The sequence below is a fragment of the Ovis canadensis genome, chromosome 9, assembly GCF_042477335.2.
Source record: "Ovis canadensis isolate MfBH-ARS-UI-01 breed Bighorn chromosome 9, ARS-UI_OviCan_v2, whole genome shotgun sequence".
Lineage (NCBI taxonomy): Eukaryota > Metazoa > Chordata > Mammalia > Artiodactyla > Bovidae > Ovis > Ovis canadensis.
Window position 1 is genome coordinate 89,399,361 of NC_091253.1, and position 144,179 is coordinate 89,543,539.

Sequence of the window (144,179 nt, forward strand, 5' to 3'; positions counted from 1 at the left end):
CCTTGTTGCCTCTTCCCATAACTAGAACCATACTATTTACAATTATTCTACATTATAAATGTGATCTATTTCTTTAAGATGTTTCAGTTCAGTTCAGTTCAGTTCAGTTCAGTCGCTCAGTCGTGTCTGACTCTTTGCGACCCCATGAATCGCAGCACGCCAGGCCTCCCTGTCCATCACCAACTCCTGGAGTTCACTCAGATTCATGTCCATCGAGTCAGTGATGCCATCCAGCCATCTCATCCTCGGTCGTCCCCTTCTCCTCCTGCCCCCAATCCCTCCCAGCATCAAAGTCTTTTCCAATGAGTCAACTCTTTGCATGAGGTGGCCAAAGTACTGGAGTTTCAGCCTTAGCATCATTCCTTCCAAAGAAATCCCAGGGTTGATCTCCTTATCATTAATTTGGCTGGAAGCCTGGTTATACATTATGTAATACAAAAGACAACATTATTATAAAATAAACAGATTGTAAGTAATACAGCTAATAACATGATTAAAGTTACAAATAGGGATTTAAGCCATGAGCTTTCAGAACCAAACCATTTTCCTAAAACATTACCCATTAGAGGATTCATCTGGTATATAACAATATTAAAAATATTCACAATATTCAAAATATTGTATTATAGCACAGGTACCCCCTTTAGATGCTCTAAGGATATCACCGGCCATACAATATTGTAAGATGGCTTTTCTCATCATCGAGACCTCAGAATTTAGTAGACTAATAGCCTGGTTGCTGAAGGAGTCCTTGGGCCTAGAAAAGAAAACAACAAAGGCCTTCGCTGAATCATATAAATTTGGGGAAAACAAAACCGAGCTTTAAATCCCGCCCTAATGCTCCAGGCCGGTTGTATCTACCTGGGAGTTATCACCCCCTGCCCAGAAACCTCCCACCCTCTACATCTGCCCAGGACTTATCACCTCCTACCCAAAACCTCCCACCCCGTATTCAAACAAACGCCATCTCAGTTAAAGATTACCCACAACGTTCCACCCGACTACCCCACAAACCTCCCTTTAAATATGAAGCCTCCCTGATCCCTCTCGCTCTCAGCCTGGTCGTTAGGCCGACCGCCGCCGCTCCTTGCCTGAATAAAGGTAACCTGCCTCCGTCGAGGTTGTCTCTCCTTTTCTGCCTCGGCCGGAACTATACCGTACATTCTTGGTGCGGAAACCGGGAGAGGGCGAGGCACTTGTCTCTCTCTCCCTCTCATTGTTTTCCCTTCTCCCGGAATCTGGGAGCATGGACACCTGCCGAGTTCCCTTTCTGCCAGGGCTCATAAGTTCCCCTTGGGGACGCCGAGTGCCTTTGTGAGCGGTGCAAGCCTTGTCCTAAGGCTTTCATTGGTGCTTTCTGTACCCCCAGGCCTCGGCTCTACCCCCTCTCTCTCTCTGATGACCTCTGGTACAGGGAACTTGCCATTCGACCGCTCTACATGCAACACTCCACTCAAGCCGGCCTCTAGATTAAGGTAAGATCCGGACGGTGTTGTAGAGGCGCCTTAGAACCAAATCATCTCCGGGTCCCAGGGACCCCGGCCTAAGGTCACTCTGTAAGCGACGGTGGGGGACGTTCCACCTCGACACAGAGCTCTCTTCTCATAACTCCTATTGTGACTACAGGTGACGACTCGAACTCCCAATAGGAGCCTCTGCTTGCCTTTCAGTTATGGATCTAGCCAGTCCGTCCCCAAAGATTCCCCCCTGTCCTGTGTTCTTAAAAATCTCAAACTGCTCTTACTCACTGAACTCAAAGCTAACCGCTTAAAACAACTCTGTATACAGATCTGGCCTCAATACCGACTGGACAATCAAGACCGCTGTCGTGAATTCGGCACATTTGACTTTACCATGCTTCAAAATCTCACCGACTTCCTTAAGTGGAATGGCAAGTGGTCGGAGGTCCCATATGCCCAAGCCTTTTGGGCCCTTCAAAGCAGGCCCTCCCTATGCAATGCTTGCTCCACCCACAAGGGCCTTCTGTGCACCTTGCCTCCCAAGCAAAAGGGCTCTTTATCTTCAACTAATCACCAATGGTAACCTGAGCCCCCCTCCCTGCCATCCACACTGCTAACCCTCTCCATCCCCCTCATCCAACTCCCCTACTCCGAAACAGCTCCTGACTCCCCCTCAAGCCCACTACCCTATCTCCCCAACTCCCCATTCCCCCTTCGCTCCCCCCTGCCACATGGTCACATCTCCAACACAGGTTTCCCCTGAGAGAGGTGGTAGGACCAGAGGGCCCCCACCCAAGTCACACGTGCCATTTTCATTGTCAGACAAGAACCAGATAGAAGAAAAGTTAGGATCACTTTCTGAAAATCCTACCAGATACAGAAAAGAATTCCTGAGACTCTCCCAGGCCTATAACCTCACATAGAGTGATGTATATTATATCCTAAATGCCACTCTCACCCCAGATGGAAAAGGACGCATCTGGCAAGCAGCAAAAGCCCATGCGGATCCCTTGCATAACCAAGACCGGGATAGCCCCAGTTGCTGATGCGGCGGTACCTCAATTAGATCCCCACTGGACATCCCAGCCCGGTGACCCAGGTATCAGGAGACTCAATCATGTGATTACCTGCCTTCTAGAAGGAATGCAGAAAAATACTCATATCCATGTCAGTTATGATAAAGTCAGGGAAATCACTCAAGGGGCGGACGAAAATCCAGCCTTATTCTTGGCACACCTCACAGAGGCAGTCCAGAAGTATACCAACCTAGACATCACCACCTCTGCTGGGTTACTCTGCCTTCAGGTTCAGTTCATCAGCCAGTCCGCCCTTGACATCAGATGCAAACTTCGACAACTAGAGAAGGGCCCTGAGACCCCCCAAAGAGACCTTCTAGAATAGCCTTCAAGGTGTTCAATAATAGAGAGGAGGAGGCTAAGAGAGAAAAAGACCATGAGAGAAAAGCTAAATATGCCTTTTTGGTGGCAGCAATTAAGGGAAGAGATCAGCCCAGCCTGTCATCCCAGACCGGGGCTTAAGACCACCACCCCCCAGACCCTGCTTCTGATGTAACCAGTCAGGACACTGGGCAAAGGCATGCCTGAACCCACAGCCCCCCACAAAAGCATGCCCAACCTGTGGTCAGTAGGGACACTGGAAGATGGACTGTCCCCAGGGACACCCTGGCACCCTCGGGGAGGTCCCCACGTCCCAGACCTGGAGAGTGGAATGTCCACAGGGACAGCCTGGTGCCCCTGGGGAGATCCTCACTTCTCCCCAGGACTCCAACCCAACCCTACGAGAGTTGTTCCAATGATGGGGCCCTGGTTCCAGGCCCTGGCGCATGTCCTGGACACGAGTTCAGAACTTAGGGTAGATGGGGTAGCGGCTGGAGAAAAGATGTCCTTTATAGTAGACATGTATGGATGTGAGAGTTGGACTGTGAAGAAAGCTGAGTGCCGAAGAATTAATGCTTTTGAACTGTGGTGTTGGAGAAGACTCTTGAGAGTCCCTTGGACTGCAAGGAGATCCAACCAGTCCATCCTAAAGGAGATCAGTCCTGGGTGTTCATTGGAGGGACTGATGTTGAAGCTGAAGCTCCAATACTTTGGCCACCTGATGCGGAGAGCTGACTCATTTGAAAAGACCCTGATGCTGGGAAAGATTGAGGGCAGGAGGAGAAGGGGACAACAGAGGATGAGATGGTTGGATGGCATCACCGACACAATGGACATGGGTTTGGGTGGACTCCAGGAGTTGGTGATGGACAGGGAGGCCCGGTGTGCTGCAGTTCATGGGGTTGCAAAGAGTCAGACATGACTGAGCGTCTGAACTGAACTGATAGTAGACACTGGAGCCACTTTCTCTTAACTTCCTACTCTGGCCCAACTCAAGACTCAGAACTCACAATCAAGGGGGTCTCTGGAGTTCCCTTAAGGCCAAAAATCAGCCCTCCATTATTCTGTCAATTTGGAAAATCGACCCTCATACACTCATTTCTCATAATGCCTCAGTGCCCAATGACACTCCTAGGGAGAGATTTGTTATCCAAATTGGGGGTCTTTATTACCATACCCCCCCTCTATACAGGCTCTATATTCTGCATACAGATGGCACCTGGACCACCCTATCCCTCACCCCTGACCTTGCCTTGGATCTACCCACCTTAGACCCCCAAGTCTGGGACACTGATCACCCATCCATAGCCAAGCATCATCCCCTGGTCCACATTATCCTAAAAGACCCCTCGACTATAATCACTCAACAACAGTACTCTCTCACCCCGGAGGCCCACAAGGGACTTAATCCTATCATAGACTGTCTTCTTCAAGCCTCTATCCTAATTCCTACACATTCACCACACAACACCCCTATTCTGGCAGTAAGCAAGGGACCAAACTCTTGGAGCCTTGTCCAGGATCTGCGAAAATCAGTGAGACCATCACGCTGACATTCCCAGTAGTCCCTAACCCTTATACCCTTCTGTCTACCATACCCCAGACTGCAACCCACTTCACGGTATTAGATCTCAAAGACGCCTTTTTCACCATCCCCCTCCACACCCCTCTCCCAACCCCTTTCCACCTTCACCTGGTAAGACTCCAAGACTCATTGTTTCCCAACAACTAACATGGACAGTTCTCCCCCAAGGGTTCAGAGACAGCCCCCACTTTTTTGGACAGGCTTTACAAAAGGACCTACAGACACTCAGCCTAGCCCCGAGTCATCTCCTCCAATACGTAGATGACCTCCTCCTTTGTAGCCCAACCCGAAAACTGCTTCCAACATACTGCCAAACTCCTTGGGGCCCTGGGATCCTGGGGTTATTGAGTGTCCTGATCCACAGCCCAAGTAGTACAGACAAACGTCACCTACCTGGGGCTCTCCATATCCCACCAACAGAGAACTATTCCCCCAGATAGAATCCAGGCCTTGATTAACTGTCCACTTCCAAAAACGAAAAGGGAGCTCCTGTCTATCCTGGCCTCCTAAACTTTTTCCATATCTGGATCCCTAACTTCTCCCTCATTGCAAAGCCACTCTATGAAGCAACTAAAGGATGTCTGGATGAGCCCCTCTTTAACCCCTCCTCTCTGGCCAATCCTCTTCGCCAGCTCACCCAGAGCCTCCTCCAAGTGCCAACTCTCCACCTGCCAGATCACACCAGACCATCCTTTCTCTTTGTACATTCCAACCAAGGACAGGCCCTGGGACTTCTATGCCAGCGGGCCGGAGACACCTGGGCTCCCATAGCCTATCTATCAAAACAGCTTCACATGGTGACCAAGGTGGCCTCCCTGCATCCAGGCCATGGCTGCTATCGCAGCCCTTGAACCTGAAACAAATAAACACTTTAGGCATGCCCCTTTAACAGTCTGTTCTCCACACACCTCCCGAGACTTACTATCACATCGGGCTTTTCTCTCCCTTCCCCCTTCCAAGGTACAGGTCCTACATGCCTTTCTCCTCGATCCTCAGCTCTCCTCCCCCTGCTCTCCCCTCAACCCCGCCAGCTTATTACCCACGTCCTCTACAACAGACCCCCTCCTGCATAGCTACAGCCTAACAGTAGATCTTACCCAGAACCCCTTCCAACATTTAACAGATCAGCCCATCCTAGACCCAGACACCACATACTGGTTCATTGATGGCAGCTCTAAAAAATCCCCACCCTTCTCGGCAGGATATGTCATCATCCAGGGGGACCTTCATCACAATCACGGGACCCAGACAATGGAAGCTTCATCTCTGCCACCTCACGCCACCTCCCAACAGGCAGTGTTGTAGCCACGCCTTCTGGGAAACAAACTCACTCAGAAGAACAATGCAGATGGTGGAGTGCAGTTTATTACACCGACGGGCCCAAGGCAGAGTGTCCTCTTAGCCAAGGACCCCGACCAGTTTTTGTGAAAACCTTATATACTCTAAGTGTACGTGCTTAAACCCACCTCCCCAAATTCTCTGAAACAAGTCTGAACAAAGGAAAAGAAAGATACAATCAAAGTTCACCTGTGATTGTATGCCTTAAGCCTAGGTAGTTAACAGTGGACAATTATCAATAAGCCTGTGGTCATACCCCAATAAGTGTAATAGAATTTATCCTTCTATTCAGTAATACAGATAACTAGGGTATTCTTTTAGGCGACAGAGAGTCTAGGTACGAGCACTGGGGCTCTTCCATCCTGGGGGCCTGGTTTTGCAGTTGGTATGTCGTTTCCGTAGATACTGGGCATATAGCTCAAAATCCACAGTCTGGCCCAAGATGGAGTCCTGCTTTTAAGATGGAGCCTGTTCTGTTTCCTCCTTCAAGGTTATTGATATTTCTCCTGGCAATCTTGATTCCTGTTTGTGCTTCATCCAGCCCAGCGTTTCTCATCATCTACTCTGCATATAACTTACATGCAGAGTACATTTAAGAGGTAAGTAAACTTAAATCTTTCCCTTCTGCCTGCAATGCGAGAGACCCTGGTTCAGTCCCCCAGTCGAGAAGATCCCCTGGGGAAGGAAATGGCAACCTACTCCAGTATTCTTGCCTGGAGAATCCTATGGACAGAGGAACCTGGTAGGTTATAATCCATGGGGTCTCAGAGTCAGACATGACTGAGTGACTTCACATTTTCTTTAAACTTAAATCTATTAACAAAGGCAGTTCAACGTCTGAAGAAAGTGTGTCCTCTTAATGGAGAGAAAAACCAAATTCAAGTTTTGTACCAGCTCACTTTAAAATTCATCACCTCATTCGAAGAGTTGACTCACTGGAAAAAAAACCCTGATGCTGGGAGGGATTGGGGGCAGGAGGAAGAAGGGGACAACAGAGGATGAGATGGCTGGATGGCATCACCAACTCGATGGACATGAGTTTGGGTAAACTCTGGGAGTTGGTGATGGACAGGGAGGCCTGGCGTGCTGTGATTCATGGGGTTGCAAAGAGTCAGACATGACTGAGCGACTGAACTGAACTGGACTGAAAGGTAAACTTAATTAAATTTACTTCAGACTTAGTCCGTCCTAACCATGCACAACGGAGAAGGCAATGGCACCCCACTCCAGTACTCTTGCCTGGAAAATTCCATGGATGGAGGAGCCTGGTAGGCTGCAGTCCATGGGGTTGCTGAGGGTTGGACACAACTGAGCGACTTCACTTTGACTTTTCACTTTCATGCATTGGAGAAGGAAATGGCAACCCACTCCAGTGTTCTTGCCTGGAGAATCCCAGGGACGGGGGAGCCTGGTGGGCTGCCGTCTATGGGGTCGCACAGAGTCGGACACGATTGAAGCGACTTAGCAGCAACCGTGCACAAAACTCTTTTTTCAGGGTCCACTTTCCACAAACCTCATCACTTTCTGTACCCATCTTGAAACAGCCGCTGTAAGTCAGAGCTCCTTTCTTTTCCCTTCATAAAATGGAATTCCATTTCTCATAACTTCTTTACTGAAAACACACATCTTACTTTCCCTAAGCAACCAAGAACTGACCTTTATATTAGCATTCAATAGAATGGTGAGATAAATACCAGTGATAATTTCTAAAAACATTTGCTTTCTTATAAAGAACATCTCAGGTGATACCAAACATAATAATATTCTCAAGTACTTTTATTTTTTTTTTTAGTGATCTTTTAAATAAATAAGCTTCTATCACTTAACTTAAATTGGCAGAGCTTTAGAATTTTAAGTTATCAAACATCTGGAAAATCATATTAACTAGACATTTCTAAAATATGATTGCGGGCGGTCCTAAGATGGCGGAGGAATAGGATGGGGAGACCACTTTCTCCCTCACAAATTCATCAAAAGAACATTTTCAACGTTGAGCAAACTCCACAAAACAACTTCTGAATGCAGGCAGAGGACATCAGGCACCCAGAAAAACAGATCATTGACTTCAAAAACAGCTGAGAGGCAGAATGTCAGCACTGATGACACCACCCCTGAGGGGCTGGGGGCAGAGGAATTTGGGGCAGAGAAAGGAGAGGAGTGAGACAGGAATCACACGCTTTAGCAAATCCCAGGAGAACAAGGAGGTCCGGCAGCTGTGAGCCAGAAGGCTTCCTTGCCCAGGGCTCTGAGAAGCAGTCGGGTTTGCCTGAGTCAGCGATCAGGGGTCCCCAGAGACAGGAGAAGGGCCTCGGGGAACTGATGGACACAGATGCACCCAGGGACCAGGAGAAACCCAGGTCAGTAGGCTAAAGGGGTGGGAGTGGGAGGGAGAAGATGGTAAGATGAAAATGTTGACATAGTAAGACTTCCCCCCAAATAGCTCTCCTGTCAAGTACAATTTTGCTTATAAACCTTTAGCAGCTTTTTGGTTCCTTCATAATAGTGGTCTTAAGTTGGCAAAAACAAAATAAAATACGATCAAAGTTTTATCCCAAAGTTTTTATCACAATTACATTTATCTTGAAGTTTCATCATGTCCAGAGATTCTCTTGCAGAAGATTACTGAGGTCTTATTTATTAAACCTAAGTACAATAAAGTATTATACTTAATTCTGTGACTCTTAATGACCTATATATTAATTTGTATCAACAAAATTAAACATTGATATCAGGTATCAATGGTGTTGGAGAAGACTCTTGAAAGTCCCTTGGACTTCAGGGAGATCCAACCAGTCCATCTTAAAGGAAATCAGTCCTGAATGTTCTTTGGAAGGACTAATGTTGAAGCTGAAACTCCAATACTTTGGCCACCTGATGTGAAGAACTGACTCATTGGACAAGACCCTGATGCTGGGAAAGATTGAAGGCAGAAGGAGAAGGGGACAATAGTGGATGAGATGGTTGATGGCATCACCGACTCAATGGACATGAGTTTAAGCAAACTCCCGGAGTTGGTGATGGACAGGGAGGCCTGGTGTGCTGCAGTCCATAGGGTCACAAAGAGTTGGACACGACTGAGTGACTGAACTGAACTGAACTGATCAACTTAATATTGAATATTTCCCAGTTCACTCGAACCTGAAAGTCGTCTTGGCCAGTTTTCTTTAAATGTAATCGCTTTTTATTAAAATTAAATAGAGCTCTTTGTAACTCCAATGCTAAAAATACCTTTTAGAATTAGAGATATCTCATATGTATAATGTGTACACGGACATAAACAAGCTAGAGATCTCATGTCTTTATTAAAAGCTTAGATATGAACTAGGTATTACAATATTAATATAAACTTACTAGCTGACAAACAGTTGGAATACCTTAAAGTTGCTTGCTCAGATGATTAAGGCTTACTATCTATAAAGTTTGGCCGTGGGAACCTTTTAAGCAGTTGACTTAAAACTGCTACTTTCTTTTTTCTTGGTTTTTCAGGTCTTGCCTTCTTAATTGGGCTTAGTCTAGGTCCTTGTGGTCTGTATTCACATTCTGATTTAGACATTTGCAAAACAAAGGCAGTTGTTTCATTTTTCAAAGAATGGTTTTATCACCTTAAAGTAACTAAAACCAGCAGTAAGATTTTTGTCAAACTGAAATGCATGTACAAAGTTCTGTTTTTAACTTTAGAGCTTTAATTTGTCACATCTTTAAAGGTTTGTACATGGCATTTAACACGTACAAATTTTCTGCGTTTATAAATTAAACCAAGGCAAAAATCATAATTTTTTGTATTTATTAACTCTTACATGTCAAGTTTCCATTTTACTTATTTTGTATGAATCAGGTGACTGTTGGTTTCCTGGGTACATTTAGTTAATGTTTCCTTAGTGGCAATCTGTATGCCTTGTTTATCCCAGTGAAAGTGAAAGTCGCTCAGTTGTGTCTGACTCTTTGTTTCCCCATGGACTGAATTCTCCAGGCCAGAATACTGGAATAGATAGCCTTTCCCTTCTCCAGGGGATCTTCCCAAACCAGGGATCGAACCCAGGTCTCCTGCATTGCTGGCGGATTTTTTACCAGCTAAGCCTCCAGGAGGTGTTTATCCCGAAATGTAAGTAAACAAGAACTGTCACGACCTTACATAAAGCCCATTTAAATATATTAATTTATATACCTTAATCTAGAGTCCAGCAAATTTTGTATCTTTCGCTTTCATAACAATCCAATCAACAAGCTTTGGTCTTAGGGGAGAGTTTAGAAGGCGTTTGCTTTTTGTTTCTTGTCTATTTTACCTACTTTTATATAAAAGGCTCTGGGATCCCCAGAGTTGGGTAGAGACGAGGAAGTCAGGCCCTTAGCCCAACTGGCCCCAGATAACTTGTCAGCAACAAATTGGCACTCACCACGGGTCGACAGCGACAACAACAAAGGGTCTGCCATGCGCCTCTGGAGAACCCTGAGCTGTTGACCTTCAACAACCCTTGAGGGAGTTCAGGCTGGAGCGAGGCACTCTGTGCTGCAGGGAATCTGGTGGGAAGTAATAGCTAGACCTTGTTTGTTTTTTTCCAATTTTTTTGTTAATATTCTTAATTGCTCTTTTTAGCATCTGTAAGGCCCATTGAGAAGGCTTCAGTGAAGCTTCCTAAACCAGTTTTTCCCATTCAAATAAGCTCTTAGGTTAATTTGACTTTTGCTTTATGCTATGCTAAGTCACTTCAGTCGTGTGACTCTCCACGACCCCCCAGACTCCTCTGTCCCATGGGATCCTTCAGGCAAGAAAACTGGAGTGGTTTGCCATTTCCTTCTCCTTTGCTTTATAAAACAATTGTTCATAATGCATAGCTATTATTTTAATGAGGTAAAAAATTTTTTTCTTTTTAAAAAAGGAGTTACCACAATGAATTAAAAAAATTATTTGGATGGTTATTTAGAATGGAATAGGTAAAATAGACACTTATGTGATTAAAACAAGATTTGATATTACTATACTACCTAAAGTGGGCTTCCCTCATAGCTCAGTCGATAAAGAATCTGCCTGCAATGCAAATTCTAACTGTGTACCCATTAAAGAGTCTCTTCAATATTTAGGGTGAGATTTATTTTATCTTTATTTATTTATTTTAGTTAGGTACTTGCAAGTATGAGCTCCGTTCCTTATATCTTTCTACAGTGTAGCTACCTGGCCATCTTTCAACTGAGCCCCAGTTCAGTTCAGTTCAGTTCAGTTCAGTTCAGTCACTCAGTCGTGTTCGACTCTTTGCGACCCCATGAACCGCAGCACACCAGGTCCATCACCAACTCCCGGAGTTTACTCAAACTCATGTCCATTGAGTCAGTGATGCCGTCCAACCATCTCGTCCTCTGTCGTTCCCTTCTCCTCCTGCCTTTAATCTTTCCCAGAATCAGGGTCTTTTCCAATGAGCCAATTCTTTGCATCAGGTGGCTGGAATATTGGAGTTCCAGCTTCAGCATCTGTCTTTCCAGTGAATAGTCAAGACTTATTTCCTTTAGGATGGACTGGTTGGATCTCCTTGCCGTCCAAGGGGCTCTCAAGAGTCTTCTCCAACACCACAGTTCAAAAGCATCAATTCTTCTGCCCTCAGCCTTTTTTATGGTCCAACTTTCCCATCCATGCATGACTACTGAAAAAAACATAACTTTGACTAGATGAACCTTTGTTGGTAAAGTAATGTCTCTGCTTTTTAATACACTGTGTAGGTTTGTCATAGCTTTTCTTCCAAGGAGCAAGTGTCTTTTAATTTCATGGCTGCAGTCACCATCTGCAGTGATTTTGGAGCCCAAGAAAATAAAGTCTGTCACTGTTTCCATTGTCTCCCCATCTATTTGCAATAAAGTGATGGGACCAGATGCCAAGATCTTAGTTTTTTTCTCTCAGCCAAGATGGATGCCAGCGAGGAGGAGTCTGGGAGGTTGGTACAACGTATGGATCGGCATTGTTGCGGAATCCAGAGTCACAGAACACACCTGGGAGGACACTCAAGACAGTGGAGTGCAGTTTATTATACCAGCGGGTCCACAGGGAATCAGTTCCCAACGAGGACCCTGATGCTTCTGAGAGGCTGAGTTTTATACCCCCCACTACATGACTGGTTACATGTTAGCAACCTCTTTATTGTGTTTGATTGAATTTTACAGCAAGTAGGTGCTCAATTCAGTTCAGTTCAGTTCAGTCGCTCACTCGTGTCGACCCCATGAATTGCATCACGCCAGGCCTCCCTGTCCATCACCAACTCCCGGAGTTCACTCAGACTCATATCCATTGAGTCAGTGATGCCATCCAGCCATCTCACCCTCTAGCGTCCCTTTGTCCTCCTGCCCCCAATCCCTCCCAGCATCAGAGTCTTTTCCAATGAGTCAACTCTTCCCATGAGGTGACCAAAGTACTGGAGTTTCAGCTTTAGCATCAGTCCTTCCAATGAACACCCAGGACTGATCTCCTTTAGGATGGACTGGTTGGATCTCCTTGCAGTCCAAGGGACTCTCAAGAGTCTTCTCTAACACCACAGTTCAAAAGCATTGATTCTTTGGCGCTCAGCTTTCTTCACAGTCCAACTCTCACATCCATACATGACCACTGGAAAAACCATAGCCTTGACTAGACGGACCTTTATTGGCAAAGTAATGTCTCTGCTTTTGAATATTTTATCTAGGTTGGTCATAACTTTTCTTCCAAGGAGGAAGCGTCTTTTAATTTCATGGCTGCAGTCACCATCTGCAGTGATTTTGGAGCCCCCAAAAATAAAGTCTGCCACCGTTTCCACTGTTTCCCCATCTATTTCCCATGAAGTGATGGGACCAGATGCCGTGATCTTCATTTTCTGAATGTTGAGCTTCAAGCCAACTTTTTCACTCTCCTCTGCTAGGAGAACAAACAGTTAAGGTTGAAAGGTGGGGAATAATGATTATACATCAAGGGGGTATGTCTCCATGGTTAATCTAACAGGGGCAGCCTGACCTCAACTACAGTCTCTGTTTGTCATCTGTAGGGAGGGAAGTCTCCAGGAGACCTGGTTTTCCCTAGCGACGGTTCTTCACTCTTGGGAAGGGGTCAGGCCCAGTTCACATCCCATCCTTAAGACGGATGACAGGCTTCAAGATGGAGTCTCTCCCGCTTTCCTCACACTGGCCCCAACAGCATCTCCTTTTAACCTCCCCCAGTTCTCCCAGTTGGTGGTGGCTTGTTAGTTCCATGCTCCTTACCAGGACCTCCTGTCGTAAAATAATTGGTGCAGATGGTTACTATGGTGCCTGGCCAGGGCGGGTAGATTCAGTCAGTGTTTCTCCCAACAAAATCACAGAGTAAGTCAAATCCCTTCAAGTAGGTGTCCTTGGCCTCTGTAACACCACTGCAGGGCACAAAGTAGTTTGCTCCCCACAACCATCTCCTGAGGAGGCGAGGAGGGTGTGGCACTGTCCCTAATAAGTGAGGGTTCCCTCGTGGGGAGGCGTGCTCCCTGGCCCTTTACGGTCCTCCTTTGCTGGCTTTTCTCCACTTGTCCCTCTGTTACCTGCTTACTTGCGTGTTGCCTCTTTAAGGGCAAGTTGTAAAGTGAGGGATTGATTTGAGAGAGTTCCTTGTTGACTGAGGTATCCCTATGCCTAACACAGTGCCTAGAACATTGAGGTGCTTAGCAATGCAAAAGGCAAGTGTAGCAGTTGACTGTTGAGTTAGAAACAGAGGTGACTCCTATCTGCATCATCAGCTTAGGCACACCTTCTGTATAATATGGGCAACACTTTTGACATGGATCCCTTTATTTATCTAGTCATTGAAAAAAAATTTGACCACCTAAATCAGGCTGATTACTAGTTCTAGATGCCAGAGATACAGCAGTGAGCTAAACAGACATGACTGTTTATTCTGTACTATGTTTAGAATAAATTTCTGGCAGCAGATCTAAGCATTGCTGGGCTCACCTTCCTCTTTCCTTCAGACTTTAATTCTATGCTTTTTACAGTAAGTATTCAATAAATCTCAATCGAGCCACTGATTGAAACAAGAAGGACAAAGTGGGAGATTTTAAATGTCCTCATTATCATCCCAATTTCCTCTTTAAAATGTTACTCGGTCATTCTTTCCTTTTAAGTTTTATAGCCCTAAAGAAATGAGCAATTGGATGGATAATAAGGGCTGGATTATAAATTCTAATTCTCTTTCTCGGAATGTATCTTTGTAACACCCTGTGCTATTTTCCTTTGGTCTTTGGATATTGTAGAAATTTATACAGAACAGGATTTTAGAGTGAGTGGAGCCCCACAACATCCCACAGTATTTTCTCTCCTGGCTCCACTGCCTCAAGTCTAAGGTCTAGCATGCATGAAACCCCCAGCCATCATCACCTCTCTGTACAGATTCTTCAAAGACATTTTTCCTAAGCCTGATGTCTAAGAAAATAAATAAATTTACCTCCCACTAGTTATTGAAGTAAAAGTAACATTTTTCTATTTCTAAACATATTTATTTTTAATTAGAGGATAATTGCTTTACAGTATTGTGTTGATTTCTGCCATATGGCAACATGAATCAACCATAGATATCTGTATGTCCCCTCCCTCTTGAACCTCCATACGATCCTTCTGCTGGGCATATACCTGGAGAAAACCATAACTGAAAAAAGACACACGTATCCCAGTGTTCACTGCAGTGTTATTTACAATAGCTAGTTCTTGCCTGGAGAATCCCAGGGACAGGGGGAGCCTGGTGAGCTGCCGTCTCTGGGGTCGCACAGAGTCAGACACGACTGAAGCGACTTAGCAACAGCAGCAGCAGCAGCAGGACACAAAGGCAACCTAGATGTCCTAGATAAATGGATAAAGAAGGTGTGGTACATATATACAACAGAATATTACTCAGCCATAAAAAAGAATGCATTTTTAAGTTTTTAGTCATATATATATTTAAATTTTTTTTTTTTCCTGCTCACTTACCTTTCTTTTTCTTTTTTTTTTTTTCACTTGCCTTTCTTATGGTAATGGTGACAAAAGTGAATTAAAGCATGTGTCCTAATTTGGGAGTCTCTTAGCCAATGTATTACTGGTCTAGTGGAGTCAGTGTAAATGGGGTAGAAACATGAAACTGAGTCTCTAAAACAAGCTACCACCATTTAAAAAATATACATTATTTATCTGTCTTTGGCGGTGCTGGGTCTCTGTTGCTACGTGAGCTTTCTCTAGTTGCAGCGAGTGGGGGTTACTCTAGTTGCAGCGGGCGGCCTTCTCACTGTGGTGGCTTCTCTTGCTGTGGAACACACTCTAGAGTATGTGGGTTCAGTAGTTGTGGCACATGAGCTTAGTTGCTCCCCTGCGTGTGGAATCGTCTTTGACTAGGGATCAAAGCCATGTCCCCTGCACTGGCAGACAGATTCTTAATCACTGGGCCAGCGGGAAAGTCAGATACCATCATTTTTATTAACGAGTGTCAGTGCAGTAGGGTCTAAATACAAAATGATTTCTTTTGTTCCATTCACACCTTCCTTCATCCATTTTCTGTTGAATCTTTCTTTCCTGTTCCGTAGAAACATTTCTAGAAGATTTCATCACTCTCCAGTCACTTCTGGTAACAATAGTCCAGTCCTGTTTACAGCTCCTGTTAGACTTTACCCTTTATTCCCCCACTTCCTCTCCCTGCCTCCAAGTACTCACCAGGTTTATGGCTCAGGGATGTGCAGGCAGATGGAGCTGCCCTGTGCTTTCTCGTCTTGTCTTTCCCAACTGCAGTGGAGGAAGGAGCTTGTGATCTCTCTTGGGGATTCCCTCCTCTTCTCTACTCCAGTTTCTCCAATGTGTTAGAGTAGCTAGATGGTAGAGACAGGTTCTGAGTGTTTTCTTTTTCTGATTGCTTAATCCTCTCCTAGGGATCATGATGGTTCATTTTAAGTATCACCTTGGTTACGTCATGATGCCAGTTATTTGGTCAAACACAAGCCTAGATGTTGCTGTGAAGGCAACGTTTAGATGTGATTAACATTGAAATCACCACACTTTGGGACTTCACTCGTGGTCCAGTGGTTAAGACTTCTTGCTTCCAATATGGGGGGCTAAGGTTTGAGCCCTGGGAACTAAAGTCCCATATGCTGCTCAGCTCCCGTCCAAAATCAGTCCAGTATGAGTAAAGCAAATTACCTTGCATAATATGGAAGGGCTTCATGCAATCATCTGAAGGTCCTAAGAGCTAAGACAGGTCTCCACAAGAAGAACTCTGCTTGTAGACTGCATTTGACTGGCAAGACCGCAGCATTGACTTCTGCACGATTGTCAGCCTGCCCTGCTAGTTTCAGACTTGCCGCTTTCCACAATTGCATGAGCCAATTCTTTAAAATAAATCTCTTTCTCAGAAATGAGGTGTGGAGCCATGAAGAGGTATGGAGGGACTTCTGTATATTATTAATTGAAAGAAGACAAGCTGAAAAGGCTACCTACTGTATGATTCTAACTCTGTGATGTCCGGAAAAGGCAAAACTACGGGGACACTAAAGAAAGATCAGTAGTTGCCAGAGTTTGCAGCTGAGGGGTGACTAGGCAGAGCACAGAGGATTTTTAGGGCAGTGAGAATACTCTGTATGAGGCCATATTGGTTTGCCATGTCTCCAAACCCATATAATGTATAATATCAGAGTGAACCGCAAGGGAAACTGTGGACTTTGGGTAATAAAGAGGCATCCCTTGTCCTCCCCCCAGCAAACGTGTCGCTCTGGCGGGAGATGTTGATAATGGAGGAGTCTGTATGTGTATGTGGGGTGGGGAAAGTGAAAGTTGCTCAGTCGTGTCTGACTCTCTGCAATCCCATGGACTATAACGTCTATGGGATTCCTCAGGCCAGAATACTGGAATGGGTAGTCATTCCCTTCTCCAGGGGATCTTCCCAACCCAGGGATCAAACCCAGGCCTCCCACCTTAAAGGCAGATTCTTCACCAACTGAGCCACCAGGGAAGCAAGTGGAGTGGGGAGGCAGGAGTGTATGGGAAATCTCTGGATTTTCTGTTCCCTTTTGCTGTAAACCTAAACCCATCTCTAAAAATTTAGTCTTAATTTTTTACAAAAATTATATATATATATATATATATATCACATACATGTATGATGCTCCTTAAGGCTGTCAACTGGTTGGATATGGCCCACCCTCACTATTACACACACACACACACACACACACACACTTTGCTGGTTCTGTTTTTCTGGAGAGCTCTGATGAGCAGTCTTCTCTGCCATCACTGACTTGTCTGTGCCAACGACGTCCATGCGCAGCGCAGTGAGTCAAATCTTCAGAAGAATTTCTCTGGGAACCCCTCTTCATTTGGTCGGAGTGGTGGTGAGGGACCCGCTGCGTCCACCCTGCAGACACGGCAGGGGAAGCCCGCTCTGAAACAACAGCGCTCTCCTCTTGCCACTCTTCCTAACCCCCCTCCCTCGTCTTCTTGGGTGGGGGTGGGGACTGACACCGTGAAAGGATAGAGACTGGGATGGTACTGTGGTTATGGCAGTTCTCTTCAGAACACATGGTACTTAATGCTCCTTGGTCCTCAGCTGTAGGCCTCTGTAGTCACTTCTTCAGTAAAAATCAACTCAGCATCAGTCACAGTAAGTTTCCAAGATGAGACAGGCATTCCTTAAAAAAAAAAAAAAAAAAGAATTTCAAGTTCAAACATATTTGTGAGCTACTCAGTGAAAAAGAATTATACACTTAAAAAAAAAAAATTGTTTGACTGCACTGGGTTGCAGCATCCGAACTCTTAGTTGCGGCATGTAGGACCTAGTTTCCCGACCAGGGATCAAACCCAGATCCCCCTGTATTGCAAACACAGAGTCTTAGCCACTGGTCCACCAGGGAAGTCCAAAACACTTGTTTAAATGTAGGGTTTTTCTGAAACTTGAATATGCTGATATGAAAGACAGACTCTTAAGTGTGGAGACAGTATACAGGAATTCCTCAACTTTGACTCTGAAACAAAATTTGAAACTCAACTAGTAACTCCCAGACAGTGTTCACACAACAGTGACTTGGGAAATACTGATTTAGCAAGATGACTGAGATGCTGGTTCTCTTTCTTGAACCTTTGTAATTGTACAATGTCTCTGGAATTTGGGACTGTTACTTTAAGTTTCTTTTGGGCTTCCTGGGTGGCACAGTGGTAAAGAATCTGCCTGTCAATGCAGGAGTTGCAGGTTCGATTCCTGGGTCGTGAAGATCCCCTGAAGAAGGAAATGGCAACCTACTCTAGTATTCTTGCTTGGAGAATTCCAGGGACAGTGGAGCCTGGCAGGTTACAGTCCATGGGGTCTCAAAAAGTTGGACACAACTGAGTGACTCAGCACACACTCCAAGTTCCTTAAGTTAGCTTTTGTGAGCATCTGAGATAACAAATGAGGCTTCCATGTGGCTCTAACGGTAAAGATGTAGGAGACACAAGAGACGCGTGTTCAGTCCCTGGGTTGGGAAGATCCCCCGGAGGAGGACATTGTAACCCACTCCAGGATTCTTGCCTGGAGAATCCCACGAACAGAGGATCCTGGTGGGCTATAGTCCATTGGGTCACAGAGAGTCAGACAAGACTGAGGTGACTTAGCACACATTCACAAGATAAGAAACATAAAGCACCTACTACAGAAAAGATGTTCCATATATGATAGCTATGATTGGGTACAACATTCCATGCACACGGAATCAATTCATAATCCATCCTACCATCAGCAAGTTTATTTTACTGATGGTGCTTTTTTGGGGTAATAAATGCGTGATGTGTTGTTAAGTTAAAATTCTAAATTGTGTTTCACAAACCTTTCTGTTAAAATCACTCTTAATTTTTCCATGTTTCAAAATCAGTACGTGGAGGAAATCTGGTGCATATTTCCTAATTCCAAAAAGATCTGCACAGTTTTTCTACCAGTCAAGTCAATTTTAAAGAGGTTGGTGAAGGCACACAGAGTGGGTTAAAGGGTAGAAAATTCAATTTCCTTTTACAAACATGCAGTGAGTAAACACAATTTCCTACAACAAACAAACAAGGAAATCTCACACCTGAGAAACCCTGAGATAAAAGGAACCGAGATCTGGTTAGATTGCTTCCATCCTCTGCCCAGCCCCTCTCTCACGTGGAGAGAGGGAACAGTGAAGGGGGATTGTTTCCTTCTTGTGGGGAAGGCTGGAAAAGAACTGCCAGTGATGCTAATCCAAAGCCTACGCAGACCAAGGTTTGCCCAGATACAGTTCCTTCATCTTTCCTTTTATGCCTTGTGAGACAGTATAGACTGGCTGAAAAAATAGTATTTTTCATTATTTTACAAAAACACTTTATATTTCATGCGATTTGTTGTTCATTCGCTAGGTTATCTCTAACCCTTTGCGACTCCACGGACTGCAGCATGCCAGGCTTGCCTGTCCTCCACTGTCTCCCACAGTTTGTTCAAACTCATATCCATCGAGTCGATGATGCCATCCAACCATCTCATCCTCTATTGTCCCCTTCTCCTCCTGCCTTTAATCTTTCCCAGCATCAGGGTCTTTTCCAATGAGACAGTTCTTCACATCAGGTGGCCAAAGCACTGGAGTTTCAGCTTCAGCATCAGTCCTTCCAATGAATATTCAGAACTGATTTCCTTTAGGATTGACTAGTTTGATCTCCTTGCTGTCCAAGGGACTCTCAAAACTCAACACCACAGTTCAAAAGAATTAATATTTTGGTGCTCTGGCTTCTTTATGGTCCAACTCTCACATCTGTACATGACTACTGGAAAAACCCTAGTTTTGACTATATGAACCTTTGTCAGCAAAGTGATGTCTCTGCTTTTTAATACACTAGCTTTTCTTCCAGGGAGCAAGTGTCTTTTAATTTCATGGTGCAGTCTACAATCCACAGTGATTTTGGAGCCCCCCCAAAATAAAATCTGCCACTGTTTCCATTTCCCCTCATCTGTTTGCCATGAAGTAATGTGGCCAGATGCCATGACCTTAGTTTTTTGAGTGTGATTTATGTGATGAACATTTTGGACTCCATATCTACATTATGGCTGGATGTTTTCTGCCTTACACAGCATTGATGTCAAAAACTATATAATGTTTAATCATTAGAGTTCAAGTTCTCAGAAAGTTTCTGGCAAATAAAATATTTAAATTTATGATGATAAAGGACAGGGTATGTATGCACTTTCCAAGAAGGGCTTTTACCCTGAACTGATCACTGTTTATATTGTTGACGACTGCAAGGTATCTGACTTGTAATATTCTCCAGCCCTTTCTCCGGTCAGCTGTAAATTGGCACTTGCCAATCGGGTTTCCCTTGTGGCTCAGCTGGTAAAGAATCCGCCTGCAATGCAGGAGACCTGGGTTTGATTCCTGGGTTGGGAAGATCCCCTGGAGAAGGGGAAGGCTACCCACTCCAGTATTCTGGCCTGGAGAATTCCATGGACCGTATAATCCATGAGGTCATAGAGAGTCGGACACGACTGAGCGACTTTCAAGAGCATTGCCAAGGACTGAAGAACAAGGGGGTTTGCTGTCTCCTCTGTGGCTCAGACGGTAAAGCGTCTGCCTCCAATGCTGGAGACCTGGGTTCAGTCCCTGGGTCAGGAAGGTCTCCTGGAGAAGGAAATGGTAACCCACTCCAGTATTCTTGCCTGGAAAATCTCATGGACCAAGAAGCCTGGTAGGCTACAGGCCGTGGGGTCCCAAAGAGTTGGACACGACTGAGCGACTTCACTTTCACTTTTCTGTGGAGACTGAGCCCTGTGCTGCTGCGGGTGTTGACCTTCAACCCCCTCTGAGGGAGTTCAGAGTGGAGTGAAGCCCTCTGTGCTCCAGGGAATCTGTGGACAGGTCTTTAGATAGTAGGATACTTTCAGGACCAGATTTCATAAGACCAATCCTTGCATCTTTCCATATCTAGAAAGAAAGAAAGTGAAGTCACTCAGTCGTGTCTGACTCTTTGTAACCCCATGGACTGGGTAGCCTACCACGCTCCTCCATCCATGGGATTTTCCAGGCAAGAGTACTGGAAGGGGTTGCCATTTCCTTCTCCAGAGGATCTTCCCAACCCAGGGATCTTACCCGGGTCTCCCACATTGTAGGCAGATGCTTTACCATCTGAGCCACCAGGGAAGTCAAATACCACCACTCCAGTACTCTTGCCTGGAGAATCCCATGGACGGAGGAGCCTGGTAAGCTACAGTCCATGGGGTCGCAGAGAGTTGGACGTGACTGAGCGAATTCACTTTCACTTTCATATCTGGGAAAGCACTAAGTCCCTTCATGATAACATCAGATCCTTGTGACTAGCAGAAAGCCTTCTGTAAAATGAGTGCTTCAATCAGGCAGTTCAGTCGCTCCATCATTTCCGACTCTTTGTGACCCCATGGACTGCAGCACATCAGGCTTCCCTGTTCATCACCATCTCCCGGGGCTTGCTCAAACTCATGTCCATTGAGTTGGTGATGCCATCCAACCATCTCATCCTCTGTTGTCCCCTTCTCCTCCTGCCTTCAATCTTTCCCAGCATCAGGGTCTTTTCAAATGAATCAGTTCTTCACATAAGGGGGCCAAAGGATTGGAGTTTTAGCTTCAGCATCAGTCCTTTCAATGAACATTCAGGACTGACTTCCTTTACGATGGACTGGTTGGATCTCCTTGCAGTCCAAAGGACTCTCAAGAGTCTTCTCCAACACCACAGTTCAAAAGCATCAATTCTTCAGCACTCAAGTGCAGAGGAGATGACTATTCAGAACTTTCTATTCATTTCAGTTATTTCTGTGATTGATAACAAACCAAATCAACCATCCCCAACTGCATTTTCTGGTCTGTTAAGCAGCAGCAGTATCTATTTCGGAGACCAGAATTTACCTGGGTCTAAAACAAATTTATTTTACTAAAGTACATATTCAAAAGCAGAGACATTACTTTGCCAACAATGGTCCATCTAGTCAAGGCTGTGATTTTTCCAGTAGTCATGTATGGATGTGAGAGTTGGACCATAAAGAAAGCTGAGCGCTGAAGAATTGATGCTTTTGAACTGTGGTGTTGGAGAAGACTCTTGAGAGTCCCTTGGACTGCAAGGAGATCCAACCAGTCCATTCTAAAGGAGATCAGTCCTGGGTGTTCTTTGGAAGGAATGATGCTAAAGCTGAAACTCCAGTACTTTGGCCACCTCATGCGAAGAGCTGACTCATTGGAAAAGTCTCTGATGCTGGGAGGGATTGGGGGCAGGAGGAGAAGGGGACGACAGAGGATGAAATGGCTGGATGGCATCACCAACTCAATGGATGTGAGTTTGAGTGAACTTCGGGAGATGGTGATGGACAGGGAGGCCTGGCGTGCTGCGATTCATGGGGCCTGGCGTGCTGCCATTTGTGTCCGCAAAGAGTCGGACACGACTGAGCGACTGAACTGAACCTGATATTTAACAGAATTTGAACTTATTTTCAAAATAGCTCTTATTTTAAAAGCTTTGTTTTGGGGGAATGTTATATGGCCACTTTGGGAAATAGTTCAGCAGTTTCTAACAAAATTAAACAAGCAATCATCAGACAAAACAATAATTTCACTCCTGAGCATTTATTATAGATGGACAGAAACTTGTGTCCACACTAAAATATGTATGCTAATGTTCACCACAGCTTTGTTCATAATAGTGCGAATCTAGAAACAGTCCGAATGTCCTCAGCGGATGGATGGTTGAATAAACTGTGTTCATGTGCCATGTGATGCTGTACAGCAACAGGAGGAAACTATGGACACAGTAGTTTGGGTGGATCAGAAGGGAATCATGCTAAGTGAACAAGCCAATCCCAAAGGTATATGCAGTATGATTCCATTTATATTACCTTCTTGAGATGACAAAATCATAGAGATAAGGATCAGGGTATGTGTTGTCATGGGTTAGGGACTGGGGTGGGGCTGGAGAAAGTGTGTGTGATGGTAGAAGGGAAAACTTATGAGATGAGGCTGTTGTGTAGCTTAATCGGTGCTGATTACACGAATCTCCGGGGGTTCCCTGATAGCTCAGTTGGTGAAGAATCCCCCTGCAGTGCAGGAGACCTCGGTTCTATTCCTGGGTCGGGAAGATCTGCTGGAGAGGGACAGGCTACCCACTCCACTATTCTTGGGCCTCCCTAGTGGCTCAGCTGGTAAAGGATCCGCCTGCAGTGTGGGAGGCCTGGGGTCGATTCTTGGGTTGGGAAGATCCCCTGGAGAAGGTCAAGTCTACCTACTCCAATATTCTGGCCTGGAGAATTCCACGGACAGAGGAGCCTGGCAGGCCACAGTCCATGGGGTTGCAAACAGTCGGACAGGACTGAGTGACTTTCACTTTCACACGAATCTCTGAGTGGTTAAATTGCATAATGTTAAATACACACACAGAAGGACACCTAAAACTGAGGAAATCTGAATAAAGTGGTGGATGATACTAATGTCAATTTCCTGTTTGCCACATTGTACTAGAGTTTTGCAAGATATTGGCTTTGAGGGAAACTGGGGAAGGGATCTATTTTATTTCTTACAATTGCACATGAATCTACCATTATCTAAAAAAAAAAAAAAGCTTAATTGAATTAAATGCTTTGCTTATAAAATTGAAAATATTGCAGAGCAAACAATTCTTTCAATTCAAAAGACTGTTACATAGCACAAAATGTTTCCATCAGTTCCTACTGAGGAATGGCGTACATGGCAAAATAGAACTGTAGGCCTAAGGAAAGTTATAAATCACTTGTGTTTTACTGAGGAAGCAGTTTGGTGTCAGTAACTTCTGTAAGTCAATACGAGGGTAAGAACAGCACATAAAGTGAAAGTAACCTAGATAAATTCTCAGTAAATTCTAAAAATGAGCATTTAATCTCCGTTCATATTCCTTAAGCTCAGAACTGGGCTCTATACTGCTGCAGGTCCAGACTACAGATTTGCACATTAGCAATTTCTATGTTGAGACGTTAATGATTATTCCCGTCACACTTCAAAATCGTCTAGCGAATGGCTCTCCAATTCCTAACTGTATTCATGGCACCATGGGGGCCCAGAAACGTGATGTACAGAAAAGGTCTCAGAAAATGTAGGAGCCTGCAGCGGAAGACAGGGCAACAGTGACACGGAGTGTAATGGATCCAAGTACAGGGCCGTGCAGAAAGGAGGAGGCAATCTGTGTGTGTGGGTGTGTGCGCGTGTGAGTCTGTATTTGTGTGTAAAAGTTATGATTGAATAAGGACTGAGGAGATTAGGACAGGATTCCAAGAGATTTAAAATGATCTTGAAGTGATTGCCTATATGGCTCTTTAGAATGAAATACAATATAATAAATTGAATTATAAATTTCATCCTTCAGTTTCACTTGCCATATTTTAAGGGCTTTCAATGAACCATATGGCTAGAGGCTTCCATATTTGGCAGTACGAATATAGGACATTTCTTCCATTGAGAAGTTTCTATAGCGCTGTGCTTGGTTGGATTTCAACTATAGGTAGCTGGGGAAGGGTATTCTATTTTTTATTTACTTACAAATTTATTAAAATGTATATAGGCATGTGTGCGTGTGTGTGATTGTGCTTAGTTGTGGCAGCTGGGATCTTTGATCTCTGGTGTGGCATGTGGGATCTGTGGTTGCAGCCTGCGAACCATTAGTTGCATGTGGAATTTAACTCCCTGACCAGGGATCGAACTCAGGGCCCCCTGCACTGAAAGTGTGAAATCTTAGTTACTGGGCCACCAGGGAAGTCCCAAGGGAAGGGTATTCTAGGTGGAGCAGGTCAAGAAGAGTCAGGAAGGGGTATGTGCAGGGAAGCAGTGGGCGTGAAGTTAAAAGGTAGCTTGGAATCAGATTTGTGGAGCATCTGAAGGAATGGAAAGTTCAGGAGTGTGAAGGATAGCACCTACCATTTTTTGATCACCCAGTGATCATGAGATATTAGGAGACAGAGATTTTCCTTATCCTTTTCTGCAGCCACATGGAATGCCATCCTTGCTAGAATGCCATCTCTGCATGTAGTGTAAGTGATTCAACCAACACCTCCTGATGGGTATCTGGACTGTTCCCAGTCTCCTAGTTTAAAGCAGTGCCTAACGTCTAAGGCATTTTATATTTTAGGCAATGTCCTCTTGACATGCCACTGGTAGCTACAGCTCCAGCCTAGGTACCAGCTACCACTCCAGCCTAGAACCATTTTTCTAGTTCTTTCCTCTTGGAAAAATGGCAGTCAGGGTGAAACAGGGCAGAAAGGGATAGGACACAATCTTAAGAATGGCAGAGCTGTAGGACATGACAAAAACCAGTTAGAACTAAGTAGGTTCAAGATGGCAGAAGGTTTGACTTTCGGTGGACCCTGAGCCTCATTATATGTTCATTGTAATGTATTAGCATATGCTAAACAGCACATCCATGGGTAGCATGAGAGTTCTGAGGCTGACCATAAGAGGTCAAAAGGTGGACAGTGGCTCAACTCCTGGAAATCCCTGTGCCTTCCCCCAAATAGTTGAAATAACCCTCCCACTCATTAACCTAAGAAATTTTCCAGCCCCTGTAAATTTACCACAGTCAGTTCAGTCATTCAATCGTGTCCAACTCTTTGCGACCCCATGGACTGCAGCACGCCAGGCCTCTCTGTCCATCACCAACTCTCGGAGTTTAGTAAACTCATATCCATTGAGTTGGTAATGCCATCCAACCATCTCATCCTCTTTTGTCTCCTCCTCCCACCTTCAGTCTTTCCCAGCATCAGGTGGCCAAAGTATTGGACTGTCAGCTTCACCATCAGTCCTTTCAATGAATATTCAGGACTGATTTCTTTTAGGATGGACTGGTTGGATCTCTTTGCAGTCCAAGGGACTCTCAAGAGTCTTCTCCAAGACTGCAGTTTAAGAGTATGAATTCTTTGGCTCTCAACTTTATTTATGGTCCAACTCTCACTTCCACACATGACTACTGGAAAAACCATAGCTTTGACTTAGATGGATCTTTGTTGGCAAAAAAAATGTCTCTGCTTTTTAATATGCTGTCTAGGTTGGTCATAACTTTTCTTCCAAGGAGGAAGCGTCTTTTAATTTCATGGCTGCAGTCACTATCTGCAGTGTTTTTGGAGCCCCAGAAAATAAAGTCTGTCACTGTTTCCACTGTTTTCCCTGTTTCCTCATCTATTTGCCATGAATTGATGGGACCAGATGCCATGATCTTACTTTCCTGAATGTTGGGTTTTAAGCCAACTTCTTCACTCTCCTCTTTCATTTTCATCAAGAGGCTGTTTAGTACTTCTTAGCTTTCTGCCATAATGGTGGTGTCATCTGCATACTGAGGTTACTGATATTTCTCCCGGCAATCTTGATTCCAGTTTGTGCTTCATCCAGTCCAGGATTTCTCATGATGTACTCTGTATATAAGTTAAATAAGTAGGGTGACAATATACAGACTTGATGTACTCCTTTCCTGATTTGGAACCAGTCTGTTGTTCCATGTCTAGTTCTAACTGCTGCTTCTTGACCTGCATACAGATTTCTCAGGAGGCAGGTCAGGTGGTCTGGTATTTCCATCTCTTTCAGAATTTTCCACAGTTTGTTGTGATCCACACAGTCAAAGGCTTTGGTGTAGTCAATAAAGCAGAAGTATATGTTTTTCTGGAACTCTCTTGCTTTTTCAGTGATCCAGTGGATATTGGCAATTTGATCTCTGGTTCCTCTGTTGCTGCTTCTAAGTCACTTCAGTCGTGTCCGACTCTGTGTGACCCCATAGACGGCAGCCCACCAGGCTCCCCCATCCCTGGGATTCTCCAGGCAAGAACACTGGAGTGGCTTGCCATTTCCTTCTCCAATGCATGAAAGTGAAAAGAGAAAGTGAAGTTGCTCAGTCATATCTGCTGGTTCCTCTGCCTTTTCTAAATCCAGCTTGAACATCTGAAATTAACCACAGAAGTATCAATAACCTCAGATATGCAGATAACACCATCATTATGGAAGAAGGCAAAGAGGAACTGAAGAGCCTTTTGATGAAAGTGAAAGAGGAGCATGAAAAAGCTGGCTTAAAACTCAACATTCAAAAAACTAAGATCATGGCATATAGTCTTCATGGCAAATAGATGGGGAAACAATGGAAAAAGTGACAGACTTTATTTTTCTGAGCTCCAAAATCACTACAGATGGTGACTGCAATGAAATGAAAAGATGTTTACTCCTGGGGAGAAGAGCTATGACCAACCTAGACAGCATATTAAAAAGCAGACATATTACTTTGCCGACAAAGGTCTGTCTAGTCAAAGCTATCATTTTTCCAGTGGTCATGTATGGATGTGAATGTTGGACCATAAAAAATGCTGAGCACCGAAGAACTGGTGCTTTTGAACTGTGGTGTTGGAGAAGACTCTTGAGAGTCCCTTGGACCCAAGGAGATCCAACTAGTCCATCATAAAGGAAATCAGTCCTGAATATTCATTAGAAGGACTGATGGTGAAACTGAAGCTCCAAAACTTTGGCCACCTGATGCGAAGAACCGACTCACTGGAAAAGACCCTGATGCTGGGAAAGATTGAAGGCAGGAGGAGAAAGGGACAACAGAGGATAAGTTGGTTGAATGGCATCACCAACTTGATGGACATGAATTTGAGCAAGCTCTGGGAGTTGGTGATGGACAGGGAAGCCTGGTGTGCTGCAGTCCATGGGGTTGCAAAGAGTCAGATAAGACTGAACTATAAACTAACCATAGTGTACTTTCGGAACCTCCCACCTTCTAAGACGGCCCACCCTGTCTGCAGGGTCTGGTTCTCTCTAAATGAATCCACTTCTTATCTATCTGTTTGTCTCTTGCTGAATTCTTTCTGTGATGAGACATCAAGAACCTGAGTTTCATTAAGTCCTGAGACCGGGTGTTTGACCTCAGTTAAAAGTGGGTTCGAGCCCCATTCCGGGTTCTGGCCAGGTTCAAGTTCTGGCCTATGGGTTCACGTCCCATCCGAGTTGCACGGTTTCAAGTGGATAGGGTGGGGGTTGAGAAAGCCCTGTGTTCTGGTAATAATCGCCATCTGCGGTGGTTTCAGATTCCTCCTTCAGGTGTTAAACCTGCCCCGTGGGAGGCAATGGTAGGCACAGGGGGCCAGAGGGCAGGGGGTCGGTCGTGTCTCAGCGGCCAAGTCCCTTGCTTGGGCTCAGAGATGCTCCCAGTGTCTCCGCAGCACTGCTGTCTTCTCCAAGTGCTGCTTTGCAATGTCTCGCTGCCGCTGAGGGTCTTACAGAGACTGCCCGATGCTCTGAGTTTGCACTGAAGCCCTGCGAAGCAGTAGGTTGCTGTGTTTGTGAGTTTCACGTCCCTGTCAGGGTGCATCTTCAGCCATTCTCCCTGTGTCCTGCCTCAAAGGACACACAACACGCCTCCTTTATGACAAGGCTCGTGCCTTTGTCTTAGTCCCATCCTGGAAGTCTCAAAGCAACTTTTATACTTCATATCTTAAAAATCTTACTTATAAGTATCTTGAGTTTCTGGATTTGCTCATGAGATGCTATTTGTAATTTATTTAAAATGCCTCAGCATGGACAGTGTGATATAAATATGTGTGTTAGTTTGAGCTACTCCAGGGGAAGCTGGTTACTCTGATTACAGTGATAATCAGCTAGCATCGTATCAGAAAGATCCTGCTCCAGAGAAATTTACCAGAAATACTTCCATTTTCCATATCCTTGGTCAGCACTGAATTTGTCATTTGCCCTGCTACATTGCTTACTGAGACTCTTGATTTGCCACGAGTGTTGTTATTTTTATAATAGAGTTTTTATCAATGGTTTTTCATTATACCTGACTTTTGAGTCAAACAAGCCTTTTTATTCATCCACATTATATTGGAATTCATCCATATTCTCTTTAGTATTTGGATAGTGGGGGTGGGGGGGATGTTTCATGCCATTCCATTTCTATAAGTTCAGTTTGGTTCAGTAGCTCAGTCGTATCCAACCCTTTGCAAACCCATGGACTGCAGCACGCCATGCCTCCCTGTCCATCACCAACTCCTGGAGTTCACCCAGACCCATGTCCATCGAGTCAGTGATGCCATCCAGACATCTCATCCTCTGTCGTCCCCTTCTCCTCCTGCCTTCACTCTTTCCCTGCATCAGGGTGTTTTCAAATGAGTCAGCTCTTCGCATGAGATGGCCAAAGTATTGGAGTTTCCGTTTCAGCATCAGTCCTTCCATTGAATATTCAGGACTGATCTCCTTTAGGATGGACTGGTTGGATCTCCTTGCAGTCTAAGGGATTCTCAAGAGTCTTCTCCAACACCACAGTTCAAAAGCATCAATTCTTTGGCGCTCAGCTTTCTTTATAGTCCAGTTCTCATATCCATACATGGCCACTGGAAAAACCATAGCCTTGACTAAACAGGATCTTTGTTGACAAAGTAATGTCTCTGCTTTTTAATATGCTATCTAGGTTGGTCATAACTTTCCTTGCCAGGAGGAAGCGTCTTTTAATTTCATGGCTGCAGTCACCATCCGCAGTGATTTCTACAAGGATGGAGACGTTGCCGCTGCAGTTGCCCACTACCAGTGCACCCTGAGGGGAAAGCAGGAGGGAGGAAAACAGGAAGCACTCTGTGCTTTGCATATGTTGGCTCCTCCATAGTTAAGATGCCTATCTAGGGGAAGATTTCAATAACCCCAGGTTCTTGCATCTTCCAACCCATAGAAAAGCACTAAAATCTTTGAGATTCCTGTTCTTTGCAATCAGCAGTTAATCTTTACATTGTCGACTACATGCTTTTGCAACGAACAAAGTTCCTATATATTGTAACTTCTCCTTTACTTCTTGGGAACAGTTCTTCAGAGCTACCTGAGTGGCTGTCTTCTAGGCCATAGTCCTCAGGAAGTTCCTAGAATAAAACTTAGCTCACAGCTTTTACCTTGCGTGGATTTCCTCTCAGTCAAATATTTTGGCGATCATGAAGGAACCCAGAGTAGACGTCTCTCCTTTACCTGAACCCTACGAGGATCTGGAGCCTTAGTGCTGATCTCAGGTCTCCTTGGCCTGCAGCAGCTTGAAGCAGGATTTCAGTTCCCAGCCAGAGACTTAAGTCATGCTGGAGCAATGAGAATGCTGAATCCTAGCCCCTAGACCACATGGGCCAGTGGTTAATGATAAGGTCCTGTCTGGTCAGCTTTATGGAAATAAATTTCCACAAAGAGATGGGAAGAGACTTCCTGGTGGCACAGTAGATAAGAATCCACCTGCCAAATGTGGGGGACACAGGTTTGATCCCTGGTCTGGGAAGATTCCACATGCTGGGAGCAACTATGACGAACGTGCCGTAGCTACCAGAGCCTGCACGCACAGTTACTGAGCCTGCACACTGCAATCAGTGCCCATGTGCCTGGACCCGTGCTCCACAACAAGAGAAGCCACCGCAGTGAGAAGGCCACGCACTGCAACAAAGAGTAGCCTTTGCTCACCCCAACTAGAGAAAGCTTGCTTGCAGCAGCGAAGGCCCAGTGTAACCAAAAAGTAAATAAAATAAACAAAACACAAAGCAGGGAGACAGGAAGGAGTGAAACAAGTAATGTGTTTATGAGGAGTATATGTGTGGACAGGCACACGGGTGGACTCAGAGTCACACCCTTGTGGTAGTTTAAATCAGTTTTATGGGGCATTGCTTTTGGGTTCCCTCTTGGCCAATCATCTTGCTCTGCCTGGGTTTGATTCTGCCTTTGGTTTATCTCAGATCCTTCCCTGTGTGAGCACACATCCCTGTGTGCATGCACATCTCTTCTTAGCCAAGATGGATTTCCAGGGAAGAGGCCTATTGGTAGGTTGACATCACATATTATGGGGTAGCGCCTCCTCCCTTTCTGACCCCTGAGGAGCCTTTCTGCACATGGGTAGTTGGGAAGGTCTTCTTGACCTCAAGCGTGAATAATATGTGTTCTGTTTATCTCTTATCTGGGCAGAGCTCAGCTCCTCTCTGCCCTTGCCATTACTATTATCTTAAAGTCTCCACCAGAGGCAAAGTCCAGCAATTTGTCCTGTTCCTGTTGTTAATTCTATCTGGATGTGTAAACTATAAATGGCTGGCTATAAATGTCTAGCCTGGAGCCCATCTATCTCCTGCCTCACCACCTGCAAGGGTCACTTATGTCCTCCCACCTCCTTGCTGGGTCCAGACAAATTTGGGTGAGTCACTTCTGGGTCTTAGCTCTCCCAATTACAGGCAGTCTTCAGTTTTATTCAGTGATGGATTAAAAAATATCTGATTCCTCACTTGAGAGACACTGAGGAGGGTTTATTTGGATGAAAGATACTGGGGATACCTGAATTAAAGGACACCAGGGAAAAGTGCCCCCAGTGGAAAGACACTGGGATTTGCTTAGCTGAAAGACAGATGGGTCTGGACTGGGTGATTAGGTAGGAAGCCAGTCAAACATCTTTCCTGAAGAAGGGGCATCAGAAAGCCAACTTCCAACTAATACCATAGGCAGGTATATAATTTATACTTGTGAATATTTAATAGGGTACTTCCCATGTGGCTCAGCTGGTAAAGAATCCACCTGCAATGCAGGAGACCTGGGTTCAATCCCTAGGTTGGGAAGATCCCCTGGAGAAGGGAAAGGCTACCCACTCCAGTATTCTGGCCTGGAGAATTCCATGGACTGTATAGTCCATGGGGTCGCAAAAAGTTGGACACAACGGGATGACTTTCACACACAATCACACACACAGTAGGGAACGAGGGAAATTGTACCCTAAAAATGTCCACGATGGGGCTCTTTTTGACATTTCAAAACTGGTGTTTTAGTATCTCATTAGGGAAAGCTGGTTGATGAAACAACTTTGCAAAACTCTGACCTTAAAGGAACAAACATCCTTCTAGGAGGAATTTGCAGTTCTTCCTCTGGGCCTTTAAAATGATTTTTTAATTACTCGCTCACTTAATTTTGGTGGTGCTGGGTTTTCTTGCTGTTGCTGTGCAGTCTCTTCTCTAGTTGAGGAGCTTGGGCTTCTCCTGTTGCAGAGCCCGGGCTCTAAGGCTCTCAGGCTTCAGTAGTTGTGGCAGGAGGACTCAGCAGTTGCAGCTCCCAGGCTCTAGAGCACAGACTCAACAGTTGTGGTGTACAGGCTCAGTTGCTCCGTGGTGTGTGGGATCTTCCCAGACCAGGGATCAAACCCACGTCTCCTGCATTGGCGGGTGGACTCTTTACCACTAAGCCACCAGGGAAACCCTACCATATTTTTTAAATTAAAAAAAAAAAAAATTCTAGCTCATTTACAATGTTGTGTTACTTTCAGGTATACTGCAAAGTGATTCAGTTATAAATGTATATATTCTTTTTCAGATTCTTCTCCATTATAGATTCTTAAGTGTTAGTCGCTCAGTTGTGCCTGACTCTTTGCGACCCCATGGACTGCAGCTCACCAGGCTCCTCGGTCCATGAGATTTTCCAGTCAATGATACTGGAGTGGGTTGTCATTTCTTTCTCCAGGGGATCCCCCCAACCCTGGGATAGAACCCATGTCTCCTATGGCATCCCACTCCAGTACTCTTGCCTGGAAAATCCCATGGATGGAGGAGCCTGGTAGGCTGCAGTCCATGGGGTCGCACAGAGTCGGACACGATTGAAGCGACTTAGCAGCAGCAGTAGCAGCAGCTCCTGTACTGCAGGCAGATTCTTTACCGAGTGAGCTACAAGGGGAGCCCAGTAGATTCTTACAAGGTATCAAGTATGTCTTCTGTGCTATACGGTAGGTCCTGGTTGTTTATCTATTTTGCATATAGAAATGGATATCTGTTAATCCCAAACTCCTAATTGATCCCTCCCCTTCCCTCTGTGCCTCTGATGTAATTGTTCCGCCTGATCTTCTTAGGTGTTTTGTGTTTTGCGAGTATAGTCTTTGCCATCTGGAAGGGGCACACATGGAGTACATTTGGCAGCCCGTTGAGTAGACCAGGATTCTGAGCAGTATTTTTTTCTGTCTGGCTCTGCAGTTTTCAGGAAAATCTGTTATAAGGGGCCTTTGTCATCTCAAACTTTGCTATACCCACCTGTGCAATGAAAGGCTTTACTATTTTGGGGAGTAAACATTTTGAATCTGTTATAGAACATAGGTTCGTGTGCCTGACACATAACGAGGCCAAACAAACCAAAACGTCAGAGTTCGGAGCAGAGAAAGGTTTATTGTCGGGCCAAGCGAGGAAAGTGGATGGCTCGGGTTCAAAACCCCTGAACTCCCCAGTGATTTTTTTGAGGAAAGTTTTTGTAGGCAAAATTTGGGGTGAGAGCTGCAGGGTGTGTCGTTTTCTTGATTGGCTGGTGGAGAGGTGACCGGCTCAGGAGTGATGACACCAGGGGAACCTTCCCTATTGTGTGGGGCTTTGCCTGTGAAACAGCCTTGCTTGGGACTTTTCCCTTTTGGACTAACCTTGGCCATTTATTTAGCCTCCCTGACCCTCCCTGAGCTCCAAAGGGCAGATTGACAGTCTCATCCAGGAAGGGAGGAGAATCAAAGGGAGAGGAGGAGCCATCCAGAAAGCACAGAGGGGCCTTGGGGCAGGGTCCCGGTTTCTCTCCAGACTATACAAAGCCATACCTTTAAGGTTTTCTGCAGGAACTAAGGCCCCACCTAGAGGGAGGGTGGTAACTTCAGGCTGAGAGCAAGATTCCTGGAGGACCGCCCTGATACCTCAGGACTTGACGGGTCCAAGGGCATTATACTGAATGAAAAGGCCAATCACCAAAGGTGGCATGCTGAATGATTCCAATTATATGACATTCTCAGCATAACAAGCAAGTGTTAGTGATTGTGAGGGGATAGGGATGAGGGTGGGAGAGGGAGTGTTTGAGTATAAATGGTGTTGCTTGGAGTCGCTAAGGGTCAGAATCGACTGAGCGACTTCACTTTCCCTTTTCACTTTCATGCATTGGAGAAGGAAATGGCAACCCACTCCAGTGTTCTTGCCTGGAGAATCCCAGGGACGGCGGAGCTTGGTGGGCTGCCGTCTATGGGGTCGCACAGAGTCGGACACGACTGAAGCGACTTAGCAGCAGCAGTGTTGCAGGAAGGGGGAGCCCTTTCAGGGCCTGAAAGTGGGCTCTTGCCTAACACTTGGAAATGAATTGTCCGAGGAGACACACAGGCTAACAAAGCAAGAGACTTTATTGGGGAAGGGCACCTGGGCAGAGAGCAGGAAGGTGAGGGAACCCAGGAGGACTCATTAGCCACGTGGCTTGCAGTCTCGGGTTTTATGGAGATGGAATGAGTTTCCAGGTTGTCTCTGGCCAATCATTCTGGATTCAGGGTCCCTCCTGGTGGCGCACAAGATGGATGCCAGCGAGAAGGATTCTGGGAGGTGGTGTCTCCTTTTGACCTTTCCCGAACTCTTCTGGATGGTAGTGGCTTATTAGTTCTGTGTTCCTTACCAGGACCTCCTGTTGTAAAATCACTCTCACAAATGGTTACCATGGTTCCTGGCCAGGGAGGGCGGCTTCAGTGAGTGGGCTCCCCCTGACAATAGGAAGCACAAGAGAGTTCCTTTGTGGTCAGGAACAGTTCTGTATTTGGATTGTGGTGGTGACTACATGAATCCACATGCAATAAAATTGCATAAACTGCACAAATTACATATTGAAGGAAAAGCTGGTGAAATCTGAACAAAATCTGTTGATTGCACCAACAGAATCTATTTCCTGGTTTGCATATTGTACTGTTCTTGGTGAATTTAAGGTTCTTGCCTTGTCTTGGAAAGAATTCGGAGACGAAGCAGGGAGGTTAAGAAAGTAAAATGAGAATTTATTAAAGCAAGAATAGTCTTATCAGAGGGAGCGCAGGCAGAGAGGTGAGGAACTGCTGCCCTGGGTTTCTTTGGAAAACCGGTGATGAGGAGCATACGAATGAAGAGGTGGAATATTCACTGGGGAACAAGGGGTTTGGGGGCCATATTCCCTGGTTTTCATCCCGGCTCCATCTTCCCAAGGGGAGTGATGTGGAAAGCTCAGCCTCTGTGTACACTGGCGCCAAGTCAAATCTTAGAGGCAGAGTTTTGGGTGAAGTAGGAAAGGATAGCTCTATTACGTTGCCAGGCAAAGGCGGACACCGAAGACTCCTGCCTCAAAAAATGATGTGTCCCAACCCAGGGGAGTTTGGTGACAGGTTTTATCACAATGGTTCAAGGGAGCAGGATTGCACTCCCTTCATCTCAAATGGTTGGTCCTCTAATATTTTTTTTGAGGTGGTGGTGGGGGTGGGTTGCTGCGCTCAACACCATACACAGAGAAAGGAGCCTGGTGGGCTACAGTCCTTGAGGTTACAAGAGTCAGACACAATAAGAAGCGGCATACAGAACTTCCCAAAGACCGAACCCATGCCCCCTTGAGTCCTACCCAACCACTGGCTCACCAGGGAAGTCCCTGTCTCCTAACCTTGATGAACTTGTGTGCGTTAGTTGCTCAGTCACGGCTGACTCTGCAATCCCATGGGCTGTGGCCCGCCAGGCTCCTCTGTCCATGGGACTCTCCAGGCCAGAATACTGGAGTGGGTTGCCATTCCTTTCTCCAGGAGATCTTCCCAACCCAGGGATGGAACCCAGGTCTCCCACATTGCAGGCAGATTCTTGACCATCTAAACCACCAGGGAAGCCTTGCTGAGCTTCTCTGGGACCTTTAGTCTTGCTTCTGGTGGTTTCTTGGCTAACCCCTCCCATGATCAGCAACTGTTGGAATCTGCCCTTTGGAATTCAGGGAAGGTCATGGGGGCTGGAGTCTTGCCTACCAGAAATGGGGGGGGGGGGGAGAAAAGCGCCTCCGTGCCTGAGAACCCCACAGGGCCGCGTCGATTTCAGGATGGATTTTTGCCTTTATTTAGCTTAGATCAAAAGTGTCATGGAATCAGTGCAAGATGGATACTTCTTATCTGCAAGGCTAATTTTATTGTAATAAGAGCATAATGAGCAAAGGGTTACCTTGGGCTGCAGGAGATTCCGCTTTTCCCCACCTTTCTTTGCTTCAGGGAACTTTATCATCCAAAATGTGTGATTTCCTGTGAGTCTGGAGGTTCCTGCTTTTCTTTGTTTGCCCAAGTCCTCCTGCTGTTTACAGAAATTCTTGATTTCCTGCCACCTGGTCCCTGTTTGCATTTCTCTGCTCCACAGTTCTTTTTTTTTTTTTCTAGTTCCATATTTTTGTAAGAGATTGCAACTGGGGGAATTGGGTGAGGGGACACAGGACCGCCCTGGACTATTTTTGCAACTTCCTGTGAGTCTGTAATTATTTCAAAATCAAGCATTTTGAAGGTTTAAAAAAAATTGTGTGCAGTTGAATATGCGTATCTTCTCTTTCATAGCTCTTAGGCTTCCAGTTCTTGGTTAAGAACATCTTCCCATATAACGTGACATACATTAATTATTTCTCCTAATGAAACTGGAAAAAAAATTCCTTTATAAGAAAAAGAAAAAAAGAGTATCTCCTCCACTGCTGAGCTGTACATGTAGTTTCCTATACTGTCGTTTAAGATTAAAAAAAAATTTTTTTCGGTCTGAAATCCAACTGGGGTTTATTTTCATATGTAAGGCATGATGCGATCCAGCTTTATTTTCTTTGTTGTGCCATGCCATCTATTAAAGAAATCAACCTTTTACCACTGAAACTAAAGCACCATCTAAACTGTAAACAGAATTACCATGAATGTACTTCTGGATTCCCCATCCTGTACTTCCGACCTATCCTCTTACTGATAACTTATTAAATTGCACTGGTGTAGTGCTCAGTAAATTTTGAACATTTGTATGTTTGGCGTTCCTCACATTGCCGAAGTTCATTCTCCAGTACCCCTTGCTGCTTGGCACACACGGATGGGAGCGTGCCTCTGCCCGACGCTATGAGAGGAGGGAGGGAGAGAAGGCCTGGGCAGAGCCAGTAGTGGACATCCGTGGCTGGCCGCCAGCAGTGCAGAGGCAGCCCCTGTGGCGTCAGGAGCCAGTCCTGAGCATCCGCAGAGGAGCTGGTGGGTGGGCTGTTTTTGTTGAGCAGCCCCTGAAAGAGGCCAGGTGCTATCCCTGGTGGCAAGGGAATCTTGTGCTTCCAGATTCTTTTTCAACATAAACTAGCTAAAGCAGACTGGGCTTTACCGCTGAGAACCCTGGTAGTTTATTCTCATAACTGGTATTCATGAGCAGGGTCCCCTGGCTCTCTCCTGTAGCCGCCCACTACTTTTTCTCACTTCATTCTTTTCACATTATTTGTTTTCAGTCTTTGAGGTACTTAAAAATCTGTTGCAGTTGCAGTCTTAACTGGAGTTGAATTTAACTTATATATTTGGGAAATATTGATATTTTTCCTTTCCAAATAAAGGAGGACAGTTTTTGTTAGTTATTCTGACCTTCAAAAAGACTAGTTTTCATTTGACCTTGTATCTTTTTTGAAACATTTAGTTCTAGATATGGTAGTTATGGAAACTCCCTGGCAGTCCAGTGGTTAGGACTTGGCTTTCATTGCCAGGGCCTGAGTATGTTCAGAGAACTAATGTCCTGCAAGCGCGGGGTGAAGCCAAAAAATGAAAGGGCAGTCTAGTGGTTAAGGCTGCTGCCTTCAAATGGAGGGGGTGCAGCAGGTTCAACCCTGGTCAGGAAGCTAAGTTCCCATGTGCCTTATGGACAAAAACAAAACTTAAAACAGAAGCAACATCTCTAACAAATTCAATAAAAACTTAAAACTTAAGAAAAATGTGGACGAAAGATTGTCCACATTTAAATATTTGGTAGCTTTAGTGGTGATGTAGTTTTTTTGTTTTCCATTTCCTTTTGTAGGTACTTACTCTAGTATAGAATATTCTGTTTTTGTGTATCAGCCACTTTAGTGTATCCTCTTTCTGGTGCGCATAAGCTTTTTATTACAACCTCTTGGGTTTTCTAGGTATGCAATCAGGAAAAAATGATTTTCTTCTTTGATGTTGTACCAATTTAAAGTTTTTCTTAACTGCTAACATGTAAGACAATGTTGACTAGCAAGTAACCCTGCCTCGGTTTGACTTTAATGAATCTGACATATTTCTCCTACTTTTAAGTTTTTAAAATCTAATTTTGGAATAGCTGTTGGATTTAATACTTCAGCTTAGTGTCATGATCATGTACTTTTTCTGCTTTAACTTTGTGATTAAATGGTTATAGATTTCCTGCTATTGGATGGATCTGTTTAATTCCTTTGAAAAATTTCTGGATTTTGACTGCTAATAACACAGATGCCTCCATTTCTGGCACTGGATGCCCCTTTCCTAGTTTCAGTGCTAAGGCAGGTTTTCTGCCATTGTTCATTATCGTGGTCACTTCAGTTTTGATAAGTGGGAATTAGCTCCAACTATTCTCAGCAATATATTTTAAAATCATGGAAGACAGTTTAGAAATGATTCATAATTCTAGTGTCTCAAGGAGCTCAGAGCTCAGGTTGACCTCTGGTGTCTGTCAGAAAGTCAGTAGCCCCGGCACACCTCGGAATATGCCCTTGCCTTAAGCAGGATGCACATGGCTATTCCGAGCCTGGGGGAGCACTTTTAGCAAAGAGCCTCGCTATCCTTTCTTGTGGAAAGGCTGCCACGGGAAGTGTGCATCGCACAACTCCGAGGGCACTCTTCGCGCACAGTGATTCACTGGGTACCTGCGCATATTCATCCCAACAATTTCCCACCAGATGTTGGTGGGACGACTTTAGGAAGCAGCACCAGTGAGACTGTCAAGACAGCCTTCCGAGACCTGGTGACGTATGTTACCTGGGACCCCTAGTCAGATCTGGTACCGAAAAGGACCTGTGCCAACCTTGGGTATCTGAGAGCAGCTATTTTCGTCCATGCCTTCGCAGTCCCCCTCCAACACCCCCCACCCCTGCCGCTTGATCCTGTCACCAAAGATCGAGCTCACCCCCAACACCCCCTACTGGTAACGTTCTATTTCTTAAGCAGAATGGTGGTTTCAGAGGTGTTCATTTTATTATGCTTTATAATTTATGTACATGTTACATATATTCATTTTGAAGGCTTTGATACAATAAATAAGGAAAGCACACATACAAATAAGAATGCCATTATCATGGGGATGACCTTGAATCTGCTTAAAGTTTTCTTCAGATTAGCCTGTTCATGAACCTCAGTATTGTTAATTATTATTAGGTAGGTAGCAAACATTTTACAAGCACCTCATATACCTGTCTTGATGCTAGGATTAGCAATCTTTTATTAATGTATTCTGAATAGTAATAATGCCTTTTAATTTTTAGAAGATTATACACCAGGGTAACTTCCCTGCAAATTGTTATCATCTATACTTGCAGTGAACGTGTGATAGCAGGCTAGTAAGTTTCTTTAAGCCTCTAGAATTTAAAGCATCGAGTGGCAGAAATTTCTTTCAGAATCTATTACATATAAGTTAGCATCCAAGAAATTTTAAATTTCTGCTCAATGGGAAAAGCTAACCTGACCTTGAAAGTGATGCTTGGCTGCATAATATACACGATATATGTCAACCTGTGCCAGAAGACGGCGAGCTGTTCCTGATAGCCCGCTCTCTGCTGCTTCCTCAGTCATGAAACCTGAATGTTAATTTGGCCCGTGACAGCCCAGGATAGAGACTTAGTATTTCCCATGCCCCTTTGAAGCTAGGAGGATGAAGTGATTGCGTGGGTAAGTCTGTGTGGTGCGAATAACTTGCTAAGAAGAGCTCTTAAAGGAAGGGGGCAGAAATGCTGAGAGGGGGTTTCTAACTGGTGCAGCTGTCTGCAGTCGTGACACGGATGCTGCCTGCTGAGCGCGCCGAAGAGGAACACAGGAGGATGGACCCTGGGTGCCTGGTCCCGCCGAGGGTCAGAGCAGCTTTGCACTGCTTTCTCAGATGGACATGGAAGAGAAATAAACTTTTAAAATAATGATGCCAATTTGAGTCTAATTTCCTTAAAAGGGTTGACACGAGTCATACACTGCGCCTGGTGAGTTACATCTACTGCTAAGATGATGGAAGCTGTTTCCCACAGACAAGGGTGTGTCACAAACAGGAGAGCTCAAGAGATGCTTCACTCTGAACACTTCTGCCTTTTCCAGTGGTTAAAACCTCCAAGTGCACCTATGGTTTCAGAGCATCAAGAACATTTGAAACATATAGAACCTCGAGTTTAGAAACATTAACATCAAGAAGTCACTGCCTTTAAGACTAGCTTAGGATGCGCAGTCCCCTCCCATAAGAGAACTGTAACGAGCAATTTAAACAAAACAAAAATGGCTTGTTTTATTTACAATACTCAATGCATTTTACAAATAACATATTTGCATTCCCTAAGTCTGTTGGAAGGTAATTCCAGTTTGTGCAATGAGTTTATAGGAAAGTCTTAAGACATCTATTAGACATCTTAAGCCTAAATTCTAAAATTTGAAAGACATTTCACACTATTTATTAAGAGGATTGTTTTTAAGAAAAACTAAACTCTGTAGTTAAATATTGCCCTTCAATATCTTTAACCCAAGTACAAACTGGATTAGTCTCTGAAATAATACCAATAGATTCAGATGACTTATTCCCACTCCCCATCCAATAAAATGCATGCACAAAGGAAACACGGTCAATTACATTGATGACATTTTATTTCAATACTTGTTTTTTGGACTCTCTCAACTGTTGTTTTGCTCAATGTAGGGTACAGAGAGATAGAATTCCAGTCTGGGGAAGTCCTAACCCATTACTCCCTGCTCCAGGACAAGAAAGATTTCCACTAAGTATGGGGAGACAGGTCAGGATGAATGCAAGTTTTATTTAAATAGTTTCTCTAGGAGGCTTTGTCTATTAATCAGAATAAGGATCCCCTTCAGGCCTGATAACAGTTTTAAAGGGGTCACTTATCTCCCTACTAGTGGCCAAGCCTCCGAAGAACAATTCTCCTCTCTTCCCCTCTTCCCTGTATTTTAATGTCTTTTGCGTTGATGCTGGAAAACAATTCCTCTGGTTCAGATGCCAGAAACTGCTTTCATGTCATAAACATTTATGGAACAAGTGGAGAGTGATGAACAATGAATGATATTTTAACTGTGCAACAGAATGAACTGATTTTAACACTCATAGCTGCCATCTCTTGGAATATAAAAGCCATGCTCTAGTTCTTGAGCCACAGAGAAGGGATGGGTATTTATTTCCATCTCGGATCCACCCCAATTTAGAAGGGCACTTCTCCGTCTCTGCACCCATCTCCCCTCAAAAGAAGGTGTTTGTAACACCCGGCGTTGGTGGTTCAATGAGAGATACTAAGATGGAGAAATAAAAAGTCCGACATTCGACACAGCCAACACAATTCTAAGATAAAGAAATGGTGAGGTAGAGTTGAGAGAGTTCAATTTAATTTTTTGAGCATAGATCTTTTGGCACATTCTAAAATTACACAGACTTCCTATTGAATTCACCTTTGCTGATACCTTTACAAAGTGCTGCAACGCAGGAATCCTTGGATCTCTTTAGGAAGCAGCTATATAAAGCTAATACAGTCATTTCAAGAAATTCACTCCTGGCACTTTATCTTATTTACCCCGATACTGAAGCAAATAAAAACAATGCTATCCATTTGTTGAATTTATTTAAACAAATCAATTTAGAAATATCATAGAATTAAACAAAACTTCTGACATGTAAACATACTGCCGTGTTCCTGAAACAGATGTTAACACCTGATAAAAGTTAATAATCGCTTGTTAGGAAAGCTGTCCATTAATAAGGCCAGTCTTCAGCAAAACTGAAACCATTTTGTTTCTTTAGCTTTCCGGTGTGACAATGCAATACTATCAAACCACAATCAAATAGAAGAGACAGAACTGGATGGATAGATCAGTACCATTGGTTACAGCTGTTAAAACAGTTTCATTCTGGCGCCACAGAAAAACAATTAAGCCAATCACATCAAATAAGTCATGGCTTTTTTTCTTTATCACAAGTCACTAAGTGATGTTAATTATGGTCCTTGTCAAACACGTTTGGTAAAGGCTATTTACAGTGTACATGGCTGAGCATGCACTATTTATAATTACAAAGATACCTGCCAGTTTATTACAATAGAATTACACAGTGCCTGAAAATGGTGAAACTGTCTCACACATCATTTAAATCAATACAGTTTCAAGCAGGAAACGTTCCTTATTTGATCACGATTGCAATAATTACATGAAAATTCTTATAAAAACACGAATCCCCTTCAAGAAATTGATGCATATTCTACGCACTACAGGTTAAGGCAGTAAAAAAATGTATTCCTGATAACTGGAGGTCTTGACAATGTCAATTAAAGCTGTCTGACTCTAGTTTTTCATTCTCCATCATGTACTCAAAGTTCTGTCTGTATAACTAGTTTGTGAAAGATTTCACTTGTAAAGTCAAAAAAGTATTAGTAACGAAGAAGAATTGATGCTGGAAAAAAGTAATTGCTAGGGAAAGGAAAAAAATGTAAGTTGGGTTTTGCCTGAAAGTTTTCAAATCATACACAAGAGCATTGTGAGTCTGAACCTTAAAAGTATAAAACAAATACATAGTTTACCTTTCTTAACTTAAAATATACTGTACTTTGAACAATTCAAGTAAAGTAAGACTATCAAAAAATAACTTCATAAGCCATACAAGTGTCAACTGCGTTTTCAATGTTTTAAGAACATTTTAAAAATTGTAAACTAAACCATAACAGTTTAGTTAAATAATAAATGACTTTTTATTTGCACTTGTGATTTCTTTAATATAAATTGCTACCAACAAATATGTAAAGATATGGCAGATTATGTATCTGATCAAAGCACTTTGATTTAAGCATAAAACAGATTCAAATGGTTTAAGTTCCGTGCATAAGATCCAAGAAGCTGCCTACTAGTTTGTAGGCAGCCTTCTCTCTAATCAGAATCCTTTATTCCTTAGCTGCAGATGAGATAGGGCACAATCTGTTGTAAACAGGGCACTGCTGTAAAACCAGGATGATAATCTTAAGATCGTTCTTGTTAGAGTGACCTTCCCCAAGTGTCTTCCAGCACTGTAGCATGTTCTGCTGACCTCTTAATTTCATAAATTAACTTTCCTTTGATTCCATTTTTATGGTGGTTGTATTCACAGTTTTGTTTTAAAAACTGGTTTAAATTTATATAAAACTCTGTACATGTTCACAAATTATTGCATAAACAGCATAATCTTCAAGACAGTGTTTGCAAACACATGTCCAATTCAGGAAGAAAAAAAATTCACGTTTCCCGTCTGGCTTTTTTCTTCTTTTTTATTTGTTTGGGAGATTCCCAACTAGTTTCAGACTTGGCTAAAAGGAAAAAAAAAGAGAGAGAGAGAAAGGGAGAGAGAAAGAGACATCAGGAGGATAGTAAATACTGTTCTGTTTCAAAAATATAAAAGAAATGTCAATAAACACATGCTTTGAAATCCACTGATAATGCCTCAAATTTTACGTTCACATTTTCAAGTTCTAGTGACAGGTTTTTCGGTTATTCTCCGGCTGCCCTCCTCTCTCCTTTTCCTCAATTCCAATGTATTATGTGGTTTAAGCACACAGATGATAGTTCATCATTTTGACCTAAAAAACCATCACTTACAAGACTCAATCTAAGTAGTAAGAGTGAAAGTGGGTAAAATGGACACTAAAGGTAGCTGAAGGGAGAAAAAGGCGGGGGAGGGGGCACGGTTTTAAGGACTTGTGCACAGAAACAGGGAGGGACCCGGAGAGTAGGGGCAGATCCCAGGGGCTCCCTTGTGTATGTCCTTAGCCACCTACTCTGGCCTGAAGTGACTTTAGCTCCCTGGTCCTCACAACTGAGCTCTGCAAGGTTCCAAGGAATCTAGGCTTTGCAAAGGAGGAAAGGGCTGCTCCAGTAATCCTTTCTTGGGGTCACAAAGAGTCAACTGAACTCAGTAATCCTTTAGACTTCCAAGACAGTGACACCTATAAACAGTACAGAGAACACCAAAAGAACCAAAATGAGGATTACTTACTCTGTGAAGGAGGCACGCTATTTTGCTTAGTATTTGACTTGGATTTATCTGTTTCTTGTAGCATCGGTGGCACTTGGGAAGAGCTTTTGTCAGAATCATTTTTTGATAAAATAACAGATGGCTCGGTAGAAATAGCAGGTGGAAGAGTCTTGATAGGCTATTTTGAAATAAAATTATCTTAGGTTTTCATAAAAAAATATCAAATGTCATAGTAATAACAAGAGGCTGCTCAGCTGAAATACAAAGATAATGAATAAATCATTTACCAGCAGAAGCACTACAACTCATGCCTGCCCTCTAGTGACATATAACCAAATCAATCTTTAACTACCATATCCACAAATACAGACTGAGATAAAAATGATTAAATGTGTAAAATTACAGGATGTCTACTGAATCTCAAAGAGGAGTGAATAATTCAGTTTTCATTAACTTTTACATTTGTCTTTTTCATTACAAATAACAGGTTTTTTTCATGTGCCTGAATGGTTCCATCCATTTTCCCACAAACTCTCACCTCCTCAAAAGCTCTTTTTGTAAAGTTAAAAATATCAACTTTCTGAACTACCAGTAGTGACATCTCCTTTTCTCCTTCTCATGAGGTAGGGATATCTCAAGCAGCAGCAGCCGCAACAGCTTCAGTTTTCTCCCCAAGGAAAAAGATGGCCTCGGATAAAGCAGACTATAGCTACTAGTCCTAATCTATTAAAGCAACTAGGAAAACTTAGGTTCAAATCTTCAGAGTTTTATTGAGTCTGGTAGTGAAATTATAAATGCTTAGGGCCAAACTTGAGTCTTGCTTCTCCTCTCCAACCTGGGAGCAGAGCGGTCAACTAACTGATTTGCCAGAATGAGGCTCAGGACAGGTAAAGGACAGAAACTCTGGTATGTGGAGTGAGGCTGGAACAGATGAGTCAGAGATCATCTCACCCTTCAGCTCTACCTGTGATGATGATTTTGAATACAGAAACAAGGGTAAGTCATACTTCTCTTGCCCCTTGTTCTTCCAGGCTCCATGAATTCAAAACAGCAAAACAAGAAAGGAAACAAAGAGGAAGACGTGCGTGCCTAGGCAACTACCAGGACTCCTTTCTATTTCAGGTATCTGAAGCTGCATTTACGTTGCTTGGTTCAGTTTTATTAATGTTCCCTGTATTTATTCCAAAGTTTTAGTACTCATTTTAAATCTCTTCCTACTCTCCCCATCCTCTCACTTCTCTATGTTAAATCACAGAAGGACTCAAATACCCTTTACAAGGTGACTTCTGAAAATGACTTAGCAAAATCTCACATGACCCTCTGCGGTCTTAATATTAAAGCTGTTTCATTAAATATGTAAGTGCCATAAAGGCAGGGATATTTTCTTCTGCTTTATTCTCTGCTGTATCTCCAGAACTTTAAATAGTGTGGGAGATTCTCAATACACATTTTGAATGAGAACCATGCACAATTTCATAGTTGTTAATATTTCATATATTTCTAAATGATACAACTTACCAAATTAGAAATCAGACTTTAAAGCGCTAAGGGCTTTGTGTCACTGGTCTAGGCCTTTTATAAAATGGCCCCTTCTGACATATCAAAATTTTCCACAGATGGCACACATTTTAAGATACTGTCACTACATTAAAAAAAGCTACATTTTAGAGACTAGACCTCAGTCATAATACAGTATGTGCTTGCTTTAGGGAAAGCACAACTCCTCATGTTTTCTGTAAGCCATGTTGTCCCTTGCATGCCTATATATTTAATAAGAAAGAGAAACCGTCTAGTGGCTTTCTCTAGTTTTGCTTCTGACAGTTGTAGGACTTGGGCCAACTTATTCAACTTCTCTAACCTCATTCATAATAGTGGGTTGTACCTTTTCTTTCTGGGTTGCTATGAGGGCAATTTGGTGTATTAAAAATGTTTAGTACAGTGTTTCAAGAAAATATTAGTATTAATACAATTCTCCAGTCATCAAAATTTTATTTCTTGGATATCAAAAAGTTACCTGGCTATTTTTGATTAGTGCATCAGCTGGATCACTAGTGCTTATGGTCTTCAAAGAAAAAGCTTTTTCCTGTTTTGGACGGCCTTTAGAGGTATTCACTGGAAGCTCTTCTCTAATTTCTTTTTCTAATTCTTCTGTGTCCTACAGAGAAAAGCAGTGCATTAGATGATATAAATCATTTCTATGAATTAAAATATACTTGGTTTATCATATCAATCTCCAGAAGATATTTCTCAAGAAGATAATTTTATTTCAGAAACTGCCCAAGTAGCTTAAAAGAGCATAAAAAAATTATTATTCAAAGATTTTAAAAATCTCTGGTATGTTCATCATTCCTGTTTTCTTCAGGGATTTAAATCTTCTATTAACTAAAAAGCAATGATTCTCAAATGGGAATCATTTAATTTACTAAACCGAACAAAAAACTAGCACTTTTTCCTTTTAGAAAAATTACATGGTGAATTAGTTGATATTTTAAGACTTTAGAAATAGCATTTCACTTAATGACTTCTTCAAGGCATGAAGAAGTCATTAAGTGAAATGGTATTGGAAAATCCCATGGATGGAGGAGCCTGGTGGGCTGCAGTCCATGGGGTTGCGAAGAGTCGGATACGACTGAGTGACTTCACTTTCACTTCACTTTCATGCATTGGAGAAGGAAATGGCAACCTACTCCAGTGTTCTTGCCTGGAGAATCCCAGGGACGGGGGAGCCTGGTGGGTTGCCGTCTATGGGGTTGCACAGAGTTGGACACGACAAGTGACTTAGCAGGAGCGGCAGCAAGGCATGAAATATATATACCTAAGTGCATTTTCTAGATAAATTAAGCTTTCACAGTAGAAAGGACATGGATAGGCATGTCATAAAATATCAAGGACAAATTTTTGATTTCCTCAAACTGTAGTTTTCTCAATTGTAAAATAAAATTTGTGTAGATAAATTCTAAGGTCCTTTCCAAGTTTAAACATTTTCATTCTTAGGCCTTTATAGACTTTTAAGAATACATTACATGCTTAGGTATGTGAAAGAAGTTATGAATAAGAATATATTAAATATGACATCATTGTAAATGGTAAGAAAGAAAAAAAACCCAAAATGTAATCACTTATGCGTAGGCTACCATGTGCTATGTACTTTACAGAACTTCACAGATCTCATTTAATTCTCAAAAGCAACCTATGCAGTTAAGTAACCTGTGCAAAATACAACAAACAAAAAACAGCTAGTAAATGGCAGAACAGAGATATGAATACAGACTGGCTTACTCTCTTATTCACTGTATATAAGTGAGTTAAATACACTTCAATATATTTAAGTGATTACATACTTATTCACTGTATTTAGAAACACAGGACTTCCCTGGTGGTACAGTGGGTGAGAATCCACCTGCCAATAAAGGGGACGCGGGTTCAAATCCCTGGTCCGGGGAGTCTCCACATTCCTAGGAGCAACTAAGCCCATGTGCCACACAGCTACTGAGCCTGTGCGTCCAGAGCGCGTGCTCTACAGGAGGCCACCACAGCGAGAAGCCGGCACCACGACCAAGAGCAGCCCCCAACTGCCCCATCAGTCTGTGCGACGCAACCAAGACCCAGTGCAATAATAAAAAAGAAAGAACACCACCAAAGGAACTTTCACAATTTAATTAAGTTGGAAAATCACTATGTAGCCTGTTCTCTAAATATTTTGGCTATCTCCTACATTTAAAGGAATGAAAACAATTAGCCACAAAGTTATAGATGAGAAACAAGATTTTCATAAGCTGCAATGTAATAGTGATACTGCTTTCAAAAACAAAGTCATGCATATTTCTAGTAATCGAGTATACCTGAAATTAACCTTTGTTTTCATCTATATTAAAATCTAGAAATACCTTCCCAGATAGGAAAAGACCAAAGAAAAAGTTTCTGTTAAAAGCCAAAAGTATCAGGCAAGGATACCAAGTACAGCAGCCAGCGAACTCACACTCACGTGCGAGATGCCCCTTGTCACGCACATGGTTTTCGTAACTGTATCAAAATTCTGATGGGCTAAACTCCACTGCCCAAAGAATTTCTGCTGTGTGAAATGCCGTAACCTCTGTTCATTTCACCATAACATAAACCCAAGTGTGCTAATTTAGAATTTTAGTCAATTGCTTTTGGTTTACATCTTTGATATGATTTTCTTTAGAGCAATAATCTTTTTATTACAGTATGATATATAAAGTCTTTAAAACATTCTATGACTTTTCAAACACTAAGTAAATCTGATGTCTTACATCCTGTCTTTATATCTCTACATTTTCTTAGCATCTGCAAATGATCCTTTCACAAGTCAGCAGTAGGTGCTTAAGGAAGGATGTCTGTTGTTTCGATACTTTACCTGTGCAAGAGCGTTATCTTCACCTTGCTTCTTCTTTTTCTTTTTTTTCTTTTTAGATTTTCCAGTTGGAAGAGCTCCCTCTCCCTTTTCTTTATCATCATCTGAAACCTGATGTTAAAAGCAAAAGTACTGAAATGAATCAATGAAGTTTTCTTTATTCAGAATTTAGGAAATAATTGATTAAGTTTCGTCTTTTTCTCCCAAATTCTACATATTAGTAATAATAAAACTGATCTTAAATCACACAAAAAATAACCAAACTCTTCTTCACTCTTCTATTTGTTTAAGATAAACCCCTTTCTCTTACATCTTTCATTACTCACTACATGATCAATTAGAGCTGTGCAAACCTTGGTTTTTAAAAGTTCATTTCATAGGTCATTCATTTTATTTAAACACAGAGCTATCTGGATTAAAACTGAATTTGACCCTGTTAAGACAACAACAAGGTACAGAGGAAGAGAAAGTATCTGTAAATCATATATCCAACAAAGGACTTGTATCCAGATTATATGAAGAACACTCAAAATTCAACAGTAAACAAACAATCCAGTTGGAAAACATGCAAAAGATATAAACAGGTATTTCACAAAGAGACTAGGAATGTTCTGCATCTGGCACTCATTTTGGGGGCTATGCCGGGTCTGCACTGCTGTGCGGGCTCTTCCCTAGCTGTGGCGGGGGGCGGGGGCTACTCTCAAGCTGCGGTCGGGGGGCTTCAGTAGTTGTAGATTTCGGCTCTCTTTTGTTTCGCACCATGTGGGATCCTCCCAGACCAGGGATGCAACCCCTGTCTCCTGCATCGGCAGGTGGATTCCTCACCACTGCGCCACCAGGGAAGCCCTAGAAATGTTCTGCATCTTGACTGTGTCAGTGTCGAGGTCCTGGTTGTGATACTGTCCTAGAGTTCTGCAAGATGTAAGCATTGGGGACCCCTGGGTAAAGGGTACAGGTGTTTTTTCTCTGTATTATTTCTTGTAAGCATAGGTGACTCTAAAATTACCTCAAAAGGCTTAATTTAAAAAAAAAAAAAAACAATGTGAGAAGGAATGTCATTAAAAATAATACTGTGCATGACAAAAATAGCAAATTAGAATCTTGGTTAAGAGACATTCAGTCCAAGCTGGTTACTAGCTGTGGAGAAAATTCCACAGAAGTTTTTACCACAGGCTCATAATGATGAAAATATCGTATGAAAAGATGCATCCTCTGAAGGATATTCAGGTCACAAGGACTCTACTTTGGTCAGTCTGCTTTTCAGCCAATTTATAATCTATCCATAAGAGAAATGTGGTTCCTCATGGTAGAACACTGTTTTTGTTCATGGGAAAAAGGCTGAAATTAACATCTTTTAACTCATGAAAAAATTGGCATTCTGGGCTTCCCTGGTGGTCCATTGGTTAAGAATCCAGCTTATAACGCAGGGGACATGGGTTTGATCCTTGGTCTGGGAAGATCCCACATGGCACTGAACAGCTAAGCCCAGGTGCCACTTTTCCTAGGCAAATCTACAAAACACCCCGCATCTAACACATCTCAAACTGAACCAGCCACCTTTCCCCTCAGTTAACTAGCTTTTGTTTTCTCTGTTGGGAACACCACTTTCACCATCCCAGTTACCTAAGCATTCTGGAAGTCATTTTTGATGATTCTCCAATCAATTCTAACCCCATGTTCTGTTGATTTTGTTTCAATTTAGTTTTCAAACCTCTCCCCTACTCTGTATACCATTCTTACCACTACTGTACAGGTCTACTAAAACAACGTTTAAACTGGTATTCCTGCCTTTATTCTCATATGCCTCTATTCCTTTATCTACAGGGATTACCAAAGTAGCAAAAAAAACAAACAAAAAAACAACCACCCCACAAAAATAAACAAATCCCACAAAAACAAAACAAACCACTTTAAGATTCTCCCATTATTTATAGGACAAAATCCAAGGTTTTTTGCATAATATTCAAGGTCTTATAGAATCTTCCCTCTGCTTTTCTCTCCAGTCTCATTTCTGACCCCTCTTTGCTATACATTGTGCTCTTACATCTGGGATGCCTTTGCTAAAACTCCAAAGTGCTTTCACAATACCTAATACATTATAACATTATCTTTATCTTCCAGAGTGCTGGTCTCCTTCCTCTCCTCCCTACCTGGAGTATAGGCTCCTTGAAGGCAGTAATTATATTTTGTTTCTCTACTAGCACAATATCTGACCCATGGCAGATGCAATTAATTTTTGTTGAATAATAATGGCCCTATTATCTTCTCTGACTTTTTTCTTTAATAGAAAAACTAACCAGCAGAAAAGTTCAATCAGTAGCTTAGTGTCTCTTGTAAATACCACTTCCATTCTTTTTCAAAGCTATCAACTTAGTTTATTATCTCCTGCCCTGATTTATGTAATCAAAATAGTACAAAATAGGCTCCAAAATCAGTCTTCTCAATTTTCCGCAATATCCAGCCTAGTTTTTCTAACCCGAGCAATGACCAGGTTATCCCTGGTTTGAAGGCTGTCCTAGGTTCTCATTACTTACAGAATTCTATAAAACTGTAGCAATGTTCATCATTCGTTTCATCTGTTTACTAAATGCCAAACATGTTGCTAGAGCTACAAGAACAGAACTTCACAGTCCCTTTCCTTAAGGAACAAAGCCTAGGAGGGAAAGCCTGACACAGAAACCACTGATCCTACCACCAGTCCATTCCAGCCGTGTTTATTATTCCTCCCCATCAAACATGTTACTTTCCTTGGTCCCTTTCTCATAATGTTCTCAGTCTTATCTTGCTATGAAGTTTCCCTTAATTTTTTTTACTGAGAACCAATCTGCTTTTATCTAAACACACCAAGAGTTGGTAGGCTGATATAATAATTCTGCTAAGAGGACAGGAATTGTGCATTTGTTTTCTTATCAGTATATAATAGTGTTTTCCACATAGAATCCTCAATAATCTGTGGAAGGAAGAAACAGTAACAGAGAGAAGGCATGTGACCCTAAGATGATTGAAGCTAGTATGATTAGAACGCCTCTCTGAAGCCAATTATACCCCTGGATACGTTAATAATTCCAATACAGTTGGATGCACAGAGAAATAAACATATCTGCCGATTCTTTTACTCACTTTTTGATCATCAGGAATTGGTTCCTGGGACTTCAGAAGTGAGGCTCTTTCTTCATCTACCCAGTTCCCCCACTCTTCTGCTGGCGCATTCCAATCAGAACTGGGATCAGCAGAAGACAGACCATCTAAAATTTAACAGTGTGAATCAGGTATCTGTCATTTCTGCCAAAAACCAAATGCAAAACCCCAAATTCTTTATGTTGAACTAAGCTGTAATTTTATACTATTACTCTTCTTCCTCCCAATCACATTTTAAGAGTTAGGAAAAAACCCAGTAACACAATGGTAAAAACCTTTCCCCAACTTCTGCTGGGCACATTATATGACTAGATGGAATGACTAAGAAACTCCAGAAAATGTATTAATTAACCATTTATTCCATTCTTCCTACTTCCTTTATTATCAAAGGAACTTTGTCTCCTGAATTTGCTTTCTTTTCCTTGTGTACGTCTAACTATAAAAAGGACTTGGTCATTTTTGTTTTGTTTTCTGATTCTCCCCTCCAGGGCACAAAATGAGTCTCTAATAGAAGTGCCAAAATCACGCTCTTCCCGCCTTATGAACTATTTCAAGATTAGGTTCTTCTTCAAGTTCACCAAATCATGCAGAATATTTAACTTCTTCCTTTTCTCCTCTTTTAAAAAATACTTAACCTGTACCTTACAGTTTTTTTTCGGATTATTCAATGCTACTTACATCTTTCCAAATATGTGAGTCATTTTTAGGGCTTCTATCACCCTATTCTCAAGAACAATTTTTTTTTTTTTTAAGAAAAAAATTTTAACCTAGACTTTCATATACATCCATGTATACACCCATGACTACTTACTGTCAAGATAACAGAAGTTAGGCTTTATTTCTAAATGGTTAGCAAGTCATCCTAACATTGTTCTTTGCTGGGGGAAAAACCCCAAAACCAAAAAATATAACCCTGACTTTTGCCCAATTAATGCCAAATGCTACTTCCCCCAAATATTAAATTCTTATATACTTCAGTCTGTTTCTGGAATTTCTGTTCCATTCATCTATTCCTGGGATAGTGGCATACAAAATGTAACTCTGTATGCATTTTAACATCTAGAAAAACAAATCTGCCTGCATTTCTCTTATTTTCTTCACTATTCTTATTTTTCCACATGAATTCTATTATTTTTGTTCAGAGGGGAGGTACTATGATACATCTTCATGAAGACTTTTAAAAAGTCTATGTTTCAGAAAAATATGTAATGATCTGGGAAAATGCTCATAGGAAAAAAAAGGCAGACAAAACCACGCATCATGATCCCAAATTTCTATGAGGAAGAGATTAAGGAATACATTAATAATAGATACATCTTAACAATGGAGTTACAGGAATTTCATTTACTAGAATTTCAAGTACTAGAACTTGAGCTAGACAGGAAACAGAGATACAAAAATGAGTATGACAAAAGGCCTTCCCACATGGAGCTCACAGTCAGTCTACTCAGGGATGAAGTACAACAGACAGTTAAGTAGAGTGACAGGTTCTGTTATGAGAAGCGCAGAAGGGGAGAAGAGGGACTACACCAGTGGAGGATGGGGAGAGACTGAAAACATAAGAATTTATGGTCCAGTACAGGAGAAGAATGGACAAGTGATTACTAGTGTGAAATGTATTACAAAAAAGGAAGTTCCTTTCTACGTTTCTATATTTACTACTACAAGCAGGTCTCCAGAGCCATATACATAGTAACAGCATAGAGGTTAAGACTCTAACGTGTCTTAGAGTCAAACAGACTTATATCTGAATATTGCTCTACTAGTTAATAACTATGTAATTTGGATCAAATTTCTTAATCTTATAACAGGCTATGTACTAACTTCATAGGATTGCTGAAAGGATTATATTAGATACGTGGAAAGCAGTTCAGGACAATGCAGTAAGTGCTTAATAAATGGTATCCACTGCTTTTATACATTACCGATGACTTTAACAATAGAAAGCCAGTTTAAAAGTTATCAGGCATATACAGTTAATTTATTTCTCACAATCCTATAAATCTCCCAGTAAGATACACTTGGTTATGTCGTAATGAGTAAGATACACTTGGTTATGTCGTAATGTAGAAGCCATTTTTACAAGTAAAAATGGATCTAGCAGATGTCTGGAACCAACTGCTCACCTTACACCAAGCATTTATTAACAATATTTTTAGGAGATTTGAATGTCAAAGTTGTCAATGATTTTGCTTAACCCTCACAAATAAGAAACCTAGATTTAGAAAACTGGTGTTCATATACCAAGTCTCTTAAAGCCTCTTATCAGGAAAAAACCCTTCGTCAAGAAAAAAAAATGTTTAAGCAAATGGGGCTTCCTTGGTGGCTCAGTGATAAAGAATCTGCCTGCCAACGTAGGAGACGGGTTCAATCTTTGGGTCAGGAAGACCCCCTGGAGAAGGAGATGGCAATCCACTCCAGTATTCTTGCTTGGGAAATCCCATGGACAGAGGGGCCTGGAGGGTCCATGGGGTTGTAAGAGTCAGACACAACTTAGTGACTAAATGAGAACATAAACTCTTAATAAATATGGTAGTGGTGCAGGGGTGGTGAGGGATAAAAATCTAATAAAGTACTTGGTAAAATTATTATTTTTTAAAGGTTTAGACAACCATAAAGCTTGAGGAATAACTGGAGCCCACACTTCAACTTCTACCAGAACAGTAACAGAAGCATAAATTTCTACTGGCTTTATTAAAGCTTTATGGTGATTTTTTTCATGTTTATTGATTTCAGGTTGGTATACTTATCTATTTTTTGCAGCTACATTGTGTGGCATGTGGGATCTTAGTTCCCCAGCCAACTACTGAACCTGTACCCTCTGCAGTGGAAAACTACTGGACCACCTTTTAAAATTAACTGGAGATCAAATAAAACTGCTTCCTGCCCCTGCCCCATTTGTAGGATTTTAGTTCCCGGATCAGGGATTGAACCTGGGCTCTAGACAGTAAAAGCACAGAATCCTAACCAGGGAATTCCCCAAATAAAACTACTTTAAGACAACAGGTCAATCACCTAAGCCTAAAAACTGTCACCAGGTGACTTCTCAATGGATAATTCTTAACAGTTCACGGGCCTAATGTAAAAACTTCTTAGACAGTTTCTTTGAAATTGTGTAGTATAGTTTCATTCACAGCATAGTTCTCTCCAATTATTTCTCATTTCTTAAAATTCTTCCATTAGTTTTGCTAAAGTGTTTCCAAAGAACTGTATTAGCTGTCTTTTCAAAATGGTAGGGATAGCTCTGCATTTAGTCTGCTTGTGAAACAATGTTTTAGGTTTAAGCATCTCACAGCTGTTCTCCTTTCTATTTCAGTAATAAGATGGCTGTCAGTTGTTTCTGGTCAAAACATATTTCAGCATTAACTCTAATAAAACAAAACAATTACGTTAGAAAGACATTCTCCAGTGTTTGTATTAGACAATACAAATTAACCTCACTGAGTCGACTATGCTCCTAAAAGACAATCAATAGTACCACAACACTTTCTGAATATCTACCATGTATCAGGTAGTGTTCTAAGAGCTTTAAGTTTGTGAGGGAAGAAATATTATTTACAGATGATGAAACTGAAACACAGAAAAACAAGGTAGCTAAGATTCAAACTCAGGTAGTCTGTCCTCAAAGCTCACGCTCTTAACCTCTTCACCATGGGGCTGTTAATTCTTTCACTCTGATGTGTCAACAAAAACAAAATTCTATTCAAAATCTGACTTTTTATAGGGGTTATGATATTGTTCCTTTATGGTCAAGATAAGTGACTAACAGCCGCCTTTAAAAAATGTTACTTTCCGTACTTTAGCATCTTAATTTTATTTTTAAAATTATTTCGGCTGCAAGGCAGGAACTTAGTTCCCTGACCAGGGATAGAACCTGTGCCTCACGCAGTGGGAATGTGGAGTCTTAATCACTGGACCACCATGGCAGTCCCAGCATCTTAACTTTCTATGCAAGTGCTTCGGTGAATCCAGTGCCTTTCTGCCAGATAATGATGTCTATGCCTCAAACCAGAGGGTCAATATATTCCTCAAATCACACTGTTAAATACTTCATATACTTTGTGGGATCAGTAATCTCAAATACTTCATGAATTCTATAAATTTAGGAGGAATGACTAAATTCACTAAGTACCAAAATTAGTACATTAAAGAACGTAACACAAAATATAAAATTCACAGAGAAAATGTGGTTAAAGAGGAACTGAGGACTTCAAAGACTGCCAACACAGCATAACGAACAAAGAAACTGTTCTTAACACTTATTACTTTAAGAATAGAGTCCCATGGACATGTTTATTTCAGTATCTTATTTATTTGCCAATTGTGTTTTTTATACAAGGATACAAAAGTAGAGCTACTGTGTCCAAGCAGTGAAGCCTGGAGCCCTGCTTCCTCAGCTTTAACCCACAGCTGCCTACGACACCTCAGTGCTGTTTTCTTACAATCACTACCCATCAGTCCTATAATCATTCCTCAAGTCTATTTTGCACATAGCTGTTCATTCTTCCCAAAGTACAGGTAAGGCTTTTTTTCCCTCTAAAAATTGCTTTCCATCCTTATAATCCTTTATTTATCTGACACTTGAACTTTCACGTTCATTCAACATCTCATTAAAACCTCATAACACTCTATGGAAATAGATATGAGAGACTATTCGCTCTATTTTACAGGTCAGTTAATCTAGATTCCAATATAAGTGACAAAATTCAAGACATATGAGTTACTACTTTTTAAAGTCAGGATTAGAACTAGGATCTACCTTCTAAACTAGTATTCTAGTCAGAATACTAGTCAGGACTAAATTCTATAAATTTAGTCATTCCTCCTAAATTTATAGAATTCATGAAGCATTTGAGATTACTGATCCCACACAGTATACATATTATTTAACAGTGTGATTTGAGTAATATACTGACCCTCTGGTTTGAGGCATAGACATCATTATCTGGCAGAAAGGCACTGGATTCACCGAAGCACTTGCACATGAAGTTAAGATGCTGGGACTGCCATGGTGGTCCAGTGGTTAAGGCTCCACATTCCCACTGCGTGAGGTTAAGGGCAGAGCCTAGTTCTTACCCTTACCTCCCTAATGTTTAGTCAAGAACTGCCTATAATGCAGGAGACCTGCGTTTGATCCCTGAGTGGGGAAGATGCCCCGGAGGAGCAAACAGGAGCCCACTCCAGTATTCTTGCCTGGAGAATTCTATGGACAGAAAAGCCGGCAGGCCACAGTTCATGGGGGTCACAAAGAGTCGGGTTAGAGACGACTGAGCAACTAACACTCAGGGCTTTTCGCAATTTACCCTTCCAACCTCATCTCCCTCAACCTCTAAGAATATGCTTCAGCTAATCTAACAGAGACCAGTCTAAGACTAATTTTCAGACTATGTTTCAAACTTACCTTCATGATTCCTATCATCACCAAGGCTGTACATGTGGTGGTTAAGAGCATAAACTCTGGAGCCGGACTACTAGTTTGATACCTGCTCCTCCAACCTAACTGTGTGGCTGGGGAAAATTAGGGAACTTTTCTTTGTCTCAGTTTCTTCATTTGGAAAGTGTGGGGGAAAAGTAATACCTACAACAGAACTGTACTCAACAAACTAATAATATACCTAAGACTTAAACGTAGCTTAGATCAGTGTCTGGCAGTCAGACACTGTGTTTGCCGTTGTTATCAGCACTGCTACTGAACACCTGTAAAACTCAATGCACTAAGCACTGAGAGAAAGAAAGGCAGAGAGAGCTCCCGTCTTCAGAGGGTTTTCAATTCTGAGATGTGAGGTTGTGGGGGAAAAAAATATTTTTTTAATATGAAGATGGTATGAGCTTTCTGAACATAAAAATCATATTCTTTTCCCCTTCCTCTTTTTTGTGACTCTTGCCTTTAACTTTCTTATGCTTCTATTGGAAATTAGACTAAGAAAATGGTTTTCTACCAACATAAAAACCTGCATACCTCACAAGTTCAAAGCCATTCTTATATATTGTATTCACTCTAGTATATTAAAACTAGGGAAATAAATAGAATATTTATTTAAAACAAACAATTTTAAAAACTATAAAAACTACAGTGCAACTATAAGAAAACTTCATGTTTAAATATTGCCTCAATCATGAAAACTGAATTTAGTTTTCTTTTTTTAAAATTCTACAGGTATTTAATAATTGGTTTATAAGTAGTATACACTTGGTATTAAGTTATATTGCTATGACCTAAAAGGTGAAAAATTACAATTAAAATTAAAACATAAACATGAATTCAGGGTGCTAGAAAGAAAATTCTGAAAACAAAAACAAAAGCAAACTGATAAAAGGACATACTTAACCCAGACCATTCATCATCGATATAGGGCTGATTACGGCTAACATCCCACTGATAATCAGAAGTGGTAGACTGAGAAACTGGCTCAGCAGTAGACCCTTAAATGAAAACGAATGCAATAAAATTAAAAATGGAAATTTCTAATGATGTTTCATAACAATAGTTCTATACTTTGCACACGAAGATTTAATTATTTTTCATTTCTCCTAAAAGGAAAAATTCAGACATTAGAAAAAGAGTTAAGATAAAGTAGAATTGAGGGTAATTTTAGATTAAGCATGATAATCACTAGATTGCATTCACTGATCAGAAATCTATTTTTTCCTTAGTACCGATCCATTAGATTTTATTTTTTATAATATATACTTCAAATTGGATATCTCCAAATTTCAAGTCAAAAAAGTTTTAATGAAAAGTAATAAAGCATTAAAAAAAAAATCCTAGATGTTTCAGAATATCCCTATATCCTTAGAACCCTGAAGGAGATAACTAGAAAATGTCTGAGTTTGCTAGAACTTTCTAAGGAAAAAGACAAAAGAAATAGATGATATTTAGGGAAGTGAGGCAGAAAGAAGCCAAAGAGAATTTAGAGAGTTGTGCCGGCGGTTTAGAGACCAAGTTAAGTTCAAGTGCACTTAAAGAGAAGAGAAAATTATCTCCTAAATTTTTCGTCTTCATTTCTCTGAGGTGGGGAATAGGTGTGGTGAGTAGGGGGTCACACAGCCCATAAGCAGTGTGATGAAAGCTGTGGTCAGACTACTGTCCAGGACTTACACACAATTCTGCATACAGTTTTCAGGGCATACACATTCAAAGATGTTTGGCTCTACTGCCATAAGCTGATTTTAGCATGGAAATGTAAAGCAGTGCTTCTCCATCAGGGATTTATATACCCTGGACCTTCTGCATCAGAATTTGCACGTGTTTTGGAATCCTTCTTAGGTGACTCTGATACTCACTTTGGATTCAGAGCCACTGATACAAAGAAAGGGTTAGGAAGAGTATGTTTGTATAAGAGACTTAGCCATAATCACTTCCTCTCAAAGAAGTCCTCACAGATTTTCAGTTGGTTGTAGATTAGCTTATTAGCTTACCACTAACATGCTTGACATAAACTCAAAATGGTTACATATTTTAAAAATAAACTTTAACAAGTAGAACAACCCTATAAAACTCATATATAATTAGCACATTAGTTGCTTAGAAAGACTATAGTAACACTGTTGCTATTTCTTTAGCAGCTTTCTCTGAATATATAGAGAGAACAGCATCTGTGTTGTACAAAGTCACCAAGTGAAGGAAGATATTAACTTGTACCTCTGGAACTACAATGTAGCCTGTAAGACCAGGGATTGGCAAATCACAGCTGATAAACCAAATCTAGCCACCGCCCTTTTGGTATGGGCCCAGGAGCCAAGAACAGTTTTTATATTTTTAAATGGTTGAAAGAAAGTCAAGAGAACAAAATCCCACCCCATACACTCATCTGGTTTATGTACTGCCTCTGGCTGCTTCCCTGCTACAAAGGCAGAACGGCCCACACGGCCTACAATATTTATTATTGGGCCCTTTACAGAAACAGTTTGCTGACCTCTCTTCTAGACTAGTGACTCCAGACGCTGTGGAACTACATGATCAGCACACTGGGTCCATGAATTATTATTGATAAATGGCATATCTATGTAAGTAATGCTGGACTGATGGTAGTTTGGTTAGTAATAAAGGAATAAACTAGTACAGAAGTGTCACGACTTTGAAGGAAGGCCTTCTATTAATATCTGCATTCGTCTGCACGTGTGCCAACATGCTTTCAGTTATGTCAGGCCACAGAATCTTCCTATCTACACAACAAAAGGCTCTAAGCACCAGCAGGTAAGAGTTTAGGTCTTTCGCTTTCCGTTTCAAGGCCTTTGCTACTTCATACTGTTTATCTATAATTTATGTGGCTAGCAGTAATTGACTCTGATTATTTTTTTCAAAGAACAAGTGCTAAAATTAAACAGAAAATTTTTTGTTAACTAAATGAAAGACTGTTTTCACATACCAGAAACAGCAGAGTTAAGTGTGAGAGATGCAAAAGAAGCAGAATTCTGTTCAGAGGTATTCATTCCCCTATCCACACTAGACCAAGCAGCTGTTAAAATAAAGAACGTCACTTGGAACCTTCAATTTGCAATGAAACTTGAAAGACACGTACAGATTTAAAACTATGATAATAATATTTAAAGATACCCAGAGAAACCAGAACCACCTAGTATAGCAATAGCAACTGTTTATTGAATGTCTGTTATGTACTGGGCTCTTGACACCAAATACCTCTAATCCTTAGGGCAACGCTGCTAGGCAAAGTTTCAGAGCAGTTAAGTGACTTGCTGACAGAAAACACCTGAGCCAGCTAGAGCCAGAGCCAACTTTCCAAGTCCATGTGTTCTCTACCATGGCAACGCAGCTGATCGTGCGCCACAATGAAGCTGCTACGAGCTTGGACCAGGCACTGAGACTGGGTACCTGACACTCATTCTAGCCAATCCTTTAAACTACTTAAACATGAGGTTCACAAAGGTTCGATAACTAGCCTAATCGCCATAAAAGCTAGTATGTGGAAAAATAGGGATTTGTACCAAATACTAGGAACATGCTCATTCCACTATACCATGGTGTCTTCTCAACATTTTTAAAGCAATTTCCTACTTACATATGAGTATTTTAAGGAACATATACATCTATGAGGGCAGTCACATCTGCCTCTTCTCAGAAACTAACTGCAACTCTCATTTAACACAGTTCCTTTCAATTTCAATAAAGGTCCTAATCCATCTAGGCAGGAACTCTAATCTGATGCTTAATTTTATCTACAGCAACATTAAGCAAGTACTACCATCTAATCTATGTCCTAATTATGATAACACTACATAGCTTTCATAAGTAAATTACAAATATCTCAAAAGGTCATGGTTCTTAAGATTACTTGATTAAACCTGACCATTTCTTTTATTCAGTGTGAAAGGATGCTTTATACCACAGAAAGTTACTCTTTTATCACTGCTGAAATGAGGCTAGGAATTTAGGGACTGTCTTTTACAAAACAAATTTGATATTTCTACACAATTTTTGGACATTGCAGGGGAAGAGAGAACAAACTTAGGAACAATATTAGCAAATGATCTGAGGTCTGTTTCTTGGGGATGTTGTTCAACATGAGTTTTTCTAAGCTTGGAAGTGATGGGAAAAGCATATAATATAGGAAGAAACAGTTTTTTCTACTTAACACTAAAAATTCTGTATCAATCCCTCAAACTAAAATAAACCTGCAACGAGCATAACAGAAAAGATATGTTTAATGCACAAGGAATTACAAATTAAAGCACAAAAAACAAGAGGCCATTACACAAATGGGCAAAGAACATGAATAAACAATTTATGAAAGAAATAGAAATGATCAAGAAAGTTGTGAAAAATATTCAACCCCATTAGTGGTTTAAAAAAGCTAATCAAAATAATTTATGTATTTTTTTCTTATTAAATTAGAAAAGATTAAAAAAGAGAATAGTCAACCTTGGTAATATACATATGATAAATGACACTCATACTGATGCTGACAGTATAAATTAGAACTTTCCTAGAAAATATTTCTGACAACATGTCATAGAGCATTGCAAATATTCATATTTCCTTTAATCCAATTATATCACTTTCAAGAATCTATCCTAAAGAAGTAACCCCCAGCAAATACATTCAGTACATCATTTATATTTCTTTTAAAAAAAGAAAAGTTATTTCTCTGATAATGTGGGAACAGTGACAGTCTATGCTACGCTTACACAATATATTATAGGATCATTAAATGAAATACGGAAAGTAAAGAAAATGTTTGAAGTACAATATTAAGTGAGGGAGGAGGAAAACAAAAATGCACACATGATCTGGATTATGAGGGAAAAAAAAGAAAATACTGAGACTGTACACAGGAAAAAGAAAAAAGACTATAAGGAAAGGCTGTCACTGGGTGATATGATTAAGAGTAGGTTTTTCCTTCTCTTTTTTGCAGTTTTCCACATTAAATATGCATCCCTTTTCTATCACACACACAACCTGAAATTAAGTTGCTTTTAACTTGAAGGCTCTTAATAGAAATAAGGCTCTAATAGTCTTTATCTTTAGAATCCAGGGGAAAAATTAATTACCAACAGTCATTCTGTAGACTGTAAAACAGTATATAAAATTGATGCTAGAAACTGTACCTCCATTTATTACTTTTATTTAAACTCAACAGTAGTACTGTTGAAATTAATCAAGAAGTCTGCTCACACATTACACTTATTATAAAACCAAAAATACACAATTATACTAGTTAGCCACACTGATAATCAAATGTGATAAAAGCACATGAAAGCATTAAGAGTAAATAATAAATGCTATTATTCACTTATTTAGTTCCCAGTTTGCTCCATGTGAAGGATCTCAGTTAATCATTTTCTTTCTGTATAGCTTGACTAATTTTACTACCAATGGATCTGTTTTTCATTCTTGGAAAATTTTAAATGTACCAGATAAGCATTTTCAAGTAGCTTAAAATTTTCTAACAGCTCTTACCAATGCCAGAAAATATTGATCGGTCATTCCAACTCCTTCCCCAGTCTTTTCCATTTGCATTAGCGTCTCCAGTGTCTTGACCCCAGGCAGATGGCTCGGTTTTCCTCTTGCCTGCAGAAGCAGGTGAAACAGAGTTCCACTTCTCCTCAGCTGCACTGATCTGTGAGGAGAGTTTCACAGACTTTTCATTCCAGCCTCCTCCATTTATAGTGAGGTTTTCATTCAATCCTGGAGAAACTTAAAGAAGAGAAAACAAAGGTTAAAAATGGATACATGACTCCTTGTTAAAACTGGGATATTTTCAAATTTCCATAATTGCTTGGCTTATATTTATCACTCATTTTCCCCCTACTGTCCTCTAAAGAGATCAAGCTTTAAAGATAAAATAAAGGATCTGAAAAGTGACATGACCACCATCGTTGACTTTTAAAAAATACAAGTAGGTTTGAACTTATATATATATATTCACTCAGTAATAATGTTTTCAAAAGCAGACTGACCTGCTCAAAAGTGCAACAGAGCAAACAGGAAAACGAATATTCTGGTATACTCAGAATACTCACCCACTAAAAACACAAAGGCTTCTCCTTAGCTACACGCTCTTTCCTTAAATGTTTATCCATATATATTATGTCTAAGGCAGTGATTCTAATACCTGGCGACACATTAAAATCAAGTGAAAAATTTCTTAGATGTAGACCACTGGAGTTCGAATTTCAGTAAGCTCTGGGAGTTGGTGATGGACAGGGAAGCCTGGCATGCTGCAGTCCATGGGGTCACAAAGAGTCGGTTACTACTGAGCGACTGAACTGAAGACATTAGAACCTCAGCCCAAATCAATCAAAATCGAAATTACTAGGGGTAGAGCCCAGGAATCAGTATGTTTGTGTGTACACATTTACATGCAGGTATCCATACATACGTGTAAAGCACATACACACAAATATACATAGGTGTGTGTATATAAGTACATGTTTCTTTTTACATACATGTGTGGCTTTCTAAGGCTGTAATGTGTAGCCAGGATTGAGAATGAAGGAAGCTGAAAGTGTTCAGAACAAGTCTGAAATAAGAAGTTGCATTTCTGAATTTTTGTTCTACTACAAACACTTCAGTTTTTAGGTAACAAGATACCACTCTCTACTTAATTCAATCTTTATCATAAATCAATAAACAAAATATATTTTCTATTTGCGAAGTACTGTATAATTTTAGACTACAGTCCATTTATTATGAAAGCTTTGATATTGTTCAGGAAGCAGTTTAGAAGATTAAAGGTATTAGGGTTTCTTATTTAATAAACAGAATAAAAGTCTTTTATCCAATATATGCCTATATAAAACCCAAGTCCATGGGGAAAAAAGAAATCTTTTTCTCTGTTGGGCTAAACAATACAAGCAAGAATCAAAATTGCATATAAACTATTACTAAAAGAATGTTTTTTCATACAAAGGAGAGGGATGAACAATGAGAATATACTAATGTACTGTTAGAAGTGGGAGTGACTTTTCTGTTTATCTATTTTCCAAAATCTCTGAACTATGATTACGTTACTTTAGTAATTAAAATCATTTCTAAGACTTTTTTTTTCCTTTTGGTGTCAATCATGTGAGGAAAGAGACATATATCTATGTTTCTATTAATACTTTGATGGGCCTTCAATTTAAGTTACATGTAATTTCTCTCACCCTGAAGTGTAGAATCTCCTTTTCCAGACTTAAAGTTGCTAACTTGAACATTTAGATGAGAATCACCTGGTTGAAATAAAAATAAAATTTATTTAATACTAAATAGGCTATTATGCACATTAAAATTAGGAGTAACATACAAATTAATTTTTTTACTAATAATTTATAATAAAAATTGTTCCTTGAAGTACTAAAGAAAGTCTTATACTGGAAAAGAGTTTTACTCACAACATATTTCACATGTTCTTAGGAATTGAGTTCTCTAGTTACCATATTCTTAGTCAACTAGAATGCCAATAAAGGACCTGGCAAATTGCCCAAGTAGATATAGCGTCTCCTGTTCTACAATGGTTATCAAGATTCTTTAAAGGAGGAATTGGAGAACTGGGCTCTGTAATTGGATTCAACTTTGCCACCTCTCAACAATACCAGCTAGCTGCCTTTTCAACAATCCTGGAAGCAAACACATCAACTTAAGAACAATTTTGCCAATATCTGGACCAGGATTTAGGAAATATGGCAAGAGGTGAGACCACACATTATAACAAAGACACTACTGATATTTCTCTGACACTAAAAAGCACGATGGTCATAACGTATCAAAAAATCAGCATGACACAGGACTGTGATAGCAAGGAAGGCATGCAGCAAACAGTGAAAAAGGGCCAGCAACACAAACACCATAGCAGGGCTATCAGGTGACAGTGAGAACGGGCAAGCAGGGATCAATGCTGTGCCACAGCAATAAATTCCACCAATCCAGGCAGCAAAAAAGTAAAAGCTATCAAGGCCAAGACACAGGTCTGAAGATAAGGGGGAAGTGCTGGCAGTTAATGAAAAGGTAAAGGCAGGAAAACTAGTGCTTTGAAGCAAGATGAACAGCATCACTGCAGACTGATGTCTCCAGGGTAAAAATGACAGCAGTGGAAGAATTACCAAGAGGCCATCAGTATCGGATAGTGTGAATATTTGAAAACTTGGGAAAAGCATTAGCTCAATAATGTTTGCAGTTCCAGTCTAGCTTTATCAAACACCTACAGCTTTCTCAAAGAGTTGGCGTGATAAGAAATTCAGATAGAACCCACACTATCCAGAACATGCTTGTTTCATCCTGGAATGAAAGCACCCAACATGCAGAATGGTGACAAGTCATTTCATTAAATGAATGTCCACTATAAAAAATGGAGACGTTAAGAGAGCTGGGTCAAGGCAACACACGTGAGAAAAAAGCAGCAGTCACTTTCTCATGTGACTCAAGGCAGAAAGGCAACTTTAGTTTAATAGGTCATTCATTAGCCAGTATGTAACTGCTGGTATCAGGTAAATCAATACGTGGTCCACAATGCTCTCACGAAGAAGGGTATATCAGCACAATGAGGTAAGCAGTTCAAAATAGCCAGATTTTGATATAATGATATTTTGTACATCTGATTAAAAGGAATTGGATTTGATGTATCACTCTTATGTTCCACTAATATACCTTTATTCTTCTTGGAACCAACAGGAAATGATGCAGTTGTAACTTGCTCGGTGGTAACTGTGATGGTATTTTCTATCCCAGGGATAGTTGAATCCAATGAACCAGAATCAGACTGCACCTTATCACGTTTACGCTGCTGTCGTTTCTCTCTGTGACTAATTTTAGTTTCCCAGGCTCCTGACATAGCCCCAGAAAAAAAAATGTTATTCAGTAGGGGGAAGACAAAAAGGTTGTAGTTTTTTGGGGAAAGTAGGGTGGGGCACCTGAAATATCATAAATTTAGATATTAAATTAAAAACCAAGAGTGCTGATTATATTCATTTATCCTATGAATTTATTCTACTTGTGCTGTTTCAGGCAGCTAATTGCCATTATTTATTCTGATAATTTTGATCAGATCTGTCATCTATGGTTTAGAAAAAAATTGATATAAATTATCTTGTATCTTTTTTTATTTTGCTGGGTAGAACTAGTAGGGGAGTGTTGTATATGCTATGGGTTTATTAGGTGAGGACAATAAACGGCTTACTTAAAAATTTTGTACAGAGTCTTCTAGGGATGGTATTTTTAAGAACAATGGGAAAAAAAACCAAGCCACACTTCTAGGAAACAAAGACAAAATGAATGATTTTTAAATTGCTCAAGATATTGAGCTAGACCTTAAATTTCAAGGCAGCTCCCTTTAAGGATAGAACTATTAGATCCTTAAATAATTTAGGGGGAAAAGTGTCTCCTAATACGTACATTGAAATCTAGTTATTCAACAAAAGAGCTAGATACAAGATTAAGCAAAACAAATGCAGCTTTTATATAATGCACCTTGGTTAAAAAAAATTTTTTTTTCTACAGTCCTTTCACTTGCTCAAGTACCTTCATCAACTTCCTTTCCATCATGGCGTGAACTGTTTTGCACTGCTTTAGCATCTGACTTTGATTTCTTCTTATTTTTCTTTGACTGAAAATAAAATAGAATGTTACTTAATATTTCATTATGTTTTCAAAAAGGTAGAAGTTAGTAAAATACATAATGAAATGTATGATGCTGACAACCAAAAAAACTTAATGTTTGATTAAAAAACTTAACATATTAAACGGCAGTAATAGTATGAGGTTATCATTTATTCAGTCATTACTATATGCTAAGTACTTTACACTTAATTCTTTATTCCTTAAAAAAAAAACACTGGAGACAGTATTATTCCCATTTTAGAGATGAGAAAACAAAGATTTAGAGATGCTCAATATTAAATAGGCTGTTCTGGGTCACATGAAGTTAACGGATTAGGAAATAGGTCTATCTGGCTCCAAAGTTTGTGCTTTTAGACATCATGTTATCCTACCCTAAATCATAAATAAGGTACTATACCATGGTGTTTTCAGCACAATAAAACAAAAGGCTACTGCGAGTGGTCAGAAAGAAAATGATGTACTGATTAAAAACAGATTGCTGGCGTATTCTACGTATAACAAATTAATGAGGCAACTGCACAAAGCAGCTAATATTTTGTCAGTTCCAAAGCAGTGTGAAAATATCTAAGATTTGAATATGGTACACGTACAGTAATTCATGCAAGAAAAACACCTACACGCATACAAGATACGGACATTTTTAGAATGGCCTTCCAATTCCCTTCTGCTAATATTTTCTCCTTTCAAAAGCCTGCTAAAAATTTCACAAAGCCATGATAAGTGTTTCCAGAAGAGAAGTACTATTCATAAAATACAGCTTTTGTTTACACTTGGTAATTTATACTTGTTTACTGTGATTGGCTATGTATGTACTATTGTACACTATCAAGTTTACGATGGAAAAGAACTGGGTAAGCAGTAATGACAGTTTGAGTAAGCTATAAATGACAGCTAACTGCTCTTCTTATTAAGAAACTATTGACAAATAACTTCAAGTGACATCAGAATATATAAAAAATGATTACAATTTTTTCTTATACTCTCCACAGTTGATTTGCATGTTTCTTTACATGTTCCCATCATCATGACCATGTTTTAATGTTCTGCTTTATTACATCTACCAAACCAGGCTCATATCCACTTAAAGAAAAAAATTTGAGATTCCATCTTTTCAAGTGCACAACTCAGTGGTTTCTGGTATCTTCGAAGTTGTACAACTATCACTGCTATCTAACTCCAGAACATTATCACTGTCCCCAAAAAGAAACCTGGAGTCCATTAACACTCACTCCCCACTATCTTCTCCTCTCTGGTCCACTGACCCACCACTGACCTACTTTCTGTCTCTCACATCCACTCTTAAGCAAAGATAAAACACATGAAGCACCTATCAATTACAACCTAGAGCAAAGGTCAGCAACGGTTTTCTTCTTGCTCTGGCTGTGTCACTTGTGGGATCTTAGTTCTCCAGCCAGGAACTGAACCCGTGCCCTCAGCAGTAAAGTGCAGAGTCTTAATCACTGGACTGACAGGGAACTTCCAGCAAACATTTTCTATAAAGGATCACACCGTAAATATTTTAAGCCTTGCAGGCCGTATGGTTATATATGTAGCAACCAAATAATCCTGCTGCTGTAGCATGAAAAGCAGTCACATACCAAACAGAATGAAATGGGTGTGGCTGTGTTCTAGTAAGTTCTATTTATAAAAACAGGCATTCCGGTCGAACTTGTTGGCAGGGGGGTGGGGGGTGGGGGTGGGGTGTGTGGTCCAGAGTTTGCTACCTCTTGGTCTAGCAGAGTACTGTCCAACAGAAGTATAATACAAACCACAAACATGATTTAAAAATTTTAGCATATATTAAGAAGTTAAAATATGTAACACTAATTTTTATATTTCACCCAACACACTATCCAAAACACTATCATTTCAAAATGTAATCAATATTAAAAAATATTAAGATGGGCTTCCCTGGTGGTTTAGCAGAACAGAATCCACCTGCCAATGTGAGAGATGCAGGTTAGATCCCCGGGTTGGGAAGATCCCCTGGAGAAGGAATGGCACCCACACCAGCATTCTCCCTGGGGAAATCTCACGGACAGAGGAGCCTGGCAGACTAAAGTCCATGGGGTCACAAAACAGTCAGACGTAACTTAGTAATTGACAACAAAATTAATAAGATAGTATGAAAATAAAGAATGTTAAATAGCCATTATGTGGCAAATGGCTACCCTATTGGACAGTGTACATCTACGAAAACTAGGTAAGTACCCCAACCTATGGAAAAAGAAACTGAGGCCATAAAGAGATTACATAAATTGCCTAAGATATAGGGTTATTAAGTTTTGAAACTGAGACTAAAATCCAGTTCTGACTCCAGAGCCTGCCCTCACAAATCTTTCCTTTCTGCCTCTCTACATTTAATGCCAAATATAAATTCAATCAAGTATTGGTTCTGTGATTTGAGGCTGAATCACTAAACCCCCTTCCTCAATGGTCATATGGGACAAAATCTACTCACTTCACATAAGGTTCTTTTAAGTATTAAACACGATGTGAAAGCAGACTGCTAACTACAAAGCACTGCGCATGAACTCTGACCTTTCCAGCCCAGGGATCGAACCCAGGTCTCCTGCTTGCAGGTGGGTTCTTTACCAGCTGAGCCACCAGGGAAGCCCTAAGAGAGGGAAGTTATACAAAACGAACAGAAATTGTATTCACATTGAAATATACTATGATTTGTTATTAAAACAAGGTCTGCAGAAAAGCAAGGAAAATTATCTTGACTGAGGCTTCCATCTTGTTCAATTTCACTATTACCTTTAAAACTAACCTCATTTTAAAAAGTAACCTCTCCCTCAGATGAGACTTCAGTTCAGTTCAGCCGCTCAGTCGTGTCCAACTCTTTGCGACCCCATGAATCGCAGCACTCCAGGCCTCCCTGTCCATCACCAGCTCCCGGAGTTCACCCAAACCCACATCCATCGAGTCAGTGATGCCATCCAGCCATCTCATCCTCTGTCGTCCCCTTCTCCTCCTGCCCCCAATCCCTCCCAGCATCAGAGACTTTTCCAATGAGTCAGCTCTTTGCATGAGGTGGCCAAAGTACTGGAGTTTCAGCTTTAGCATCATTCCTTCCAAAGAACACCCAGGACTGATCTCCTGCAGAATGGACTGGTTGGATCTCCTTGCAGTCCAAGGGACTCTCAAGAGTCTTCTCCAACACCACAGTTCAAAAGCATCAATTCTTTGGTGCTCAGCTTTCTTCACAGTCCAACTCTCATATCTACACATGACCACTGGAAAAACCACAGCCTTGACTAGACAGACCTTTGTTAGTACTGAGTAACATATAAAATGCTTTAGAGTCACAGGTTCACACACTAATTGACTCAGCCATCCTAGTAAGGTGAATCTTTTACTTCTCATCAGCTCCACTACAGCTAACAGTTGAAGGAAAACTGAGAATGTAAGTTCTGCCTGTTACCCATAGTTCCCCCTCCCCCAACATTGTTGTAAGCTTCACCACTGAGCTGGGTGAATTATTAAAGTAGCTTCTCTTGAATGGTATTCATGCAAATCAAGATTTATTAAATACCTACCATGTGTCAGACATTGTTTCAGGAGCTCAATATATATAGCTAAATAAAACTTTCTACTAGTGGAAACTGTACTGTAATAAACTAATATGAAAAACAGACATGTAAATGAGACATAAGGAGAAATTCTTATCTTCAAGGGCTTCCCTGCCATTGCTCACTTCCCAATATTATTTATACCAGTCCAATTAATTTATATTCTCATTACAAAATTCGTACCATTTTGTATCATCTATAAAGTCTACCTTCCTTATATGACATATAAGGCCTTCCACAAATTAATCTCAACTTTATACTCTTTTATTCACATACATGTAATGATTTGGTTCCAAAAGGACTGTCATCTCTAACACTCCTCTCTTTGCCCAAACTCTACTGACCATGAATTTTCTCTCAAAATAAAGTACAGTAGCCTGGGTGCTTTAGGGTGACTTTCTTTGTACCCTTTTCCATGTATCCTCCTCCCCCACTGATGGCCAAATCCTAAAATGATGTTCACTATTTTTTCTTAACTCGGCTCAAGTTCCACCTCATCTGCTTTATCCCTGACACTTTCCTGTCCCCTAATTAATTAATAACTTTTAATATCCCTAATAAAGGTGCGAATGACTAGCCATATATAAAACATGTAGTAAAGCTTAAGAAAAAAAAAGCAGTATAAATAGAAAGCCTAATATTTTCTTCCTTCATCCCAGTGGATACTTTTGGAGAGCACAGTCTTTAAAAGCACATGCTACAGTAGTTCTAAGATGACATAATCTGCTCTTAAATTCACAGAACTTAAATATGAGCTGGGAATCAAATAAAACACACAGAGATACTTCCATTACTAAGCTCATCTTTCAGTCTTAACATAGACATTCCTAATATTAGACAATACCCAAATAAATGCTATTGTTTATCAGAGGGGCAAAAGGTACACCCTGACAGCAAAAGCAAATCTATTTAAATGGCTAACTGCTCTCTTAACAGATATTGCTATTTTAAAGAACTGCAAAGTATAAAGAAAGGCAGAACAGTGCCCAGTTAATGCTAAAAAGATTAACTTAGGGAGAATAATCTAATACTTGTATTGCATCAAAACTATCATAAGAATACTGAACAAATTTTAAGTGAAATGATATTTTATTTTGCAACTAGCTATTAACACACAAGGGAAGTAGCCACGTTCTGAACGTAACCCTTAATTCAATTTATTCTCTAACTTGGAAAGTAACTGGTCCTTAAAATTTGGGGAAACTGACTGAATATTTACAACTCTATAATTATCTAAAGTCTCTGCTGGCAACGTTAGGAGTGATAAAGTAAATACAGCACACAAAAAAGGAATTCTGAGCATTTTCTAAAGGCTAGAAATGGATACTGCAGTGTTTTGGTCTGCCGACTAATGGCTGGTACATGAGGTTTTTCATTAACTCATGGCAAAAACTTTTTTCTGAGATTTTTGTTCTGCTTCCATTATATCAAAATTTCTTTCTTTTCAAACCACTGTCAATGGTGACTGGTTTTAAAACTGTACTTGTACAATATCATTTACATGTGGAATCTAGAAAAATGGCAGAGATGAACTTATTGGCAGAACAGAAATAGTCACAGACGTAGAGAACAAACACGGTTACCAAGGTGGGGGGAGTGGGACAAACTGGGATTGACATTGCACTACACTGCACTACTATTAACTAACAAGAACCTACTGTTCAGCACAGGGAGCGCTGCTCAACTATTTGTGGTGACCTAAATGGGAAGGACATTTAAAAAAGAGTGGCTGCATGTATACATACAACTGATTCACTCTGCTACACAGCAGAAACGAACACAACACTGTAAAGCAACTATACTCCAATAAAAATTAATTTTAAAAAATCAGGAAGGAAAAAAGTACTTGATGGGCCTTCCCTGGTGGTCCAGTGGTTAAGACGCCATGCTTCCACGGCAGGGGGTGCACATTTAATCCTTGGTCAGGGAACTAAGATCTGCATGCCACGAGGCGAGGCCAAAAATAAAGTAAAAAAAAAAAAAAGAGAGAAATGTACTTGACAAAATTAAAAGTTGTTAGTGAAATTTATTTTGAAAGTTTTAGCATATGCCACCTGAAAAGTATGAAAATGATTGCTTCAGGATCAACTTCATCTACTTTTTACCTAAACAAATATGGCAAGTCCCTAATTTTATACTGCTCAACATTTTGGCACTATTTTCCTCACTTGTCTCAACATACAGGTGAGCTGTGCCTGGTTAAATAGTAAAGGATAAAATGAGCTGTGCCTGGTTAAATAGTAAAGGATAAAATGAAAGTCCCAAAAGGCATATGAATTCCATTTCTCTACTCCATCTAAACTAGCAGTTCTTAATTTAACTTAGTAACTTGATGACACAAAATCAAGACGAGATTATGAAAAATGTCACAAACCTTTTTAAAAGTAGAGAGGCCTGCAACTGATTTCCCCCATTTTGAGGAGTGGGTGTGATTTAAACTAGACTCAGGATCACCCCACCCACTACTATCCTGATACATTTTTCTGAATGGAAGAGTAGAGTTGCAGGTGTCAGGAAGTGCACACAACTTGCACTTTAACTCTTCTCATCCTGGTTATTTTCTTTCACAGCATTTATACTTGCTTGTTTCTAGTTGTTTTCCCCACTAAACTTCATGAGAACAGTGACTCTTTCATCAACCTTTTTATCCTGTTTTACCAACCATTATATTGCTAGAGCCTACAATGCTGTCTTTTGCACACAGAAGTGTTCCATTAATGTTCGGCTTATTAATGAAAGGGCCTAAAGACTGAATTACAAACAGCCCTATTTACCCAACTTTCACTGCTCCCTCAAATAAAATCTGAGCTATTTGTATACTTGATTTACCAACCAAGCCATTAAATTATTTAAATATATTTGGTGTTAGCTCATAAGTTATGGTACATTGCATAAGCCACATGGTTATCAACTTATAATCTTGAAAATTTATAAGAAACCTTTCTTAAGAACTTCTTTTAAGAAGCCCTTAACTCGCTCCCAGATTGGGCTCTCCCATTTCCAATTTTTTGTTGTTGTTCAGTCTTTCAGTTGTCCAACTCTTTGTGACGCTATGAACTGCAGCACACCAGACTTCCCTGTCCTTCACCATATCCCAGAGTTTGCTCAAACTCATGTCCATTGAGTAAGTGATGCCATCCACCCATCCAGTCCTCTGTCACCCCTTTCTCCTCCCGACACTTCCATCTTCCCCAGCATCAGAGTCGTTTCCAATGACTTGACTCTTTGCATCAGGTGGCCAAAGTTTTGGAGCTTCAGCTTCAGCATCAGTCCTTCCAGTGAATATTCAGGACTGATTTCCTTTAGGATTGACTGGTTTGATCTTCCTGCAGTCCAAGAGACTCTCAGGAGTCTTCTCCAGCACCACAGTCTGAAAGCCAATTCTCTAGCAACCAGCCTTTTTATTGTGCAGCTCTCACATCCGCACATGACTACTGGAAAAACCACAGCTTTGATTATACAGACCTTTGTTGGCAACGTAATGTCTCTGCTTTTTAATATGTTGTCTTGGTTTGTCATTGCTTTTCTTCCCAGAAGCAAGTGTCTTTTAATTTCATGGCTGCAGTAACTGTCTGCAGTGATCCTGGAGCCCCTCAAAATAAAGTCTGTCACTGTTTCCACTGTTTCCCCATCTATTTGCCATGAAGTGATGGGACTGGATGCCATGATCTTCGTTTTCTGAATGTTGAGTTTTAAGCCAGCTTTTTCACTCTCCGGTTTCACCTTTATTAAGAGGCTCTTTAGTTCCTCTTCACTTTCTGCCATAATGGTGGTGTGTCATCTGCATATCTGAGGTTACTGCTATTTCTCCTGGCAATCTTGATTCCAAATTGTGATTCATCCTGCACAATAGCCTAAACTAATTCCACTTGGGTGATCCATTCTTGCTTCAATCTAAGCACTTTAAAAAACAAGTTCAGTTTCACTTTTGAACCCCCTACCACTTCCTGCCAAACAGAACTACAGCATCATGGAAAAACAATGTGCTAAGGCGGTAGTCCTGGTTCTAGTCTCAGTTCCACTGTTTGTTAGGCATTCAGACTGAAAAGTCTAAAGGCAGAAATGAGGGTTCTCTTGGTTAACCTTAAAGAAGGCCTTGAAAATTAATTCCTTGGGTGGAACCCAAATCACAAAGCTACAGACTGTGGTACAAGGGAGCCTGGAAGGTCAAAGAGTCCAAGACTTAGAGAATCAGATGATATTAAAGCACTCCAGATAACAAGACATTTTAATGAACCCAAAAGACTATATTAAGAGTTTAAAACAAGGGTTCAGGGGAAAAAAGAAAAAAAGAGACCAGACAGGCTTTGTAAACTATAAGACCTCTTTTGCACTCACTCAACTTTGCTGCTGTATTGCAAAAGCAGCCACAGACAATATATGAGTAAGTCTGTCTGTGTTCCAATAAAACTTTCAACAATAGGCAGAGAGCCTGATATGACCAGTTGGTCTTGGTTTGACAATCCCTGGTTTGAAACTACAGTTTCTAAGATACATTATGGAAGATAAAACAAATGTATGTAAATTCCCTGGGCATGCAGGTTTTTCTCTATTTTGCTAAGAGCTGCTACAGTTTATGCTTGTATAAAATCTATGCTGCCTCAGAATAATTTTGTCTTTGGTTTCTAAACACTAATTACTCCTCACACGTCTTGGTCATAGGATAATCTTTTATACTCTTAAACCGTGTTGAGAATATTGAAGAGCCTTTGTTTGTGTGGGTTGTGTCCACTGATATCTACCATTATAAATTTAAAATTTGTTTGATATGAATTAACTTATTTCAAAGTATAATAAACTATATATTGTATAATTGTACCTATATAAACAAACTTATTTTCCGAAACAAACATTTTAGTGAGAAGAATGTCATGTTTTACATTGTGCAAATATCTTTTGCATCTGGCTCCATTAAAAAAAAACAAAACCCTGGATTTGCATATATGTTTTTGCATTAATTTACTTTGATACGTTGTTTGATTGAAGCATATAAAAAATATAGCTATGTACATGCAGATACATAACTGGAAGGAGTAGTTTTTCAGTAGTTTTCTACATAATAGTGCTATTTTTTTTGCATTAAAAAATATATTTGTAAAGCAATTAAGTATAATTGCTTTACAATGTTGTGTAATTGTGATATTCTTGATAGTACACCAAAGATTAGTAGTTGCAAGGGGAGGACAGGGAAAACAGGGAGCAACTGCTAAACAGGCACACGTTTTCTTCTTGGGAAGAGGAAACTGTTGAAAGATTAGATTGTGGTCACAGCTGTACAACTCTGTAAACACACTAAAATTGTACACATGAAAGAGCTAAGTTATATCTCAGAATAAAGCCATTTAACAAAAAAGAATGAAAACCAATGTGTCTGGAGCTTAGAGAAGTAGGAAAAGACTTGAGCTACAGTGCCTTTGATTATATTCAAGATTGTAGAACAAGAACAATGAGAAGTCACAAAGGACTTTAAATAGAAGGAAAAAATATTACACCAAAATTTGTCAAACGTAGTTTCTTAAAAACTGTTGCAATGTTGAAGTCGAAACTTCGTCAGTGAGCTTTCTATACTACATTAAAATCCACTGATCTTGCACTTAAATGAATCTTTTATACTTGTCTAATTTTAGAACATGCAATCATTGAGCATTTGGAAAATACTGATTCGCTGAGTTATGCTAAGCAGAGCATATACATCTCTCAAAAGGTTAAAAAGCATTCCATTATATGCAATATCTTTAAAAAAAATTAACATCACCACTGATCTCATCATAAATTCATTAAGTACTGGGACGTTTTTAAGCTCATGGCCGTAGACATTTTCCAAATTTCTAATTTTTACTTGGAAACAAAGCGTTTTTCAACAATACTATCAGTTGTTTTCCTTGAAGTGTCCTGACTATTTTTGAGAAAATTCTACAAATACCGGAGTCTAAATAACCATGGCCTGCTTACTACTTGTTCTCTCAGGTGAAAATGGAGTAACAAGAACTAAGTGGCTAGTCCAGCCTGCAACTCAGCTGCACTGGTGTTTTTCCTCAAGACAACCACTGTTTTTCAGTACACAGCATACTTTATGCATACTTCCCATTTCATCATACAGAATAATTAAAAGGCATGTATTCAGAGGTCAAGATTTAATAAAATTAATTATCATTTTTATAGATTCATCAAGAATACTTTTCTAGTGGAACAAGGTTTTTTTTACACTGTAAGTAGACTACTGTAAAGAATTCAACTACTATTAGTTTGGTGTCACTGACTTTGTACTACAGAGTCAATAGTTTTGCTCACTGTTGCTTTTGGACCATTAATGCAAGAATTAGAGTAAAAAAGACAATGTTTCAATTATTAGGAAAACAGTTTTGTCTTCTGGGACCCAAAAAAGGTCCTCGGAACCTCTGCCCAGGGGTCCATGGACCACACTTTGAGAACTGCTATTTCAGAGAAACTGACAGACCATTCCTTACTACTATGTGATCCTGGGAAATTCATTAAACTCTTTTCAATTAGCTGTATTAAAAAAAAAAAGATCATACCCTCCTCCCCAGAGCTGTACCTTAGGATTAAGAGATGTGGAAATACTTTGTACATTGTGTACATCACAAAATGTAAGAAGCTGTTAATACTTATAATGAATATTTCAGTAGGACAATCACTGACTTCGTCCTCAACAACCTGATGGTGACTAAATGTTATACACTTTTGTGTTTGTTATTTTTCTTACTAACCACCTTTATACTTCTATCTTAATTCAGACCTTTACAATCATGGATGGAATGCTGATTCATTCATTACAAATATTGCTGAACATATCTAAGTTTTTATCACTTCCCACCCCACCCTGACCTGTCAAACTTGATTGGCCTTTCCCTTGAGTATGTCTAAATATATTCTTTTGTTTCAACGAACAATGACTGTGTTCACTTGTTTCTCTCCTCTGCTGAAAGTGGCCCCCACTTCTACTTACTGAAATACCATCCCCATCCACAACAGTCCAATTAAGTCAATCTTTTCTGGCTACCCAAACAGGATAATCCTTCTCTGAATACCTGGCACTCAAGGCCTTACCTGATACCTTCTCTTATGTTTGCCTTTCCTGAACAAGGCTGTAATCTCTCTGAGGGTAAGTACATCTTCTATTTTTCTTTACTCCCTTTCAGCATCTAGTAGCACAATACATTCAGCCCGGCTAATGGACCAATGCATATTCTATTAGAGACCAGCATCAATGAAGTACTGGCCTTCAAGCACTTTTGGGTCAAGCACTGACCCAAATGAAAACCTGGTGGCTTGGCTCGCTTTATGCCCTCAAGATCTGTAGCTCGTCTTATCTGCTTTCTAGACAAAGTTTTATCTATAAGGCTTACTCAAGTGATGGGCTTCCCTGGTGGCTTAGTGGTAAAGAATACACCTGCCAATGCAGGAGATGCAGGTTTGAACCCTGGGTCAGGAAGATCCCCTGGAGAAGAAAATGTCAACCCACTCCAGTATCCTTGGCTGGGAAGTCCCATGGACAGCGAGCCTAGCAGGCTACAGCCCAGGGGTTCACAGCGCGACTCAGTGACTAGGTAACAACAACAAACAAGTGACGAGACAAGGCATTCAGTATCACTGCACAGAGTCCAACTGCTTTATGCACAAACTGTATTTCTCAAGTTGCCTAAGGTGTGGGTCTGAGACAAAAACAAATATATAATAATATATATTAAGGTACATAATAGATCTAAAATGTTTATTTATAAAAAAAGACAAGAAGTCTGAAAAAACCCCACATTTAAAACACATAAAAGCACGCAGCACAAAAAATTAACTGAAAAGAGAGCTGGACTGAACCAAGTTAAAAAGGATAAATTTTAGACGCAAAATGGAAAAAAGAAACACCAGCCATGGGTTGTAGCGTTTATTATTAAGGAAAAAGTCAAATCAAATAGGCAACTAACCAAAGGCAGAAGCCTTGCACTGAGAAGGCAACAGTGGCTAAAAGGAGGTGGTTCTGCCAAGTGATCACAAAGTGCACGGGCTTTGGCATCAGAATGAGCTGGGTTCAATTCCTAGTTCAGAAACTGTTAATATACACGAAATCAAGAAAAGTCATAAAATTCCTCTATACTTCAGAGCCCTTATCTGTAAATGGGGCTAATACTATTTGCCTGGAGGAGTTTTTGAAAGGATTAGAAATAATACAAAGCAGTATAAAGCATAGACTTTGGAGTCAAGATGGGTCTGACTATACTTGTAATAGCTTAGGTAACTTAAACCTCAGGTTTCTTATTTTTAAGATAGGTATAATACCACCTCCTTAGTGTTCTTATAAGGATAACTAAAGTAACATGTATATATATTCTAGAAAGTCTTAAAAGTACACTCAGTGAGCACTCAATAAGTTGTTCCTTCTATTTGAGTAAATACATTTACCTCATCTTGCACAGTGCCGGCCACATTATAGATACTTAACAAATGTCAACTATTACAATTATTTTCTAACATAAGATATTTCAGAATGATTTTAATCATCCTGTGGTTTTACATCCTGATACATACAATCTATATATGATTAATCAGAGACAAATGGTAGCTGATAAATTATTCCAACTACAGATTTTTCAGGATAATTCAGGGAGTAGAAGCAGGAGTAAGGTATAAAACGTTCACTAGTAGAGAGAAAGCCCAGGAATAAGGAAACATTACATGCAAGAAGTATAAATCTATAAAGCTATATTAAACATATAAACTATTCACAGTGTAAATTCACAATTCCTAAACTGTATGCTTATTTGTTAATACCAGTAATTTTCTACTTATTTTACTGCCAAAGGACAAGTCAGGCATATATTTAATTCTTTCCCACAACCATCCTTCATTTTAAGCTATCCTACCTGCAGTTATCTTGGCCCTAGACCAATTTCACTGGATTACAGGGGCAGAATTGATCTCACCAGTTCTTCAGTGTTACTTTGAAATTACAAGCGTTAAGAAACTGTATCAACCACTTTACACCATGATTCTATGGGGCAGGAGCTGCAGTACCTTGGTTTCTAGAAACTACTTACTTACCTGTGGCTGCTTTTTTGTTTGCTTTCCCCTGAAAAGGAGTTACGTATGCACAGGGTTTAAAAAAAAAAGAAAAGAAAAGAAAAGAAAAGGGTGTGCATGTGTGTGCAGTTTTTTTTTTTTAATTTTCAAGAAGTTTGGTAATAATAAGAGAGTGCCAAGAGGAGACAGCAGCTTCTAATATGGTAGCCCTCATATTATAAGAAATCTGCAAAAGCTGGCACACAAGTTCATCTCTTCTGTTGTTATGCCACTGGTCATGTATGCAGTTTTTAATATACCAAAAGGAATTAAATAAGAAGTCTCTTGCCCACAGCAGGAGGTACCACTGTTAAGTTTCTTGTACATTTTGCCTACTTACAAGCTAAATTAAGTCAAGTAAAAATGCGTCAGTTCTAACACTGGCAACTAGAAAATGAATAAAATCCCAGGGATCTATCATTTATGGGGTATACACTGTCTTATTTGAAAATTTAACAGTGCACACCCAAATCTTTTAATAATGACCTGAGTATAGAACATTTTCCTTTGTTAAACAAACTCAAATTGTATCTAGTAACAGATGATTATGCTGCTATCACAAAAGAAATCTACTTTAACACTACAATAGGACAATTTTGTCAAGCTTTTTAGTCAGATGTGCACTGTTAGCAAAGGTAACACAATTTTGTTTTCCTGTAAGAAATATGTAACATATCTGGAACCTTATTCATACAAAAGATGTTCAAGTCATGAATAAGTTGTCTTTGGCAGAATGCTTAATAATGCCACAGCAACCTTTAGAAACACATAGTGATACATCCTTCCTTAGAAACACAAAACTTACTTAAACCTTCACTACCTATCCATCCACTACGATAAGCTCACATTTTTAGTCTTCCTTAAATGGGGGGGTGGCGGGGTGTATATGTAACATTTTGTATGTCACTCTCTTTATTAAGAGCCTAATGTCATAGGCTCCCAAACTTACCTTTTCGTTTTTCTTGTCTGTCTCTACTGGCTGCTTTGCTGTTACATTTCGAGGAGTTCGGACAACTTCTTCCTCAGCCACTTCAATGGTCCGTCCATTTGGCTGCATAGCAACAAAAATGGATGCTGTTACCAAACTGCCCAGCAGATCAAATCAAAGATCTATACTCAGGAAATAGAATCAGTGATCAAATTCTACCCCAACCAAAACTAAAAAGACTTTTATACAGCTGTGTCATCTAAGACGTGTCAGACTACCATTTCTAGGAACGTGTAGTGTAAAAAAGAATGAACTTATAAGCGAAATTTGTACCACAAACTTATATTCTGATTTCACCTAGGCATCAGTACCTCCAACAAAAAATAATGGAATGGAAGCAAGAACTAAATGGTACTTGCACTCTGACCACCAACTGGCTGTGTACTCGGAGTATTTCATTATCTTTGAGTATTATTTCTACATCTGTAAAAATGATAGGTCTGATCTATTCAAAAGTCCATGAACGTTTTTGGTAAAGGGCCAAACAGAAAATATTTTAGGCTTTATGAGCCGTGTAGTCTCTGTTACAACACAAAACTCTGCTAGCACAAAAACAGCCAGAGATGATACATGAACAAACGAGTGTACCTGTGTTCCAAAGAATTTTATAAACATAGGTGGAGGGCCATATTTGGTCCAAGGACCATAGTTCATTGGTCTTTGTATTAGATAATCTCTAATGTCCCCTGTAATCCTACAATCAAATGGCTATACTATTCTAGGATTTAGAAGCTTTGCTAACCCAATGCCACAGTTTAAAACGGCTATCTCAGCTTTCCCAACATCTCTAAAACAAAATAATAGCACTGAGAGATTTTCATGAGTAGAATGAAGTCTGTGAACACCAATCCTAACTTTTAATCAGAATCACTAGTTTTTTGTTTTTTTTTTTAAGCATTTCTGAGCCCCATCGCCAGAAATGTACTTAGATTCAGGACCCTGAAGAAAAGGACCAGGAATCTGTATTCTAATCTCTTCTTTCTGGATCCTACTACTTCTTTTCACTTGCCCATTCTTCTCATATTCAACACAATAAGTTAATAATCAATATACTAGTTTCAATTGCTTTATTCTCAGTTCTTGCAGAACTTTCATCAATTACTTATTATAGCAGAGCTATAGTCAAGAAAACAGTATGAGCGTGCAAAGGTTTCCTAATGTGACATTACCTACATTTGTGCTAAATTATCAGGGATATGCAGTTGGAAAAAAGAGACAAGATTTACAGCAGAAAAATCAAAAAAGCTGTCTTTTACTTGATTAAATTCCTAGTTAATCCAAATTTATTCTGCTGAGTTTTGAGCAACTTGTTATAGGCAGACGGCTAATGCTGAAACGAGGTGTCCTTACTCTTGGTTTGGTTTTCTTTCTTCTGTGCTGCTCTGCTCCTTTAATGCTATCCGTTCTCATTTGTTTATGTATACTGGGGGGCAGGGATGAGGTGGGGTGGAGGAGACAGTGCATAGAGAATGGTCAGAAACCCTAGAGAGGGACTTGGACTTACAGCCATATCCACATCAGGAATACAAAACTTTCATTTAATTCTATCAATACTTTCCAGTATCACCACCTTACCTGTAAATTCTCAAGTGCCATTTATTTCAGACCATCCTCTCTCTAGCCAAACTTATTTTTTCAGGTTTTCTGGGGTCATCCTCACCTTTCTATGTAAGCTTTACTCCACCTGAACAGTCTCACAGCTTCAAGTCCACACAGTTCCCCATCTTTTTACTTGGCAGCTCACAAGCCTCATATACGTGAAGCTTCATTTAACTAATCCTTTCAGGAAACTATCATAGTCACTTATAATACTTCCATTTTACTCATGTAAATGACTAAATTGAGTCATTTTATATACTGGGCCTCCTTGGTGATTCAGTAGTAAAGAACCCACCTGCCAATGCAGGAGACAGGTTCAATTCCTGGGTTGGGAAGATCCCCTGAAGAAGGAACTAGCAATCCAGTATTCTTGCCTGGGAAATCCCATGGACAGAGGAGCCTGGCAGGCAACAAGTCCATGGGGTCACAAAAAGAGCTGGACACGACTTAGGGACTAAGCAATAACAACAATTTATATACTAACTGTAAAAAGGTGAAATTAAGTGGTTAAAAACTATTAAAAAACCACTAAACAGTTAAAGGAAATTCCTTTGAGACAACTGCAAACATGTTCAGAGCCACCCAAATCACAGATGAAACCATCCCTCCTTTTGAACAGTCAGAAGTCCTCAGTCAGTGGTCAGGAACGCTCAGTGTCCATTTTATCGGCTTCCAATGGTCAGCAAGCCAAAGGTGGTCCCACGCTCCAACCCCTGCTGATTTTCCTTCCTTCTCTGCAACATCGACTTGTATAGTGGCTAGAACTGCAGCTGTTCCTTCTGGTCTACGCAGATTTTCCAATTTTCCACTGTCTCTTGGGCTTTATATAGGCTTCATAATTACTGGGACTCCAAAAGTCATCAACAACTCCCTGCAAGTGCCTGGTATCATGAAATACTGATAAAAAGCCTCCTATCCTGAAGAAAAAGTCAACAGCAGGAAGAAAGGGTACACTATTGTGGTTGTGCCTCTCTTACCCACCACCCATAGCACTAATCTGGTCTCGTATTCTGCTACCACTGGTCAAGAAGGCCTTGTCCTGGAAAAGCATTGTTGTTGTTCAGCTGCCCAGTCGTGTTTGACTCTGCGACCCCATGGACTGCAGCACGCCAGGCCTCTCTGTCCCTCACCATCTCCCAAATATTGCCCAAATTTATGTTCAGTGTATCGGTGATGCCATCCAGCCATCTCATTCTCTGACGCCCTCTTCTCCTTCTGCCTTCAATCTTTGTTAGCATCAGGGACTTTTCCAATGAATTAGCTATTTACATCAGATGACCAAAATACTGGAATTTCAAATTCAGCATCAGTCCTTCCAATGAGTATTCAGGGTTCATTTCCCATAAGATTGACTGGTTTGATCTTCCTGCTGTCCAAGGGACGCTCAGGAGTCTCTACCAGCACCACAGGACATCAATTCTTTTGCACTCTGCCTTCTTTACAGTCCAGCTATCACAACTGTACATGACCACTGAGAAGACTACAGCCTTGACTATATTGACCTTTGTCAGCACAGTAATGTCTCTGCTTTTCAACACACTTTTTAGGTTTGCCATAGCCTTCCTGCCAAGAAGCAAACATCTTCTGATTTCATGGCTGCAGTCACCATCCACAATGACTTTAGAGCCCAAGAGAGGAAATCTGTCACTACTTCCACCTTTTCCCCTTCTGTTTGCCATGAAGTAATGGGGTCAGATGCCATGATCTTAGTTTTTAATAATGAGTTTTAAGCCAGCTCTTGCACTCACCTCATTCAACCTCATCAAGAGGCTCTTTAGTTCCTCTTTGCTTTCTGCCATTAGAGTGGTATCACCTGCATATCTGAGGTGGTGGTTGTTTCTCCCGCCCATCTTGATTCCAGCTTGTAACTCATACAGCCCGGCATTTCTCATGATGTGCTCAGCGTATAGGTTAAACTAACAGGGTGACAGCAGACAGCCGGGTGGCACTCCTTCTCAATCTTGAACCAGTCAGCTGTTCCATGCAGGGTTCTAACCGTTGCTTCTTGGCCCACATACATGTTTCTCAGGAGACAAGTAAGATGGTTTGGTATTCCCATCTCTTTAAGAGCTTTTCACAGTTTATTATGATCCACACAGTCAAAGGCTTTGGCGTAGTCAATGTTTTTCTGGAATTCCCTTGTTTTCTCTATGATCCAGCGAATGTTGGCAACTGGATCTCTGGTTCGTCTTCCTTTTCTAAACCGAGCTTGGACATCTGGAAGTTCCTGGATGGCATAACACTGAGCCTAGTAAGCAAGATTTTAAGCATGACCTTACTAGTATGGGAGATGAGTGTAACTGTCTGATGGCTAGCACATTCTTTAGTACTACTCTTCTTTGGAGTTGGGATGAGGACTGACCTCTTCTGGTCCTGTGGCCACTGCTGGGTCTTCCGGATTTGCTGACATATTGAAGGCAACACCTTGAGGTATCATCCTTTAGGGTTCTACTGGAATTCTGTCACATCCACTAGCTTTATTAACAGCAGTGCTTAATGCCCACTTGACTTAGCTCTCCAGAATGTCTGACCACACCTTCCCTGTAATCCAGAAAAGCATTAACCACATTTAAATTAGTAAATCCCTAAATAGAAGCATGAAGGCTTCCCTAGTGGCTCAGTGATAAAGAATCCACCTGCCAATGCAGAAGACAGGTATGATCCTGGGTCAGGAAGATTCCTTGGAGAAGGAAATGGCAATCCACTCTAGTCTTCTTGCCCGGGAAATTCCATGGACAGAGGAGCCTGGTGGGCTATAGTCCATGGGGGTCACAAAAGAGATGGACACGACTTTAGTGACTAAACAACAACAATAAATAAAAATGTATTATGTAGATTTGCTCACATGAAAAGAACTAATCACAAACTAACACTTCAAATCAAATAATACTTCCATGCTCAGTTTTACATGAAAGTAGTTTCTCTAGTCATGGAGCCTTAATATATGCAATGTCGCTTCTACAGATTAGAATTACATCAGCTTCTCTCTGTGCCCCAAGTTTAAAATTCTCTGGAAAATTCTGAGGTGTTTCCCTCTAGGGCCAATCCAAGTTAATTTTATATATAGCATCCAACCTATACTTTATTTTTTTTTTTTTTTTTAAATTTTATTTTTTTTTTTAAATTTTAAAATCTTTAATTCTTACATGCGTTCCCAAACATGAACCCCCCTCCCACCTCCCTCCCCACAACATCTCTCTGGCAACCTATACTTTAAATTAGACCACTCCAAAATATCCTTCAAATTTGGTGAAAATCAACCAGTAACAGAAAATAAAATTTCTTATGTGGATAAACTTGTAGACAGTGCCATGTCAGCCTTAATATTAATACATTTCCTCAAATCCCAGCCCAGATCTTTCTTAAAAATACATTAGCAAAAGAACGCATGGTGTGTGTGTGTGTGGTGTGTGTGTGTGTGTGTTTGTCTTGGGAGGGTGATAATGCAGAATGAAAACACCCAGCTGACAATCAGGAAAATAAAAGGGAGGAGGGGGCCACACAGCAGGGGAGAAGGGTCTTATTTAATAACAATTATTTCAAGGAAATAAAGTTCTTCACATTAGTTTCCAATTTATTAATTTCATACAATTCTTTACACACTAAGTACTTTTTAGTACAAGGCACTGGGCTAGGAGCCTCAGGGACACGGACATATGAAAGAAATCTGCCCTCTGGGAGTGATAAAGTTCAGAATAAGAGGGTATGCTTAATAATAGACTTCTACTCCATTTGCGTGACCTTTACATATTTGTTAAATTGATTCTAAATATCAAAAGAACCCATAGCTGGGACTTCCCTGGTGGTCCAATGGTTAAGAATCTGTCTTGTAATGCAGGGGACTTGGTTCCAATCGCTGATCAGGAAACTAAGCTCCAATGGGCCGCTAAACAACCGAGTCCTTACTAGAGAGCCTGTGCGCCACAACTACAGTCCATGCTCAGCAACAAAAGACCCCACGTGGCCCAGCAAAGACCTGATGCAGCTGAATAAACACATAAATATTTTTTAAAAAGAATCTAATGCTACAATAAACATATATAAGGTTTAACATTTGACACTCCTATTACTCCTTGGAAGGAAAGTTATGGCCAACCTAGATAGCATATTCAAAAGCAGAGACATTACTTTGCCAACAAAGGTCCATCTAGTCAAGGCTATGGTTTTTCCTGTGGTCATGTATGGATGTGAGAGTTGGACTGTGAAGAAAGCTGAGTGCCGAAGAATTGAAGCTTTTGAACTGTGGTGTTGGAGAAGACTCTTGAGAGTCCCTTGGACTGCAAGGAGATCCAACCAGTCCATTCTGAAGGAGATCAGTCCTGGGTGTTCTTTGGAAGGAATGATGCTGAAGCTGAAACTCCAGTACTTTGGCTACCTCACGTGAAGAGTTGACTCACTGGAAAAGACTCTGATGGTGGGAGGGACTGGGGGCAGGAGGAGAAGGGGACGACAGAGGATGAGATGACTAGATGGCATCACTGACTCGATGGACGTGAGTCTGAGTGAACTCTGGGAGTTGGTGATGGACAGGGAGGCCTGGCGTGCTGCGATTCATGGGGTCGCAAAGAGTCGGACACGACTGAGAGACTGAACTGAACTGATTTTCACTTAATTATGTAAACTTTTATTTTTAGTCACAAAATGTAAAACCCATGACTTCAAATTACTTGGAAACTTAACTTTCAAAACTAAAAGGGTAGTCTACTAACTATCAAAAAAAGTGAAATATGAAAAGTCTATGGGGTTTGGAGTGGACAACCTGGGATTAAGGTCCAACTTCTATATTTAATCACTGTGATTTTAAACATTTTCCTTGACTTAATCCTCAACTTCATCTGTAAATATGTAGAAAATATGTAATTTGTCTTGTATAGGTTTCTTGCTAAAGTAAATGAGAGAACATGCGAAAGCATACTTTACACGTTCAAGAAACAGTTTCTTTCCTTCAATATCCTTTCCTCTCCAAAGCTACGAAGGCCCATATCTTCATCCTATGTTCCAGCATTCAAGTCATTTTTCATATTAGCAAGCTCAAAATGAATGTTAAGTTCTGGTGGTCAAGAGCCTTAAAAAACTGTACATGAAGGAAACAATTCCATTCACCATTGCAACGAAAAGAATAAAATACTTAGGAATATATCTACCTAAAGAAACTAAAGACCTATATATAGAAAACTATAAAACACTGATGAAAGAAATCAAAGAGGACACTAATAGATGGAGAAATATACCATGTTCATGGATCAGAAGAATCAATATAGTGAAAATGAGTATACGCCCAAAGCAATTTACAAATTCAATGCAATCCCTATCAAGCTACCAGCCACATTTTTCACAGAACTAGAACAAATAATTTCAAGATTTGTATGGAAATACAAAAAACCTCGAATAGCCAAAGCAATCTTGAGAAAGAAGAATGGAACTGGAGGAATCAACTTGCCTGACTTCAGGCTCTACTACAAAGCCACAGTCATCAAGACAGTATGGTACTGGCACAAAGACAGACATATAGATCAATGGAACAAAATAGAAAGCCCAGAGATAAATCCACACACATATGGACACCTTATCTTTGACAAAGGAGGCAAGAATATACAATGGAGTAAAGACAATCTCTTTAACAAGTGGTGCTGGGAAAACTGGTCAACCACTTGTAAAAGAATGAAACTAGATCACTTTCTAACACCGCACACAAAAATAAACTCAAAATGGATTAAAGATCTAAATGTAAGATCAGAAACTATAAAACTCCTAGAGGAGAACATAGGCAAAACACTCTCAGACATAAATCACAGCAGGATCCTCTATGATCCACCTCCCAGAATTCTGGAAATAAAAGCAAAAATAAACAAATGGGATCTAATTAAAATTAAAAGCTTCTGCACAACAAAGGAAAATATAAGCAAGGTGAAAAGACAGCCTTCTGAATGGGAGAAAATAATAGCAAATGAAGCAACTGACAAACAACTAATCTCAAAAATATACAAGCAACTTCTGCAGCTCAATTCCAGAAAAATAAACGACCCAATCAAAAAATGGGCCAAAGAACTAAATAGACATTTCTCCAAAGAAGACATATGGATGGCTAACAAACACATGAAAAGATGCTCAACATCACTCATTATTAGAGAAATGCAAATCAAAACCACAATGAGGTACCACTTCACACCAGTCAGAATGGCTGCGATCCAAAAATCTGCAAGCAATAAATGCTGGAGAGGGTGTGGAGAAAAGGGAACCCTCCTACCCTGTTGGTGGGAATGCAAACTAGTACAGCCACTATGGAGAACAGTGTGGAGATTCCTTAAAAAATTGCAAATAGAACTACCTTATGACCCAGCAATCCCACTTCTGGGCATACACACTGAGGAAACCAGAATTGAAAGAGACACATGTACCCCAATGTTCATCGCAGCACTGTTTATAATAGCCAGGACATGGAAACAACCTAGATGTCCATCAGCAGATGAATGGATAAGAAAGCTGTGGTAACATATACACAATGGAGTATTACTCAGCCGTTAAAAAGAATTCATTTGAATCAGTTCTGATGAGATGGATGAAACTGGAGCCGATTATACAGAGTGAAGTAAGCCAGAAAGAAAAACACCAATACAGTATACTAACACATATATATGGAATTTAGGAAGATGGCAATGACGACCCTGTATGCAAGACAGGGAAAGAGACACAGATGTGTATAACGGACCTTTGGACTCAGAGGGAGAGGGAGAGGGTGGGATGATTTGGGAGAATGACATTCTAACATGTATACTATCATGTAAGAATTGAATCGCCAGTCTATGTCGGACGCAGGATGCAGCATGCTTGGGGCTGGTGCATGGGGATGACCCAGAGAGATGTTATGGGGAGGGATATGGGAGGGGGGTTCATGTTTGGGAACGCATGCAAGAATTAAAGATATTAAAATTTAAAAAATAAAAAACTTAAAAAACAAAACAAAACTGTACATGTATCCAATGGGCCCAATGCTGCAGACACAAATTCTTTTGGGAAGTTAACAGAATACAAATGATGAGTAAATATAGCCTCTCACAAGCTAGAAATAGTCCAGGCTTGCTTGAGAGACATGTTGTACTATCTTTTTTCTTAAAAAGCTGCTTATAGTCTGTATTCTAAAAAAGATTACACAATATTCACTCGAGTTCATTCACTCAGTATCCATTAAATGAGCCCAGCAGAGTAATAAGCAGGGCTGTTAAAGCCTTGAAATGAGACAAGTGAGGCACAATCCCTGTCCTCACAAAGCTTAGACCCCAGCAAAGGAAGACAGGTATAGCTCAGAAAAAAAGCCAGACAAAAGGTATACTCTGCCCTGGCTCCCCACCTCCCCATCCCCGGCCTCTAAAAGGAGAACAGTGTGTGTTTTGAAGGAAAGCTGAGATCACGGTTGAATCCCCAATGTCTATCACCCTGGATAAGTTACTACTTCACTGCAGTCTCAATTTGCTTGGCAAGAAATTATACTTTGCATACTGGGAAGTACAAGTATGTCCATGATTAAAAAAAAAAAAAGCAAGACATCATGGAAACTCAACAGATAACAACTTTAGCTGACAGACCTAGAAACTTCCAAGTATTTGCCATGTCTTGTCACTTCATGGCAAATAGATGGGGAAACAATGGAAACAGCAACAGACTTTATTTTGGGGGGCTCCAAAATCACTGCAGATGGTGACTGCAGCCATGAAATTTAAAGACGTCTGCTCCTTGGAAGAAAAGCTATGACAAACATAGACAGCATATTAAAAAGCAGAGACATTACTTTGCCGACAAAGGTCTGTATAGTCAAAGCTATGGTTTTTCCAGTAGTCATGTATGGATGTGACAGTTGGACCATAAAGAAGGCCGAGAGTAGAAGAATTGATACTTTTGAACTGTGGTGTTGGAGAAGACTCTGGAGAGTCCCCTGGACTGCAAGGAGACCAAACCAATCAATTCTAAAGGAAATAAATCCTGAATATTCATTGGAAGGACTGACGCTGAAGCTAAATTTTAGCTCCAATTCTTTGGCCACCTGAAGTGAAGAGCTGACTCCCTGGAAAAGACCCTGATGCTGGGAAAGATTGAGGGCAGGAGGAGAAGGGGAGGACAGAGGATGAGATGGCTGGATGGCATCACCCACTCGATGGACATGGGTTTGATCAACTTCCGGGAGATGGTGATGGACAGGGAAGCCTGGCTTGCTGCAGTCCATGTGGTCGCAAAGAGTCGGACATGACTGAGCCAGTGAACAACAACAACATTTGCCATGTGCCAATCACATGCATTATCTCATTCAGTGGACAAGACTTGGTCAGTTTCTTAGTTTTAGTTAGGAAGAGTGCTGATACACATTCAAGGCAGAACAATTTCTTGTCATTTATTTAAAAACGCAAACTGTGTGCTTCTTTCTGTCAAATGCTGTGCACTATCAATTACATAAGCTAAGCATTACAGTACACAGCTTCACTCACAGTAATTTATCAACTTGCTTTTAAATTCAACCTCAATTTTAAACTCTTAAAAGCTAGAAGAATAATCTTATAAATATGGCCTAAAAATCAAATTTGCAAAAATCTTGCTATATATCTTGAGATATTTCCTTTAGGATAAAGATTCTTGCACAGGCTTCCCAGGTGTTGCAGAAGTAAAGAATGTGCCTACCAATGCAGGAAATGCAAGAGATGTGGTTCTGTCCCTGGGTCAGGAAGATCCCCTGGAAGAGAATGGCAACCCACTCCAGTATTCTTGCTTGGAGAATCCCATGGACAGCGGCGGCTGGCGGGCTACGGTCCATGGGGTTGCAGAGGTGAATACGGGAGCACACAGAGATCCTGTGCCTTCTGAACAGCTAGCCAAAACTAAACCCTCGTCAGGAATTCTAAAACATCTTTTTGTTGAACCTAGAACATCAAGGATGCTCAAAGCTACTTTTATAAATGATACGCAATACCAATCACATGGCCAAGTTATGCTAGAGTTAATTTTTGAAACACTAAATACAGCATTGGTTTTTAAGGTTTTATATCAGATGGGTACTGAGATAAGGATTACAGGTGATACAGTGGACACATATCCATGTAGTTCTTTCTCAGATGGATCTGAGAAAGTAGTTTCTGAGATGATCTGAGAGTAGTTTCTCTCCAAACTACTAGCACAGTTGGAGAGAAAATAGAGCAAAAAACTAGTCAGGAAATCTCTGGGGTTAGGACTCCATGCTTTCACTGCCAAGGGCCCAGGTTCAATCCCTGGTTGGGGAACGAATATCCCACAAGCTGCATGGTGTGGCCAAAAAAACCAAACCAAACAAACACAAATTAACTACCAACTCCCCTCCACCCAAACAACAACAAAAAAAACTTGTCAAGCAACACCAACTCCTCACATCTCTTGATTTTGTTTGAAAAATACTAATTTTAAAATGCTTTCAAGGCTTTCACAACCTTGAAAAGTAGTACATTACCCAATAATGCTGAAGTGCAACAAAAACAAGTACTCAGAGGGTTTACTGCTGCTCTTGGTATCTGAGATGAACACAACTGTTAAAGGTCTTTTCTGTCACAACTATTAAAGGTCTTCTCTGCAGCACCTCTGGCAGAAGAAAATGACAGGATGAAAAAGTCCTGTCACATGACCAAACAAATGAAGGCAAAACTCTGGAGCTGCTGTAAAGGTCATTATAAGTTTCAGCAAAAACTTCTGACTTTTAAAAGTAAAATTTAAAAGCAATAAAGTTGTAACTCACTGAGAAAATTAGATTTGTTCTCTGAATGCAGTGTAATATCCTGGAACATGCTATCAAAACCAGAGCGGTATAATGGAAATAACAGTGAGTTCTTAAGCTAGAAATCAGGATATTGTTTTGCCTTTGAAATGCCTTTGCTCTATGACCTTGAATAAGTCAATCTCTCTGAATCTCAAGATTCTTTTTTTTTTTTTTGTAAAATCAGGGATATTTGTTTTACTATCACTCAGAATTTTTAAATTAAATGAATATTCAAGGCTTAAAACATTAGCAACTTAAAGGGAAAAAGAAAATCCTATAGATGTTACATAACTTTAGTAATACCTGAGATAATAGGGCAAAACCACTACCTATGAATAAAAGACATAATCCTATTGACAGTATCTTAAAAGACAAATTTATTTAGCTCAATAACAGATTAGACCATCCAGCTAAACAGTAAGATATCATTTTAGATCATTCAGCATTTAACAAATAGTTACCAAAGGCTCTAATATGCCAGTCACTGTTTGCCATCTGATAGCATGGCTTATAAGAGAAAAGAAAACCCGGAGCAAAAGTAAATGGAGAAGTTAATAAACAGTTTACAAACTATAACAAAGGAAACACGAAAGACTGAGACAGAAAATAGAAGGGGATGCCTATTTCAAATAGGGTGATTAGGAAAGTATTTTCTAGGAGGGTGAGTTTCAAAGTTAGATCTAAAGGCTGATTAGAACAGTGGGTCAAGTTTGCAGCACTGGGTTCTGAAAGAGCATGAGGAAGTGCAAAGGATTACTGTGAAGGTAGCAAATGAGAGGAAGCTGACTCAAGTTTGCTTAGAAAGAAAAGCAGCTGCTGAGCCTACAGGAAAAAAAGTTTAGATTTTAAATGCAAAAACTACTAAAATGTTGGTTTTAGACAAGCTGGCGATTTGCTTTTAAAAAGCCTCGTTACTAGGGTGTTGAGAAATGACTGGAAGCAGCCGGCAGAAGCTACTGCTGTGCGAGTGAGTTACGGTGGAAACAGAATGAGAGTAGCTGGACTAAATATATATTTTGGAGATAAAAATGATGGTACATGCTGAAGGACCAGATATGAGGTGAACAAGATGAAGATATAAGGAAAAGGGAAGAATCAAGAATGATTCTTAAGATATTTGGTCTGAATAACTGAAGGAAAGGCAGAGTCATTTACCATTTACAGTAATGGGGACGACTGGGAGAAGGCAGGATATTATGAGTGCTGTTCTGAAGATGTTAAAGTTTTTGAGATAAACATCAGGTTTCCTACTGAAGAAATCAAGTATACATCTAGACATGAGGTTCTGGAGGTAGGCCAAACAGTCCAGTCATTGTTGTTTTAGTCAGTTAGTCACGCCCAGCTCCTTTGCGACCCCATGGTTTGTAGCCCACCAGGCTCCTCTGGCCATGGGGTTTTCCAGGCAAGAACACTGGAGCAGGTTGCCATTTCCTTCTCCAGGGGATCTTCCCGACCCAGGGATTAAACCTTCATCTCCTGCATGGGTAGTCGGATTCTTTACCAGTGAGTCACACTAGGGAAACCCATTAGTTCAGTTATAGATACAAACAAACAGTTGATTGCCATTATTTGGAGATTCCATATCCACAAATTTTCCTACTAGCTAAAAGTTACTTCTAACCCCCAAATCAATACTTGTCATTCTTGGACATGCATAGAGTTACAAAAAAAGAGTTACAAAAAAAATCTGAGTCATTCTACAAGCACATTCCCAGGCGATGCTCTGTTTTAGCTCTCATAAAAAATAAATATATAAAAGAGAAACTAACTCTAACTGGGGAGCTAGAGAAAAGCTTTACAGCAGAGGGAGCAATGTAGCTGGGCCATTTAAGGATAGGTAGAAATTAGCAGAGATACAGAAAAAGGGGGCCTTTTAGAAGAAATCATATGAATAGAAAAAGGTAGTATGAATAGAGAGACACTGACATCTAGCTAATGGTAATGTCTTATGGGTAATGTGCTCAGTTGTGGCTGACTCTTTATGACCCCATGGACTGCAGCCCGCCAGGTTCCTCTGTCCATGAAATTTTTCAGGCAAGAATACTGCAGTGGGTTGCCATTTCCTTCTCCACATATGGGTAATGGTAAGAGATAAAATCTAAGATGGGATTAGATCATGAAAAGGCTTGAGAGCCATGCCATTGAATTTTATTCAACAGGTGTTGGGGAATTACTGAAAGGATGTGAACGCGAAAGTCACATGATTAGAGTTGAGCTTCCTAGGTGGTGCTAGTGGTGAAGAATTCACCTGCCAGTTCGAGAGACATAAGTGATGCAGGTTCGATCCCTGGGTCGGAAAGAATCCCTGGAGAAGGGAATGGCTACCCACTCCAGTATTCTTGCCTGTAGAATTCCATGGAGGAGTCTGAGGAGTCTGGTGGGCTACAGTCCACAGGATCGCCAAGAGTCAGACATGACTGAGTGACTAACACTTTAAAAGATTTAACTGGCATGAGTGGGTAGAAAGGATTGGCAACAAAGGGACTGGAAGCAGGAGAACCAGTTAGGATGCTGTTAGGATCACCTAAGCAAAAGGTAATACAGCCTGAAAGTAGGGCAGTGGCAGTGAAACTGGAAAAGAAGTAACTACTACAAAAGACACAGCTTACTGTCAGAATAAGCTACTAGCTGCAGACAGATGGCCCTTACAAAATTTACGCCATATGAGGCAAACACAGCCATTTTTCACTGTAAAAATAAAAAGGTGGCTCACATGGATGTCTTCTAGGCATAAAAAACAGAAGCAAGCTGCATACAATACTTTGGTGGGACATTTTACTGTATTATACATTCAATAACTACTTGTCAAGTGCCAACCACTATGCAAGGTTATACAGTAGCAAACAAGACAAAACACTATTTATTGAGCTTATAGATATTAACAATTGTACTATGGAAAATCTTTATGAAAAATGAATTTTCTTTGATGATGATCTTGGTTACCTGCTTCCAGTTGAAACACAAAGCAATAACTGCTAAAGACCAGCTATTTGAGATGTTGCTTAGTTGCTAAGTTGTGTCCAACTCTTTGGGACCCCATGGACTGTAGCCCACCAGGCTCCTCTGTCCATGGTATTTCCCAGGCAAGAATACTGGAGTGGGTTGCTGTTTACATCCATCTAAATCACTGTACAGGTTAAGTCAAGAAAAAAATATTTACTGAGTGTCTACTTAATACTCATGATGAATGAGGTGTCAAGAAAAACACATGTAAAAAAACAGTGATAAGCCCAGTGAAAAGTGTCACCCCCTTCACTTTTAACAGGGGAATGAACACAAAAACCTATGGCAAGGTATTAGGGGATAAAAAGCAAACCAATACAAGAATTGAAAAAAAAAAAAAAAAGCTTATGAAAAGATTTTAAAAAGCTAAATGACATCTACTCTATACATAAAAACAGGCAACTGGAAACAAACTGAAAATTTGAGTTGTGAAATCTGGAATGATTTAAGAGAAAACTTAAAAGGGACAAAAATAAATTCAGAATGTCCTTTCAAAAAAACTGTAGTTGACATCCCTGAATCCACTTGAATCAGAATTAAGCATATCCAAAATGTTTATCAGAATGATGTAGTCATAAAAGATGGATTATAAGATTAACATGTCTGCACCTAGAAATCTCTCTTACACTTTGAATCTTATGGCACTACTACACTCGATTTTCAAATAGGCAAGGGAGCTTGTTAAAAAAGCAGATTCCCTGGACCTAGCTCCAGACTCTGAATTTGTATCTGTAGTTGGACTCAGGAATCTACATGATTTAACAAGCATTCAAAGTAACTACTGCAAGTAGTCAGGGTGAACAGTCTGAGGAATGCTGCAGTGTTTTACCTCAAGTAAGATCTTCAATTTATAAACATGGCAAGCTAATGGAAGCAAGGTTAAATGCCTCACTCAAGTTTAGAGTTCCAATTCCTGCCAGGCCAACAGAGTTAAAAGTCTTCTACCCTCAAGCCTTTGCTATTTCTTCAGCCTTTCCCAATATCCAGTTCCTCCCCATTTCAAGTCAAATTCCATGAAAGGTTTTTCCTGGCTACCTGGGCCCTCACTAAGGTTGCACTGTTAAGTTTCTGATTTTTTTCCACAACTGGAATAAGAAGTTCCCTGGGGAAAACTGAGCTTTTGCTTTTGTATCCTTTCACTGTAAGACACAAGAATATGGTTTTCCTTTTTTACTGCCTTCAATTTGCAAGCAGTATCCTGCTTTTCCCCAAACAGAAACTTAGCAAAGTGCTGAAGCATATGAATACTAACCAACTAATAACTAACTAAATGGAAGCTTGGATTTCTTAACCCTATAAAGCAGCGTTTTTCCATAGGTCACCCCTCAAATCAAATGTGAAACTAATTTAGTAAGTCACAAATATCATTAAAGAACAACAGAATAGTGTGTGTGTGTGGGGGGGGGGGGGGTATTGTAAAACGTTTTCTTTTTGTTGTGGTCAAAACTTTTGAAAGCCACAGTTTTGTAAATGTTGATGAACTTCTCCAACACATCTTTACTGTTAGGTAGGCAAACATACTTGCTTTCGCAATTAACACTGAGCCACCCTGTCAGCCTTCCCATTCTCTGTTCTCCAAAGCTAATCATGGATTTATTTATTCATTCCCCCTAGCACAAATACTAAGTTTGATGAGTATTTTTCACGGCACAAGTTCCACAGGAGCCTGTCTGTGTTTCTTCTTCGGATGGGTCATCTTGTGATGCACTTTGAATGGGCTCTTATTAGCACCCGTCTGTTCACCCAAGTCTGTCTGAAATTCGAGAGGCGCAAACAGGGCTTTGAAATTTTCACAACCTGTTTCATCCACACTGGTCCTAGGCTTATGAATGAATGTGATTTTTTTTCAAGATCACCTTCTTTCCTATTTTGGAGCCAGGTTTCCACCATAACATTACTTTCTGGTAAACACTGATACTCTTTACAAATTTAAATATAATTACATAGCTTCCAAATCACTTCTATTTTCTCTTCTCCTAACCTAAGGCAGTAGTCATACTAACAAAGTTGTATCCATTTTTAGTTCTTATACATATCTTGCATCCTCCTAACCAGCAGGTCTAATCTAGACCTAATAATGCAGTAATTGTGACTTGTCACAGCTCTAATACAGTGTCATCTTTTGTATTGTTACCAACCGTACTCTCATGACTTTAGCTTGAATTCAAATCTGACTTCCTCCATAACTTTGCTAAATTCCTCCAAATCCCTCCCACTCTCTAAACCTCATTTACACTGTTCACACCTCTACAGCACCTGTCAGTCCACAAAATATTAGAATTATTTTTGAATCTGTCTCCTATATTAGTTTCCACGACTAACTTTCACATGCATACCGCTCACTGTCCAGCAAAAAACCAGAGGGCATTTCACATAGAACCTTATTGGGCTGAAAAGGTGAGGCGCTAAAACCAGTGGCTACAAAAATAGGTTAGGAGTTGTTTCCAATTTTGCACACCCTCCATACTCTGGTCAACTATACGCTATTTTTAAAGAAGTAAAATAAAACCATGAAAGTTCTAATGGGAGAACCATGGGGGACATGGCAATCAAGGCTGCAGAAATAAAGGGCGAAGGCACGATAAGACGGTCGTGATGCTCTCTGCCTTTCCACACGTGGTCCGGTAAATGGGCGCCTGATCCCTCTTCTCAGCCCGGCAACATTCTGCTCTGTCATCCTTTTTACCCTATTTCAAAACCTCCCACACCGCTCCGCTGAAGTTGCCTTGGCGCCCTCTCAGAGTGCCCTGTACCCCAAAGTACGTTAGAAGACAGATTCCCTCTTCCCGGGCTCCTGTTCCGGCCTCCAGCGGCCACATGCGCCAGAAGCAGAGTGGGCAACCATTTCCCTTCTAGAGCCCTAACTAAAACGGAAGCGTGTCCAGACCTGGGTACCTTTAATCCTCGAGTAAGCCCCAGAGTTTTTAGGTCACCGTTATCTCCTCCACCGCCTCCCACCTCGGCGGGACCTGAAGCACGCAGGCTCTTGGCTTCCAGGCGCAGTCTTGCCACAACTTCCCAACGCCACCCTAAGGTCCCGTCGGCCTCCGCACACACAGGCAGCCTAACCCAAGTAGGCCTCGGGGGGGGGGGGGGGGCGCGCGGCGGCTTGGCATGTCATCCGGGCGGTCAAGGGTCCCCAAACTGTCTCGACCTCCGGGCTGCTTTTATTTAAACGTACCCCCAAGACAGCCTAACTTCCTTCCTCCAAACCGATCTGCCCCACCGGGTCCTATACTTCCTGAATTTCCACCATTCCCCAAGAAACGTGTCCACCGATCGCCGCCTCCGCCTGGGTGGCTGCATCCCGGCTCTCGACTATGCTCCCTCGGTCCCCTTTGCCGGATTCCCGGCGGGGGCGGCTGGGGTTTGGCCCCCCCAACCCCCGACCACCCCGCCGCTCCTCCCCTACTCACTTTGGGCTTCTCCGGCAATTTCTTCCGGTTCTTCTTCTTTTGCTCCTCGCTCCTGAGATTCTTCAGCACGCCTTGGTCGTCAGCGGCCGGGGCCGGCGCGGCCGCCGCCGCCTCCTCCCGCTTGCGGGGCGGGCTCCTCCGCTTCTTGCGGGCGCCGGCGCAAGCCGCGGCCCAGCCGTAGCCGAGCAGGAAGAGCAGCAGCAGCCCGAGCGCGCCCGTGCCCACCAGGATCACCCAGCCCGGGTAGCGCTTCGGCTCCAGCCCCAGGTCGAGGCCCAGCTCGGTGCGCAGAAAGCCCAGGCCGACCGAGAGCATTTCCTGCAGCCGGGCGGAGCCGTCCTCGGCCTGCTGGGCCAGCTCGTCCAGCCAGCTCCGTGTAGCCATCTTCCCTCCCCGTCAGGGGGAGCGGGGGGACTCACGGGATGACGCCGGGCCGCGGAGACGCCGTGGAACAGTCGAGGGAAACGAGGACGCGCCGGGGCCCGACCGCCTCAGGCCGAGCGCATTGCGGCCGCCCCTCGCGCCGGAGCCGGGGATCGGCCGCGGCCGCTGCCAGGAGGACGGGGGGGTGCTCCCCCGGTTCCCCCCTCGTCAGAGCCTCACTCCGCCGCCGCCAGAAGGAGGGGGACGGCGGGAGGGAGTGTCTCCAGTGGCGGCCGCTAAGCGGCGTCTCCGCGCCAGTGCCGGGCGCCCGCTGTCCTCCCTCGGCGGAACAATGGCGGCTCCGGCCGCGATCCACGCAGCGGGAGGCGACGGGGGGCGGGGCGGGCCGCGGGTCACGTGGACTCCAGTGGGCGGGGCGTAGGTGTCACGTGGGCGCGGGCGAGGCCGGGCGGGGCGGAAGCCGTTGGAGGGAGCGCGCAGCTGAGGCGGTCGGCGGGGACGTTTTTCGGCGTCTGCCGGAGGCGCGCCGAGCACTCGGGACCGGTGACTCTGGGCCGGAGGTTGGGAGGGGTTCACTGGAGGAAGCCTCTGCGGAATGGCTGGTGGCCAGGAGCTAGGAGACGTGGCGTTTTAATGGGTTTAGGGGAGGGGCTCTTGAGGAAGCCTGGGGGCCGCGGCGGGCCGGGGAGGCGGGGGAGGGGGGCGTGCAAGAGGGTAAAGAGCTAGGATGTGAAAGTTGGACTCTGAAGAAAGCTGAGCGCCTGAGAATTGATGCTTTTGAACTGTGGTGTTGGAGAAGACTCTTGAGAGTCCCGTGGACTGCAGGGTGATCTAACCAGTCAGTCCATCCTAAAGGAGACCAGTCCTGGGTGTTCATTGGAAGGAATGATGTTGAAGCTGAAACTCCAATACTTCGGCCCCCTGATGCCAAGAACTGACTCATATGAAAAGACCCCGATGCTGGGAAAGATTGAAGGCGGGAGGAGAAGGGGACGACGGAGGATGAGATGGTTGGATGGCATCACCGACTCAATAGACATGAGTTTGAGTAAACTCCGGGAGTTGGTGATGGACAGGGAGGCCTGGCGTGCTGCAGTCCATGGGGTTACAAAGAGTCGGACACGAGTGAGCGACTGAACTGACTGAGGAACCAGGTCACGGGGTGTAGGTCCAAGTCGCCCTAGTAGCTGTCTGCTTTTCTCCGTTCTTTTTCTGGGAGTAGTGTTGGGGTGGAAGCGGATTCTACTCACTGGATCACGGATCCAGCTAGACGCTTCCAGAGTTGGGCACTCTTCTTTCGGGGCCTAGGTTTCGTTCACAAGTTAAGTTTGTCTCAACTTACCCTGTTGTGTGTCTACAGTTTGCCTGCCTGACCAAGGGCGCTTTCGCATGGTTTTCGCTCCTTCGCTCCTGGCTTTCGTTCCTGTCATTCGCCAGAACTCAAAAATTGGAAGGCACGTGGGCAGTATTATTTTCCTATTGCAGTTTAATACGAAGTAATGTGAGGCATATTGGATTGTATTTTACATGTAGATGAAGTTTAATTACTTCGTTGCGTTCTATTTTAAGCTTTTGTGGAAGATCACAGAGAATTTCCAAAAATCTTTTTTGTATGCTGCGTTGACCATATCTGGGTAACATTAGGAAGAAGTGAATTTTCAGGCCTTAAAAATACAAAGATGATATTCACGGCTGCCTTAGGGTTTTGACATTATATTTCCCTATGAGAAAATGTGTTATCGTTAAATGATAATTAGCATTTTTAGCAAGTGTCTTAAAGTGAACTAAATACAGGCTTTCTCAAAGAATAGAAAGGGGAGTAATATTAATAAGTACCGAATGCCAAAAATGTATTTAGGAGTATTTTGACCTACTTTGCAACTGTGTTGTAACGCATATTGTGATTAATGTGAAAAGGAGCTTGGTAAATAATAAATTGTTACTCTAGCCAAGCTTTATACAGACTTGTAATTAAAGACTGTAGTTAAAGATAGTGTAAATTACAAGGCCAAAAACTTGGAAGATGTAATTGGAAATACTTTATCTCTAAAAGGTTCCAAATTCCATTTATATTTATGAAAGTAGGTTTACAATTTTACGTTTATGCTTTGGTTCCAGAGACATGAGGGATATGTTTCCTAAGAAGCCCATTCTAGGCGAACACGTGAGGGCTTATGAATTAAGCTATTATATAATAATAGTAGCTGGATATTCCAGTTCTTTGGCAGTCTGGCAAATACTGATTATGTAAAATCCTATCACCTATTTGTGTGTGTGACTCTCCTTTGACCTGAAAATGTTTACTGTATATGGTAATACAGATAATAATAATTTTTCACATATAGCTTTGTGTCTTTTAAAGTATTTTAAGAACAAAAATGGATTCATACACTAATTACTGTTTTGCATTTAATGACAAACGCAAAGTGACATTTTAGTGACATATTTAATGACATCAGCATTCATGTCACTTGATAGAACCCAGCTGATAAAACTCACCAGGAACATACTAGTAGCCCCACAATGTTAGGTTTGTTAACTTGCTGCAGTATGAAATTTAGGTAAAATTTAAATGAATTAGTGCTTTGAAAGATTCAAAGCAAAGCAAGCGGTGTCTAACAGAGATAATATCAAGCCTGGCCTGGAATATCCTAATTCCTTGAAAATGGTGAAGTTAAAAGAAATGTTAGATGTCATTGCTGAAACCTCTTTTCTTGAAGCAACTGGGTTGGAAATAAAGACTGCTAATTGGGAGTCAGAATGACCCATACAATGGAATACCACTCAGAAATAAATACATGAAGCGGCATAGGTGAATCTCAACATAAATATACCGAGTGGAAGAAGCCAGGCCAAAAAGAGTATGTAATGCATGATTTCATTCATATAAAACTAGAAAATACAAACTGATCTACAGTGACAGCAAATCAGTGGTGATTTGGGAAGGCGAGTGAGAGCACGGGGTGGTGGGAGGGAGTGATTACAAAGGGCACCAGGAGACTTTGGGGAGTGATGGATATGTTATCTTTATTATTCTGGTTTTATGGGTTTATATATGTCAAAACTTACCAAATGTGTACTTTAGATATTGTAGTTTATGTCAGATATACCTCAGTAAAACAGTTTACAGTTTTTTGAAAAGTGACCTGCGTGGAAGGAACAGCTGCATACAGGAGTGGCGTGCTCCATGTTCACTGATAGCATTTTTAACAAAGTTTTTGCCAATCTGTAATTTTAAGGTTTCTCAGCGGTATATACTTGATGTTAATTTTTTTTAACAGGTTTGCACAATAAATACTTATTCTATGATCTGGCTCTACTATATAGTTTATTTAACATAGTTTATTGTTAGATAGGTTATTTACAAGTTTTTTTGTTGCTGTTTTTGTTTTTTGCCATTCAATGCAATTCTGTCATGAATACGCTTGTAACTGAATAGCTTTGTGAATACCCATAAGAACTTTGTGAGGATAGAATCCTGGCACTGTCATTGCCTGAGCCATAGCCCACAGCACGTAACACTTTTAGTTTGAGAGTTTTTTTTGGTTTTGTTTTTACATCAAGGCAATTTATTAACAAAACAACAATCTGAGGAGTCCTTTTCACAGATGGTGGCCACGGAGACCCCTCTTCCTGCGGGTGCTGTCGGAGGGGATGGGGGTAACATTCTCAATCCGCCCAGTCTTCATCCCTGAGCAGGCAAGCGCTCTGAGCGCTGACTGGGCTCCTGGTCCAGGAGTCCTGGTCCTGTTTCCTCCTGTGGCCCAGAGTTTGATGTGGAGGGCTGTGATGCCCAGCTCCTTGCATCTCTGGGCTACATCTTAGGCAGCCAACTTGGCAGTATATGGAGAGGGCTCATCTCAGTCAGTCTCCACCTTAATCCAGCCAGTTACACGGCAGATGGTTTCCTTGCCTGAAAGATCGGTGCCATGGGCAAAAGTGTCGATGAAGGATGCAGAGGTGTGGCACACACCAAATACATTTTCTTCTTCAGCCCCCCGAGGGCCGAGGCCCATGGCCTGTTTTTCTTTTCCCCTGCAAGGTGCCATTTCTGCGCATCTCCAGTCTTATCACTGGAAAGAGCTTAGTTTGGAAGTTTTAAGAGACCTGAAGAAGTTCTACCTAAAGCCTCTCATTTCACAGAAGGGAAGAAGGATGCTTCAGAGGGCTAAGGGTTGTACCACAGAATCAGAGTGGCTGGATTTGTAGTAGAACCCAGTGTTAACTGTTCTTGGCCCTTGGTTTCTCCTCTCTTTTCCGTATACCCAATGATTAATTCTTGGGATTAGTGTGTTTGTGTTTGTTTGCTCAGACTGCCAAAACAAAATTCCATAAACTAGGTAGCTTAGACAATGAAGATTTCTCAAGCTCAGGGGACTGGTTTTCTTCCTGGCTTCCAGATGGCCACTTCCTTGCTGTGTCCTCGCATGGTGGAGAGAGAGCCAGTGAACTCTGATGTTTTATAAAGATACTAATCCTGTCAGATTAGGGCCCCACCCTTATGACTTCATTTAACCTTAATTGCTTCCCTAGAAACCTTATTCCAAGTAACAGTCATGTTGGGGTTAGGGCTCCAACATGTGACTTTGGAATGGGGACAAACTTTCACATTTCAGTAAAGCTTCCCAGGTCCCACAGTTGGTAAAGAATCTACTTGCCAATGCAGGAGATGCCAGAGACTCAGGTTTGATTCCTGGGTCCAGAAGATCCCCTGGAGGAGGAAATGGCAACCCACTCCAGTATTCTTGTCTGGAAAATTCCATAGACAAGCCTGGTGGGCCACAGCCCATGGGGTCACAAGGAGTTGGACACATACACACATTATGTGTAGGCTACACATGAATATATAGTGTTTTTATCTCTTAAATTAGGTTATGGGTATAAGAGTGCTCCTTATCTCTGCTTTTTGTATACCTGAGGATACTTTGTAATTAAATTTAACTGACAAAAATGACAAAAGCTATAGTTTGCACAGAAGCTAGGCAAAATAATGGAGGCTCCTGTGGCTATAGGGTTGTGGGGTTACCATATCTTATGGTGGGGAATGGTATACTGGACCATGTCTATGGGTATCCCTTTAGGCCTTTTAACCCCTTTTGCTCTGATTTCATGCTCAGAATGCCACAGCCATTTTGTAATGAGGCATCTTTATTGTAAGATGAGCTGACTTAAGTAATCTGATCCTCTTTGAAGTTATATTTACTAGTGTAAATCATACATTCTCAGTGGAGCAATATTGTTCCCACAGGGGATTTCTCAGTGTTGGCTTTGGGGGCTAAAAAATTGTTTTTTAGTGTATAAAGTACAGATCTAATACACTACATGCAAAGATACACAATATATATGTGACATTAAAACTTCATAGGAAAGTATCCAAAAAGGCCCTTAGAGGAGTGATAATGAAAAACTGACTGAAAAATACTGGTGCAAAGGAAGAAACTGGCACTCTTTCATCAGTTAGATGTCTGTGGCTTTAGTTAATCAGTTTCCCTGGATCATTAACTCAATCTTTTCTTTTTTGGCTGTGCCAGGTCTTCATTGCTGCTCAGGCGTTTCCCTAGTTTTGGGGAGGGAGGGCTACTCTCCAGTTGCCGTGCGCAGGCTTCTCTTTGTGGTAGCTTCTCTTGTTGCAGGGAACAGGCTCTAGGCTTGCAGGCTTCAGTAGTTGCTGCTCCCAGGCTCTAGAGCACAGCCTCAATAGTTGTGGCCCATGGGCTCAGTTGCTCCATGGCGTGTGGGATCTTCCCGTACTAGGGATTGAACCCCATGTCTCCTCCATTGGCAGGGAGACTCTTCACCACTGAGCCCCCAGGGAAGCCCCTGTTCAATCATTTCTTCACTGGACGTTTATTGAATCCCAGCTCTTTGGTTTGAATGCATGCTGCAGCTGCTGCTAAATCACTTCAGTTGTGTCCAACTCTGTGCGACCCCATAGATGGCAGCCCACCAAGGCTCCCTCATCCCTGGGATTCTCTAGGCAAGAATACTGGAGTGGGTTGCCATTTCCTTCTTAAAAATCTCAGAGCCTAGTGAAGATGATGGACCCTTTCTTAAATGGCTTTAATGCAGGAGAGTATCACTACAGTAAACTGATTTAAGCATGAAGATTGTACTGGATGCTGTGATGTACCTCCCAGGTCCTGCTTTGGTAATGAAAGAATTTTCCCCCAACTCTGGGAATGTTGCCAGTGAATCTGAGGTTCTTCATTGAGAAGTCAAAGCTGAAGAAGAAAGGTTAAGAAAGTAAAGTGACAGTTTATTTAAGCAAGGTTTCTTGCCAGCTGGCCCCTGCCCTCGTTTCTCTGCTCATACCTAGCCACCTGCCTACTCTAGCAGGAGTATTACCAGGGGCCATCTCTTAGGTGTCAGATTTTGGGGAAATGACTGAGGAAAACTTCCTCAGCAAAGGTCATGTCCCCATTCAGGGACAACATACATCCAGTGACTCATCAGCCTGGGGCTGCACAGTCCTGGCCTTATCCCACCCTGGGTCAGTTTTGAAAGACCATCCCAGCCCCACAGTATTCCTTGAGCTTGGCTGAGGATTGTTGGTACTGTATCTCAGCCTAGTTCTCGCCCTACTCAGTCCCATTTCCTTCTTCTCCTTCCCCTGGTATTCGTTCCAAGAGCGCTTCCTTACATGTTCATCTAAAAGTCTACTTCACGGAGAACTCAGTCTGTAACAGTTTGCTGAGGATTTACAAAGTGATATCACCAACAAGGGAAAGGTTATTTCTGCATTTGAAGCAGTGGAACACTTTCAAATACTATATATTTAGGTTCAGTCTAGGAGGATGAGTGGGATGTTGCTACGAAGAGAAGGAAGAGAGTGGAGAGGAGTTTCCAAGCATGAGGACCAGCAAAAGGGAAGGCTTTGGGACATGAGAGAGCATGGGATGCTTGGATTGTGGTGAGTACTATTCTATAACTAGTGATGGAGTCCTTAAGATTTTGTGGAGGGATGTGAAGAAGAAGGAATTCTTAACAATGACTCTTAGGTTTCTTACTTCCAATTGCTGCCATTCATTGAAATGGGGAATATTGGAAAAGAACTAAGTTTGACAACTCGAGATTAGTAGCTTTGTTTTATACACATTGATTTTGAGAGTACAAATTATCCAGATAAGTTATCAAATAGGCAGGTACACATGGATGTGGACTCCAGGGGAGAGATGAGAGCTGGGGATACCCCTTAGTTTCCTTGCTCTGTTCACACTCATTTCTTAATCACTGATGCTTTCTGCTTTTACAAACCCTTTGCACCGTGTATGAACTTCATTTGTTGCTTTTCCTAGTTAATTTCCACTTATTCTTCCTGTCTCAAGTGAAACATCATTTTCTCCTAGGTGCTGTGCCCAGCATTGACCAGGTCACTCCTCATGTTGTGTATATTTATGGCCCCATGAAATTTCATAGTACTCATTGAAATTATTTCACACTTATTCATGTGACATTTGCAGAAGACTCAAAAAGTTTTTGAGAACATTATATACCACAAACACTGCCATTTTGGACTGAAAGGGACAAAGAGAGTAGTGAAGAAGGTATGGAACTTCCAAAACTTTACTGGTAAGAGGCAGGCTGAGAAAATTACTCAGTTGCAAACTGCACTACTTTTCTTGAGAAAGAAATGGAAACTCAGAGCGTAAAATCAAGAGTCCAGAGGGTGGAGTTAGACTCACGGAAAATTATTCTAGACTTTGAAAACTAATCCAGGAACTTCCAAATTTTCTGAGCTGTGTTTCAGGATTGCTATGGACAACTGATGGCTTTGTACCTCTTATTTCCCCCCAGTTTGAATGGGAATGTCTGTAGCTATTTTCCTTTGCTGTAGTACCATTGTATGGTGGATGTCTAAGGAGAAGAAAACTTGTGTTTAGTTTCACAGTTCCCTCAAATTGAGAGAGACTGTGCTGCAGGAGATATCATGAACAAAACTACATCTAAGGAGCTTCATCTGTACCTGGACCTGATTTAGATGCTGAAATCCTGGATCTGAGCAGATGCTCTAATGGGATGGATATACTGAGGGCCTTAAAAGAGGATGAATGTGTTTTGCATGTAGAAGTGATGTGAGTCACTGGGGACCAGAGGGTGGACTGTGGTTGGCATTTTTCAATATGTCCCCAGTGATCTCTGCCTTCTGGTATTTATGACTTTGTGTAATCTCATCCCCTTAAGTAATTTCCTTCTGAAAACCAATAAGCTACCTTAACATTGAGAGAATGTAATTTCTGTGATTCAGTTACAAAAGATTCTGATTTCCATCTGGCAAGCCACCCTTCTCCCTTCATGACTCTAATGAAGCAGGTTGCCATGTTGAAGAAGCACAAGTGGCAAGGAACTGAGGGCAGCAGCCAGTTGCAAACTGTGGCCCTCAGTCCAACAACCAGAAAGGACCTGACTCCTGCCAACAACCACGGAAGTGAGCTTGTAAGCAAGTCTTTCCTCAAGTGACCCTTCAGATGAGACCTCAGCCCTGGCTCATGCCTTGGTTGCAGCCTTGAAGAGACATTAGAGGATCTGGAAAATGTGAGCTAGTGCACGGGTTTTAAGTTGCTAAGTTTGGGGTAATTTGTTACACAGCAGTAGAACTAATATATCTATGATAGTGTCAAAGTTGGACAAGATGGGCAAAAGTCAGTGTTTGCAGGGCTATGGGGGAACAGACATTCTCGTACAGTGTTGATGAGAGAAAAGAGGCGCACAGCTTTCTGAAGGCAGTTTGGCAACATACACATTTTAAAAATCCAAATCTCAAAAGGCAAATGATTTTTTGATTCAGCAGAATCCATTGCTAAGAAATTGTCCACAAGAAATAATCAGACCAATACGCAAAAGTGGAATCACACAGTCATTACATTGTAGTTTACAATCTCAAAAATTTGGAAGCAACCAAAGGAAGCGATTGAATGTATTGTCACATATATAAGGATAGGAATATTATGCAGCCACTAAAGAATATGACATATCTATGTGTATCAATTATTCGCTGACATGAAAAGCCTACCTCTTAAGTGAAAACATCAGGTTACAGAATAACATGGGTATCAGACCATTACAATTTTAGAATATGTGTGTTTATATACATGGATTGAGAAGCATCTGGAAAGACAGTCCCTCAAATCTGTACAGCAGTGTACAGCAGTAGGATTTTCTTGGAGGTTTTTAAAAAAACTTTTTTCTTTATACTCTTCTAAATTGTTTGAATATTTTCTGTGAATATATGTGCTTAGTCAGTTATGTCTGACTCTTTGTGACCCCATGGACTGTCACCTGCCAGGCTCCTCTGTCCATGGGGATTCTCCAGGCAAGAATACTGGACTGGGTTGCCATGCCCTCCTCCAGGGGATCTTCCCAACCCAGGGATCAGACCCAGATTTCCCACACCGCAGGTGGATTCTTTATCATCTGAACCACCAGGGCGGCCCATGTGAATATATCCTATCCTTTAAATCAGAATAAGATAAAGGTTTTGTTTTGTTTGCTTTTTTGAAACTTTACTGCCGGGGTCCAGCCCCGGTGGATCCAGGGTGATTCGAAGGTGGGGACGGAGTCGGCGTCTTTGGAAAAATACATATTTAATCACAGATAGAGATTAGAAACGGATAGTGTAGTAGGAAGATTAGTGGAGAAAAGGAGGCTGAATAACTTGGATTACGTGGAATAGCATCCATGCTCCAGATGGGAATTCAGCCAGAAAAACGGGAGCAAGAAAGAAGCGACATGGGGGAATCAGTCTTTCCAGAAACTGATCCAATTTCTTTATTTTGGGGTTTGCTTATATACCTTTTGTTACACATAGGGATGAATACAGAGTCACGCGGGAGTCAGCAGTCCTGACCTTTGTCAAAATCAGGTGCTTCACATAAATATATAAAAAAAGGTCTTAGGGATATTACATCATCTTCTGGCCATGAGTGAGACCTGCTGACATTTTATGATCCTTTCTTTCTGATAACCAAAAAACTTATTTCTTCCAAGGGTGTTTTTTCTTAAACCAGGCACCACCCTCCAAATAAAGTTACATTCCTATAGGATGAGGGTGTAGTGAGTTACAATCAAGAAAGGAATTTATTTAACTCAAGGTTAACATGATTAATCTTAAAGGTTAATACTTATTTCTCCTATATGTTAGTTATATTCATTATAAGGGTAGGGAACATGGAGATTTAGCAGCAAACATCAGCCCAACAAATGAAAATCCTTTCACCAATGCTCCCCTTAAGATCTATTTAGTCTTAAGATATGATAAAGTTACATTCTTACATAGCAAGGACACAGTGATTTATAACAAAGTAAAGTGATCTATTACAAAAGAGAAAATCCATTAACTCAAAAAGTCTAGTATTGCTAACATCAAAAACTACTATATTTCCTTTGCTATACTCCAAATACATTGATTAATGTATTCCCAAGTGCCTAAGGATATGGAGGCCTGGCGGCAATCATTGACTCAACAAGAAGAAAAAGTCCTATGCTAATTAAGACTCTCAACATACTCCAAAACTCTCTGTGCTGTTTATGGTTGAGAGGTAGTAAACAATCTTGTGGCAGGAGTATGGATAATCCTGTCACACAAGCTAGTCTGTCGCAGAGAGGTTTGACCTGAGACATCCTTGTCCCACCCAGAGCAGGGAATTAGTGGCAATTATTGACACAACAAATGAAGAACCCTTCACCAATATAATTCCTAACCAACACACTATACTAATAATTTCCAACTCCCCAAAAGATTTTGCCTTTAGTAAGTCTAAAACATCTCATGCCTCTCAGATTTGGAGGCTGTAAACAATCACATGTGGCCGGACGAACCTATACAGGTGGGCTAGATAACCTTCAGAGGAGTCCGTAAGCTGAAACACTCTTGTCACGCCCAAGAATTTTTATTGCCTTGGAGCTGCACGTTTACTCCTCCTCAGAGAGAAACGGTTATGGGGGAGAGCCCCCCGTAAAGTCAGAGGTGTAGGTGAGAGCATAAAACAGACTCTGGTTTTGGGGTTAGATGCTCGGGAACAGGGGGTTTCCTGAGGCTTGATCACGCCTTTGCGTATGCCAAGCCTCCTTCCTCATGACCTTTGCCATGGGCGGAATTCCTCACGCTGGTCCCCGGCACTTTACCTTCAGGGTGAGTGTGTAGTACGTCATATAAACAGCCTCAAAAACCAAAACAGAATGGTACATCTGTGCCTCTGTACCCAGAGAAGTCACTGAGTTTTGGGTACATTTTAATCTGAACGGTGACTAATGATACAAGTGAGATGTAAACTGTGAAGCATACAAGATTATTAATTGTCTCTGTGCCAGGTAAACCCAAAGCATCTGTGCGCGCTCAGTCATGTCTGACTCTTTGTGACCCCATAGACTGTAGCCTGCCAGGCCTCTCTGTCCATGGGATTCTCCAGGCAAGAATACTGGAGTGGGCTGCCATTTCCTCCTCCAGGGGGATCTTCCTGACCCAGGGATCAAACCTGCGTCTCCTGCTTTGGCAGGTGGATTCTTTACCTGTGCGCCACCTGGGAAGCCCAAATCTGAAGCAGTGGGAGCTATTTTGTATGGTACACATTTGGGCTTCACCCATGGCAAGGTTATAGCAGGAATCTGCCTAGAGAGCCCAACTTCTGTCTTCTGAAAAATTCTTTCCTTCCTTCTTCCTAAAAGGTTTTATTCATCTTTCAAAAATTGGAAAAAACTTATTATTGACCAACAGAAAAATGTCTCACAAGAGAATAATCATTTTCATGTATATATATATAACATTTAGTATAAATTTAAAATGCCTCCCTGAAATGCTTCCTAAGAGTTATAATATTTACTTAAGTATTCTGTTTCATTTGGGCCTGTTTTGCTGAATAATGCCACCACTAAACTTTAAGATATGCTGATTCATGTCACAACCAGTAGCTTCGAAGGTTTCTGTTAAATTTTCAGAGGTATTTTTGAACTTGTGAAAACTTTATTACTAAAAGGAAAAACTTCTTTAAAATGTGGTGAGTCACCTCTGCTGGATGAGAGAAAAAAAAAATTCCTCAAACCTGATTTGAGACCTAATGTCTGTAAAAATGAGTAGCTATTTTGGTGGCTGAGCAGAAAGGAAAGACACAGGTGTCCGTTCTGGCAAAGACCAAAATCTTTATGTAAATTAGTAGCCTCAGATACTCAAAAACTGACCAAAGAATTGATACTCTAGTGTTCTTGCCTGGAAAATCCCAGGGAGGGGGGAGCCTGGTGGGCTGCCGTCTGAAGTGACTTAGCAGCCACCTCAGATACTCAAAATCTGACCAAAGAATTGATACAGTGACCGGAAAGGTAAACTTGGCAGTTAGTAAGCTATATCTAATAAATCCTAAGTTTGACGCATCACTTGGACTCCGTGAGTTTTTGTTTGTTTGTTGTTTTGTGTTTGCTCAGGGTATGGTGCAAGTTCTGTCTGTGCTGTGACTCTTTTTCCTGATGAGTTATTTTGTGAGTGCCTGTAGAGAATTTTACTTCCCTGACGCTGAGGCCTGGTAGGTAGAGAACAGGGCCTGTTTGGTGAGAATGAGAGTAATGACTTAGTCAGCTTGGGCTGCCTTGTAACAGAGGACCAGAAGCTGGATGGCCTAAACAACAGAAATTTATTTTCTCATAGGTCTTGTGACTGAAAGTGTTAGATTAAAGTGCCCTCAAGGCTGTTTCTGTGGAGGCCTCTCTCCTCAGCTGCAGACAGCTGCCTTCTTGCTATGCCTTCATGTGGCCTTTTGACTGCGTGTGTGTGGGGAGAGAGGAATCTCTGCTGTCTCTTCCTCTTTGTTTTGTTTGTTTGTTTTTTGGCCGTACTGCGGAGCTTGCAGGATCTTAGTTCCCCAACCAGAGATCAAACCCGGGGCTCCCAGCCGTGAAAACGTTGAGGCCTAAACACTGTTCCGCCAGGGAATTCCTTCTTCTTCTTGTAAGGACCTTAGTCCTGTCTGATCAAGACCCCACCCTTATAGCCTCACTTAACCCCAGTTACCTCCTTAAAGGCAGTGTCTCCAAATGCAGTCACACTGGGGGTTAGGGTTCCACTGTAGGAATTTTAGAGGGGACACAATTCAGTCCATAACACAGGATAAGATCTGGGATTGTTCTTTGGAGTCTTTAAAGGCAAAAATACCATAAAATTGACTTGCTGGTATCTCTTATTAGAACATAAGCACCGTGGCGGCTGACTTGTGTACTGTGGCACCCCTAGCAGTTACTGCTCTAGGCACTATTAATATAAACGTTTGTTTACCTAATGAATGAACAGATGTGGTGACTGAAGAGTAAGATGGGGTGGAGGCTGTTGGCAGTGATCTGGGATGTGAGGTACCCAGTGCCCAAATCCAGTGGTGGTAGAAATGAGATGAAGTGTGCCATGTGACAGAATGTGAGATAAAGGGGAGAGAAGAATCGTGGATGAGACTTTCTGTTTTTGAGTGACATGGTGATCATGAATCCATTAGCGGCAAAAGAGAAGTTGAGACAGGTTAATTTATTACCATAAATCCTCATTTTGTGATGAGATCCTGCCTAAGACTTATTTATAATTTGTGAAACTGAAAGACCTTGTAGCTTCTTCCAGATGCTCTGTATGACTTCTCTGAAGGCTATGTGATTTCATTCTCATCCATCAACATTTAACTTACCTGACTTACCTCTCCCACCCAATTTTGGTAGCCCAAAGAGGATTAGAAAGACTAGAGACACACATTTCTTCTCCTCTTCTAATAATACTGCTTCTATGTTGACTGTGTTTTATTCGTGGTAGTGTAATAGAAACAGATTATGGTCTAATCGACATCACAGTGAAACAAAACTTTTAGCACTAGTGCTCTTTATTTTAAAATTATTTCTCTCTTTTTTTTTTTCTGACTGCTTCCTTGCCTTTGTAACTCTCAAATTTTTCTTTCTTACTTAGTTCTCTAGTTGAGTTATCTATGAGATAAGTTTGCATCTCATAGCAATATACTTTCTGAAATTGATATAAAAATGTGTTTATATCAGAAACTGTTTGAACATGTCCATTATCTCTTCTGAACAAATTTACCTTCAGTTCAGTTCAGTCGCTCAGTCATGTCCGACTCTTTGCAACCCCATGAATTGCAGCACACCAGGCCTTCCTGTCCATCACCAACTCCCGGAGTTCACTCAGACTCACGTCCATCGAGTCGGTGATGCCATCCAGCCATCTCATCCTCTGTCGTCCCCTTGTCCTTCTGACCCCAATCCCTCCCAGCATCAGGGTCTTTTCCAGTGAGTCAACTCTTCGCATGAGGTGGAGAAAGTACTGGAATTTCAGCTTTAGCATCATTCCTTCCAAAGAAATCCCAGGGCTGATCTCCTTTAGAATGGACTGGTTGGATCTCCTTGCAGTCCAAGGGACCCTCAAGAATCTTCTCCAACACCACAGTTCAAAAGCATCAATTCTTCGGCATTCGGCTTTCTTCACCGTCCAACTCTCACATCCATACGTGACCACAGGAAAAACCATAGCCTTGACTAGATGGACCTTTGTTGGCAAAGTAGTGTCTCTGCTTTTGAATATGCTATCTAGGTTGTTCATAACTTTCCTTCCAAAGAGTAAGCGTCTTTTAATTTCATGGCTGCAATCACCATCTGCAGTGATTTTGGAGCCCAGAAAAATAAAGTCTGATACTGTTTCCACTGTTTCCCCATCTATTTCCCATGAAGTGATGGGACCAGATGCCATGATCTTCATTTTCTGAATGTTGAGCTTTAAGTCAACTTTTTCACTCTCCTCTTTCACTTTCATCAAGAGGCTTTTTAGCTCCTCTTCACTTTCTGCCATAAGGGTGGTGTCATCTGCATATCTGAGGTTATTGATATTTCTCCCGGCAATCTTGATTCCAGCTTGTGCTTCCTCCAGCCCAGAGTTTCTCATGATGTACTCTGCATTAAGTTAAATAAGCAGGGTGACAATATACAGCCTTGACGTACTCCTTTTCCTATTTGGAACCAGTCTGTTGTTCCATGTCCAGTTCTAACTGTTGCTTCCTGACCTGCATACAGGTTTCTCAAGAGGTAGGTCAGGTCAGGTGGTCTGGTATTCCCATCTCTTTCAGAATTTTCCACAGTTTATTGTGATCCACACAGTCAAAGGCTTTGGCATAGTCAATAAAGAAGAAATAGATGTTTTTCTGGAACTCTCTTGCTTTTTCCATAATCCAGCGGATGTTGGCAATTTGATCTCTTGTTCCTCTGCCTTTTCTAAAACCAGCTTGAACATCTGGAAGTTCATGGTTCATGTATTGCTGAAGTCTGGCTTGGAGAATTTTGAGCATTCCTTTACTAGCATGTGAGATGAGTGCAATTGTGCAGTAGTTTGAGCATTCTTTGGCATTGCCTTTCTTTGGGATTGGAATGAAAACTGACCTTTTCCAGTCCTGTGGCCACTGCTGAGTTTTCCAAGTTTCTGGCATAATGAGTGCAGCACTTTCACAGCATCATCTTTCAGGATTTGAAATAGCTCCACTGGAATTCCATCACCTCCACTAGCTTTGTTCATAGTGATGCTTTCTAAGGCCCACTTGACTTCACATTCCAGGATGTGAGTCTAGGTGAGTGATCACACCATTGTGATTATCTGGGTCGTGAAGATCTTTTTGGTACAGTTCTTCTGTGTATTCTTGCCACCTCTTCTCAATATCTTTTGCTTTTGTTAGGTCCAGACCATTTCTGTCCTTTATCAAGCCCATCTTTGCATAAAATGTTCCCTTGGTATCTCTAATTTTCTTGAAGAGATCTCTAGTCTTTTCCATTCTGTTGTTTTCCTCTATTTCTGTGCACTGATTGCTGTGGAAGGCTTTCTTATCTCTCCTTGTTATTCTTTGGAACTCTGCATTCAGATGCTTATATCTTTCCTTTGCTCCTTTGCTTTTCGCCTCTCTTCTTGTCACAGCTGTTGGTAAGCCCTCCCCAGACAGCCATTTTGCTTTTTTGCATTTCTTTTCTATGGTGATGGCCTTGATCCCTGCCTCCTGTACAGTGTCACGAACCTCAGTCCATAGTTCATCAGGTACTCTATCTATCAGATCTAGGCCCTTAAATCTATTTCTCATTTCCACTGTATAATCATAAGGGATTTAATTTAGGTCGTACCTGAATGGTCTAGTGGTTTTCCCTACTTTCTTCAATTTAAGTCTAAACTTGGCAATAAAGAGCTCATGATCTGAGCCACAGTCAGCTTCCAGTCTTCTTTTTGCTGACTGTATAGAGCTTCTCCATCTTTGGCTGCAAAGAATATAATCAATCTGACTTTGGTGTTGACCCTCTGGTGATGTCCATGTGTAGAGTCTTCTCTTGTTTTGTTGGAAGAGGGTGTTTGCTATGACCAGTGCATTTTCTTGGCAAATCTCTATTAGCCTTTGCTTTGCTTCATTCCGTACTCCAAGGCCAAATTTGCATGTTACTCCAGGTGCTTCTTGACTTCCTACATTTGCATTCCAGTCCCCTGTAATGAAAAGGACATCTTTTGGGGGTGTTAGTTCTAAAAGGTCTTGTAGGTCTTCATAGAACCATTCACCTTCAGCTTCTTCAGCTTTACTGGTTGGGGCATAGGCTTGGATTACCATGATATTGAATGGTTTGCCTTGGAGACGAACAGAGATCATTCTGTCATTTTTGAGATTACATCCAAGTACTGCATTTTGGACTCTTTTGTTGACCATGATGGCTACTCCATTTCTTCTAAGGGATTCCTGCCCACAGTAGTAGATATAATGGTCATCTGAGTTAAATTCACCCATTCCAGTCCATCTTAGTTCGCTGATTCCTAGAATGTTGACGTTCACTCTTGGAATCTCTTGTTTGACCACTTCCAATTTGCCTTGGTTCATGGACCTGACATTCCAGGTTCCTATGCAATATTGCTCTTTACAGCATCGGACCTTGCTTTTATCACCAGTCCCATCCACAGCTGGGTATTGTTTTTGCTTTGGCTCCAACCCTTCTTTCTTTCTGGAGTTATTTCTCCACTGATCTCCAGTAGTATACTGGGCACCTACTGACCTGGGGAGTTCCTCTTTCAGTATCCTATCATTTTTCCTTTTCCTACTGTTCATGGGGTTCTCAAGGCAAGAATACTGAAGTGGCTTTCCATTCCCTTCTCCAGTGGACCACATTCTGTCAGACCTCTCCACCATGACCTGCCTGTCTTGGGTGGCCCCGCATGGCATGGCTTAGTTTCATTGAGTTAGACAAGGCTGTGGTCCATGTGATCAGATTGGTTAGTTTTTTGTGATTATGGTTTCAGTGTGTCTGCCCTCTGATGCCTCTTGCAACACCTACCATCTTCGGTTTCTCTTACCTTGGACGTGGGGTATTTCTTCACGGCTCCTCTAGCAAAGCGCAGCTGCTGCTCCTTACCTTGGACGAGGGGTATCTCCTCACTGCTGCCCCTTCTGACCTTGAATGTGGAGTAGCTCCTCTCGGCCCTCGTGCACCTTGGACGTGGGGTTGCCCCTCTTGGCCGCTGCCCCTGACCTCGGGCATGGCTAGCTCCTCTCGGCCGCTCGTGCACCGTCGCAGCCTGGCGCTCTCAGTCGCCCCCCCTGACCTTGGGCGAGGGGTAGCTCCTCTTGGCCAGGTGTGCTAGAAACTTAAAATATTGTTAAATATAGATTTAGAGTAATTTGTTTATATCTACTAAGAGGATTTAGCAACAGGAAATCATTTATCTTGAATGACTGGCATGTTTTCTTCTAGTTTGTGCCCTAATTGTTTCAAAAAGAATCAAGTTCAGTATTCAGGTGCACTTTCTCTTAACAGACAATGTTAATATTCTATACAAGTTGACAGCACTGTGTGTAAGGTTGGGAATAGGGTTTGTTTTACCCAACTTGAATTTTTATAATTAGCTGATAAAATGATCATCCTGAGCTATGCCTGATTTTAACACCCACCCATTTTAGCAAAGTTGCCATCTCTCTTTGTACAGAAATGTATGTATTTCTTTGAGTATTTTATTGTTCCTTGATGGAAATGCTCTGCAACAGCTAGAGAAAATGAAATAGCAATTAGTAAGTAAAAGCATAAATTATAAATGTTAAACTAATGAAATTATAAAGTGTTTCAATTAGGGTACAGAATAAGCTACTGTTAACAAAGACAGGTGTTTAAACAATATAGAATCATATAGAAGTTAATAGTCTAAGTAATTTCTCATATAACATTGTTATGTAGGCTCCTTCTATCCTGCAATTCAACCTTTGGCCCTAAAATATGAGCCTCATCGGCATGGTCCTAGATGGCATGTTACTAGGCACTAAGAAGGGAGAAGAAGGATAAAAAGATGCATAGGATAAAAAGACGCAACTTCTGGGTCTTCCCTGGGGGTCCAGTGGCTAAGACTCCATAGTTCCAATGTAGCTGGAGTTCAACCGCTGGCCAGGGAATTGGATCCCACATGCCACAAGTGACCCATATTGGCTATCTCCTAAAGCTCCAGAGTCACGATGGCTTGAGATGTTTGATACCAGACCTGGACTAAGTAGCTGTATGCTTGGCCTTCTGTGAGGAGTCCTCCAAGTCTTATAGGACACATTTCATTTAGTAGTCTAGGGCAGCCCTTGGGGACCTCTGACAGCTGTGAGGTGCCATAACTTCCTTCTGGCTTCTGTGGCATGATTTTTTTTTTTTTTTTCACTGAAGGCATTCCTTTAGGTTAAGCCATAGCAGTGAAGATATTGTCTGTGAATATGTTTTCTGGGAGGGGAAGGGAGTGGGATATTGTACCACTGGCCTAATTCTTTAGCTCATAACCAGTTATAACTGATCTGTTTATCCCATTACCTGGTTGGCACTCAGAGGATAAAAGAAGCTTAAGTAAGTATTTTGGCAACAATACAGTTTGAATGACCATCCGCTGTTTTGAGGGTGATAAGCTAAATTATTCAGAGTATATCATGCAAATGCTGGGCTGGATGAATCACAAGCTGAAATAAAGATTGCTGGGAGGAATACCAACAACAACCGCAGATATGCAGATGATACCACTGTAATGGTAGAAAGCAAAGAGGAACTAAAGAGCATCTTGATGAGGGTGAAAAAGGAAAGTGAAAAAACAGGCTTAAAATTCAGCATTCTATAAGATCATGGCATCCGATGGTCCTATCACTTCATGGCAAATGGAAACAATGACAGATATTATTTTCTTGGGCTCCAAAATCACTGCAGGTGGTGACTTGTTCAGTCGCTCAGTTGTGTCCGAGTCTCTGACGCCCCATGAACTGCAGCACTCCAGGCCTCCCTGGCCATCACCAACTCCCAGAGCTCGCTCAAACTCATATCCATTGAGTCAGTGATGCCATCCAATCATCTCACCCTCTGTCGTCCCTTTCTCCTCCTGCTTTCAGTCTTTCCCAACATCAGGGTCTTTTCAAATGAGTCAGTTCTTCAAATCAGGTGGCCAAAGTATTGGAGCTTCAGCTTCAGCATTAGTCCTTCCAGTGAATATTCAACACTGGTTTCCTTTAGGATTGACTGGTTTCATCTTGCAGTCCAAGGGACTCTCAAGAGTCTTCTCCAGCACCACAGTTCGAAAACATAACTTCTTTTCAGCACTCAGCTTTTTTTATTGTTCAGCTCTCACATCCATACATGATTACTGGAAAAACCATAGCTTTGACTCTGTGGACCTTTGTAGGCAGAGTAATGTCTCTACTTTTTAATACCCTGTCTACGTTTGTCATCGCTTTTCTTCCAAGGAGCAAGCATCTTTTAATTTCATGGCTACAATCACCATCCACGCTGATTTTGAAGTCCAAGAAAATAAAGTCTGTCACTGTTTCCATTGTTTCCTCATCTATTTGCCATGAAGTTATGGGACTGGATGCCATGATATTCATTTTTTTGAATGTTGAGTTTTAAGCCAGCCTTTTCACTCTCCTCTTTCACCTTCATCAAGAGACCCTTTAGTTACTCTTTGCTTTCTGCCATAAGGGTGGTGTCATATGCATATCTGAAGTTATTGATATTTCTCCCTATCTTGATTCCGGCTTGTGCTTCAACCAGCCCAGCATTTTGCATGATGTACTCTGCATAGAAGTTAAATAAGGGTAACAATATACCGCCTTGACCTCTCCTTTCCCAATTTTGAACAGTCCATTGTTCCATGTCCAGTTCTAATTGTTGCTTCAGACCTGCATACAGGTTTCACAGGAGGCAGGTAAGGTGGTCTGGTATTTGCATCTCTTTAAGAATTTTCCACAGTTTGTTGTGATCTACACAGTCAAAGGCTTTAGCGTAGTCAATGAAGCAGAAGTAGATGTTTTTCTGGAGTTCTCTTGCTTTTTCTATGATCCAACAAATGTTGGCAATTTGATCTCTGGTTCCTCTGCCTTTTCTAAATCCAGCTTGTGCATCTGTAAGTTCTTGGTTTACATACTATTGAAGCCTAGCTTGAAGAATTTTGAGCATTACTTTACTAGCATGTGAAATGAGTACAGTTCATTGACTGCAGCTATCAAATTGAAAGATGCTCTCCTTGGAAGGAAAGGGATGACAAACCTAGATGGCATATTAAAAAGCAGAGACATCACTTCGTTGACAAAGGTTCATATAGTCCAAGCTGTGATTTTTTCCAGTAAATATGTATGAATGTGAGAATTGGGCCATAAAAAAGGCTGAGCACCAAAGAGTTGATGCTTTTAAATTGTGGTGCTGGAGAAGACTCTTGAGAGTCTTTTGGGCTTCAGGGAGATCAAACCAGTCAGTCCTAAAGGAAATCAACCCTGAATATTCATTGAAAGGACTGATGCTGAAGCTGAAGCTCCAGTATTTTGGCCACCTGATGTGAAGAGCTGACTCAATGGAAAAGACCCTGATGCTGGGAAAGGTGGAAGGCAAAAGGAGAAGAGGGTGGCAGAAGATGAGATGATTGAATAGTATCACTGACTCAGTGGACAAATTTGAGCAAACTCCAGGAAATAGTGGAAGACAGAGGAGCCTGGCGTGCTGCAGTCCATGGGGTCGCATAGAGTTGGACATGACTTAGTAACTGAACAATAACAACAAAGCTAATGAGGGCAGGGTCTGGGAACTGCTTTGTATAAAGATGACTACTGGTGACTGTTGCCTCAGAAAAGTAGGAATGGCACACAAGTTTCATCCAGTGAAACATTTTCCAGGGCTTATCCCGCTCTGACCTCTTTTAGGCTTAGAATGTCTGGGCTGGAAACACCATATATTATGATGCTAGAGGTTTAGTATATTAAATATTTTTCCTTCAAGGATTCATTCAGCTAGTTTCTTTTAGCTAGTTATGTCACTGCATTTTTGACACCATAATCTTTAAAAAGGTATATTTCGATAATTATGAATTTGGGTAAAACTTTTATAGTGGGTATGGCCAAGATCAAGCTTTGGATGAGCTTAGTGTGTCTCTAGGAGAAGGCAATGGCACCCCAGTCCAGTACTCTTGCCTGGAAAATCCCATGGACGGAGGAGCCTGGTGGGCTGCAGTCCATGGGGTCGCGAAGAGTCGGAGACGACTGAGCGACTTCAGTTTCACTTTTTACTTTCATGCATTGGAGAAGGAAATGGCAACCCACTCCAGTACCCTTGCCTGGAGAATCCCAGGGACGGAGGAGCCTGGTGGGCTGCTGTCTGTGGGGTCGCACAGAGTTGGACACGACTGAAGTGACTTAGCAGCAGCAGCAGCAGCAGTGTGTCTCTATGACAGACCTATATCTTGTGAATAGGATAGCACTTTAATGATATGTCTCTTTACCCAAACTAAATAAGTAAAAAACTACATTTATTTATGTGCAAATATTTTTATAAATCTTCATGGATTAAAGGTAGTTCCTTTAATAATGTAAGATAAGCTGTCAGTCAGTAGAAAGTTTACTGGACCTAAATCCAGAATTCCTCGGTTGTTGTCATGGGTCTTGCCAAAATGATTTCGTGTGTTTTTAGTGGGTGAGATACCTAGTTAATAGTTTACAATGAGAAATGCATCTTCAGAACATTCATATCTATTGACCAAAAGATGAATCAGGATATTTGGGAATAGGCTTAATATTATTTCTGATGTAATTTCTCATGATCTTAAATATATATAACAGAGGTTTAGATAAGATAATCTTTAAGGTTCCTTTCAATTTTAAAAATTGCTATTGTACAGGCTACATCATATATCTACATCGCCTTTCTTCTCCGGAAAGGAGAAGCCTCACATAGAACTTACAAAGTAGATGGTTCAGTGCCAGGCACTCTGATAAGCTCTTAATGTGAGTTATTTAATCCTTGCAATTGATGAAGTAGGTATTCTTATTATCATCCCCTTTTTATCACCAGATTAAGATAATAAATAGGCTTTACATAACTTTTTCATTATCCAATGGCCAGTGAGTGGCTGAGTCGAGATTTTGACCACAGGCCTGTGGGACTCCAGGGCTTGGAAACTGAAGTCTGTGCCTCTTTGCTATCATATAGTTGCAGTCTTAGAATGTTTAGAGCATATAAATACTCTGACCAAGAGCAATAAGTAGACTGACCGAAAGTTTTTATTTCTTAACAATTAAGTATCAGCAATAGTTCTCTGGATATTTTCTGTTCATACATTATCATAAGCTTATAAGATCTGAAAATAGGATAAACTGACATCTGAATACAATGGCAAGATAAATCCAGATTAAACAATCTTCCTCCAAATCTAATGAACAGAAATAGTGAAAAAAAAAAGGCAACAATTTATGAAAGAATGGCATCCAAATGAAGGAGAACAATTTTACATAATTGCTCTTCAAATAAGCTTCAAATAAAGATGGCTAAGGAGAATGTGAGAGGTTTTGGGGTAGGTCTTTTTTTTCATACCCACAGGAATAGTATTGAGAAGCCTGATCATTTTTATTAATGCCTTCTGACTGGACAAAAGCAGTCTTAGGGAGTTTGTAGGTAGCCCCGAGAAAAGGAGAGGAAAATGCCTCAAGTGTAGCCAACTCTACTTACTCTTGAGAAAGGCCTCCATGTCATCTGAATTTTCAGGTTTCTGTGGGGAGCTGGATGAATGAGAAAATATACCCACAGCTGCATGGGGTGGAGACTGGTGCAAGACATTTAACTGGACTTCACAGGAGAAGGCTTCTCCTGACCCGGATGCTCACTCATCTCCCACTGTGCCCTCAGGCTAGAGACACTTGGCTTGAAAGCAACTCCACACATTAAAATAGCTCCAAACGGGGCAGACTGATTGGTCCTAAATAAGGTGGAAGTATTAGAACAGACTAGATAGGACTTTAGGACACAGCTGTCCAGTGAAAAATGAAAAGGAATGCAATGACCAGCACACAAACTCATTAGGCAAAAAGAAGGAAGAAAAGATGACGAGGAGAAGAAGAACAGAACCTGGTATAAAAAGAAGTTTTAAGGGGGAGAATGGGTTTTTTAAATAAAAATATACCCTCTCTAAACAAACAAAAAGACTTACTGGGAGTGCTTTAAGGTGTAGAGGAACTTTATAATACTATTATTTTATAACACTGAGGCCCTCAAATGAGGTAATAAAAGAACTGAATAATATGAACACAGAAATTTCTACACTAAAGAAACGGAGACCCCGCAGAGCACCATAATACAGTTAACAAATAATTTAGGAAGAGCAAGAACGGGATGGACAGCGAGTGAAAATAAAATTAGTGATGTGGAGGAAATGCTTGCAATAATCTGTGAATGCAGAGAAAAAAGGATAAAGATTAAAAAATGTAAAAGACGAGTGATATGGAGGTCAGAGACGATCCAACACAGACACCGGATGGAATAGTAAAAGGAGCTACACACTTAAGAAACTCACTTTCTCTGAAATTAACAAACTGAATCCTTAGATATGAGGGCAGATTGTATGCTAGAAAAAAATTGATACAGCATCATGAACATCAAGACATATATTAGCTATTTATTGACTTTCAAGGATGAAAGTGAAAGTTGCTTAGTCATGTCCATGTCCATGGACTTCTCCAGGCCACAACACTGGAGTGGGTAGCCTATCCCTTCTCCAGGGGATCTTCCCAATCCAGGGATCAAACCCAGGTCTCTTGCATTGCAGGCAGATTCTTTACCAGCTGAGCCACAAGGGAAGCCCAAGAACACTGGAGTGGGTAGCCTATCCCTTCTCGAGGGGATCTTCCTGACCCAGGAATCAAACCTAGGTCTCTTGGATTGCAGGCGGATTCTTTACCAACTGAACTATCAGGGAAGCCCAACATTCAGGGATAAGAAAAGAAATTTTTAGCTGTTCAGGAAGAAAAAATAAGTCACCTATAATGAAAATTAGGCTTGCATTAGACTTCTCAGCAATATCCAAGGACATGTTGCAATGCCACAATGTATATAAACTTCTGAGGAAAAGAGAGTGTGACCTGGCTGAACAACTGGGTATAAAGTTAGCAAGTAGGTTTTGTCAAGCATGAAAAATATGGGGAAAATAGTGTTTAGAATCTAGTGTGTAAGAAATATAAGGAGTCTTCGAACAAAGAGACAAAGGAAAAGCCACTTAATGTTGAAATTCAGCGCAGGAAGCAAATGAAGCTCAAGAATTAAAAATTGGTAAAAAAACAAACAAACCAAAAAAACCCAGAAATGGGCACTGGGTCTGTTTTTTTAAAAGAGCAAAGGCTGAATAACTAGAAGGACCACTATTATGAACACGTTGCAATGGTTACTAACCTGGCAAAGTAAAATGTATTATAAGCACTAAAAAATGGAGTGAGGGCGAGTATCACCTCATCTTCAACATCAGGGTGTCATGCTATTTAAAATGTAACCTCGAATTTAAAAGGGTGTTTCCAAACCTTTGATGACTTTTTATAATCTCTTTACTTAACTTGAGAGCCAGGGAGACAGGCCTGCGTATGTGCGCCAGAATTGCTTACAGCTGTATTTTGCTTTTGTCAAGGACGGTTCAGTGTTTTTACGTATTTTAAAGTTTGAATATCTTTAGGTGGGGCCAAAACTTACCAGTCAACTCTTATTTTCCACCTTATTTCACACATTTAGGAGCTGTCTAGCCCTGCTGTTGAAGAACTCTTTAGGAGCTATTAATAAAATTTCCTGTGGTGAAGAATCACTTATCTGAAGTTCAACAATTCCTAGAGTAAGATGAAATCATAATGGACCAATAGATACATGCCTCCCATTTGTTTGGTGAAGCGTCTTTTTCTCTGCATACGAAATGGCATTTCCCCTAGTTTATAATGACAGAGATCTGTCTCCTGTCAAATGGAAGCGCTACTAGCCCCCCTTTTTCTTAACTGGACTGCCACCCAGCCTATGGCTCCAGTGCAGTCATGAGTGGTATACAGAGAGCGACTTTCATGAAAGGTCCCTTTTACTGTGCACTCCAGGGAGACTTCTTCTTATGCTGTGTCTCACTCTATTTAAAGCCTTGTGGGCTTAGCTGTTGTCACCTCCTAGCTGTTTCTTTGGCTCGGTTTTAACTTTCAGCCCTTTAAATAGAGCACAGTTTGAGACTGAAACAGAGCCAGAAGGAACAGCTGATTGGCTGTGAAGGCCCCGTTGGGAGTTTCTGGTGCTGGCCTTAGAGGCTGAGCTGGTCATTCTAAGAAAAACTGTGTGGGCAGTCCCAGGGTCTACGCTGATGGCCTCAGGAGAGGCATCAGATGGACACTGGAAGGACTGGTACTCAAGCAGGAGACCAGAGATTAGGCACTGAAAAACAGTTGCAGAATTCTTAAGTTAGAACTTCCACATGCATGTTCTGCAGTAGTTTTGTTAGGGGAAGCATTGACTGAAACCACCCTCCCGGGCCAGGCACCATGGTAACCATTTGTGAGAGTTATTTTACAACAGGAGGTCTGGTAAGGAACACAGAACTAATAAGTCACCACCAACCAGAAGAGTTTGGGAAAGGTCAAAAGGAGACACCACCTCCCAGAATCCTTTTCGCTGGCGTCCATCTTGGCTGAGCAACGTGTGCACCACAAGGAGGGACCCTGAGTCAGAATGATTGGCCAGAGACAACCTGGAAACTCATCCTGTCTCCATAAAACCCGAGACTGCGAGCCACGTGGCAGAGCAGTTCTCCTGGATTCCCTCACCCTCCTGCTCTCCACCCGGGTGCCCCTTCCCGATAAAGTCTCTTGCTTTGTCGGCTTGTGTGTCTCCTCAGAGAATTCATTTCTGAGTGTTGGACAAGAGCCCTGGAAAGGGTCCCCCTTCCTGCAACAGTTCTTCAGCAATCTGTTGAAGACAAAAGATACTACATTCAAAAAAGCAAAACTAGCTTGTTTAAAAAAATTTTTTTTTTATTTCTGGCTTCTCTGGATCTTTGCTGCTGCGTGCAGGCTTTCTCTAGTTGCAGCAAGTGTGGGCTACTCTCTAGCTGTGGCGAATGGGCTTCTCATTGTGGTGGCTCCCCTTGTTGCAGAGTGTGGACTCTAGGTGCATGGGCTTCAGTAATTGTGACTTGTGGGCGCTAGAGCTTGGGCTCAGTAGTTGTGGCACATAGGCTGAGTTGCCCCTTGGTGTGTGGAATCTTCCTGGACCAGAGATCAAACCTGTGTCCTCTGCCTTTGCAGGCGGATTCTCAACCACTGGACCACCAAGGAAGTCCTAAACTACCTTTTTATTTAAATTAAATCCTGCAGTAATCAAGAGAGAGAGAGTCCTGCCTTTCATATTTAGGTTTTAAAGTTCTAAATGTTTCCATATTTAGAACACATTTCATGGGAAAGAAGAATGGCTGGGCTGTATAACTGTGGCAGTGAGAATTGGCATGGGAGGGGGTGGGGGTGGGGAGTGAGGTGGGAGGGGTTAAGTATGAGCCCCACCCCACTCTCAATGTCATCATCATACAGTCTAGCATGTGAAAAGAAGATCCAACGTTTCATACCGTGTGAAGGGCTCCATTCTACATCTAATCCAGAAGCAAAGTTTGGGTCTGGATTAGATATGGGAACAGAGGAGTCCAGCTTGCTCACTTGAATGGTGGATAACATTCACCCTGGGCAAGTTGAGGGGTTTGAACACAACGTTCTGTCACTTGCACACATATTGCTTTTTCAGGTGATACCATTAGAGTCAGTGTTTCCTCTAATAAGATGAACTTCCTCTGTCTCAGCAGTGCTTACAATGGCAAGTCTTTTAGGATAAAAATACTGTCTCTGAAAGCACCATGATAGATTGTCCAGTGCAGACCGGCTTCTTGTGCTGAACATTTTTGTTACGGAAAAAAGTTCATGAATTTGTGTAAAGCTGATTACAATTAACCTATAGATTAACTTCAAAGTTCAGCACTGAGGAGGTGTTGATAAATTGCTTACAATGGTTTGGGCATATACATGGAATAATATATTTCAAACTGGATACTGAGAAGAAATCTCAAAGGAAAACTTCCCCACATTCTGTGTGCCACTCTGCGATATCCTTTCAGTTTAAAACCGAGGCTGCTATCATGCAGGAAAGTACTATCCATATTTGCTTGTATTTAAATAATGTAAATTGGGAAAATTTGATTTTTTTAAGCTTCTGAAGCCATTTGTTATTAATAAGTCTTGTGAATTTTTGTAAAAGTCAAGAAAAATTGTTTTCTCTTGCTTTTTAAGTCAATGTTCCATTAATTTACAAATTCAACAGATTAAATTCTCCTAAATAAAACTAATTTATTGAATTTCCTGAGACATTTCAAAGTACTATTACAAGTTTAATTCCATAGCTTCAAATCTTAAGATGCCATCGATTGTGAGATGCGCCATTATTTCTCATAGGTTCATGAAAGGAAAAATACTGCCAGTACTATCTTATCACATTGCTTATAAGTCACACTGAGGTTGTAGATTTGTTAAAATGAGAAAAAAAGAAGTGTGGTCTTGGTATCGATTATTGCATATCTGAATATCTCAAATAGTACAAAGGCAGGGCAATTTACTTGTTAGGTTTCAAACAAAAATCTTTCTAAGCATTTAAGCAACTCTTGTAAATCTATATACATTAAATTAATATGCATGTCATGGCTTGAATATTTGTTACCCCTCTCCCTCCACCAAATAATTCATATGTTGAAATCCTAACCCCCAAGGTGAAGGTATTAGGAGGTGGGCTTTTAGGGGTGATTAGGTTATGAAGGCAGAACCCTCATAAATGAGATTAGTGCCCTTGTAAACAGGGCTCAAGAGTCCCCCTACCCCTTCCATCTATAAGGACTCAGCAGAAGGTTGGCTATTTACAAACCAGGAAGTGGTCTCTCACTGGACCACCTAATTTGCTGGCACCTTGATCTTGAACTTCCTGACCTACAGATCTTTGAGAAATAAGTGTCTGTTGTTTATAAGCTGCCCAGTCTATGCTATTTTTGTTATAGTAGCTTGAACAGAATAAGTACAGACTTCTAAATGTAGTATATCTCGTGTTTAAATACTGTTTATAAGTGTAAACAAACTGTTACACTTTCTAAAATAAGTAAAAAAAAAAAGACAGATGGTTTAAATACTGTTTATAAATGTAAACAAATTGTTACACTTTCTAAAATAAGTAAAAAAAAGACAGATGGAATATTTCAGTAATTATACTGCTAATATGTCAGTTTCTGTAATATGTCAGATTCTCTTAAACATTTCAAAGACCTTAAATGCAAATATGCCAAGATTTTCTTGATGTTTATAAAACGTAAGAATTAACAATAGGTTTGTTTACTTCAAATTTCTTTTTTTTCAATTCATTCATTTCAAGGCATTCAAATTCAATGCCTTCTTAGTATTTTCAAATCACTTACCCACTGAACATATTTACTCCTTCCTTTGGGCTGCAGTTACTGGTTCTCAAACACCCCCACTGTATTATAAATTATATCAGTGGTTCTTAAAATTTTTTTTGTTTTTTTGTTTTGGTTCTCAAATTTTTGGTGTCAGGACCTTTATATACTCTTAAAATTTATTGAGGACCTCAGAGGGATTTTGTTTATGTGGTTATTGCTATCAATATTCACTATAAAATAAACGTGAGAAATTTTTTAGAAGTTATAGATTCACTTAAAAACAATAAACCCATTACATATTAATCAAAATAACACAATTTTTATGGGAAAAATTATCTTTTCCAAAGCATAAAACAAATTTTAAAAAATATGAATGTTTGGCTGTGCTGGGTCTTTGTTGGTGCACACAGGCTTTCTCTAGTTGCGGCGAGCAGGGACTACGCTCTTTCTCATTGTGGTGCCTTCTCTTGCTGCAGATCGCAGGCTCTAGGGTGTATGGGCTTCATTACTTGTTGCGTGGGCTTCACTGCCCTGCAGCACGTGGAATCTTCTCAGACCAGCGATCCAACCTGTGTCCCCTACATTGGCAGGTGAATTCTTAACCGCTGGACCACCAGAGAAGTCCAAAAAATTCTTTAAAAAATTTGAGGGACTTCTGTGGAGGTCCAGCGGTTAAGACTCCGCACTTGGAATTCAAGGGACGTGTGTTCAGTCCCTGTTTGGGGAACTAAGATACCACATGCTACATGGGGATATGCCAAAGAAATATAGTGAGAAGAGTGAGAAGAAAAACATAGTGAGAAGGCATTGTTTTACGTTTTTGTAAATCTTTTAAGTGTCTACCTTAATTAAGGAAAATTGGATTCTCATATCTGTTTCTGCAGTGATATCGCAGGTCATGTAGCTTCTGGAATACTTCACTGTATACTAATAAGGACTTCCCTGTAGCTCAAACAGTAAAGAATCTGCCTGCGATACAGGAGACTAGGGTTCGATCCCTGGGTTGGGAAGATCCTCTGGAGAAGGGAATGGCAATCCACTCCAGTTCTTGCCTGGAGAATCCCATGGACAGAGAAGCCTGACGGGCTACAGTCTGTGAGGTCACAAAGAGTCAGACACGACTGAGAGACTAACAAGAATAAGAGCCTACAAACCAGTAAATACTAATAAGAGAATGAGAGGAAAGGCAAGAACTTATTAGTTTTATTATAAAGATAGTTTTGACCTTAAATCCTCCTGAAAGTGTCTCAGACAGCCCTGGACCACACTTTGAGAACCACTGAGTTAGGTATAATACTGACTTAAATAATCAGGCCACAACCTGGGTGCTACATAACCAGGATAATTCTACCCAAGCCACAGGTTGACATGCTGAGCTTCCTCTCGCAGTAGATTTGCCTGCTGTGTCAATGGGGGCCAGTCTATGCCTTTCATCATATCTCCCTTAAGCATCTTTTAGTTTTCAGCCTTTTTGAATTTGTTTCAACCTTTCATCAGCTGATTTAGGAAGATGGAAATCTTTTTACTGCATGATTGGAACTCACTGAGCCCTGTACTTTCTTATCTTGACTCTAATACTCCCCTTTGCTGTCTAGTTGGACTGTGGACCATAATTCTGTAATCAGTTTATTGCTAGGGCCTAAAGTCCTATTCTCTCTCATATAATAGTCAAGCATCAGGACACCACTACGCTGGATAACTATATACTAGAGAAGCCGTAGAAGTAATTCCTTCATTAGGCAAGAAGTTGGACTAGACTAATGATCTCTTGAGAAACCTATATGCAGGTCAGGAAGCAACAGTTAGAACTGGACATGGAACAACAGACTGGTTCCAAATAGGAAAAGGAGTACGTCAAGGCTGTATATTGTCACCCTGCTTATTTAACTTGTATGCAGAGTACATCATGAGAAACGCTGGGCTGGAAGAAGCACAAGCTGGAATCAAGATTGCAGGGAGAAGTATCAATAACCTCAGATGTGCAGATGACACCACCCTTATGGCAGAAAGTGAAGAGGAGCTAAAAAGCCTCTTGATGAAAGTGAAAGAGGAGAGTGAAAAAGTTGACTTAAAGCTCAACATTCAGAAAACGAAGATCATGGCATCTGGTCCCATCACTTCATGGGAAATAGATGGGGAAACAGTGGAAACAGGGTCAGACTTTATTTTTTTGGGCTCCAAAATCACTGCAGATGGTGATTGCAGCCATGAAATTAAAAGACACTTACTCCTTGGAAGAAAAGTTATGACCAACCTAGATAGCATATTCAAAAGCAGAGGCATTACTTTGCCGACTAGGGTCTGTCTAGTCAAGGCTATGGTTTTTCCAGTGGTCATGTATGGATGTGAGAGTTGGGCTATAAAGAAAGCTGAGCACCTAAGAATTGATGCTTTTGAACTGTGGTGTTGGAGAAGACTCTTGAGGGTCCCTTGGACTGCAAGGAGATCCAACCAGTCCATTCTGAAGGAGATCAGCCCTGGGATTTCTTTGGGAGGAATGATGCTAAAGCTGAAACTCCAGTACTTTGGCCACCTCATGCAAAGAGCTGACTCATTGGAAAAGACTCTGATGCTGGGAGGGATTGGGGACAGGAGGAGAAGGGGATGACTGAGGATGAGACGGCTGGATGGCATCACCGACTCGATGGACGTGAGTCTGAGTGAACTCCGGGAGCTGGTGATGGACAGGGAGGCCTGGAGTGCTGCGATTCATGGGGTTGCAAAGAGTCAGACATGACTGAGCAACTGAACTGAACTGAACTGAATGATCTCAAAGATTCTGTATGCTGCTGTTCTCATTTCAACCCTGAAAAACGGAAGATTGTTCTGGGGATCACTGGAGATCGAGCTGTCTGTTCTCTTGCCTGATATCCATTCTCTTCTTTTCCCTTTGTAACAGAATCCCAGCTGTGTTAGATCCTTACTGTGTCCAGTTAAAAAGACAAAATTCCCTGGATCCTTTGTAACTAGGGATGGCCTCGTGATCTAATTCTGGCCAATGAAATGTAAACAGATGGCCACAGGTGAGGGTTCTGGGAAAGTGTTTTCCTTATGAAAAAAGGAACACACTTGGAAAATTTGTGTCTTCTTACTTCTTCCTTTCAGGGAGGTAGATGTGCTACCTGGAGATGGGGTAGCCCTCACATGACCATGAAGAAGAAAGCCACATGCTGAAAAATGAGCCCGAAAGCTAAAGGAGGCTGAGGTCCTTGAATAAATGCATGAGGCCTAGTCTACATCCTTTTGGACTTCTCATTTGATGAGAGAAAGAGCCTTTCTTTAAGACATTGTAATTGAGTTTCTGTTACATGCAGGCTAAATGTACTCTTACATGTCTAATCCATTTGCTACTTGTTAGCTGTGGCCGCTGATGCATTCTCATAGGACTTTAGCCTGTCATCTCGCCACTGGAGTGTCCTGGAAGAGGTTAATACCACGATGCAGGGCAAAGAGCGGCTTCAGCATCTGCCAGAAGAACCCTGGCTCTGTGCCACTGGCTGTGTGACCTCGGGCAAGTTACTTAATCCCTTTGAGTCCAAGTCTTCTCATCCATTGAAATGAGGCTAAGATTTAATATCGCCTGGGTTTTGTGAGGATTAAACGAGGGAACAAACAAAATCCCTAGCACAGTGCCTTGTGAGCCAAAGTAGGTACTTGAAAAACGCAGGCTCCATCTCTTTCTTCCTGTTATGGAAGTAAATCAGTTCCATTCTCGATATTTCAGAACTGTCTCCTACCAGTTTGAAAAGAAAAATTTTGGTATACTAAAATAGAGCTGGATTTTAGTATACTAATGCTTAGGCAAATATTTGTACAGTAGGTCAGATAGGGTGGGGTTGCCGGTGACAACTGGCAGGCTGTGCAGATGACAAAGGTGGTGTCCTGATGATCCATGAAATGCTGAATGGTGACCCTTCAAGGGTTGGAGATTAATAAAAATAGTGATAGCAGCTGATGTCTCTTAAGCACCTACGAAATGCTAGTCACTGTGGTAAGTGTTTTACCACATATTTTATCTCATTTTTAACACTCAAGAACTATAAAGCAGCTGCTTTTATTTCCAGTATATGAATAAAGAAATGGAAGCTTAGAGAGGTTAAATGAGGTGTCCAAAGGCACCCAGTGGTAGCAATGGGTCTAGACTCCAGCTCTGTCCAACTCCAAGGTCATACTGCTAAATACAACTAATTGATGAGATGTAAATCAGTGGGGAGCTGAGGTTGGTTGTGAGATCATATTACTGTACGTACAGTTCAGTTCAGTCACTCAGTCATGTCTGACTCTTTGCGACCCCACGGACTGCAGCACGCCAGGCCTCCCTGTCTACCACCAACTCCCAGTGCTTGTTCAAACTCATGTCCATTGGGTCGGTGATGCCATCCAACCATCTTATCCTCTGTCATCCCCTTCTCCTCCCACCCTCAATCTTTCCCAGCATCAGGGTCTTTTCAGTTGAGTCAGTTCTTTGCATCAGGTGGCCAAAGTATTGGAGTTTCAGCTTCAGCATCAGTCCTTCCAATTATTCAGGACTGATTTTCTTTAGGATGAACTGATTGGCTCTCCTTGCAGTCCAAGGGACTCTCAAATCTTCTCCAATACCACAGTTCAAAAGCATCAATTCTTCAGCACTCAGCTTACTTTATAGTCCAACATACATCCATGTGTAACTATATATACATCTCTTCTCAAATCTGTGTTCAGTGAAGCCACACTGGTATCTAGAAATCAGTCATGGTGAACGTATTTACACCAATTTACACCAAAAATTGGTAAATGCTACAAATCAGCTCTCTGACTTCCCAGCCCTGAAAGCTGATTGTTATACACTTACCAGCACATGGCTGAATAGGATACAGCTGCTGTTATAAAAAAAACAATGATCAGGAAACAGTGAGTCTAGAGAAGGGCAGGTGTTAAAGCATGGAGGAAGTGAGGGCGGATAGGCCTCTTGAACATTTGTCCTGAGTTGTTTACCAGTGAGATAGATTCCTGTGAACAGAAGAATAGGAGAATGAATGATCCTTGGGGCTACAGAGAGAAGGGAGTGAAGCTGGAACGAGGGTCTGAAGATCTCAAACAAAAAGCAAGCGATACACTTTTCCCTACTTACCCCTTGATCCTCTTTTTTAGTCCCTTTTCTGTGCTGATCCTTTTTTTTCCTTTTAATATTCATTTGTTTATTAATTTGGGCTGTACTGGGTTTTTGTTGCTGTGTGCGGGCTTTCTCTAGTTGGGGTGGGCAAGGGCTGCTCTTCGCTGCGGTGCGTGGACTTCTTATTGCAGTGGCCTCCCTTGTTGTGGAGCACAGGCTCTAGGCAAGTGGGCTCAGCAGGTGTGACGCACTGGCTTAGTCACTGCACGGCAGGTGGAATCTTCTCGGACCAGGGCCCGAAACTGTACCCCCTAACAGGTGGATTCTGAATCACTGGACCACCAGGGAAGCCCTGTGCTGATACTTATGTGTCACATTTAGAAACATAAAGAAAATAGAATCCATTTTCCTATGAAGCAAAAATATACACAGGTAATTGCAATGTAATGTGAGAAAAAAATAATGAAAAGCTCTGCACCTCAATTCTTAGTGGGATTGGAATTTGTCAAAATTTCTGCAAGTAAGTTTTTTTAGTGTTTCATGGATCTTCTGAGATTCCTTTATTATGATGGATTATGTTAAAAACAACAAAGGCCCAAGTCATACAGATGTTGTGTTCTCAAGTCATGGTGTAAAGGTGCACAGCTCTAGAGACCAAGGTACCCCGTTAACATCTTGTCCAGGTAAGTTTGTGAAGATTTCCAACTTTAGGTCTTTGTGGGTGACTTTCTTCTCCTTTTCAGAAGCCTTCATGTTCTCTTCAGGTTGTGAATTAAGAAAGGATCTTGTATATTATTCTTACTGTTTGTTGACAGACTGCGTGCCTATCCCTACTATGTACCATTTCCACGACTGTGTTTTTTAAAGACACTTTTAGTCATTTAACTTCAACCTTTGAATAAAAGAATTTTTCTGCTGCTAAAGGGACTTCAGCAAACTGTAATAACCCATAGTGGAAAAGAACATGAAAAATAATGTATATTTCAAGAATTTTGTGAGAAGTTGTTAAACACAGTTAATTATTAAAAACTTATGTATAACTAAATTGTATTAAAACAAAGATAATAAATACACAAAGTTCCTTGCTTCCTACTTATTATACTACAGTATACCATTATTTATACTCTGCTGCTGCTGCTGCTGCTAGGTCGCTTCAATCGTGTCTGACTCTGTGCAACCCCATAGACAGCAGCCCACTAGGCTCCTCTGTCTCTGGGATTCTCCAGGCAAGAATACTGGCGTGGGTTGCCACTTCCTTCTCCACATTTATACTCTAAGCTTATTTATGTCTGTTAGGTCCCTATGGTGAAGAATTAGGTAACAGTGAGCTACTGGTGCATCTCTTTTCAACTCAACTCTGTTCTCCATGTACCTGGTGGTCACATTGATAGCTTGAAATTGGGGATGGCTCTTTCTTGGAAATTTAGACCACAAAATCTGCAAATGCTACAGATCATGGCTTGATTTATTATTTTGCTGATTTTTTTAAAAGCATAATTTCTATCCAGATATGGCCAAGGAAGAATAGTTTTATGGTAGTAATGAATGAACCTCAAAATCTCAGTGGCTTTGCACAATGACTTTATCTGAGGAAGTTTGATGAAATTGGTGACTTTCCAGGGTACCTTGTCCTCATGATCTGCAACTCCAGGCTGCTCATATCTTGTGAAACTTCATCTCAACATATGATCTCCATGACCTTCATGGCTGGGGAGGAAAGAGCTGGAAGGTGACACTGTCTCATATACTTCCTCCTGGAAGTGACATATTTCTCCTCCCAGGCCACTGGTCAGAGCCAATCTCATGACTCTGTCTAATTGCAGGCTTGCGAGGTAGGTTGGGAAATTTGGGAGGCAACAAGGATATCTTGGTGAGTTTTCTGGTAAAATAAATGTTCACATTTAGGGTCCATTTTTACATTCTCTCAAAGTGCCCTACACTTTCCTTTCTGGGAGTCATCAGAATTGTAATTACATTAGTTCCTAATGTCTATTACTGCCTAATTGTCTATTGAGTAGTTTCTCTCTCCTAGAGCTTCAGGTGGACAGGGACCACCTTATTCATAGTTGTATTCCCTGGGTCCAGCACAGTGCTTGGCATATAATACGGTGGCTTGTCAAGTTTATTGTTATATTTTTTAAGTGAATGAATAACTGCATTGCTATATGAAATGTACATAATCTACATTTCCTATGGTGTGAAAGAGAGTTATGTGAATGATAAATAAGTGCTTTTAAAAATTGAAAATAAAGAAGACAGAACCTACATTATCAGTAATCCCATAACGTGATGGTGAATCCAAGCCAGGCTTTAGTAATACGTAAACCATGAACTTCCAGATGTTCAAGCTGGTTTTAGAAAAGGCAGAGGAACCAGAGATCAAAGCCAACATCTGCTGGATCATGGAAAAAGCAAGGGAGTTCCAGAAAAACATCTATTTCTGCTTTATTGACTATGCCAAAGCCTTTGATTGTGTGGATCCCAATAAACTGGAAAATTCTGAAAGAGGTGAGCATACCAGACCACCTGACCTGCCTCTTGAGAAACCTGTATGCAGGTCAGGAAGCAACAGTTAGAACTGGACATGGAACAACAGACTGGTTCCAAATAGGAAAAGGAGTACATCAAGGCTGTATATTGTCACCCTGCTTATTTAACTTACATGCAGAGTACATCATGAGAAACTCTGGGCTGGAGGAAGCACAAGCTGGAATCAAGATTGCTGGGAGAAATATCGATAACCTCATATATGCAGATGACACCACCCTTATGGCAAACAGTGAAGAACTAAAGAGCCTCTTGATGAAAGTGAAAGAGGAGAGTGTAAAAGTTGGCTTAAAGCTCAACATTCAGAAAATGAAGATGATGGCATCTGGTCCCATCACTTCATGGGAAATAGATGGGGAAACAGTGTCAGATTTTATTTTTCTGGGCTCCAAAATCACTGCAGATGGTGATTGCAGCCATGAAATTAAAAGACGCTTACTCCTTGGAAGGAAAGTTATGACCAACCTAGACAGCATATTCGGAGAAGGCAATGGCACCCCACTCTGGTACTCTTGCCTGGAAAATCCCATGGACGGAGGAGCCTGGTGGGCTGCAGTCCATGGGGTCGCTAAGGGTCGGACACGACTGAGCGACTTCACTTTCACTTTTCACTTTCATGCATTGGAGAAGGAATGGCAACCCACTCCAGTGTTCTTGCCTGGAGAATCCCAGGGACGGGGAAGCCTGGTGGGCTGCTGTCTCTGGGGTTGCACAGAGTCGGATACGACTGAAGCAACTTAGCAGTAGCAGTAGCAGCAGACAGCGTATTAAAAAGCAGAGACATTACCAGCAAAAGTCCGTCTAGTCAAGGCTATGGTTTTTCCAGTGGTCATGTATGGATGTGAGAGTTGGACTATAAAAAAAGCTGAGCACCGAAGAACTGATGTTTTTGAACTGTGGTGTTGGAGAAGACTCTTGAAAGTCCCTTGGACTGCAAGGACCTCCAACCAGTCCATCCTAAAGGAGCTCAGTCCTGGGTGTTCATTGGAAGGACTGATATTGAAGCTGAAACTTCAATACTTTGGCCACCTCATGAGAAGAGCTGACTCATTTGAAAAGACCCTGATACTGGGAAAGATTGAGGGCAGGAGGAGAAGGGGACGACAGAGGATGAGATGGTTAGATGGCATCACCAACTCGATGGACATGGGTTTGGGTGAACTCCGGGAGTTGGTGACGGACAGGGAGGCCTGGGCGTGCTGCGGTTCATGGGGTTGCAAAGAGCTGGACATGACTGAGCGACTGAACTGAACTGAACTGAACTGATGGTGAACTTGATTTGCTGTTATAGTTCTTTTCTTTTAACAATAACAATTCAGTGTCTATTATTCCTCCAGTTGCATATAAAATATTGACATTTGCTCTTTGGAGGAAAACATTGATGAAGTAGAAAATATACTACGATAATTTTAGTTGTCCTAATTTACCTACATATATGCTACTGTATATTTTCTCAGTTTTTATTGTTCTTTCTTTTTTAACCCCTTTGGCACTATTAGATAATCTATGGAGAAGGCAATGGCACCCCAGTCCAGTACTCTTGCCTGGAAAATCCCATGGACGGAGGAGCCTGGTGGGCTGCAGTCCATGGGGTCGCTAAGGGTCGGACACGACTGAGCGACTTCACTTTCACTTTTCACTTTCATACATTGGAGAAGGAAATGGCACCCCACTCCAGTGTTCTTGCCTGGAGAATCCCAGGGACGAGGGAGCCTGGTGGGCTGCTGTCTATGGGGTCACATACAGTCAGACACAACTGAAGTGACTTAGCAGTAGCAGTAGCAGATAATCTATGTGGGTTTTAAAATTTATTTTATTATTTAAAAAATTATTATTATTATTGTTTCTGGCCATGCCACATGGCTTATGGGTTCTTAGCTCCCTAACCAGGGATCGAATGCATACCCTAGGCAGTGAAGGTGCGGAGTCCTCACCACTGGACCACCAGGGAATTCGTTAAGGTTTTTACAAAGACCATTTGAATTAGACATTGATTGATTCTGAATTTACTCTCTTAATTTTTTACCTTTTATTACTATGTGACAGACCTGAAATTCAGTAAAACTGTGATAAAGCAACCCTGGTTGTATGTCTTTTTCAATGGGGAAAGGACAATTGGAAATCTATACTGCACACGCTCTCTCCATGAATCTAACAGCATTTACAAATCACCTTTTTATGATCAAGTGTTTTATCTCTGGTGTCTGAGAAATCCTTGTGAAAATTGTATCTTTGTTTCTTAGAATAAAGAATTAGGCTGATTTCTTGCAGTGTAAAAAGTTATTTTCTCCCAGAACAGAATGTTGAGAACAGATAACAGTTTTCAACCTCAAAGCTATATATTCAAATCAGGGGCATAATGTCTGGGTGGTTAGATATGAACAGAATCATAAAGATAGCTTTCTTGAGTTACATTCAGGGAAGAAGGCCATATTGGCCCTAAATTAGACCAGGGATAAATTCCAGACTACTTTTTAAAAACTTGGTAATAAAGCATTCTAAGCTTGATTCCTTCTGTTTCTGAAAAGCCTCCCTTAAATCTTGACAAGACTCTTTAATTATTTGGAAGTGGTGGATGATTTGAAGTTGATGTCACTCTTTAACCTTACTAGTAGTTCCACAGGTAATGTAAAAATGGACAGGCAATCCAGTGCTCTTGTCAGCCTGACCAGTGTGTGGCCGACACTTCTCTTTCTTCCAGATGGTCTCGCAAGTGGGCCAGCTGGGCCTCTGCCAGCATCTTCTGATTGCTATTGGAAGCAAACTTCATACATCAGGGGATCTAAGAAGCAGACCGTTCTCCATTGTTTAAATTTTTCTATTCAAATTCATATTCCCTTAAGGACCATATGTCCTTTTGCCTGTCTATGAGTATTATGCCTGCTTTTTCATTCCCTGAAAGGCTCAGTAATACTTTTGGGAGGGATAATGTGTTGGTTCAAATAGGCTTTTTATTGTGAATAGCAGTAGTGATACATTCTCCTTGGCATGGGTTGGACACACTATTGTTTACCCGATTATTTTTGTTATGTATTTTGGAGATTTGAAATTTTTAAAAAATGACTGAAACCCAGATGCCTACTTTCCCCAAGGACTACTTCTGTTCTCATTTCATGCAGAACTAGACACACGACTTAGCAGCATTATACAGTCTTTAGAAAATCCACTATAGGAGGGTGGTTAATAGGGTGAACTGAATCTTTGTTCTGGCTGTGGGGCCTTCAAAATGTTAATGACCCTCTCAAAGCCTCAGTTTCCTTATCGCTAAAATGAAGATGATGGTAATAGTATCTAACTCAAAAAGTTGTTGTCAACATCAAGTGAAAAAAATTCATGTTAAGTGTTCAATAGATTGTAGCTGTTCATTAGTGGGTAGTGTAAAGTTTACAAATGTTTCATTAAATAAAATTTGAAATGTATAAAAGCAGAGAGAAAAGTATGATGTACCCTCATGTACTCATTTCCGAGTTTCAATGATGATTATTTTGTGGCCAATATGATTTCTCCTTATTTCCCATTCCTTTCCTCAGCATTCATTTGAAGCAGATTTCAGATTTCACGTATTTTTTACTTCTAAATATTTTAATATATGTTTCTCAAGGATAAAGAGAAGCCTCATGTTTTTAAATATCATCAGTAATCTCATAAAGTGATGATGGGCTTGATTTGCAGCTACAGTTTTTTCTTTTAGGAATTTAACATTTATTATTCTGATAGCATATATAAAATATTGACATATTCTGTTCAGTGGAAAAATTGATAAAATAGAAAATCTATTTTCTGTGTAAAATAAAGTAATAATAATATTATTAATATTGATTAAATTAATATAACTATAAATTTTTAATCAGTTCAGTCACTCAGTCGTGTCCGACTCCTTGCGACCCCATGGACTGCAGCACACCAGGCCTCCTTGTCCATCATCAACTCCCAGTGCTTGCTCAAACTCATGTCCATTGAGTCGGTGATGCCATCCAACCAACTCATCCTCTGTCATCCCCCTCTCCTCCCACCTTCAGTCTTTCCCAGCATCAGGGTCTTTGCCAATGAGTCAGTTATTCACATCAGGTGGCCAAAGTATTGGAGCTTCAGCTTCAGCATCAATCCTTCCAGTGAATATTCAGGACTGATTTCCTTTAGGTTTGACTCCATTGAGTTAATAAGATTAACACAAATTTTAATGTCACTTACTATCAATCTGCTGTTCAAATTTCTAATCTGAAGTCATAATTAAAAAAAAAATCAGTTTACTTGTTTGAATCTGGATCCAGTTAAGGTCTACACATTGTTATTGTTGATATGTCTAAGTCTGTTTAATCTGCAGATTTCTTTATCCTCTCTTTGCTTTTCTCCTTGCAGTTTAATTGTTGAAGAAACTGGTCATCTGAACTTTGCTAATTGCTCACCCATAGTGTGTAGCCTGTTCCTTTTTCTCCTATGGTTCTTATTAACTGGTTGTTAGACCATTCTTTTTTCTTTTATTTCTGAATTGAAATATAGTTGATATACCTTATTATGTTACTTTCAGGTATAGTGATTTGACACTGGCTTACATTATGAAATGATTACCACAATATGTCTGGTAGCAATCTGTCCCTATACAAACAATGTTATTACAATATTATTGGCCATATTCCTTATACTATATTTTATATCCCCATGGCTTATTGATTTTATAACTTAGAGCTTGTGCCTTGTAATCTCCTTTACCTTTTGCTCCCCACTCCCACCTCCTCCCCTGTGGAAACCACCTGTTTGTTCTCTGTATTTATTGTCTCTGTTTTTAATTAAAATTTATTGTATTTTTGTATAAAAATAGTTTTTTAATTAAAAAAATTAATTTTGAAGGGCTTCCCAGGTGGCTTAGTGGTAAAGAATCCACCAGCCAATGAAGGAGATGCAGGTTCAATTACTGGGTTGGGAATATCCCCTGGAAAGGAAATGGCAACCCACTCCAGTATTCTTGCCTAGGACATCCCATGGCCAGAGAAGGCTGATGGGCTACACTCCAGGGGGTGGCAAGCGTTGGACACAAGTTAGCAACTAAACAATAAAAACACATAGTGGATTTACAATTTGCGTTAGTTTCTGTATGGCCATTATATATATATGTATATATATACATATATATGATATATGAATATATATTCATATTCTTTTCCATTATGGGTTTTGCAGGTTATTGGATATAGTTCCCTGTGCTATACATTGGGATCTAGTTTTTATACAGTAATCTGTATCTGCTAATCTGAAACTCCTAATTTATCTCTCCTCCTCTTTCCATTTTGGTAACCATAAATTTGTTTCCTATGTCTGTGAGTCTGTTTCCACTTTGTAAACAAGGTCATTTGTATTATATTTTATATTTCATATATAAGTGATATCATATATTTGTTCTCCTCTGTTTGACTTCCTTTGCTCGTATGACAATCTCTAGGTTCATCCGTGTTGCTGCACATCTTTGTTTTCTAGATTTCACATACAGGTGAGATCATATGGTGCTTGTCATTCTCTGTCTGACTTATTTCACTTTTAGCATAATACCCTCTAATCTTTTCATGTTGTCACAAATGGCAAGATTTCATTTTTAAAATGACTGAATAATAATATTGCATATTATTATTATATACAAATATATAAAGTAATAATCTTTATAACTTTATATAAAGTAATAATAATAATCTTTATCTGTTTATCTATTAACAAATACTTAGGTTGCTTCCATATAGTGGCTATTATAAAGAATGTTACAATAAATGTTGGAGTGCACAAATATTTTTGAGTATGTTTTGGTTTGCTTTGAGTAGATATCCAGAATTTAATTTGCTGGATCATGTGGCAGTTTTATTTTTAAGTTTTGAGGAAACTCCATACTGGTTTACACAGTGACTGCGCTAATTTACTGTCCCATTAACAGAGTCGGACGCGACTGAAGCGACTTAGCAGCAGCAGCAGTAACAGTGTGCAAAGACACCCTTTTCTCCATATCTTTGACAACACTTGCTATTAGTTGTCTTTTTGATAATAGCTATTCTGATAGGTGGTACTAGTGGTAAAGAACCCATCTGCCAATGCAGGAGATATAAGAGACATGGGTTCACTCCCTAGGTGGGGAAGATCCCCTTGAAGAGGGCATGGCAACCCACTCCAGTAATTTGCCTGGAGAATCCTTTGGACACAGGAGCCTGGTGGGTTACAGTTCATAGGGTGGCACAGAGTCAGATACATCTGAAGCAACTTAGCACATACACATTCTGACAGGTGTGAGGTGATATTTCATTGTGATTTTTCATTTTTGCATTTCTCTCATGATGAGTGATGTTAAACATCTTTTTATGTGCCTGTTGGCAATCTGCATGTCCTCTTTGGGAAAATGTCTAGTCAAGTCTTCTACCCATTTTTAAATCAGGTTGTTTGTTTTTTTGATGTTGAGTTGTATGAGTTTGTTGTATATTTTTGATAATAATCCCTTATTGGATATGTAATATGCAGTATCTTCTCCAGCTGTGTTTTCATTTTGTTGATAGTTTTCTTCACAGTGAAAAAGTTTGATGTAGTGTGGTTTGATTATTTTTTGTTGTTTCCTCTGCCTAAGAAGACATATCAAAAACATCATTGCTAAGACTTCACTTTCACTTTTCACTTTCATGCATTGGAGAAGGAAATGGCAACCCACTGCAGTGTTCTTGCCTGGAGAATCCCAGGGATGGTGGAGCCTGGTGGGCTGCTGTCTATGGGGTCTCACAGAGTTGGACACGACTGAAGTGACTTAGGAGCAGCAGCAAGACATTAAAAGGTGAACTATCTATGTTTCCTTCTAGGAGTTTTATAGTTTTTGCATCTGTTCAGATGATCATATGAATTTTATTCTTCATTTTGTTAATGAGGTATATACTGTTGATTGGTTAATGTGTATTCAATCAACCTTGCATTTCTGGGATAAACCCCACTTGATCATGGTATATGATCCTTTTAACGTATTGCTGAATTTGATTTGCTAATATTTAGTTGAGGATTTTTGCATCTATGTTTATCTGCAGTATTGACCTATAATTTCTATGGTACATGTGTATGGTATCTTGTGCATGGTATCTTTGTCTGGTTTTGATATCAGAGTAATGCTGGCCTTGGCTAATGAGTTCAGAAGGGTTCCTTCTTTAATTTTTTTGGAGTATCTTCAGAAGGGTAAAGGTTAACTCTTCTTAAATGTTTTGTATAATTCAGCTGTGAAACTATCTTGTCCTGAGCTTTTTGTTAGATTTTTAAAAAATTACTGAGTCAGTTTAATTGTTGGTAGTTGGCTTATTCATATTTTCTATTTATTCCTGATTCATTCTTGGAAGATTGTATATTTCTAGGAATTTACCCATTTCTTTTGGGTTGTCCATTTTTATTGGTGTATAATTGTTCATAGTCACCTCTTATGATTCTTTGTGTTTCTGGGGTGTCAGTTGTAACTTGTTTCATTTCTTTTTTTTAAGTATCTATTTATTTATTTTTGGTTGTGCCGGGTGTTTGCTGCCGTGCAGGCTTTTCTCTCACTGCTCTGAATGGGGCTAGTCTCCAGCTGAGGTGCGTGAGCTTCTCATTGCGGTGGCCTCTCTTAGTGTGGAGCAGTCTCTAGGCACACAGGCTTCAGTGCTTGCGGCACATGGGCTCAACAGTTGTAGCTCCTGGGCGCTAGAGCACAGGCTCTGTAGTTGTGGTGCAACTAAGCACACTGCATAGCTGCTTCACGGCACGTGGGGTCTTAGCTGCTTCACGGCGTGTGGGGTCTTAGCTGCTTCACGGCGTGTGGGGTCTTAGCTGCTGCACGGCGTGTGGGGTCTTAGCTGCTTCACGGCGTGTGGGGTCTTAGCTGCTGCACGGCGTGTGGGGTCTTAGCTGCTGCACGGCGTGTGGGGTCTTAGCTGCTTCACGGCGTGTGGGGTCTTCCCAGATCAGGAACTGAACTCGTGTCTCCTGAATTGGCAGCCAGATTCTTCAACCCTGAGCCACCATGAAAGCCCTCTCTTTTATTTCTGATCTTATTTGTATGGGCCCTCTATCTTTTCTGCTTGATTAGAATGGCTAAAGATTTATCAATTTTATCTTTTCAAACAAGCAGCTCTTAGTTTCATTCATCTTTTCTGTGTTTATTTTAGTACGTATTTAATCAATTTCTACTCTTATTTTTATGATTTCTTTCCTTGTAACTGGGTTTTCTTTGTTCTTCTTTTTCTATCTCCTTTAGGTGTAAGGTTAAACTGCTTATCTGAGATTTTTCTTGTTTCCTGAGGTAGACTTGTATTGCTATAAACTTCCTTCTTAGAACTGCTTTTGCGGGATCTCATAGATTATTGATCATTGTGTTTCCATGTTCTCTTGTCTCCAGGTACTTCTTGATTTCTTCTTTGATTTCTTCAGTGACCCATGGGTTGTTTATAACATATCATTTAGACTCATGTATTTGTTTTTTTGCAGTTTTTTTTTCCCCTTATAGTTGACTTCTAGTTTCATACCAGAAGTTGGAAAAGATGCTTGATATGATTTTAGTCTTACTAACTTTATTGTGACTTTTTTGTGGCCTAGCATGTAATCTATCCTAGAGAATGTTTCATGCATACTTGAAGTGCGTAGTCTGCTGTTTTGGCATGGGATGTTCTTTATATATCTATTAAGTCCATCTGATGTAATGTGTTGTCTAATGTTAGTATTTTTATGTTGATTTTCTGTCTGGATGTGTTTATAAGTTTTTAGTTGGTGCTTACCATGAGGTAAACACATCATTAAGTTGATAATTAAGTTTGAATACATTCTAACCACCATACCTTTTCACTCCCACCCACATATGTTTCCTCTTTGTGACATCATATTTTATATCCTTTTTATATCCTACTTTGTCTTTAAGCTTCCTTCTAGCTTTAGGTGGTTGATCCTCTACCTTTACTGTATGTTTGTCTTTACCAATGACTTTTAGAAAATTATTTGTTTATTATGTATTTAAATGGCCATTTGGGTCTCAGTTGCAACATGCAGACTCTTAGTTGAGGCATGTGGGATCTAGTTCCCTGACCAGGAATTGAACCTGCAGCCTCTGCATTGGGAGTGTGGAGTTTTAACTACCAGACCACCAGAGAAGTCCCACCAGCGATGTCCCACTAGTGACTTTTTATGACTTCCCTATTTCTAGTTCTGGGCTTTTCTGCTTAGAGAAGTATCTTAAACATTTCTTATAAACCTGGCTTAGTGGTGGTGAATTCTTTTAGCGTTTGCTCTTCTGTAAAACTCTGCATCTCTTCTTCAAATCTGAATGGTAAGTTTTCCAGGTGGAGTATTCTTGGTGGTAGGTTTTATTCCTTTCATCTACTCCCTTTTGTCCTGCAAATTTTCTACTGAAAAGTCAGCTAGGAATCTTGTGGGTGTTCCCTCATTCAGAACTATTTGCTTTTCTGTTGCTACTTTTAAAATTCTCTTTTTATCTTTAAGTTTTGACATTTTAATTACAGTGTGTCTTGATGTGGATCTTGTTGGGTTCATCTTGTTTGTGACTAACTGTGCTTCTGGAATTTAAATGTCTATTTTCTTTCCCAGGTCAGGGAATTTTCTGCTATTATTTCTTCAAATATGTTCTCTTGTCTTTTTCTTGTTTCCTTCTGTGCCTACTATAATATTAGTACATTTGATATTGTCTTAGAGGTCTCAAGCTATCTTTGTTTTTTAAAAATTGTTTTTTCTTTCTTTCTTTTTTTTTTTGCTCAGC

General features: G+C 41.0%; 1 protein-coding gene, 2 long non-coding RNA genes and 1 pseudogene across 11 annotated transcripts; 1 reads left to right on the forward strand and 3 right to left on the reverse strand.

Moving 5' to 3' along the window:
* Positions 1–1,003: 1,003 nt before the first annotated feature.
* LOC138446304 (uncharacterized) lies at positions 1,004–48,322 on the forward strand. Of its 4 annotated transcripts, XR_011259264.1 has the most exons (7): positions 1,018–1,101; positions 1,370–1,475; positions 2,424–2,559; positions 6,271–6,379; positions 9,789–9,882; positions 44,724–44,814; positions 48,127–48,322. It is a non-coding gene; the product is annotated as an uncharacterized lncRNA (long non-coding RNA). The 4 variants fall into 4 exon arrangements; XR_011259261.1 differs by lacking the exon at positions 2,424–2,559 and having other exon boundaries at positions 1,015–1,101; positions 9,751–9,882; XR_011259262.1 differs by lacking the exon at positions 2,424–2,559.
* LOC138446305 (uncharacterized) lies at positions 33,867–35,402 on the reverse strand. Its single transcript, XR_011259266.1, has 2 exons — positions 35,147–35,402; positions 33,867–34,232 (listed from the first exon to the last, which is right to left on the reverse strand). It is a non-coding gene; the product is annotated as an uncharacterized lncRNA (long non-coding RNA).
* Positions 39,962–98,674, reverse strand: MTDH (metadherin). 6 transcript variants are annotated; one of them, XM_069601160.1, is made up of 13 exons: positions 97,683–98,674; positions 79,857–79,958; positions 66,162–66,246; positions 65,292–65,468; positions 63,812–63,877; positions 62,124–62,360; positions 59,575–59,664; positions 57,530–57,628; positions 51,188–51,312; positions 48,071–48,178; positions 45,707–45,847; positions 43,714–43,870; positions 39,962–43,027 (listed from the first exon to the last, which is right to left on the reverse strand). In XM_069601160.1, the coding sequence occupies exons 1-13, from the start codon at positions 98,064–98,066 to the stop codon at positions 42,957–42,959; spliced, it is 1,842 nt and encodes a 613-aa protein (XP_069457261.1). In that variant the 5' UTR covers positions 98,067–98,674; the 3' UTR covers positions 39,962–42,956. The 6 variants fall into 6 exon arrangements, with proteins under 6 accessions (XP_069457261.1, XP_069457262.1, XP_069457263.1 ...); XM_069601161.1 differs by lacking the exon at positions 63,812–63,877; XM_069601162.1 differs by lacking the exon at positions 59,575–59,664.
* Positions 98,675–101,668: 2,994 nt separating this feature from the next.
* On the reverse strand, positions 101,669–102,121 carry LOC138446306 (small ribosomal subunit protein uS11-like; annotated as a pseudogene).
* Between the last annotated feature and the right edge of the window lie 42,058 nt (positions 102,122–144,179).

Bases quoted from the DNA above. Each gene is read 5' to 3' on its own strand.
- MTDH (XM_069601160.1), bottom strand. From the start codon at position 98,066: ATGGCTACACGGAGCTGGCTGGACGAGCTGGCCCAGCAGGCCGAGGAC. The intron at 65,469-66,161 runs GTACTTGAGCAA...GGGCTATGTCAG, and splicing joins TGGAAAGGAAGTTGATGAAG to GAGCCTGGGAAACTAAAATT. The intron at 45,848-48,070 runs GTAAAGTATCGA...TTTTCTCTGTAG, and splicing joins AAGATAACGCTCTTGCACAG to GACACAGAAGAATTAGAAAA.